General features: G+C 44.3%; 1 protein-coding gene across 1 annotated transcript; it reads right to left on the reverse strand.

The window, feature by feature from the left end:
• Positions 1 to 2,554: 2,554 nt before the first annotated feature.
• Positions 2,555 to 96,840, reverse strand: NCKIPSD (NCK interacting protein with SH3 domain). Its single transcript, XM_035106417.2, has 13 exons — positions 96,525 to 96,840; positions 59,475 to 59,587; positions 57,280 to 57,475; positions 49,795 to 49,882; positions 44,685 to 45,283; positions 35,286 to 35,456; positions 33,640 to 33,726; positions 31,109 to 31,247; positions 21,167 to 21,247; positions 19,909 to 20,037; positions 14,955 to 15,047; positions 12,978 to 13,150; positions 2,555 to 11,150 (listed from the first exon to the last, which is right to left on the reverse strand). Exons 1-13 carry the CDS (start codon positions 96,693 to 96,695, stop codon positions 10,947 to 10,949), a joined length of 2,244 nt encoding a protein of 747 aa, XP_034962308.2. The 5' UTR covers positions 96,696 to 96,840; the 3' UTR covers positions 2,555 to 10,946.
• Between the last annotated feature and the right edge of the window lie 47,339 nt (positions 96,841 to 144,179).

The following is a 144,179-nucleotide window of genomic DNA, read 5'->3' on the forward strand; positions in this document are numbered from 1 at the left end:
TGGGAAACTGTGATTCGCTAGACGAATTTTTCATAAAGCGAATTCGTCTAGCGAGGCAACCTCCGCTCGAAAAATCCTTTCATTAAGCAGAAATTTCGTTAAGCAGGGCATTTGTTAAGCGAGGCACCACTGTACAGCGCCTCCCCTAATGTCTGCTGGGACAGGGCACCCCCCCCCATCTTGAAGGGGCAGAGAAGGCCCTGTGGAACGCCCTCCCATCAGAGGTCAAGGAGATAAACAACTACCTGACATTTAGAAAACACCTAAAGGCAGCCCTGTTTAGGGAAGTTTTCAATCTGTGATATTTTAATGTATTTTGGTATTTGTTGGAAGCCGCCCAGAGTGGCGGGGGAAACCCAGCCAGATGGGCGGGGTACAAATAAATAAATAAATAAATAAATAAATATGATGTTGCCCCAGGCTGCACAGAACAGTTAGAGATGCCCGTATGTCCTGACTGTGCACTTTCCCACTGTATGTGGTTGCCTGCACCAGGTCTTCAGAGACTCCTCTGACCAGGCCATTGAAATTCAAGTGTGCTGTTAGGATGCAGAAATGGGTGGAAATAGGTGCCTTTTGCTTGGTGTTGGAGTCTTCCAGAACAAAATGGCGAGGTGGTGCTCAGGTCAGGAAGTAGGGTGTGTGTGTGTGACGACAGAGACCACCCAACGAACCACCACCACCAACTTAACAAACCCCTCCTCCCAAATGCTAAAGGCTTCCATAATAGTAATGAGTGCAGCTACAGACCATGCTTTCACTTATCAGTTTTTCTGCAGTTAGGCGAAATCCAGATTAAATGTTGTACATTGGGTTTTGAGAGAGAGAGAGAGAGAGAGAGAGAGAGAGAGAGAGAGAGAGAGAGAATGAGCTGGCATTTTGATGTTCATACGTCCTGCTAGTATCCTGTAAAGGTTCCTCTCTAGCCACTCTCACCCAAGTTCTGGGCTTGGCAGCCACCAACATCCTGAATTTTAGTGCTAAGCTATGAAGGGCAAGAAGTGTTCTGGGAAGAGACAGGTACGCTTTTACCTTGGGTGCTCCAGTGGTGGTAGTTAGAAGACAACAGCTGTGGGTTTTGCACAGGACTTGCTGGTCTTCCAACTGTTTTACAGACAGGCAAGGGATCGGCAGGGGATGAAGCCTAGTCCCACTGTGCAAACCCTCCAACATATCTCTCATGAAAATAGATAACAACAACAACAACAACAACAACCCACCCATCTGACTGGGTTGTCCTAGCCAACATATAAAAAAACATAATAAAACAGTAAACATTTTAAAAAAACCTTCCCTACACAGGGCTGCCTTCAGATGTCTTCTAAAGGTTGTATATTTTTCTCCTTGGCTCAGGGGTCACAATGACACCATACCAACATTTCTCCAATGGAAATAGAGATGTCCTAAGGGAAAGTGGGATGTCCCTGGATCAAATCAGAAACTGGGACGGCTTCCGTAAATCTGGGACTGTCCCTGGAGAAAAGGGACACTTGAGGGGTCTGTAATGACCCTTTCCTTTCATGCGAAGAAGTGCCCTCTGTTGGATATCCCCAATTCCAAGTGCAGTCATAGGAAGAGCCCTGCACTATTAAGCCAAAGGCCCCTGCATCCCAACATTCTGGTCTCAGTAACCAACCATACCCCACAGGAAAATGTGCAAGCATGTGGAGGAGAGATTTGCCAATTGTGTTATTGAGATCTGATCCTATAGTTTGCATTGCCTGCATTGTATAATTGTGAGTGTATGGCTTAGTCCCCCCCCCCCCCCATATCCCTGGGATGACTTGCTTAAAATGCTTTTTTCCCTTTGCCTCTCTCTGTGTGCCAAAGGGTAATGTAAACAAAACAGGATGCCCAGCTAAGCTATCAAGGCAGGATGAGCTGGCCCTGTCTGGAACACAGAAGGACTTATCAGCTGCGTAGCCTCTTACTCAAGGCTGCTGGAAGTTGCTAGTTTGACGCGTAAACTGAAGGCTAAAGGCTTTGTTGAGCCAACATGTGTTAGAGTCTACACCCAGAGATATGAATTCGACAGTAATTGACAATATGCATAGACGATGTGAAGGAGGGGGGGAAGATGCGTAAATCACCATTGTCCCCTATAGCCCTGTTTATGTTACCCCTGCCTAAGCCAGCATGTGTTTACGCACAGGACGTGTACTAGTGACCCCCTTGCGTGGGTGACCCCCTTGCGTGCGCACATTTACAGGGAGGGGGAAAGAGCCCAAAAGAAGGGTATAAGAGAGCTTTGCAATATGTGTTTCTTTACTCTTGTTGTGGAACTGACCACGTTGAGTCTCTTATTAATAAGAAATTAAATTCTTTCTCTGGAACTCAACCCCGGTGTCGTTTTGACTATCTTTGTCCTGCCTGGGGCAACTTAAAGGACCCTTAGTAGCTGATAAGGCTACAAGCAGGAGCTGAATGCAAAAGCACTCATCCTACTTGTCTTTGTAACTGAGCAAACACATGCTTCACACACACACACACACACACACACACACGGCAGGGACAGATCTTTAAAATCCAGTCACAGGTCCAAAGGAGCCCCTCATATAAGCAAAGATGCATATAAGCAAAGATTTGCCTTAAAAATTGCTAACGCAATGTTTGGTTATGTAGCTCCTAGCCGCAGACACTTGCCTTTTCGTGTGTGGGCTTATTTGCATGTATGCATGGCTTTAAGTCTGTTCCCGTGCACTGCAAGCTAAAAATAATCTTTGCATCTGAGGGAGGGAAACAGGGCATTGTCAAAATGCCCTCCCCACCTTCATAAAAAAAAATTGGGGGGAGAGGGGGGAAAAGAAGCTGCTCTTTGAGTAGCGAGGGCTGATGACTACATCATTCTTGTGACTTTTGCCATCAGCTGATAAGAGATAAAGCTAATATCATACTATAATCCACTGAAGCCTCTAATAGGCTTAGGAATAACAGGGGTTTACAGCCTCATTAATGTTCAGCACTAGGTATAAGAAGCAAGTACAATTGGGGGAGTTCTGCACAAAAGAAAACAGTGGGCTGCTACATGGCTAGAGTCTGCCTACCTGTTGAGAGCAGAGGGGGAAATATTAGAAGTCGGAAAGGATAAGAGGCGAGCAGCAAAGAGAAGGGTCGATTATATATATAAAAAAGAACAGATAAGAGTAGCCAAGGAAACACTGACAGTTCAGTCATTGGTGGCCCAGCTAAACTTAAGTCAAGCTGTGCAAAAGAGCTGAAGTCAAGGTTGTCTCTTCTGTAGCACAGCAGAAAACTCACATTCCTAGGCTACCCCACCAAATACAAGGCACAAATTCATGCCCTTTGGCAGGAAGCAGACACACTAGATGTGACTTGCTCAACAGCATTACAGCTCCAGGGCAGGGATATAAGGAACCTGCGGCTCCCCCAGGTGTCGCCAGACTCCATCTCCCATCAGTCCCAGTCAGCATGGCCAACTGCCAGGGCTGAAGTTGGTGTCTGACTACACCTAGAGGGTCACAGGTCCTCCAAGCCTGCTAAAGGGACTTAGAGCAGTTGACTTGTTAGCATCAGTTAGAGTCCCAAAACACATCATGGCAAGCTTAACTGTACAGTCTCTGTTAGCATGCAACACCATCAGAAAGGGATACTGTACTCCTAGGTTGTTGCCCTGGTAAAACTCAAGAGGTTTCAAGTAGCCATCCTGTTCTGGGCTACAGTCTGATTTGATTTAGTGCAGGGCTGTTCAACAGCTGAGCATCTCTCCCCAGACAGAGGCCCCAGCAGCTATGGATGGTCCAAGCATTGACACAGATGCTCTAGTCTGAACCAGCAGCATGGTGTAGAATGGTTCACATTGGTAGGAGTTGGCCCATTACAGAAAAGATAGTTAGGTTTGAGGGTTATGATAGCTGGCGATGAAGTCACCAGGCACTACATTAAGAAGGCCAAGGTTGCCCATCATTATCAAGGTCTGTAGACCTGTAAGTAATCCATGCTGTTCTTTGGGCATGTTTAGTGCACCTGAGCACTTAAAACAGAGGTAGCTACACTCGAGGAAGTTGAGTCCAGCTGACTTCAAAGAGAGACAGAACCCGTTCTAAGTGCATATCTGCTGGCTTAAAAACTTCCTGCGGATTGCACTATTCAGATAATGGGAAACCATATACAATTGACCTTTTGCAAAAGGTTGCTTTTCTAGCTCTTTCAATGAACTGGCACATAACCTAGATGTAATGGTTATTTCATCTGTGGTTCACCCATCACCTAGCATTTGTGGGACACAGCCTGCCTGTTATTAGGGAAAAGCAGGTTATTGAATGTATGAAAGAAACCTGGAATGGAAAGAGCAATCAGTCCTATGCCCATTATCCCAGCTGGCAGTTCAGAGTCAATCACCTGTAGAAATGGAGGCAAGAGGCTGTCCGCTAACCTAGGCTTTGTTCCATTTGCAAACCTGTCATCAGCGTCGTTATTTAACTCCCAAAGCTGCCTTTGTTTTAGCCTTACGCAAGACCACAACACACACAGTTTCAACTCCAAAGACCCACAACAAGGCTTTCCTTTTGGGCAACCACATTTTAAAAAGATGGTGGGATAAGGAAGTTAAAAAGAAAAAGAAGACGACTATCTTTATGGAAACAAACCATCGGGGATGTGGCAATGAGTGGAGGGAGAGGAGGAAGGGTTTTGTTTTTGGTTAATCAGTATTTTTAACCCTTGCTCATCAGTACCTTGGGTTCCATTTTTCCTCCCTCTTACCATGATGTATTTAGAGGAGCTGCAATCTACTGAATGCAGTGACCGAATTAGTGACTTAAGAAGGGATAGATGGAAAAGTTGTAACTGGAGCAGATTGCTGTCACAACATTACACTTTCTTGTGTTGGGACCAGTGAATGTGCCTCTGTTACAGTTTTTCTGGAGAGAACCCAGCTGCACATTTATGTGATGCTGTGCATACCACCCTCCCCACACTGAAACCCCATACAACTGCTTCTACTTTCCTGATGTGTTAGAGCAAAAAGCAGTTTGCCAACCCTAGTAAGAAAAAACCTTCTGAGCATTAAGCCTCACTTAAATCATAGCACCATCCTGGCGACAGAGATAAGATGGTTGCTTTTGTTGTCCCCCATGTTGCTGTAGACAAGGTTAATATATTCTAAAAGTACAAACGATAAAAAAATAGGCTCTGCAACCCTGTACATGTCTCCCCAAATGGTTCTGAAAGGATGCTGTGGGGACCAGCATCAACCCCAATAGCTCCAACATGCCCATGACAGTCCCAGGGGCTGATATTGGCCAGTTTGCTATCTGCTGCTGCTCCTTGGGTGGTCGTTTTGGGCCCCTCCAAGTTGTAGACCCCTGGACTTCAGCCCCCAAGATTGAGCCCTAGCTGCACGGCAGTGTGAGTGCATGCAGGTGGCCAAGGGATGGTTGAGGAGAGCATCTTCTGAAGCAGGGCCTGGATGCTGTGGTGGCTTACTAGTTTCTGGTCCCCATTTTTAAGATCAGGGTAAAATAATAGGATACCTGCTGTGGCCATATTTTTAGGCCTAAACCGAACACTCACTAAACTCAATGCATGCCTAACTCTTGGTTGGATTTAAGCCACAATGTTTCCTGCACTGGGCAGATTCTCTTTCTGCAGAAAGAGCAGCATTCAGCTTCTGTGTTCAGTAAAGGATTCGGCTTTGAGAGACAATGGACACTTCTAGATGACCTGTTCGCTGAGCGTTTGTTGTGATATATTTGCAAGAAGATTACATGTTCTTGCAGGAAATTTAGACAACACTGGCTATTTAATGAGCTCTCGTTCTGATTCATTTGTTGGGCCAGACGTCCCAGCCCACTATAATTGCGCAACTTGAATTTACCAGTATGTGACTGAATCCCACCCGAAGATAGTCTCGGCCTGGCAGCAGCCCATGAATGGCATCTACACTATGTTCGCACTAAAACCTCATTTTAAAACATATAATTTTTTTAAAAAAATAAAAATTTGCTTTACAAACTTTCCAAGTCTGCAATTCTGCTCTGACAGGTGTCTTTCAAACAAATCAAAACACGGACTGCCCCCTCTTACCAGAGCAGCTTCGTTATTTAACAACAGGTGGTTAAAAATACATTTTCAACAACGTTAGTAAATCTTCCAGCAACAACTAAACACTGAAGGGTTTCTTTTTTGAGATGTTTCTTACAGAGAATATGACATTTATAATTTATTTCAAGTATTCAAGCTTAATAGTCAGTTTTTTAAATCAGTGTACAATACATTTTTTTTTAAAAAAACTGCATGCACACAGACGTGCATGGACATACACTCAAAGAATAAGAACAATTACTGGTACGTTCCAACCTAGAATTTTAGTTGCCAATCCTGCACCCACTTCCATTTTTCCTAGTAAGTAAGAATTGATTCAACTCCTGAGTTGCCTCTTTCAGAAAATGCAAAGTAAAAAAAAAATGAATGCAGATTATACCAACTGGGAGAGGGGGAAGGGAAAGCCAAACATTATCAATGGAACAAGGACTAAGGGGCCTGGGAGAAATCACATTTCTGAATTCCTCCATGAAATTCGTGAACAAAAGACACATCTTGCTCATCTGTAAAATTTCAGATCGGAGGAGATGCATTTCTATAGTATCAGTAGAAAAAAAAAGCCGCAGGATCAGCTAGGAAAAATGAATTAAAAAATGTTTTATGTACACCCTCTCTTCTGCACTGTGTAGGAATATCCTTGTACGATCAGATATACATAAATGTGGTTTTGATCCCCCCCCCCACAGCAGACTATCCAACAATTCACTCCCATGCTGTCAAAACTGTCCTCAGAGTGGCATACCCCTCCTACAGACACCAGGGACAACCTTGCCCATTTCGCCTTTTCCAAACCTTCCAAGAAATGTATAAACTGATTAAGGGACTCTTATTGTAGGCTCAAAAAATGAAAGCAAAAATACACACAATTTTTGAAATTTCTAGGGCCAACAGTGGGTACAGCACAAGGCATACATGCAAAAGTGAACAAAGATAGCCTTACTAGGGGGGTGCTTATAGCATCCCCCTCCCCTTATCCTCTTTTAGGAAAGGCGTTTAGGCAGACATAGGGGTCAAAGGCATCTCATTAAATGCCAGGCCTGCTCCGTTCCAATCAGACTCTTTGACAAGATGTCTCCTTCAGTTTATAGGACACCGTTATTACATAATGGGCCTTATCACAATATGAGGAAGGCTTTGCAAAAGCTATTCATCTTCCTTGTACAATATCCTGGAAAGGCCTTATCAAGCACCTTGGAGATATTAGTTCCTTCTCAATTTATTGAAGTTATTTCACTGCCACAGATGAGCAGAGATTGGCAGACAAGCGTAACTGCACTACACCTATTTTCAATCTGAGAAAGAGAGAGAGATATTGTGTAGGGAGCAGTCAGAAGTAGCTGCTGGCATCATGCATTGCTTGTCTTTTAAAAAAAGAATTCAGCCCTGCAAGCAAAAATGTGATGGTCTGCAATTTTAAATGCAGACAAAATACAATTCATGGGTGACAGATCTAGCTCTACCTTAATTTTGATGTATTATCATGCACAGGTTGTTCATAAGCCCAACAAATTTGGCCTGCACAACAAGGAATGAAGTATTCAGTTAATGTCCTCTTGATGTTCTAAAAAGTTCCACAAAATACTGAACCAGGTAGGAAGTCAGGAGCATAGCAGCCAACTCCTAGCGACCGAGGTCCCTTCGGTCCCCCCCAATAAAAAAATTGAGGGTGTTGGGTGGCAGCCCCCAGCCATCATAGATAATGATCATGAAAGTTGCAGTCCAACACCATACGGAGGGCCACAGGTTTGCCAGCCCTGACTTAAGTGCTCTAATGTCACACAGGAGGAGTGCTCACCGAGTGGTCAGTCATGGTTTTAATCTATGAAGATACAAGGAAGAAAGAAGACTTCTTCATGATCTGCAGAACCAAAGATGGGAGAAGCAATGATCTGACCACACTAGGACATGATCAGGGCCGGATTTAGGTTTGATGAGGCCCTAGGAGAAGGGGACAACAGAGGACGAGATGGCTGGACAGTGTTCTCAAAGCCACCAACATGAGTCTGACCAAACTGCGGGAGGCAGTGGAAGACAAGAGTGCCTGGCGTGCTCTGGTCCCTGGGGTCACGAACAATCAGACAAGAAGAAGAAGATGAAGATGAAGAAGAAGAAGCTACTGAAGGTAATGGGGCCCTTTATATGTCCAGCTGTCCTTTGTCAACAACAAATTGTCTCTGTTTTTTTGTGTTGAATATATGCTATATGGTAATTTATGGACCTAATAGGTATCTAAAGCCATTTGCACATAACAAAATATGTATTTTATCAAGTTAATTGTTGAACTGAAATACAATTAAGAAGTATATTAATAGTGAAATAATTATTAAGCTCTAAATATATGTAGGTTTTATTTCCTTTGTTTTTTATCTTATATTTTGGAAATGTACATCCAGGTTTTTTTTCCTTTAATTTTTTTGGGGGCCCCCAAGAGAGTGGGGCCCTAAGCTATAACTTGTTTAGTTTATACATAAATCTGGCACTGGACATGATACCCTGACTGGAGAGTTAACCTCACTTAATGTACTTCTCAAGCCAAAGATGGTGCTTTAAACAACCCCCACCAATAATAAAGACACCTTGAGCTTATTTGTTCTCAGTGACTAGCTGAAATCGCCCAAACTCCAAAAGCTAGGAAGCAACTGTAATTGAATCATTTTAAGATAATCAAATGAACACACAGGGCTGCAGAAGCTCTTGGCAGTTTCCTCAATGCCAGCCACCTATTCATTCACTGCTGGGATGAAACAAACAAACGAACGAACAAAGAGGAAACCCCTCTGCACCATTTTCTCTGCTATTACAGTCTTGGTGCTTCCTACCTGCCTCCCCTGGCAAAAATTGTATGTCAAAGTGGGGGAGGAAAGTTGCAAGGTGTTTTTTTCTTTTTAATCATTTAAAATAAAACGAATAGAATCAAATCCTGTTGGAGTGGTGGTTCTCTTTTTGTTCATCCTCCCATATTTGAGGTGGGGACAGGGAGAGGGAGAATTGCAAGCATTATATGGTTGTCCTAGACAGGGCAGAGGTGTCCCTGCTCAAATTGCAGAGAATGCTAGGGTACTCTCTCCATTTACACTGGGAGTTTGCCACACCAGAAGCAGTGCAATGGTCTAAGTCCATGTGCTCCTATTTGTATGGCTGGGTGCCTGTTGCATTGGGACACCCCAGATATCCACTTTATCTGCATTGTTGAGCTGGTTCTGGGAGTGAAGTGGAGCAGGCAAGGGACAACAGGGGGCAACCAGGTTTTGAAGTCACCAGGCCCAAGGCTATAATAAAACAAAGCGTTAGCGACATGTGCGGACTGCTTTAGCTAGCAATTCTGCAGTGTTGTCTTGCCCTTCGCAAAAACATACTTCCAAAATCCTGCAACTGATACAGAATATGCAAATACTATCAAATTGAAACACACACACAAATATTTATCCATTGACTATGTTTATTTGATTCTATGAAAATACAAATCCCTTTCAATGCTCACAATGGTTTTCATTTTAAACATTTCACTTAAAAACAGGGCTGTTCACTTGTCTCAGACAGTGACCCCCAAACTAACACTGCTCACCAGCTCAAACCTGATGGCCAATTCTAGAGGCTCCCAGCACTGACATCATACCAAAGCAGATGCCCTGGCCCAAGGCAATTCCTTTATTTATTTGGTTCACATTAGGTTTAGAGGTTATCCAAATAGTTCCAGTTTTAATTCAAGCTACTTCTAACACTGAAGGTTGCAAAGCTCTTGTTAACCCACTCTGCAAAGAGCTTTGGCAGCGTGCATGTTTATTAAGATATTACAGACCCGTATTAGTATGTGAGCCTGTCGGAAAGATCTAAATAGGAAAAAGCAGGCAAATCCATTTTGCAGGAGACCTGGAGGAATTAGATAAAGAAAAGGGAGCTCTCCCGATTTGTGCATATTAAGGAGCAGAGCTATCAGATACCAGGCTTAAGCAGCCTCCGGGACATAAAAGGTAAAGCTAGGCAGAGCCAATTGCTATTAAGCTCAAGGCAAGGAACACCCCCAGGCTGGAGGGAGAAGAGCGTGCATTGCCATCTACAGATACATGGTCCTTGTGTGTGCAGTGCCAGAGGCAACAAGGCCAGCACACCGCAGGAGACAAGCAGCAACTCTTAAAAAGGACACACCTTAGCAGTGAGTCCAGGCAGAAGATCTGTCGAAGGAACCCCTGCTGCCTGGACCATCGATATCTCTCTGTTGGTGCCGTGGGTGAGGAATTCAAGCACAAACACCACGGCATAGAACAAGAAGAGAAGCAGGTGCTTACTTGCATTAGACCCCAGATAAGCCAGTATCTAACCCAGAGATCAAGCAGCGGGGTTTAAAAAGGACCGAAAGGCTCACTGGACACAGGACTAAAGAGAGTAGCAAGCAGCAGCTCCCTTGGCTAGGATTGCAGCACTTGAGCACTAGACACAGCAGACAAGATGTTACAAAAGCTGGCCGCAAACACTGGCCTACTCCACTGGGTAGCGGCAGGACAAGAAATGCAGGTGGAAATGGATGCTGACAGCAGAGACCTCTTGCTCAAAGACCCTCAAGGTCACAGGCCTCTGCCCTCTCTCCTGTGCAAAGGTCACTAGGGAGGTATATTCTCCTAGACTTGTCAAAGCACTCCATCTGTGAAGACACAGCTGTTTTGCCCCACCCCTTAGAAGTGGGCAGACAACAATCAGCTTTAGCTAACTGCTCACTGACTTGCATAAACGCTGAACATTCCACCTGTAGGGCCTTATGGCACTCCACTTAAACCTTAGGGCTCACCTGAAGGGATAATAAGGTATGAGTGGTACTGGAAAAAGGGATGGAAAGGATACAACCACAAGAGGCATTCTTATCCCAAGCTGGCCTTTCCCCGCACCAGTTAGCTGTCTCCAGGAGATATTTCTGGAAACTCCTTATAGATCTCTTGGATTATCATTTTGTCCATCTGGCACTGCTGACTCTCTTCCTCTTCCACCATGATGCGCTGCAAGGTCCTCTGCAAGTCAGTGTAACGGTGCTTGTGCTGCAGGTATGGCGTCGACCGGATGATAGAATGCATCAGAGACAAGTATTCCATCCGCAGCTGTGGGAACAGAAGACATCGAAAAGGGCTTTAGCAGCAAGATAAACAAAAGAGGAAACACAGGCATTGGAAAACAATCTGATCGTCAAGCGCAAGACTGCAGCACAAGCAATTGCAAATAGAATGGGCTCGTAGGTGAAAGATTCCTCCACAATCTTTGTTTTCCCCATTGGTCCGTAGGGGCCCTCACTTTCAGAGGAGTTCTGGAAATCTATTTAACCAACCAATCAAATTAGCTGAATGTTTTTCAAATACTAGTCAACTGGACTCGGACTCAAGTGGCTCAATAAACAATATCCCTCTTCCATTTCAAGCAGCTTCAGGGATGAGAACAATTACTCAGCTAACCCTGGCCAGAAAGAATGCAGACTCTAGAATCTACAGCCTCATTGCTTTACACACGGGAGAAAGGAGATGGTAGATAATACTTTAGAGAAACATTCCTCCAGGTTTCAAGCTCACTGTGTGAATCCAAAAAGAGAGACAGCTAAAATCCCCAACTTTGACTGGCCAAAGGCCCATTAAACTGAGAAGCCCTCCTCTGAAAAGAAGCTGTCAGCCATGCATATTTATTGGTCTTGTAGTCTAGCCTAACAGAAAAAGTTTGAGATGCACAACAGCTTTAAGAGCAGATGTTCTTTGCAACTATGAAATATAAAAATATATCTTATGCATGCATAATTCAGGCTTTTAGTGAATCCCTAGAAAAAGTAGTTTGGCAATGGAAAGACTAGAACAAAACACAACCTTTGTGCCCATTCGAGCTTTTGGAGCACAAATGCTATCAGGATGATATTAAAGTGATTTCAGAAGCAAGATGCCGAAATATTAGTGTCCCAAACCCATTAGAACTTCATTGCAAAACAGGAGCACATTGAATTGGTCCTGGGAGGCAAATGCAGACTCTAGACCAGTGTTTCTCAACCAGTGTGCCTCCAGATGTTTTGGGACTACAACTCCCATCATTCCTGACCACTGGTCTTGCTAGCTAGGGATGATGAAAGTGAGAAACATTGCTCTAGACCATTAGTCTTCAACAGGTGGTTCAGCACCCAATACAGCCGTACCTTGGATCCCAAACGCCTTGCAAGTTGAACGTTTTGGCTCCTGAATGCCACAAATCTGGAAGTGAGTGTTCCAGTTTGTGAATGTTCTTTGGAACCTGAATGTCCGACGGGGCTTCCGCGGCTTCCAATCAGCTGCAGGAGCTTCCTGCAGCCAATCAGAAGCCGCGCTTTGGTTTCCGAACATTTTGGAAGTTGAATGGACTTCCAGAACGGATTCCGTTCAACTTCCAAGGTACAACTATATTGGGTTGTGGCCTGATCTATGGTGAATCCCAACAGAAGTGCTTCCATCACACAAATATATGGCTGAAAACTTAGTCCCCAAATGCATGTTTGGGTTGAAGATGGGCCCTGGGTCTGAAAAGGTTGGAGGCTGCTGTTCTAGAGCATTGGCATAATGTGCTTCTAGCATTCTATCACTACCAGGAGATGGACCTTCATTATACTGCAAGTGTAGACTCAGGGCCTGTATACAAACCCCACCCACAAAAGGTAGAAGCTGTAGCCCTGGCTGTCCCTTTCGGCTTCTTAAGAGCTTTACTTTTTCTTAAAATTAAAAAAAACAAACATCTTTCTAACCCTGCTGGATGTGGAGATATGCTTTTAAGCATGTGGCAAATGCCTGCAAGCTGGAAGAACTGCCTATCTATTCAGACACACACCAGGAAGCGTCCACCTCTTCACTCATGTTCAGTTCTGCCTCTCTTTTTTCAAACTTCCAAAGAGGAGACACAGGCTTTCTTTATCTTTCCGTAAGTACCTTTTCTCCGGGGGAGAGATCTGCAATCTGCCTCACAATTATGTCGATCATCACCATCATGTCTGTGTGGTAGAAGATGTTTGCCGTGTCCTTGCTGGCAAAGATGTCCTGTAGAAATTTCAGCACGGAGTGAGGCGGCTGCGGCTGGTGCTTGAAGATGCGCACGGGGTCGTCTGATCACAGGTCAGAAAGAAAGAAAGAAGCTTGTTGTGACATGCATAGACATGAGCGCCCTTTAGCCGAAGGAAGCAATTTATACACAATGTGCGTGGATGGAGAGGCTTAGCTAGTTTCTGAGCAGCAGAGAAAGAGTCTCTTGAAGAGCAGAGAGATTTTCCTCCCCATTGCAGCACTGCCCTAGGAGGAGAGAGAAAGCTTTCCACAAGTGCATTACCCTTGCCTTGTATTATCTATCAGCATCTCTCTTTATAGAAAATTGGCATAAACTGTATTCTGACACATGGGTCACACAACTGTAACATTTAGCTTACCCCCTAAGATACCCACTTCTTCCATGGACCACTTCACTGCCGCTCTGTACATGAAAAAGTGTAAGTGCAGGGCATATACTCCTGCACAAGGGACAGAGATGGTAGCTGTAGGGAGGCGTTCAAGGAGAACCTTGCTTAAGTCTTGGCATTTGAGAAATAAACTCAAAGTGGGGTGTCAAGTGTAGGCTTTCTAGCAACAACTAGGGATCTGAAAGGAGGAGAAGGCAAGGAGAGATTGAAAAGCTAAAAACAGCCTGCAGTGTGCTAAGAACATCATTTTCAGACTGGAAAAGGGCTTAAACCAGGAATAAAGTAGAAGCATGAAACAAGGGAAGTCATTTAAGAGCAAATCAACAAAGTAAAGGGAGCCTGAACACACACACACAAGCAAGCAGGGACCCCATGCTCCTAAAGACATTAGCCCACACAATCCTTTGTCAGGAAGGCATAGGTAGAATACTTAGGGAATTAGAGAGTGTAGGGGAAAAGCTCTCCTGCTTTAAAGAAGTGCTTTACAATAGGCTCTACAACAGACTCAACACAATGCTCAACACTGGCAAAGTCTTCTATAGGTGGACAACTTGAAAAGCTGGTGGGGTGGGGGAGGAAGAAAACACAACAGGCTCCCCTAAGAAGCTAGACTCTGGAGGTTTTTGGTTCACAGAGGGTGCCAATGGGGAAGAAGATCCAGTTGTTGAGACATACACAACCACTCACACACCCTGGTTTCAAAATATCACTGAAAGTTGGGCACAAAGAGAATCAGTGTAGATCCAAAGCTGATGACAAGACCACTCTGTCGAACCATAAATCCTTTTGAAGGAGGGAAGGAAAATCAGAAGCAAAATACAGAACAAAGGTGGGGGTCCCTTGGGTTTGTTACAGTGACTACCAAGGCTAGAAAGCATGCTTTTAAGAAGTGTGTGTGGGGGTTATTAGGATTTCACATCAGCTACCAAATCCTTTATTCAATACCATCTTCTCTGGTTATGCAGATCAAAAAACCCCTGAGAAACAGCTGCACAGAGCTTTGCACTAAATATTTATTATACTTTTATTCTGCTTCACAACCAAGACACACCAAAGTGATTGCAAACAGCTATTAAAAATTCAGTTCCCAAAAATACAGTTCTAAGGACACCACGGTTAAGATGTCAGGGGAGCTGCACTCCATACGGCACTTTGTCTAGTTCTACACACCCGGAATGCAGCTCCTTGGCCAGATAAGGTCACTGCATGCCGTTCTGCCACTCACTGAGCAATTACCTGCATTCCAGCAGGTCAATCTCCTTATACCACAGAGGCAGAACCGACTCCCCTGGCCTCGAAACTTTAAAAGGCAGAAAACTTCACGGGAGCTTAGAAACTGTTTGCCAATTATTCCTCCTCTGCAATGTCAGCAGGTGCCACTCTTCAGATCTACTTGGCCATTAGTGCTGCTGTATCTCAAAACTGTACAGTAATAGAAACCTGCAGACACACTCACCTGCACGGTTCAAGAGAAGAAGAAGCTTTTCTGTGAAGGTTTTGACATTGGGGTGCTTGCTCACGGTAACCATGATCACATTATGCTCAGGCACTAAGAAATAAAACAGGTTTTATTAGAAGTGACCAGCTGCCTATAACTGGCTTAGTTACAATACCTATCAGGGATGGAAAAGAAGATCTGGGAGGAAGACACATCTCCACTGCCCAGCCCCCCCAACGCTGCAAAGTGGGGATCTCTCTCTATCAGTGGAGGGTCTCTATGCCAATCAGAACACCACTTATTCAGGAGCATACAATGTGTGGGAATCTTTTATTAGTAGAGGAGACTTCCTGCTTCATAGTCATCCTCCACAATGGGGATAGCGACATGGGTAATGGTGAAGCTCATTATGTTTGTCCCTGCTTGTGTTTGAGGCTTGCAACCCAGTAGAATGACTAAAGAGGACTAGTGTTGTTTACCCCACAGTGATCACTCGACCTGGATGCACATCCCACTTCCATCAGGCGTCACAAACACGAACATATCAATTTCATAATGCTGTTGCCTAAGATGGGACTGCACCGGGAATGCCATGTACGGTTACTGCAGAGCTGAAGCAAGATCGCAATAAAAAGGGTTGCCAAAATTATCAAAGGAATGGAGGCAAGGGACTTTTTAGTTTAGAGAAAAGGCAAGCAAGAGGAGACATGACAGAGGTGTATACAATTATGCTTGGTGTGGAGAAAGTAGATAGGGAAAGGGTGTTCTTGCTCTCTCATAATGCTAGATGTAAAGTTGATTAATATTCTACGGCCTTCTAAACGTGTTAGGGGGGGTGGCTTATGGTTTTGTTTTTGTTCTAACTACAGTGGTACCTCGGTTTACGAACTTAATCCATTCTGGAAGTCCGTTCTTAAACCAAAACCGTTCTTAAACCGAGGCACGCTCTTCCAATGAGGCCTCCCGCCGCTGGTCCCTTCCACCGTTTGGATTCCATTCTTAGACTGAGGTAAAGTTCTCAAACCAAGACGCTTGCGGAGTTTATAAACCAAATCGTTCTTAAACTGGACTGTTCTTAAACTGAGGTACCACTGTATTTATTTGCGCTTTGATCCTGTATTTTTATCTCGTGAACTGCCCTGAGATCTTTGGATGAAGGGCAGTATATTTAATAAATAAACAAACGAAATGAAATGAAGTAACAAAGACATAGTGCAAGTAAATCAGGATGACTGTTCACTGTCATATAACTTCCCCGCAAACCAATCAGGACCAATGCTCAGTAAACAGCTGACACTGTATAACCTCTGTATAAACTTTCTGCAAGCTAGTCAAGATGACTGCTCGAGAAATATGTCATCTGGAGAAACTCTTGCTGTGTGAAGCCTTGTTATGATGTAACCGCTGTTGTAATGTACTTGTTCGTTAAAAATGCCGTTTTCATTTTATACACATGTCCGTCCGTCCCCCGCAATCTTTGGGCTGTCACCTGTATCCTCCATTTACTAGTTTTCTTTATTACTTTATATGCCTGAAAACCCCCCAATACCACTACTTTCTTTTTTTAAAAAATATAGCTTTTTTATTTTCATACATGAAACTACTGAATTATGCTACTAGCCATTATCAAGCATTAAAACCATGGAAGCCCATATTCAAAATCTGGTCGAAGATTCTAGAACAAATGTTTAACTTATACAATGCACACTTCCTCATTTCTACTGTGTGCGTTTGCATCTAGTCCCTGCGTCAGGTGCACTGTTTCCAAACAGGGGCTCACAGCTTGCTCCTGAAATAGCCATCAGGGTTTATGCTGCAAAATTCAGCTGCAGAAATATGTCTTGCTATGTACAGTAATGTGAAGCTCCCTGCTCTGCAGTCAGCGAACTACACCTGCTCAACTAAGAAGCCAAGATTATTCAGACAACCATATAGAAAATTGAGCTTACTTACGCTACACCACCACAGGGGATGGGAAGAAGCCAGAAAGAGGCTCAGACAATGCCACGCAGTGAAGGCCCTCCGCTATTTCTGCACATTCCATAATTGATGCCATTCTATCACACAGCATGGGCATGGCTATCATAGGAAGTGCAGGAGGAAGAGACAGGAGTAAGTAGTCAACAGGTCCCTTCCTCCCTGTGAAAAAGCTAATATTTCACAGTCTGGTTTAAGTTTAATTTTGTATGTTTCATACTCCCATCCTGAACAACTTGTAATGAAGAATGCAAATGATTTTTTTTTAAACAACAACAACATTGAGATGCCATAGCCTCTGCCTGATCAGGGCTACCACTGGTCTGTCTGAGTCACCTGACTTTGTGCTAGCTACCTCCCATCCCTTGTTTCATGGACAACAACCTCATTGCTATTCATGCGTAGGGAGGAATATTTTTAAGGATTTCTTTCTTTCTGTTCTGTTTTATTTTATGTTTTTGTGCTTTATTCCTTAAGATTGTGCTGCCGCTTTTACATGATTTTTTTTTTTAAAAAAAACATTATTTATGCTTTTTCAACTGCAAGTTGCTTTGGAAGGCCTAGGATGGAAGAGATACATGGTTATAATAAGAATTTTGGCTTATTTGTTTATGTTTCAGAACCATACAATATATATGAAGTGGGGAGGGAAACCCATAAGGATGGAAGAAGGCAACGGATTCTGTCTTGCCATCCCTTGCAATTTGCAAATGACCTCAACTTGTCATGGTTACGTCTTTGCCTCCATTACTGCTCCCTCCATCTGCACTTACTGAATGCTGTGTCTAATACTAGTTGGCACTCTTAGGGCAAATCAGAGCAAGACAACAGAAAGGTAGAGGTGTGTCAGGGAAGAAAACGGTAGTACCTCTACATGTCGGGAAATGTCTGTAACATTTCAGAAAGCATCATGCCAAAGACAACACACACACATTGAACAGGTTTCAGAGAAGCAGAATTTGTGGCCTTTTCTGCATTACACACTCTGATGGTTTGAAAGAAATGGACTTTTTTCCACACAAAAAGAAATGCAGTCCAAAAAGAGGCTGAGCATTAGTTTGTAAGTTCTTGACTAAGTTCCAATTTCCCACTGTACCCCAGGTGGGCACAAAATAATTCATAGAAATGCTCTGCCCGTCAGGTGAACCAGTGTAATTACTCAAACTAGCCAGCACTGAAAGAATAAAATAGTAATGAATAAAAGGGCAGAAAAAATAGACTTAAATCTGTTTCTATTAGGTGATTAATAATGCAACAGATTTATTTATTTACAAACACACATACTTTACTATAACCCATATCTTAATGAAGTTATCCCTTAAATGCTACGTGGCAAATTACTGGATGCAGTTATAGCTGCTTAATCCACTCCACTTCATGAAGCCAAGGTGGAAAAGGCATCCCATGCAAAAGCAGAAAGCAATTAAGGGAAGGCCATGAGAACATGGCAGCGTAATAATTTGCCAAGATATTCAGGATTAACAAGATGCAGCCTGATACCACAGTGTGTTTTGACCTGCTTATGACTGCCCACTCAAAAAATTACATGAAAAAGTGCCTGCAATCACCAACAGCAAGGCAAAGTTAAGCTGCTTCCCAAAAGGCTCAGACTGGCAGGAACAAGGGGAGATCAAGTGTTCCAGGAGAAAGTGCTGCCCAGCAGAATACCACTATAAGGAATAACCTACAATGCTTCTACAGCTAATGAAATTCACAAGGCACAGCAAGGGATAAGCAGAACATCTGCCAATCACTGAAAGGAGGAAGATGCCCAGTTAAATGCATTGCTAAGGACCCAGTACTTGTTACAACGAAGTCTCAGACCGGAATTTCCTCCCAGCACCCCAGCGTTGAGTCTCCACATTTCTTGGAGCACAACTATGAAAGTGCAGTTCTCAAATGCACACTTTACGTATTGGGGAAAGCAGGGGGGAGGAGGATGAAACTGTTTTTGATTGTCCACAGGTTAATATTGACAGGTTAATATTAAACAATGAGCATACAGCCAGTCAAGGAAGCTAAAGGGTGTACAGTAGGGGGAAACACCTCTAGGTGTTTATATGCTACCAACAGAAGCCTCCAAGTCAAGACAGTAGAATAGGCGTGCTCATTTTTAAAAGGGGGCCATAGATGTAGTGGGCAAAAAGGAAACCTGGTGGAAAGAGAAATGGGGGGGGGTTACAGGGAAGGGCATACTGTGGGCATCAAAGAGGGCACAGTGCCAAACAAACCAGGACTCTCCAATGGAGCAACCTCACCCACAGAATAATTCTAGGGGGCAATACCAGCCTCAAACTAATTCAGCACTGAAGACATACCACTCCCCCACCCCTTCCAACCCAAACGCTTAAAGTGATCTTCAGATGGAGAATTAAATCAGGGAAGCATCCAACATAGAAAGCATGATCGTAATGCATGACTTCAATCTGCCTCACACAGACTGGGCAAGTGTGTGTTATGACCCGGACAAAGAGGCAAAATTTCTAGATACCTCAAATGACAGTGCCCTAGAAGAGTTGGCCATGGAACTGGCTAGAAAGGAGGTGCCTGTGGATTTAATCCTGAATTGTGCCAAGAGGCTGGTATATGATGTGTGCATGTTGCTGAGCCAATTGGATATACTAATCACCGTGCAAAAGGAGAGCTCTGCTAGGTCAGTGTAAAGTTCCAAAGGGAAAACTGCCAACCATGTTTACCAAGTTGGCAGAAAAGTGTTTCCCCTCGAGGAAGAGGTGCAGAAATGAGAGCTTGCTGGCAAGTCCAAAAGCAGTTTAAATCTCCCTTGATAATATCTGAGCTCATATCTTCAGAAATGTAAATGCTCCCTTTCCACCTGTAGAGCATGGCCAAATGTCTTATTTAAATCTGTGTCTTACCCATTCCAAAAACCCAGACAGAGGCTTCTTGCAACTTAAACAAAGTACAGTGAAAGATCTTCCACAGCTCACTGCAAAACCTTGGCATCATCTCAGCTGGGAAAACTTTTATTACTCACCTGGAATGTGAAGGTTAAAAGCCAGAAGAACATTAATGAACAGGTCAGGCAGCTGGTCTGTGGTGTCTGATGGCAACCCATCTTCAATCACATCCAACAGAAACTGGACAAACTGGGAATTGAGGTGCTCTGTGCAAAATAAAATATGTTTAGAAATGTTTTTGTTCTTCTTCTTTTTAAAAGACTCCACAGGGGACATGATTTCTGGCATACGGAGCAAAACTGCAAGTCCAGCCACTACATTTCACAAAAGCTGAGTAGCAAATGATACATTGGGGTTATTCATTTTGGGTTGTATTTAAGCCCTATTCAGAGTAGATCCACTGAAATAAATGAAACTACAGTATGTTAGTCATGTCCATTTGATAAAGGCAGGAAGTCTGTATCTGACGTTGCATTAAATGGATCATATTGTATTGTATTCGTATGAAGTAGGTGCACAGCAGTCACCAAGGCCAAACAGTTCCATTAACTGAGGACCCAAACTAGATGATAAAAGAGGGGTAATCCAAGTATGGATCCCTGTTATGCCCTTGCCTCACCTGTCTGCCAGTTAAACACAGCTGCTGGGGAGAGGGACTAGGTTTGGTAGCTATGGTGCTGGGAGAGGGAGATTAAACCCCTTTCCTCTTGTATATTTCCCCTTGAAAAGTTGCTCCTCCCAAGCTGCTGTTTGCACTGAAAGGGTGGTTTACTGAGAGCCAGTCTGGTGTAGTGGTTAGAGTGCCTGGCTAGGATCTGGGAGACCAGCGTTCAAATTTCCACTCAGCCATGAAACGCACTAGGTGACCTTGGGCCAGTCTCTCCTGCTCTCATCATAACCTATCACAGGGTTGTTGTGAGGATAAAATGAGGAGAATGATGTACTGTATGCTACTTTGAGCTCCTTGGAGGAAAGGTGGGGTATGAATGAAATAGACAGACAGACACAGACTGTGGAAGGATGGAGTTGAAGGCTTAGGACAATTTATCAGCTAATAAGAAAGATATGGCTGCCCTCTAACAAATGTCCTAACTGATCTTGGGGAAGCTGAATTCAACACACATTTCTGAAGGGAAGACCAAGCAAGTTTTCACTCATCTGGGCTCCATCCAGTTCTCATATTCCCTGTAAGCGTTTTGGTGAGCTGTTTCCCAGACTGTGGAGAGCAATCTCGGATCAAGCTGTCTCTCTTTAATTATAGGTTTAAAAAACTGCAGAAATCCTCTGCTCAGTGGCAGCTTGCCATCCACCCCCTGTGGTGGAGCTTTTTCTCACCATAGTGATGATATGGCAGCGGTTCTCCCATACAGAATATCATAGCCAGCACCAAAGCAGAGTAGCACATCTTCTGATGGTCTGGAAAAGAAAGCCACGAGTTTAGTTACACCAGCGCCAGGGCACAAGCTCATGTGATCTAGACATGGCACGCATCTAGAACAGCCATTGAAGGAAGGCAGCTGGCTTGCTTGAAGGCTTGTTCTCTTTTTTTCCCTAAGGCAAAATTTCTGCCACATTGAAAAAAGTCAAGGCAGAAAAATAGATTATACAATGAATGCAGCAGATCAGAAAATATGTGTTACATTTCTGGTACGGTGTCAGCTCTTAAACAGATACCGTATTGGCCCGAACATAAGCCGCAACTGCATATAAGCCGCACCTTTAAAATTCAAGGGGGGGGGAGGAAAAAAGAAGAAGACAATACTCAAATATAAGCCGCTCCCTTAAAATTCTGCAGGCACTCACACCCGTTCCATTTTACCATATGTCTGTTTCAGCAGCGATATCGTAACAGCCAATTTTTGTAAGGTCACAAATTTAAGCTGCGCTTTAACTTTTCACGGTCGGAATTTGGGGAGGGGGGGGAAGTGTGGCATACTCAGGCCAATATGGTACATTTCTCTTGATATTTGATACCATCAACAGTCTTGAGTCCTGAAGTGGAGTATGCAACAGCTGCATACAGAACTGTTAAGTTTAAATATAGGGAATTTGCCCACTGCCAGATGTTGCTAGACTGTAATTCTCACCATCCCTGACCCCTGACCATGGCTGATGGAACTTGGAGTTGAAGAAGATCTGGAGGTCCATAGGTTCCTCATCTCTGGTCCAAAGACCAGCATGTCACTGCAAAAGGCAAAGGGCCAAGCTCCGGGTCTGCTGGATTTTTCCCTTTTCTACAATCCTTGTTCTATGTTAATTCTAACTGAACTTTCAGATATCCATTCTGTCTGGTTAAGGCAACAGAGTTTGATTTCTGCAGGGCAAGGATGGGAAATCTGTCGCCCTTCAGATGTTGTTGGACTCAAAGTCCCACCAGCCCCAATGGTCAAGGACAATGTGAGTTGTAGCCCATCAACACCTGAGAGTCACAGGTTAGCCACCCCTGCTGCTGAGCAAAATGGTAGTGACTTACTCTTTACTGCAAAGGGTGACTCCATCCATTGGCTCTAATAGCACAAACATAATCGGCAGTAGAGGAAAGAGTCTATTCATTCCCTGCTTTCATATCTCCTAATTCCAATCACCTCTTGCTCAATACATGTCAGATTGGTGAAATTGACTAGACCAAACCGGAAATAAATTTTACACAAATGAAGTTCACTGTGGAGGAAAAACTTGCTTTTCAAAGGAAAAAACAAGGTTGGTTAAGGCATTAGAGCACACATTTAAAGAAAAATGGATTTAATAAAAATTCCTGGTCTTAACTAGTTACTGATGCACATCAGGACAGGACCTCTTCTCCTATTTCTCTGACTGCTAATTGCATTATTGTAGTATTCAATTCTGATTTGATTGCTTTTAATAAAACAGGGGGTGCAGCACAGTATCAAATGCTGTGCTGGAGAAGGTATCTGAAGAAGTGTGCATGCACACGAAAGCTCATACCAAAATAAAAACTTAGTTGGTCTTTAAGGTGCTACTGAAGGAATTTTTTTTATTGTGCTGGAGAAGAACAGACTTCTGCTTGCCCAGAGGAATTTCACCATTCTTCTCCCCACCCCACTTCCCAGTGCCTTTAATGGACATCAGAGTCTTCTCCAAAAGGTTAGGGGACCCTCTGGAACAGATTTAGGGATAGTGGGGGAGGGACTGCAAGGGGGAAGAGAGAAAGGGGAAGTTCTGGGGACGATTGGAAATTTGCTCACACAATAAATTCTGCCCTTTGTATATGGATTTGTTTGTTTGCTTTGCTGTTAATTGTGTTGCACTCCTAAGTGAAAGAAAAGCAGGACAATTTAAAAAATATAAAAAACTGGGTTAAACAGCTTCCCCTACCACAAATAGTAATTCAAGATCTCACATATATTGTAGTTTGGTTTGGTGTTTTTTTTTTTTTTACAGCTGTTCCTGTAGAACACATTTCTTTCCTATAAATCAGCAATAGTTTGGCTCCAAGTCACCTGAGATTCAGACTATTCCAGGTGTGCGTTTTCGCTTCCTTTCCAGTGCACATTTCTACCTCATGCATCAACCTGTCCTGCAGCCTGCTAGTATCGCACAATTTTCACTGGCAGCATCTATACATGAGCGCTCCACAGAATCACAGCCACTGCCTTTCCTGAATCTTAATTAGTTGGCATGTTCCAGCAGGGGTTTAAATAAGAAACGCCACACGATAGGGCATATGGCCACAATGAAATATGCACTGCACTGTTTACAAGAGATCATTAAAGCATGGAGAGGTTTACCCAGCCTAGTTATTATGTGCAGCGATGAATAAGCCAGTAAAAGTTGGCTCGTTTCTTTATAGGCCAATACTTGGGCTATGTACTCTATGTGACGATTAGCAGGAAAGTACTTGGACTTCGGAAGTGTGGATTTGTCAATTTCTCTCTCAACATGTTTTGTTTCCCCAACTTTCATCTGGCACAACTACCCCCCTCCGTTGGATGTGACCGCCAGTCAGGCAGATGAACATAAGAATTTGTGGCAGGGTTGGGCACAGGTTTTCCGAAGCTCCAGAACAGGTTAGAGAGTGCCAATGTTCCATATGCACCTCGCTCTGTTCTTTTATCAGCAAATGTGTCATCCTAGGGAAAACTCTCCTGTCCAGATGCCATCAGCTTTGTTTATGGGTGCAGCTGCCTGGGAGAAGGCCTTTGGCTGCCTGGGAAAGGAGTCAAAGAGCAGAAGCCCCAGTTAGCCAAGAGAAAGGATGAAGAAACTGGGGGAATAATAATAATAATAATAGTAATAATTTATTATTTATACCCCGCCCATCCGGCCAGGCTCCCCCAGCCACTCTGGGCGGCTTCCAACAAAACAGAAATTCTAAAATACAGAAATCCATCAAACATTAAAATACAGAAATCCATCACACATTAAAAGCTTCCCTAAACAGGGCTGCCTTGAGATGCCTTCTAAAGGTCTGGTAATTGTTGTTCTCTTTGACCTCTAGTGGGAGGGCATTCCACAGGGTGGGTGCCACTACCGAGAAGGCCCTCTGCCTGGTTCCCTGTAACTTGGCGATACATGATCTGACAATATGTCAACAACTTAAAAGCGCCCTAAAACTACAACAAGGAAAGCGCAGAACAATGAAACATGTTCTGCTGTATAGGGTCTCTGCTATTCAATTAGCACACCCGCCAGTGTATGGGGATTCTAGGCAAGGAACTATTTGAGGCTGATGGGCCTTCTAACGATATCAAACCATCACTGCAGCAGGTGCATTGGTTTTGCACTGGGAAGAAGTGGCAAGTGGCAATGTACAAGCTGCCGCTGGGCCCTGCTACCATTTTCTCTGGTATTGCATCTGGTAGCAGTTACTCGTAGAGGAATGAAAAGAGCTAAGGCAATTAAAGATATGTAAGAAATATATCTGGAATGCTAGAAGCCGAATGCAATATGTAAGCTAATTCAATTATTCAGTGCATGCTAAATTCATTGATACAAAACCTTAAGATTTGTTCTGAGCGCCTAGCTCATTTCTCTTAAGCCATGGTAAAATGGTGCGTCCTTAGCAAATGTGACCAGTCACTTTTCTATCCTGGGCATATTAAAGGAGGAGGGAAAAGGGTTACCAGTACAGTGGTGCCTCGCTAGACGAATTTAATTCGTTCCACGGGTCTTTTCTTATAACGAAAAATTCATCTAGCGAATCCCATAGGAATGCATTGATATATTTTTTTTGCCCATAGGAACGCATTAATTGAATTTCAATGCATTCCTATGGGAAACCTGATTCGCTAGACGAATTTTTCATAAAACGAATTCGTCTAGCGAGGCAACCTCCGCTCGAAAAATCCTTTCGTTAAGCGGAAATTTTGTTAAGCAGGGCATTCGTTAAGCGAGGCACCACTGTAGTTCTAGGAAGACTAAAAAACCACAATTCAACCCAATTCACTTTGAAGACACAGTACTGCAATTCACCAGGGGGGGAACCTCTGATGAACGACACTACACCCAAAGCTGAGACCAGTTTATGAAGGGCAGAGGAAATGAAAACTGCATTACCCAGAGTTTTAAGTCAACTTGAATGTTTTCTGAACTTAACCACAAAGCCAATCCTCTGGACCACAAATGCAACAAAGGAAGATTAGGACTTTGGAAGGGCTCAAACAGTGAAGCTCATAAAAAAGGAGGGAGCTAAAGAAAAATGTAGAACTGACAGCAATGCTGTGTGTCTATGTAGCAGTGACAAGGGACAGTTGATTACAGGAGTGGATTATAAACAGAATTGTTCTAGTCAATACTGCCTTGCTGTGTCTTATAATAAGCTCCCCCCCCCCCCAAAATACCATGTGGAAAAGATTTGCAGACTAGAAGCACCACAGGAAAGTGGCTGTCCAGGGGCAAGAAGCATCTAGCAGAAAAAGTTGGACAGCGGCCAAGGTGCTTGCATCAGCACAAGGGATAGCATTATTTCATCAAAAGCATCCAGAATCCACGCAGAGAGCTTTAGCCTCCAGTATTCCTCTTTAAGCACCAGGCAGGATCCAATGGAACGCTTGCTTCTGGCTTGACAACAATCCCCAGCCGCCTGAAAGTTGGCATGGATTGCTCTGCTCTTTGCCATCCGCAAAAGGGATTAGATGCTCTGCAGTCCATCAGGAGGCAGATCAGCCTCGACTCCCAAGTTCCAAGCAACAAAGTAAGCCTCTATCACTCCAACACTCAAGGTCATTTTTCATGAGAGAATCTGTTTACAGTTTTGTGACAGCAACAGTAAAAAAGGAAAAAGAAATCATCTAAGCACAGTTGCAAAAAAACGGCCCCTGGAAAGAAAGAAATGGCTGACATGGACTGGTGGCAAAGAATTCGCTGCCCCTTGACACTTTTCCATTGTCTCGGTGATCTGTCCTGTTTCATTGTGAAGTGTTATTTCAAATGAACTGGTAACTGACACGAAGGGAAAGCGCTGGACAGATTTGGCTGTCAAAATCACATACCTGTCAAGGTCTGCCATTGCTAACACATGAGCAATAGTGTGTGCACAAGATGAACGCTCCTCAGTTGTGCTGGGTGGGGATAGAAGATGCTCAAGCTGAAAATAAATGTGACAGGAGGGCATGGGGCAGAATACCTTTCCAGAAGCAGATGCTTCAGTCAAACCAAAGCATATGTAATATTTATAATCTAGCCTTGTGGTCTCTTCCCCTAGCAGCTTATTTGCATTGTATTTGAAGCGCGCAGAATTGAAAAACAAAGCTGTTAGGGCGCAATTGCACAAAAGCTAGTTAATACTACGTAACCAGGAAGCAACTACTGGCCACAAAGCCAGAGGCTGATTCTAGAAGATTGGAAGGTACTATCTGTAGGGATAGTAGGAACAGCCCAGGGCAGCTACCAGGAGAACATGGTCTGCACATTTGGCGACAGCTAAATTGGCTGACCAGGTTGTGCAGGTGCTACCACACAGCTCTGGCAGGATGGACTTGTAGGAGGGAGGAAGAAACAGGAGACAAAAAAGACCTTCTTTTTCAGCACCCCCAGCACAGACAAGTTAGAGCAGGCATCCCCAAACTTCGGCCCTCCAGAGTGGTGACTGGGAGCGGCCGCCGAGACCACATAACACCGGTCTTGAAAGATCTACATTGGCTCCAAGTACGTTTCCGAGCACAGTTCAAAGTGTTGGTGCTGACCTTTAAAGCCCTAAACGGCCTCGGTCCAGTATATCTGAAGGAGAGTTTTCACCCCCATCGTTCTGCCTGGACACTGAGGTCCAGCACCAAGGGCCTTCTGGCGGTTCCCTCGTTGCGAGAAGCCAAGTTGCAGGGAACAAGGCAGAGGGCCTTCTCGGTAGTGGCACCCACCCTGTGGAACGCCCTCCCATCAAATGTCAAAGAGAAAAACAACTACCAGACTTTTAGAAGACATCTGAAGGCAGCCCTGTTTAGGGAGGCTTTTAATGTTTAATCCATTATTGTATTTTATTTTTCTGTTGGAAGCTGCCCAGAGTGGCTGAGGAAACCCAGCCAGATGGGCAGGGTATAAATAATAAATTATTATTATTATATTACAATTCCCATCATCCCTGACCACTGGTCCTCTTAGCTAGGAATCATAGGAGTTGTAGGCCAAAACGTCTGGAGGGCCGCAGTTTGGGGATGCCTGAGTTAAGAGTTCTAAAAGGGCACCCGAATCAACTCTGAATTATCCAAGCAGTAGATGAAGAAAGGAATCCATTTGTGAGAAATACTGAGTATAGAATAAAAACATCTGCCTGTAGACGAACTTATAAATTAGTGATGTATGGAGCTGAAAGTTTATTTTTAGATGCCAGCAAGCTAGGACTAATCTTGAAATCCAGGCAAGCTTCCCGCTAGAGTGAACAATGAAAACTACAACTTCAAGTACTGCCATCGTAACCAGGAGAAATAAACAGCCTTACAGAGACTTTTGCATGCCAAGATAAAAATGCTAACAACTTCAGACACTGTGGACAATCAATAAACTGCTGTGATAAAGAGAAAGCTCAGACATCTATAAGCATAACAAGTATAAAGTGCACGCACACATCATATTTGCATTGCAGCAACACAGGGAATGAATGAATGTATCACGGAAGCATAGATGGGTCATTGTGTGAGAAGCCAGTTGCCATCTCCCAGATCACCACCCACCCACTCAAGAACACACATCGCCCGCCTGCTCCCCATGCTAGTTCTGCTCTGTAGTTTTCCCATTTTGTTTGTGTTAAGTGTGACTGTCGGATTTTTTATACCTTCAGGGCAGAACAATCTTAGCTATCTGTATGCAGATAACAGCAGCCTGGCATTCCCTCTCATCCCCTTGCAGCTCAGTGAGGCTTAGAGTTGCATCCGATCAAGCGCAGGGCATTCATGTTCTCTAGCCTACCTTGTGCTTCTGCTGGCTTTAATTAATCCCCTCTCTCTTGTTTACTGCTTGCACTGAGGAAAGGCCGTCTTACTGGTACATATCAACCCTATGCTTAGCACCCGAGTGTACCCCTCAAATGGTTGTTGAACGCGACAAATGAAACAAAACAGAACTGCGGGTTTTCTTAAGGATGGCCAACGTATTCTCTTCAAAGTTTTGTTCTTCAAAGAAACCGAGTAGTGAGCCTCTGTTTGGACTTATCAAACAGATCTGTTTGCACCCCAGACAGACAGAACACAGTTTCTCTTTACCACAGCTACGTTGCACCCTTTTGGTAAATGTCCGTCGTTCCCTCTAACCCAGGCACCCCCAAACTTCGGCCCTCCAGATGTTTTGGACTACAATTCCCATCTTCCCCGACCACTGATCCTGTTAGCTAGGGATCATGGGAGTTGTAGGCCAAAACATCTGGAGGGCCGCAGTTTGGGGATGCCTGCTCTAACCTGTAACTCTAGATTAAAGCCACCAAGCTTCCAAATCCTTTATCAGGAGCCTTGGGATGTCTGGTTTTCGATTGTCTCGGAAGCAAAACGTTTTGGTTTCCAAACGCCGAAAACCCGGAAGTAAGTGCTTCCGTTTTCAAACGTGCCTTGGAAGTCAAATGGCTTCTGAGACGCATTTCTCAATGCAATCTTCCGACCGCCCATTGCACCTCAGTTGTCAAACGTTTTGGAAGTCAAACGGTCTTCTGGAATGGATTACGTTGGACAACTGAGGTTCCACTGTATATACACAGAGGAAGGGGGGTTGTTCTGTATGGCAAGCTGAAATGCTTGTGCAGATGTATGCTGTGCAGCTGAATCCCACCCAGAGCTGGTAAGGCTGCAATCCTAGGCTCACCTGGATGAGAGGAAGTCTCATTGAACTCAGAGGAGCTTACTACTAAGCAGACCTGAATAGGATTGTATTGCAGGAGGCAGTGGGGTGCAAAGGTTAGCGCTGAACTTGGACTGGGGAAGATCAGAGTTAAGCTTACACAGCTAACACCCTCTGTCTAACCTCTCACTAGTATGCTACGAGGATAAAGTGAGGTAGTTCACCTGTACAGGTAGCTCAACACCCTGAGCTCAGTCAAAGGATGGGATGCAAATATGGGTAGTCATATAATCATCATTTATAATGCCTTCCTTAAAAGGGTTATTCATTTGTATAGAAAAGCAGGCTGTTAATGCCATGTTTGATAGTGGATTATGGATTCAGTTTTAAAAGATTAAGGGTATAGACTATATCATGTGTGCTTGCATTAGTTTCAGAGTTCTAATTAAACTAGTTCCCATGGTGGCAGTCTGTTGCAGCACGTGTGTGTGTGTGTGTGTGTGTGTGTGTGTGTGTGTGTGCGCGTGTGTGATACTAAGCCAGATAATTTTTAAGGGATACTTAACTGATTTTTTTAAAAAATCAAATAGCCCATTAAATCCCAATAAAACTCCCACTCTTTCGCCAGTCTACTAGATGGCAACAGGTGACAACACTGCTAAGTCAAAGACAGCAACTCTTTTTTTTTAACTATTCCATGTTCAGCAGCTGAATATAAAAAGGTAAAAGGAAACAAGATACAGCCCACTAGAAAGATACCATGGGCTTCTTCGAGATATGCATGCATTGCCCATCAAAGCCATGGAACAGATAGAAAGCCAAGAGATTCAAATCGGCACTTGGCAGCAGTAAACAAACTGCAGAATTAATTTATTCAGCCTGCTGCATATTTTATACATATCGAAGAGCAGAAGTAGATGGCTCTGCTAAACCTAGTTAATAAAAAATGTTCTCTGTCTAATGAAAGCACTTCCAATCTTTTTCTTCTGCAAAACTTTGCTTTCAAAGGCATGGCTTCACACGAGGTCACCCATGAGATCAAGATCTACCACCCCTTTTTAAACTGACGGAACCAGGCAAGTTCAACCCCCCCCCCCAGTACCACAGCCATATCCATGCTATTGCTCTTCCCTCATTTCTAAATCAGAAACAGACAAGGCCACCCTTCCCCAAGATTTACACACACTTTCCCTCATAGAACGGTCAAGGTATCACCCCCCCAACCTTTATCAATGGTCTCCAAACTCACCCAAGCCATCTTCTGAGCCACTTGAAGATTTACCTGGGAGGCATGCAGTCACTTAAATGAAATCCTAGTGAAGCCAAATACTCAAAACGGAACATTCAACTACAATCCCAGGGGCCCAAATTCAAGACAATTCAGAATGAGCAAGATTTGAAGAGTTTAGCCGGGGAAATGGAAACAGAAGCTACTTGAATGATCCTTTAGATTTTAGAAGGAGGCCAGTAAACTCAAAACACATAGACCAGCACCTAACTACCGTACTCACTCAGCTATCCGGGAGATGCTTGCAAAACCCAAACGAAAACTCAAGCACACTCTCTTTGGCTATCGTGAGCTGCTTCCTCAGCTTGCAACAGGATTCCCAAGGATGTAGAAGCATAGAAGAAATGCCAGGCAATTGATCAAGGATACGGGTAAGAGAATGTACTTTCAGATCTACTTTCCCTCACTCTCTTCACTTCCTGTTTATAGTCCAGCCTCAGCCCTTATCTGCTTCAACTTGGTGGCAAAACTCCACTGTGCCCCTCAGTCTTAATTTCCTACTAACACCCATCTCAGAGACTCTTGCAATGGTGGATTAGATTGCTGCCCAAATACCAGTAACAATTATTTTGGATGCCCAGTCTTCATAACCTCACAAGCTGCCCAGAGTGGCTGGGGCAACCCAGTCAGATCAGATGGGTGGGTAGGGATTATTATTATTATTATTATTAATAATAATAATAATAATAATAATAATAATAATACCACCTCACGATCCCCATGACAAGCAGCAGAGATGTAGCAAGAGGCATTTTATAAGCTTGGCTTACCTTGGGTATGAGTCTGCATGTCTCGAGCTAGCTCCATTGGCAGGACCGAATTCACCAGAGCAGAGATTATAGCAGCATCCAAGTTGCACATTGCTCCAAAACACTTCAGAAGCAGTAGCCGTAATGGCACCCTGTGCTCCTAAAAAGTTTTAAATGACAAATTGTAAATGACGAAATGCCTGACAAATGCTTCCTATTTGTTATCAGTACTCACCGAGGTAAATATTTAGTTTAAGAACTGAGCTCAGCAAAGCGAGTACAGTACATTTATCTTCACTGTTTCAAGTTAGTGAGCTTACATGGAAGCGGGCCTTTCAGGGTATGCAAAATGGGGGTGAACCGGATTTCACCATTTGTGTTTCTTGCCTAGTTCTTTATGAATAAGATCAATAAAGCAGGAAACCATGGTCAGTGACTTCTAAACAAGCCAGAAATGAAGCTACAGATTGTTTGGGAGTTATTAACCACAGTTTCCTGGACTGGATGTACAGAGAAATGACAGTTAACCTAGACTTCCTGGCTTGCTGAAACCAGCTCTGCACACTACAAGAAGTGCCAGAAAACCTCTTCCTACTTGAGGCAGACCCATTTATTACCAATTTCCAATTAGTCATTTTGTAGCATCACACAAGTTTTGTGATAGAGTGCACTCCAAGCATTGTTTGGGATTAGAGGAAAGTAAGCTTACTCCTCAAGAGAGAGTCTCCTAATTGATACTAACTGGGAACAGATCCATTTTCCACTCTAACTCCTCTATAATTTCTTTTTGTGTGTGAAGATCCTTTCATATATTTCATCACAGAAAGGCAACATTACACTTGTAAAACTAATTTCTGATCCATACAAGTGGACTATCAGTCACAATGGCAACTCTCACATGAACTCTCACACAGGAACATAACTCGTACCAAGTCATACCATTGGTTGATCAAGTTCAGCCGCAACTACTATGACTGGTAGCGGCTGTCTGGGGTTTTAGACAGGAATATCTCCATCTCCCAGCCCTACCTAGAGATGCTGGGCATTGAACCAGGAACCTTCTGCATGCAAAGAAGATGCTCCAGCAGTAAACTACAGACCTCCCCCTACTTTCCATGCACTGGATTTTTTAAAAATAAAAACATGTTTAAAATAAAATGAATTAATTATGACAAGCATAGGAGAGTGGATTATCTGGGGCAGATGGCTGTAACAGCGAGCCCTCGGAAAGGGATGGAGCAAAGAAGCATTCTTGTAGGCACTAAAGAGAAACACCTACATGTTCCTCTGCATACTTGATTTCCTTCCTTTGTCCCAGAGAAGTATCTTCATAACCTAATTTCCTTCCCAAAGCTGTTTATGAATGCACAGATGTGCATCAATTAAGAGAAGAGCAGGAACAGCCTGCCAATGTTCCCAAGGCATTCTCTGAAATCCTTCCTCTCGATGACAGCAAAGCTGCTACCTCTGTTCCCGAGTGGAGTGCTTTTGTGTGTTCTTTATAAGGGGCAGCTAGATTTATCTTCCAAGCTGCTAGCTCTTCCTTATTTCTATCACTTAAACAAATGTCCATGACCCAGATATAAGGCTTGTTTTCAATATTATCTTCGTGTTATTATTCACTATTTCCTTCTCAAATTTAGAGGGCTCAATAGCAAATCCATTCTTCTTATCCTGTTTAAATGTCTCATAGAGTTGATGATATTCCAGCCAGCCCGAGGCACACTTTTCCTGATGCCACAAATAAAACTTTGGAAATAAGGAGTCCTTTGTTATGGGTTCCTTTACAGCTTACGCTCTTGAGGTTTACAGTGTTAAGCTCACACTCGGCATGCTCATATTCTTCCTCTGCTCTTACTGTTTGGCTACTTGATCGTAGTGTGGAAAACTATGGCCTTCATAGTTGCCTGATTTAACCAGCAAGCCCATGCATTATCTCTAACCACTGGCCAGATGGGAGTTGGACTCCAACAGCATCTGGATGGCTAAAGGTTCACTATTCACAGGCTAGACAAACCAATTAGAAATATTCCTGGAACCGAGAATGCCAGGAAGAGGTTATGGTTCTTGACAACACTGTCATAAACTTGTGTTCACATTTTCACTTACTGTACTCCTGTCCCCAAAAACTCTCCATCAGTTCTGATGTGTGAACAAGGATTACATAAAAACAGTGTGCCCCCTACATGCAGCTGCGGTGATGATGATAATAATAATAACAACAATAATTTATACCCCGCCCATCTGGCTGGATTTCCTCAGCCACTCTTGAGCTCTAACCCATGTCCGGCCAGATTCAGAGTGAGTTTTCCGCCACTGGCACTTTAGCCATCTCAACAACTGTTTCATCGCCCTCAGCTCCAGCGAGAACCATGGAGCTGTCTGGGCTCCATGCAATCGGAGACGGCGCTTTGGAGCCAGACAGTCGATAACCCTGGTTAACTCTGCATTCCAGCGGGCCACCAGGGAATCAGCTGAAAGGCCATCAACATGGGATAAAACACCCTCTACCATTCTCTGGAAACAAAAAAATATTGACTGCAGCCTCATACCATCTGATAATATGTAACAAGGGACATAACCGATTCGAAGTCATTCTTCTTGCACATCTTCTTGCAGACTTCTGGATCCGCGTCGGTCTGGAAATGTGGATGGAAAAATCAGTTTCCCAGTGAACCAAGAATGCATTGTTTCTGACAAAAGCCATGCAAGATAAACCTGCAGATCTGTCCCAAATCTTTCCATTCCCCAAACATAAACTAATATAACGCAAACTAAAGTTACATTCAGTACCAAAACAAGTCTCTGTCCTGAAACAAAAACAGTCTATAGATGTATGGTCCAAAAAACCACATATATAATTCCAGAGACCCTGATGTTGGGAAAGATTGAGGGCACTAGGAGAAGGGGACGACAGAGGACAAGATGGTTGGACAGTGTTCTCGAAGCTACGAATATGAGTTTGACCAAACTGCGGGAGGCAGTGCAAGACAGGAGTGTCTGGCGTGCTATGGTCCATGGGGTCACGAAGAGTCGGACACGACTAAACGACTAAACAACAACAAATGTAAACTGCTGAAAGGCCCAACAAGAGCATGCCACTACCTATAAAGTAATCTCTCATTCTGGAAGACAAAATAGCTTATAAGGGTTCCCCCCCAACCCCCGAATTTCCACTTTAATTTCACGCTTGGAAGAGGAAAAGGACCCCCTTGAGCCAATCACATCCTTAAACAATGAACATTCACTAAAATGCACCAAATATGAGAGGTATAAGTTGTTTTGGACTTTCCCGCTTGCTAATAGATGCTTCTTCTGAAAGAGTCAGCCTTTTAATGTAAATCCCACCTGCAGACTCCTTACTTTAGAAACGCTATTGAAGTTCACTCTAAAAACAAGCAACATTAGGCAATTTCACATTTCAGTTCACATTCATGCTTGTACACATGCTGGCCTCTCAAGAGAGATATGGATCAAGACAAGGTTATCATGCCACATACATAACAGAAATGCATCTGTATCATTCTTTTTTTTCATTCCCACCCCAGCTAAAAAGTTACACCAGAGCTTTCCAAACTGTGTCGTAACGTTAGTGTGTTGGCTGCAGTGTGTGGTTGTGTTGAGCAAACGCTTCCCCGCGCTCCTCCCGGAGCTGGAAAGGGGTTAGTTTAAAGCAGGCATCGGCAACCTCTGGCCCATGGGCCGGATACGGTCCATGGAGGCTGTTTATCTGGCTGACAGGCCGCTCATGAACCGAGCTGCCTGCTCGGCAAGTCCCCCGCGTGCTGCGGTAAACCGGCGCAGGGCAGCGCGGGGACTCACTGAGCGGTGCAGGAAATCGCGTCCACGCAGCCGCAGAAGCGATTTCTGGCGCTGCGGACATTTTGGAAATAGGCAGTCAGCACCGGAAATTGCTTCCTCCGGCCCATGGGCCCATGGGCAGAAAACGTTGCCGACGTCTGGTTTAATGGGTAAAACTGAATTACTGTGTCGCAAAATGATGCATGTCAAAAAGTGTGTCACCAACATGAAAAGTTTGGAAAGCTCTAAGTTACACTGTCTTGATTGCTACCCGGGGCTCCTCTGGGAGGATATGTGGGGGTATAAATTCAATAAAAAATAAATAAATAAATTTTTATATTTCTGCTGAACAGAATTCTGAGAAAGTAACCATGCAAAAGCCAGAGCAGGAAATTACCAGAATACGAAGCAGTTCCTCCAAGTAACAGCAAATGACATTTTCATCTTCATAGAGGGCCCAGCTGCGTTGCTGAGCATCGTCTTTATGGCGGGTCAGATCTGTAAATATAACCTTTAGCCTCTGTTCGTCATGGCAGATCTGACCAGAAGGCAGTCCTGAACAAAGATCCTGCAACAAAAATAATACACATCGCTTTAACAGTGAGCACTTAATGGAAAAGCACTTGTTTTCAACCATCATTTAATTTTCAGCTGAGATTTAAATGGCTAAGGCAGGCATCCCTAAACTGCGGCCCTCCAGATGTTTTGGACTACAATTCCCATCTCCCCTGATCACTGGTCCTGTTAGCTAGGGATCATGGGAGTTGTAGGCCAAAACATCTGGAGGGCCGCAGTTTGGGGATGCCTGGGCTAAGGTAAGTCATAGCTGCCAAGTTTTCCCTTTTCTCGCGAGGAAGCCTATTCAGCATAAGGGAATTTCCCTTAAAAAAAGGAGAACTTGGCAGCTATGAGGTAAGTGCACCTTCCAAGTGAAGGCCTTCAATGAACTGCCATTTTCAAATCATGCACAGGCATCCATAAATGCCAGAAGTGACTTATTTTACTTTATTTTATTCCACATCCGGATAATGTCTTCTATTTGTTTCTTACCCTGGTTTCTTAATGGTCCTTGGCCATAATAATAAAGGTTTTATTTGAACTGGCCACAAGAGGTTGAACGGGTTTAGTATCACTTATGACAGACACCCCAAACTGCGGCCCTCCAGGTGTTTTGGCCTACAACTCCCATGATCCCTAGCTAACAGGACCAGTGGTCAGGGATGATGGGAATTGTAGTCCAAAACATCTGGAGGGCCGAAGTTTGGGGATGCCTGACTTATGAGAATGCCCTCAGTCATAAGCATGAATTAGTACTCTGAAAACTGAAATGTCTGTTCTGCTCAGTGTCCTGGGAAACGGATGGCAAACAGCTTGAACAATTAGTTAATTCAGGTGGTACACAGAAAACGGTATTCCTCAAAGATGTGTACAACCTGGGGAGCAGAAGTGTCAACACAATACAGCTCATTGGGCACAATCATATCTGTAAGGAAGGAGGCAGTTTGGGAATCTTACAACTGTTGGGTTTTTGCACCTGCCAACTATGCCATTAACCTGATTAAACAAGTGAATTCACATTGGCAGAGGGGGTGTATGAAGCAATTGTGATTCTCTTGAAGATAATAAATCTATTTCTCCCTATTTGTGCAACTTTTATTTTCTCACAAGGCATGAAAGTGACCCTATGTGCTTCCAAAATGTGATGAAAATCATAGCCCTAGGAACCCAACTAAAAGAGCCTTGCTTCATTTTAGAGTTAAAGAATCTCAATCTCCCATCACACTGTTCACCCAACCTCATTAATTTAAAATCTGTGAACAGAAGCACCGTTAACTCTATCAGATTTCTCCAACCCTTTCTCTCCCTTCCTTAGATGGAGCGCTACTGGTGCTATATTGGGAATAGGTAAAGGATCATGCTAATTTTTTTGGGGTGCCTCCCCACCACCCACAACAACAAAAACCATACAGTTGCTTAGATGCAGCCAAGAGTTCCTTAGCCGGCTAACTTGCAGTGTGGACCGGGGGTGCGGGGAACTCTGAAAAGTAATTCATGTAGAAAGGATAACACATGGTTGGAACTGAGCAAGATGATTTCTCTAGAGGCCTGATTTCCATGCAAAACATGCCCTAGAATTTGCCACCAGCACCTTGAAATGTCATCTCTCAGTATCTCAGCAATTTGCAAGGAAGGAAATTGGAAGCCGCCTTATACTGTCAGACCATTAGTTCACTTAGCTGCATGCTGACCCTACTACAGTGGCTGGTTGTAGTTCAGCAGTTTCAAATGTGAGGAATGCCCAGCAGTTCCTTGAGATGTCAGAAATTGACCCCGAGGCCTTATATTTGGGATGAGGGTGGGAGAGTAGAATAAGGACAAAAGATACTAGGCCCTGAAAACCATAAAAGCTTGGTGAAACAAAAACCAGGCTTCTCCTGGAGGAGTGTCCCCAAACAAGTGATGCCACAATAAATAACTATCTATCTTATAGATAGTTCATGCAACATTTGTTCAGGACCAAGATAAAACTTTATGCTTTTATCTTCATGTAGATTTATAGTGATGGGGGTCTTTATCCAGCCCTATGGTCTGGGGCAGGATTTTGCACAAACTGATCAATTCAGACCATAATATGACCCAAACCAGAGGAAAAGCATAGTATGATGCTAAGGTACATGCAGAACAGTTAGCTCAGTCCTTGCTGAGGATGTGATCAGACAAATTCCTAACACAAGTCCCCAAACAGCAAAAGTTTAATCCAGAAGTTAGTTAAAGTATTTCACCCATGCTCTCCATATTGCCAAGTTGGGTAAGAAATAAACTAAATTTGTAGTTGGCCGACTATTTAAGAGTTGGTAGTCCGAAGAGTGCAGAACTAAAGTGTTTCATTGCTAGAGTGTAAACAAAAGGTGTTTGCGAGCAAAGGTGTGCAAATAAGCTGTGTTGCTGGAAGACAGGTCAGACCCTAGTTTTACACTGTCATTTTGAGGGATCATGACCAGACACTCCATGATGATAAAGAAGTCAAAGGTCAGTGTATTTGGGCAGCTGCACATTCAAAACTTTCCCCCCTCTATCCACGCTGAGCAGCCATAATTGTAGTTCCAATATATTACTCATGCATTTATTTAATTTATATTCAGCCCTTCCTTCCGAAGTGCCACTATGTGTGCGCTGGGTGTATATGGATTGAAAGTTGGGTTGATGTAACTTATCACAGAACTATAATGATTTCAAGATCCAAGTTAGCTATTTGCTTAGTGCAATAACTAACTTTGTCATGTAATCAGCATGATAGGGCTTAACTAATGTGCCATATAAGATGACCTCTAGACTAGTCGACAGCAGTGTGGGAGCAGTGTAGTTCCGTGTTAGAAACTGAGATATGAACGCTAGGAGCTAAATGGCACCTTAAACCTAGGTTATGGGCACAACAACAGAATGTCTAGGCACACTTTTTTATAACAAGAATACAAAGCTGAAAAATGAATGAACTGCAGCCAAAATATCATGTTCATTTTTCACATGGTGTAGTCCTTCCCCTGCCCTAATATTCTTAAGAGGGTCTCTTCTACAGTCTTCAGAGAGTAGCAGGAAGTGGGCAGGCAGAAAAAAGCCCTCATTTCCTTCCACTCTGCAGTTTTAATCTGAAATCTTAGGTGCAGTAGTACTGCGCCCTGAGCTCAGCAACTGCTTGCGCTAATGGAATTCCCTGTCACAAAATGTGCCTAGAACAATGGGAGTTTCGAACACTGGCATAGTGATGAGGCAGTGGCCTCACAGGTTTGCAACACTGAGATGTTGTTCCTAGCCCCAAGGGGTTGCCTCATAGCAGCATGGTCCCTGTGCTACTGGGGGTGGGGGCAATTCCCTGTCTTGAGGGTCATTCCATCAAGGAACCTCTGTGCAGCCCATCAGGGTGCCTCAAGCTAAAATAGTGCTTGGCCAATTTTTGAGTATAAGCAAGCTTTTTGAGTATAAGTATAGTTTCTGAGAGTGTAAGGATGTTTTTTACAAACTCATGAAGTGTGTATGGACAGCAGTCCTAGCTTCGGCATGAAGTTAAGTGCTTCTTTCTCAAACAACTTTAACTATGTTCTCTCTGGGGAACGTGAGAATTGGAGGAGAGAGCTGAAAGATTTTCTAAGAATCCCCACCCCCACCCCAAAATGGAATAAGAGATCATCATTGATTAAAGCTTCCTGCTGCTCTATACTAAATCTCGCAACCTTTTTTCAGGCTCCATATTACATTCTTTAATTAGTTGTATCCTTTCTTCTGTCCTCCTACCTTAAATTAAAAGTCAAATCACTGCTTTACTAAATCAATTTTAGAATCCATTACCACAGACTTATTCCCAATGTGCTCTTTTGAAGGATGAATTGCTTGTGGTATTTTTCATTCAGGTATGCCTCGCTGCCGTGTTCATGCAATACAAGGATCAAGGGAAAATAAATATACTCATACCTCTGATGTTGCACATAGTCTGCCAGGGTGTCCTTGCACTTATTCTATAGTGAAAGCAATTTCAAAAAGAGGGAACTTGTACCTCTCAGGTACTCTCATATACCTAAATAAGGCAGGAATGGAGAGAATCTAGCCAAAGGTGTAATTCAGGCCTCCTTTGATGTAGGAGAGACTTCTTTTTAAAATGCAGCAGTAGCTAGCTTTCCCTTGAGCTTTGGGTTTCCACTTATTTCTCTAAATTGCCTTTTAACATATTGCCCATTTGGGCAATGTAAGAGAACATACATCCTCATAATGACAGGCTGCTGAAGGCCCACTCACACACGGTGTAGCTGCTCCTGTTGTAACTTCAGTGCCCCTGCACACATGCCCTCTGCACATTTTATTTAATATCCAAGTGTGGCAAACCTGCATTCATCCATAAGATCAAAAGAGCAGCCATTCTGGATCAGACCAGAGGCCTATCAAGTTTAGCATTCTGCTTCTGCAGTGGCCAACCAAATGTCTGTGTAGGAAGCCTACACATAATGGTCTTTATAGGCCTTAACAGGAATTTGACTAATCCTTTTTTAATGTTGGCCGTCTTTTGACTTCAAATTCCATACTTTAACTACGGTATCTGCACTGCGTAAAGATGAAGTGTGTATTTCCATTTGTTTGTTCTGAATCTCCCACTGTTTAGCTTCATTGGATGGCTTTTTGGGTTCTACTATTATGACAATAGGAGAGAAAGAAAATCACCCTGTGTGTTTTCTCTGCACCATGTGTAATTTTGTGAACTTCCATAGCGTCCCCTCTTACTATTTTTTTTTTTTAATTCTCCCTAGACTAAATAGCTCCAAGCATCCTCTTGTAGGGGTTTGGTTTGATCTATAAGCAGCTACAGGATTTGCTTTTTCTTGACTGGGGCCCATTGCATTGCTATGGGGTCTTCAATTGAAAATGCTTCATGATATTGCCTCCTCCTATAAATATGGGAGAGCCAGACCCAGAGCTGAAACAAGTACTGGAATTGGACAGTCATCACTTGTTGTACAGGGAAAGTTACTACATTTGGAGCAGAGGTGATGGTGTGGGGATTCACATGCAAGGATAGAAATAATTGTAAGTTTATATATAAACAAAAGAAACCCAGCTTGGTGCTTGGTGCTGTTCAGTGCTTCCAGTTTTGCAAGACAAACACTGGGATCCTTGTGTGATCAGGAAACCTGGCTGTGCCTTAAGTCCCTTGACTGCAGTCACCAAAGCATATCTTGCTGCCCAATAACTCTGTGGAAAGAGTGCTTGAGTTACTGGCCTACAGATGACGATGGGAATACCTGACAGGCAATGTGGGGGAAGCATAATTATTGCAATAGGAGAAGCCAAAAACTCCTCTTGCTGTCCGAAACTGCTGAACATCTATAAGCACTTGCCTCCACTGCACTGTAAAACAGCCTTCTCTGTAAAAGGATTATAACTCCAGAAGAAGGAGGAAGGAAACACCTTGTAATTACTACACACTCAGCCAGGGAGCTGAGCTTGCTCCTAAATGAAACACTAAGTTTCCAAAGGGTCTACCCTAGAGAGAGGCTCGATAAATTGAATTAAGTGTCTGTCTCACTCGGCACTGTTAATCTGGGCTGGAGTCTCCTAGGGTGTGCTGTTGAGATGCCGGCCCCCTCTCTTGCATTAAGCATAGGTTAGTATAGGGGATTTATCACACAGTCGTCAACAGAGTAATGTACAATGATACCTTTTTATTTATTTATTTAGGGCTCGGGGGAGATGATTGTGCACACCCACTCAAAAAAACAAAAACCCTAAAAATATTGCCTACATTGAGAGTGCCATTGGCTCTCTAGAACGGCTAGCCAGGACTTAGGGGAAAAGGAGCAGAGCAGCTTTTGCAGAAGTGCAGCCATGTTTGCACAGCAGAATTGTCATTCCATCTGTTAGCAGTGGAGGCGAGATAGCGGCAGAGGGAACTTTCCCAAAATAATCATGTTCTCTTCAGCGGAAAAGATTGCGATTGGATGTTTCCAGCGTATAATTTTGCCCTCCAAATGCAGAATGACAAACACAGATAAATTTAAGGCACATCTTACAAATACTGTAGTATAAATCATTTAAGTTGGCTGTTGCTTTTGTAAGGCATAGTCTGGTTCCTGGAAACAACTGTATGGGTGGCTATACAGCAGTAATAGCTGCTAGTTACTTAATAAGAGCAGATCTGACCCTAGCAGTGCAAGTGAAATAAATGGAGCTAGTGATGAAAGTGCATTAAGGAGGAGCATGATATGTCAAGAAGTTAGTCAGATTAGAGAGCTTTGCTAATAGATTAATCTCGTTCATGTCCATTAACGGCTTGGTTCACAGTGGAAACCCTGTGGATGGGAAATAAAGTGGACTGTTAAAAGGTGGGGAAAGAACTTCAGAGCAATTGTGAAAATATGTGGGCTCTAAGGCTTTGTTTGCTCCAACAGTTTATCATCGCAAATTTAATTTGGTGTTTTTTTTTTTAATTTGTTGCTGGCTCTGAATAATTTTTATGCATTACCTTCATACACATGGCTTCCCTTGTCAACAATTTCATGCTTGTAGATTTTATTTTATAATAAGTGCTGAATTAGTTCGCCCAAACACTATGCAATTAGGTTGATATAGGTTGACCTTGAGATGAATCATGAAGTAATACTGTTGTATGCCGCCCCTCAAACTCAGAACAATACTTCTAGGATTGTGGTTTAGCTCTGTTTTTTTAAGATTTTGGTAGTTTCTTCACTGCCTGGGTTCATAGACACTCTTGGCTGCCCTGTTGCTTTGACTGTATACTTTATATTTGACTTTCTTCAGTAATGTTTTATTCTGGATTGTTTTATTTGATTATTTAAAGTGGTGTTTGAATTTTGTCTTTAATATACAAAACAGTACAGAAATGCAATTAATAATATTAATGATTTTTTGCCATACGCTTCCAAATGGGGGGAAAATCACGGTCTTGTTTTTCTGAGTAGGGAAAAAGTGACAAGAGAGGTTGCACATTTTGGGTTGTATCCAGTGCTAGTCCTACTTAGAGTAGACCCATTAAAATTAAGAGACCTAAGCTAGTCATGCCCATTAATTTCAATTGGGCAACTCTGAGTAGCCGTAGCACTAGATACAACCCTTTAAAATTATCCTTACACAAAAGTTTGTTGCACAGACTCCACACATTTCCAGTCTTCAATTAAAAATTGGTTTTGATAGTGAAAAAAATTGGTTTTGATAGCGTTTTATCAGGATACGGTCAGCTCAAAGTATTGTAGCCATAGAACAGGAACAGAAAGTCCAAGCCAAATTGTAGACAAGTTGCAGGGAGAAAAGGCTGCAGCATGAAATTGCTTATAGGTTTTTGCTGAATCGAGGCTGAATATTGATATGCCAACTTTATCAAGTTAAAAAGCAATTATCTTGATTACCCAGTGGGTCACATGATCCCAGAAATGTGAAGTTCCGCTTCTGCATCAAGTGATTGTTCACCATGGACAGCTAACTGGATTATGATTTGATCTGAATTTTGAGCAAAACAGTTTTCCATATCTGTATGCCTCGCTAAACCCTTTTGTAATCTTGCCAGCATCAATAAAGCTTTCCTATTAGAGGTCAGTAGGAAGTTTCCTTCTCCACTACCACACAACAGAAAGGAACTGGATTTAATATTTTTTTCCACTTAAAGCCAGTTAGCCAGACAGCCTATGGAGTCAGTGGCAAGAGTGTGCAATTTAATGTTGGGGGAACGAGCAGTTCCAGCATAGTTCAAGTGGCTTGAAGATGACACTTGGTGAGTTAAAGAGGGAACTGGAAACTGCGAACAAAGCATATACCTTGGCCCTACATGCTGCACCCATCAGAATCTGTGTTAAGCATCTATCTACCTGTGAGGTGTAGAAGACACGGATCAGACCTTCTCATAATCAGTGCTCACATCATGTAATTCATAGCTGTGGGAGATCTGGCTTTCCATGTCATTGAGTGCACTGAGCCAGGAAATCAAGAGCCCTCTCCAAACACACTTTTTATGGCAATGCTCTTGATGCTGTTTCTGTCCTGTGATAATGTTGCTAGGATGTTACTTGATTATTTCACACTGATTTTTACACATGGTTCCCAGGCGGACTCCCATCCAGCCACTGACCAGATCCAGAGCTGCTTAGCTTCAGCAAGGCAGTGACCTCAGACCATACACTGGTAAATAGAAGATGTAGCAGGATAGAAATAAAACTAGTTTACAGTATATATAAATAAAAGAAAAAGAAAACATTGTACCCCAGGTTGACAGAGACCAAAGGATCTGATTTTGGGGCCATATGAACACAAAGCAGTGTGGCAGCATTATCTCTAGAACTCTTAATTTACCAAAAACAAAATGTGGTTTTGGATAAAATAAGCTGAACAGGAGTTCTCAATGAACCCACCTCTTTGTAGATTCTGTATTATTTTTTCCCTTTATAGACAACTGTTATTTTTATAACACTAACTCAGTCTATACCAACCAGGGTCATTAAGTTGCTGCCTAAATCATCTCCGATTTAGGGTTCCAAACTATGCAGGCCAGAAATAACTATGCAGTTATTTCTCTGTATGCCTAACCCTACGTTGCCAGTGTATTATTTACCAATAAGGATGTCAACAAGACTGCATGATCCCATTTCCTTTTTATTCTGTTGCTCTTCTGGCATGTAAAGTGTTCAGTAATTCTACCATCTCTTCATAAATAAAGCCCAGTAACCGAACATGAATTCTGCTACTTTCAGAGGTGACAAATACACCATAGAGTAGGGATGGGCAGAAAGTAGGATATACTGGTAGATCTGGGTAATTTGAAGCAGATTGGCAAGGATTACTGACTCCCAATTGTTTAACAATTCCCGGCCACAAATTATACTTCTGATGCACCAGGGGGCAAGGGTAGTTAGGAGCGGATTCTTGTCTGAAAGGACTGTGACCTCAATTCAGCTTGGGTTCTGGAATCAAATTTCTGGGCTCAAAATTATTTAATTCTTATTCAATGCATTTTGCACCTGGCTCTGATTGGTGGATCTTGGGATTCTAGAACAAAAAAATCAAGGACATCCTGCTAGTCTGAAGTTCAACCATCTGACATATCCTCAGGGGGTGCGAAAAGAACCACACAACCCTCATATGCTGGACAGAATATGATCCACGCTGCCTCAGTCACCTAAATACTTGAGCTCCCAACTCTTGTTACTGCCTGCCCACCAAAAAAAAAACCCAATGCCTTCTAAAAACAAAGTTTATCAGCCAGTAAGCCACAGAAAATGCTTTTCAACCTATGTATTTTTCCTACCTTGCTTTCCACCAGTGAGATGAGAATCTGCTCCATGATGCTATTAGTGGCAGGAACAGAAGTTTGAATATGGCCAATTACTACACCAATGGCAACCCGGGAGAGCTCATAGCTGAGATTCGTGTTCCTGCGGACGAGTTCAATCAATTCGGCACCTATTGTCTTTGGCACAGATACTACTAGGCTTGGTGATTCATGATCTGCATCCTCTAGATCAGCTGACTTTTTATCTTCCGGGCAAAGGGAGCCAAAATCCTCTGCCTCCGCAGGAGCAACTGGCACAGTCTCCTTGGCTTGTACGCTCTTCTCATCATTTGCACCCAAAGCCCCTGCTTGCATGGGCACTTGTGGGGCAGCCCTCTTGGTCTGGGGTGATTTGCTTGCACTCCCATGCTTTCTTTGCCCTGGAGGGCTAATATCCAAGCTGTGCGATGCCATCGTGTGGGCACTTCTGCTGGGGACAGGGGGAGGGGTGTTGCTGGGGCTGGGAGTAGCAGTCGGGAGAGCAGACTCTGTTGAGCCAGTGTACAAGGTATCCAGCGAAGTTGTGCTTACAGAGGAGGCACAAGAAACTGACCCAGAGGTGATTTCAACTGCGTCTGAAAGGCAACGATTAAAATGTCTTAGCAACAGCATCAAAGGAAAGGAGGGGGGAAAACAAACTGCAGCAGCAGAGTCCATTAAGAAGCTCATTGTGCATGCTTCCAAAGTAGTTTAACTAGCCTTCCTGGTTCACTTATCTCAAAGCAAAATTGTATTAACTCTCTCTTGAGTATTCCTGATCACTAACCTCTTTACAGCAAGGGAGAAAAAGCTGCTCTGCAGACATGAATTTTCTTCAAAGATCCCAGTGTTTTTATTAAAAAGCATTAATCTGTGGGTGGAAGAGATTTTCCCCACAGGAATAGATGCACTTTTTTTTCTCCTTCATTTTTAAGCATACAGCTATTACTTTTGAATAATGTTTCTTACATATTTCAAATTACAAGAGGAAAACTGCCCATTGCTGAAGCATCCCCCTTTTCCTTTCTGCAGCTACTTTCAAGCACCAGTTGAGAATGTACTATGTACCGAAGTCAACAACAGAGATCATTAGGTAAAAGGTACTGACCGCCACCCCTCTATAACACTTGTGGCTCATGGGCAAAACTTAGCCTGCCAGGGCTGTCCATTTGACCCACAAGGTTATTTCAGGTAAGCAATGCCCACTTAACATACGCCTGAAGTCACAGGACGTTAAGTGAGGTCATAAGATGTTGAATGATGGGCTTTGCAGGCCCTTCTGGCTGACTGACAGTCGCCAAGTGCACGGCTTACAAAGTGCTTCACGCAGCATTTCAGAAGTGCCCAACAATCAGTTGGATGTTGGATGCTTGGAAAGCACTGTGAAGAGCACTGTGTGTCAATCACCTGGCATCATTATGTTGTCATATGACTGACCAGTATGTGGTCCCATCCACCTGACAAACCTAGCCTGTGGGGTGGAGATAAAGGTCAGGCCCTCCAGGCCAAAAAGTTGTGCGTGCCTGACCTTTAGCTTGTTAACCAACACAATGGGATGTTGGTTCACAAGGTTTATCCTAAAATTGGTCAGAGATCTTCCTCCTGCATGGAATTTCTGGATGCCCTTTGGTTTTCAGTAACAAAAAAACCCTTGCATTATATTACAGTTACAGGTAGGTAACCGTGTTGGTCTGACATAGTCGAAACGAAATAAAAAAATTCCTTCCAGCAGCACCTTAAAGACCAACTATGGTAAGTTTTTTATTTTGGTATGAGCTTTCGTGTGCATGCACACTTCCTCAGATACACTGAAATAGAAATTATATTACAATTAGCTCTTGTATGGCTGGCGTTGTTAAGAAGTGAAAATAACCAGTTACAACTTTTACAGTTAATAGGAATGGCTTGTACCTAATAAATACGTATATATTTATTTATTTTACTTATTAGATTTGCGTAATTTATTTTCTTTAGCAATCTTGCTGGTTAAGGCTTTCTAAGTACCATGCTAGTTTTGTGGCAGTAAACTCATACCTGCACAAACCTGAATACTCAAGGCAAATCAAGCATATATGTACGAGCAGTTCAACTGCTGGAATGGCTTGCTTAAGATTCTGCCTGCATTCCTTCACTAAGTTTTATTCCTTATCTTTCCAAAATAGGCTACTATAGACCCCACAGTCAGTCTTTCATTGCTAAGACAAGGAAGAGTATACATAGTAAATAGTGACATAGATGAACAACTTGAGAACCTTATCTGTAAAAGTAAAGAAGCAGTACTTTCAAATGGCAACAACGCTGATTCTAATTCTTGATTAATTGTGCCACCCTTATGTTACCCACCACTCTTAAAAACCAAAGGGGGACAGATTTATTCTCAATTCCCAAGAATAATTTTTAAATTGCTAATGAATCACTTAACACGCTCTCATTGCCTTGTACTCAGCACACACGCCTAGCAGGATCCGGCTCCAGAATATTTCCTTTACTTTATTATTTTTTAAAAGAAACATTGGTAACCTCTATACCTACTGATCTCTTTTCTATACAGAGTAGGACTCAAGTAACGCACAAGTTTAAGTACTGTACTTTATTCTTTTTGGCCTAAGTCATAATACTTAACCAACGTTTGTTTTCCTTACACCAAGTTTTCAATGCTATCATTTGCCTGGTTGCTTCAGTAGAGTATAAATTTCCCCTGGGTGACTAGGGCTGATCTAGCATAATTCCTTTGCACCTAATAATCCAGCATGATTAAATTTTAAATAATGAAACTCATTTTATGTGCTCAATCTGGTACTAAGTAAATTATTAGTACCTACACGCAATCCAATACTTTGACCATCACACCTCAAGCCTCCTGTTTGGTTTTATAAGCAACACGAGTTGCTTTTGTTGTATTTGCCCCACTATGTGCCTAGTTTAGTAAGGTTCATGGTTCCTTCCAACTTTTTTGGATTTTCAGCCATCTATCTCTGAAGAGGAAACAGAAGGGGAAAAAATTGGACACAGTTTCTTCCTAGTGCCCTTGATTCTAGATGTGTTGGGGTTACTGTTATTGAAAATTTCAGCTTGAATCTATACATGCACCTAAAAAGGCCCTTTTGCTCCTTCTTCACTTCTCCCTTTGCATAAGCAGGGGAAGCAGGCAGAAAGCCAATGGTAAGATGCCCAAACTAATGGCTTAGAAGCAAGCCAGATATGGATCTATGGTTTAAAATTCACCTCTAGCTCCCCGACTTGTTTGGAAGGCATTAACCACAGTTGCCCATTTCAGACATAATGGGAAGCTTTGATTAACTGCAATTTCCTGGTTTGTTTTACTATGTGCATGAAAGGAAGAATGAAGCAGGGACAGAGGCTATGTGTACAGCTGTTATAACTATGGTTAAAAGTAGTCACAATGAGCAACCCTGGTCTATGACTTAGGCTCAGCTTCCGACACTCAAACATTTCTGATTACAAGGTGACAAGTGGGTCTCACTGGTGACTTAAAGGGGCAACACTTAGCTTAGGAACCTTAACCAGGGTTAAAGCTATATTTTATGTCTGCACTGGGCATTCCTGAAGAAAATAGTTCCCGTTGAATAAGGTTGACCTTTTGGATAATCTATTTTTTTAAAAAAAGCATAGCACCGGAGAATTATCTGCTTTGTTCTCAACAACACTGGGCATTTCGGATTTAATGAACATACATCATTGACGGCCAGCAGTTACATAACTGACACACCCTCCTGGTAAAAGCTGAAAGAATATGGTTCCCGAGAGCACCGCTTCTATAATGTTCAGCTCCAAACAAAGAGCAGGATGGATTGTTCCCAGAAAGCTCAGTCTTAATTGAGGCCTTCATCATTGCATTATTAGTGGGCTCCCCCTGGTGATCTATGGAATTATCACATCCTGGTCAGGGGGAAGCTGGGATTCTCAGTACACTTGGTTGCAGTACTCCAAAGAAGAACAAGAAGTGCTTATGCACCTTAGCCAAACCAACTAACTGCACAGAGGCATGTCTGTCATTCAAATACAGCCAGGTCATTTGGGAAAGACCAACCACTGCCACTTCCAAAGTTCAGCTCATCTGAAACTGACTAGAAAGGAAGGAGGAGGATTGGTGGTTCCCATGAAGCTATTTATCATCAATCTCTCAAGTTCTCCCTTCAAGTTACTACCAGAACCAAAATTCTTAAGGTGGGAGCCATATGCACATGTATCTCTCTAACTGACAAAAGATGGAGAGATTCCAGCAGTTTTTGGAATACCTAAATCCAGCCACAAAGGACACAACGATACACCAATCCATTTCCAAGCTTTCTAAAATATGCATGTTTATATTGTGTGATTATTCATGCAAATCTTCCCATGATAATAACTATAAGTCATAGGACTGGTGGGTGTTTTTTTGGGGGGAGGGGAATCATATGGGAACAGTCTGAAGTTCTCAACTAGCTGAAATCACGCTAGATCAGAGCTGTCCAAACTGTGTGTCGTGACATGTTAGTGTGTCGGCTGCAGTGTGTAGGTGTGTCATGCAAACGCTCTCCACACTGCTTACAGGGCTGGAACAGGCTTAGTTTAATCTCCGGTTTGCTAGTAAAACCGAATTACTGTGTCGCGAAATGATGCATGTCTAAAAAGTGTGTCACCAACATGAAAAGTTTGGAAAGCTTTCTGCTAGAAGGTATTAGAACAATTGGAAAAATCGTTCTAGGACTGCAAGCCTCCTTCAAAGTTCCATGGCAAAAAATACAAAACCAAAACATTTGGAATAAACTCCTATCTATAATATACTCCTTTCCATCTTGTGGAACACACACAGCCGGAAGTAGCTCAGTGGTACGTTACCCACCCCACACCAGATGTTTATAGGGCAGGTGGGCGTGGCTTGGCCAAAATGACCTGACAGTTCAAACGGGGAGGCCTGGTGGGCCTAACCAGGCCTGTAACTCAGAGGATCCCCACCGTGATGTAGACATAGCTTGATGGACCAACAGCCTGACATATTATAAGTAAGTTTTCCACATTCCTAATCATTGACAACCAAATAAGTTAGTTGAGCAATGCATCTGATCCTCAGTGTCATACAGCCGCAAAAAGCTTTTTTTCTTACTTTTAGCAGAGGCAGCCATCTGTGTGTTTTTGTATTTCTCTGGCGGTGGCGGAGTAACAGGAGCAGCACGGCGTGGCTGTGGTGGGATCTAGAAGAAAAGATTTTAGAACAATCAAAGGAAGTAGTGAAGACAGACGCATCAAAAAAATCATTTTTTTCTCTATGTGCACAAATTTGTCCCAATATTGCTCTTCTCATTCCTTAAAGATGTCGCTGGAGGATAGTGATGTTAATAATAATCAGTTTCCTCCAAGAGCAAAGCGGAACCATCTGAACGTGTCGCTTTCCTCCCTCCCATGGACAAGACAAGCAGCATGTTTAATTGCTACGTTCAGCAGTGCGCTGCGCTTGTGTTACACAGACCTGTCAAACACGTACACTTTGCGTTCCTCTCAGCCCCTCCACAGAGGCAGCAAGCCATGTGCATATTAGATGCATTCGGAGCGATCCGTGCAACAAATTATGCTCTCTAAGGGATAAAGACAAAGACTAGAAGCATGTAGGTTTTCTTCACATTAATGCATTCAGAGCATTTCTTACTGTAACCGGAAAAAAGTCTCAGGCTAGACAAGGCCATTTACAATGCCATTCATTCCCTGCAGAGGCTCCTGACAAGGAAAGCTTTGACTTGTGCACAGTGCTTAGAGCTCCCTACAGCTAGCACACTTCCAAAGTCACACAATTCTTCTGCAAGCAGATAAGGTTGGAATATTAATTGCGTAGCTTGATCAGGAATGCAGGGAGGTGAGTGGGGCAGAGGCTAGATTAGATAGTCCCTCTGTGACATCTGGATTAGACAGAAGTAGCTCCAGGTTTTAAGGCTCAATTTTCTTCTTTCGGGAAACAGGAGAAGCACTTCCCATCCGTGTTAGAAACTCCCATTGTTCTAGGCCAGGCATCCCCAAACTGCGGCCCTCCAGATGTTTTGGCCTACAACTCCCATGATCCCTAGCTAACAGGACCAGTGGTTGGGGAAGATGGGAATTGTAGTCCAAAACATCTGGAGGGCCGAAGTTTGGGGATGCCTGTTCTAGGCCCATTTTACAACAGGGGATTTCATTAGCGCGAGCAGTTTCTGAGCTCTGGGAGCAGTACTGCGCCTAAGATTTCAGATTAAAACTGCAGAGTGGAAGGAAAGGAGGACCTTTTTCTGCCTCCCCACTTTCAGCTACTCTCTGAAGACTAGAGAAGAGACCCTCTTAAGAAGATTAGGAGGGTGGGCAGGGGTAGGACTAGACCAGGCATCCCCAAACTTTAGTAGTTTGGGGATGCCTGGGCTAGACCATGTGAAAAATGAACATATTATTTTGGCTGCAGTTCATTCATTTTCAGCTTTGTAGTCTTCTTATAAAAAAGCGCGCCTAGACATTCCGTTGCTGTGCCTGTAACCTAGGCTTAAGGTGCCATTTAGCTCCTAGCTTTCATATCTCTGCTTCTAACACTGCTTCCCATTAGTGTTATAACAAAGGTGGCTAGCCAACTAGAGAACAGTTTCCCATCCAATGGCACACCCGTCATCCTGGGCTCCTTAACACAGTCCACTTTCCTAAACTTAAAGCTCTGAGGGGTTACACCTCCACAGGGGCCTGCACCTGATTTCCTCTATTTGGCCTCATTCTGCTCCCGGAGCTCCTGCCACTCAGGTGGCAGCTGGAGGCAACTCTCTTGACACCAACGCTTATTTGCAGGAGTCTGGATGGTGGAGACCAAAAATCTCACCCTTTGGGCCAGCACACTTCTCTTGCACTCTTCTTCCTCATCTGTGTTTGCCCCCTCTCTTCTCTCCCCCTCCCAGAAAAAAATCTGGACGGTCCTTTCCTTATACTTATGCAAATGCCTTTATATACTGATTATTATTTCAAAAATATCTAAGTAGTGTACAGTCTAAAACAGATAATGTATCATTAAAACAACAACACAACCTAAACCCCGTGAAATAGCAGTATAAAAAGTATATAAGGGGGGTGGGGGACAGAAATTCGAAGGTTTCAAATATCCTGGAGCCAGAGGCTCTGTCCTTCCTTCTCTCTGTTTGTTTTATTGGTTAGCTCCCCAAGAAAGAGTCCACCACAGCTCGTCCATCTTTTAATCCCATCTCCCAATCCATCTGTTCCTCCTTTGGCAACTCACTTCTTTCTTTCCCACACGTTGCCAGTGCAGGGCCCCCAGTTTGGACCACGAACCTAGCTTGGAGGATAGGGATGGCCCCAATCCACTGCACAATGAGTTAGGCATGCTTCCTTTGGTTTGCAAGTGTTGGTCTCGGTTTTCATGTCTTTAAAAAGTACAAACATAGAGATTGTTGGTGGGCCTTCCTAGTTGTCCCACCATTAGGTACAGCTTGCTGTGTGGTGATGTATGGTAGATTGTGCAATTCTCTGCTCTTGGAGACACCAATGGCTTCAACACTTCTGGGCTTGGGGCATCTACTTAAGACACATCTGTTCACTCAGCCCTTTGGTGGAAGCTGAGGGCTTTTTTCTTTTTTTTCCTTTTTTGCTCAAGGTCCTATTGCTATGTTGAATTGCATGTCATATCTAAAACCAATACTGTTTTAGAAATTATTGTTTTAATCTCTTGTTGAATTTATCATTTTATGGTCTGCTGCTGAATTCATCATTTTATAATGTGCTTTATAAATAAAGTAAAAAGAAGCTTTTTTTTAGAAGCCACACCAGATGTTCGGGACTAAAAGTCACATCATCTCTGGCCAGTGGCCATGCTGGCTGGAAACTGAGGGGGTTCTACCAACACCTGGAGGGTATCAGGTTGGGGAAGACTGCTGCTTTAAAGCAGTGGTCTTCAACCCCTGGGCCACGGACCGGTACCGGTCCGTGGATCAATTGGTACCGGGCCGCCCAAGGAACATTAAATACAATTAAATTAAAATTATTAAATCAAAACAATCTAAATAAAATATAAAAAATCAACGTCCCCCCCTCAGTGGGCCGCGAAACAATCAATTCCCCCCCCCTCAGCGGGCCGCAGTAAAATGATCAAACGTTGACTGGTCCGCGGCGATAAAAAGGTTGGGGAGCACTGCTTTAAAGGATGTTCAAAAGATACTCATTTGAAGAAAAATGTTTAAAACTTTTCATGTGCTTAGGCCAGCTTTTTTGTGGAACTCCATGCATCCCAAATAGCCAGCCGTTTGCATATTCTAGTGTAAGCAGCATATTTTGCAGAATAGTGATTTGCAAGTGGCAGCTTCATGTCAACGGTATACTGGGAATGATATATAAACATTATTGATTAAACAGCAGTGGGCAGGAAATAAAGGGAAACTAAAATGAAATACAGCTTTTGAACAAGACAAGCATAGCCTATGGTTACGTTTTGCAGAACATTTTACACTTAAATATTAAAAAGTTAAAGTTAGGGTATATGGAGTTAGAAACTAAAACCATAAAATGTGTTAACTTACGCCATACTTTGTTTCTGGCCTTTTATCATTCTGACAATCGTAATCCAGAATAATAAATAAATAAATAAATAAATAAATAGATAAAATGAAATGAAATTTTTAAAAATGAAAGATACTATTTAAACAGCTCCATCCCATTCACTACATTACCATAGTGAGGCCTATGTGTTTGCCTTCCACAGTCATTCTTTACTCCAAGCCCAGAATTAACAGTTACAGTTAATAAACACAATACTTAAAACCATGATGAAGCTCAAGCTCAGTCCTTTTTACCCATTTGAAAAATGGCAATACTTACACATGATTCTAACTAAAGACAACAACTCATTTGTTCATTTAGAAATTATTAGTATTCCATCCCAATAAATATCACACAAGTGTGAGTTAAGGACATAAAGGATGTACAGTGGTGCCTCGCTTAACGAATGCCCTGCTTAACGAAAGTTTCGCTTAACAAAAGGTTTTTTCTAGCGGAGGTTGCCTCGCTAGACGAATTCGTTTTCGTCTAGTGAATCGTGGTTTCCCATAGGAATGCATTGAAAATCAATTAATGCGTTCCTATGGGCAATTTTTTTTAAAAAAAAATTCAATGCATTCCTATGGGATTCGCTAGACGAATTTTTTCGTTATAAGAAAAGACCCGTGGAACGAATTAAATTCGTCTAGCGAGGCACTGCTGTATTTCAAAATACTGGCAAAACACCTCTTCCTTTCCCCTAAAAGATTATGTAAATGCACATGTACCAAGTCAACTTATATTGTGAATCCTTGGCATTCTGTAAACTTTACAGGCTCTGAAAACTCCTTGGTATGATGAGGAAGCAGCAGAAGTTGATTTTATATTATTTATTTAAGTTACTTCTTAGCAGTGCTCCAATAAAGAATTCTAGGGCAGTGTGCAAAACTGCAAATAAAAGTGCTTCACACCACGTAGAAACCAACAAATAAACATAACTAAATAAGCCAGGTACAGTGGTGCCTCGCTAGACGAAATTAATTCGTTCCACGGGTCTTTTCTTATAGCGAAAAATTCGTCTAGCAAATCCCATAGGAATGCGCTGAATTTTTTTTATTACTTTTTTTGCCCATAGGAACGCATTAATTGAATTTCAATGCATTCCTATGGGAAACCGCGATTTGCTAGGCGAATTTTTCGTAAAACGCATTCGTCTAGCGAGGCAACCTCCGCTCGAAAAATCCTTTTGTTAAGCGGAAATTTCGTTAAGCAGGGCATTCGTTAAGCGAGGCACCACTGTATTTTAAATGTTCCATTGAAGTCAGCTAAGAAAAGGATCTTGGTTCTTCAATGGTTTCCATCAAACTTCTCAAATTGACCCCTATTTGTTGATCTTCTTCTTTTTTACAAAATAATGAAAATCCTGGGTGGTGTTCACGAAATCTTTAAAAAAAAACCCAAACCAGGATGCAACACAGATAAGACAAATATAGTTTGTTGTTTTGCATAAACATGGGTTATTTTTAAAACTTCCGTCTGAAACTTCATAAGATTATAAAGCAACACCTTCATTATTGTTATAAAGGCTGGAAGCTCATCCTCAGGTGTAGCTGTAAGTATTCTTTGCACAGGCAAATGTATATATATATTTCTCAAATACATTCCTGCTGCTTAGTGTGCCTGCGGGCAAGAAAGCTCAACAGCTCCTGCTAATCCTCCCCTGTCAATACGCACAAGAATGTTTTTCTCCCAACCGTCAGATTTCTTCCAGTCTCAGAGCCCATGATGGTGGGTAGAACAGTTTTTTTAAATGGCCAGGAGAGGGACATTGTCAATACCACTCAGTGGTTGAAGAATTCTCCCATGTAAATGCCCCATTCCTATTTAGCACTACCAGGCAACACAAGCTTGGAAACGACATATTTCCATAATGATGTACAATTCTCCTCTCCATGTTGAAGCTGCTCGAGTTTCCTCTGCATCTACCCTTGCTTTGTAGAATGACAAGAATAGCCCAGTTTCGAACATGTTTGCTGCTTGCTGCTTTTCTGGACGTCGACCAGAAGTTAGAGCATATGAAATTTCAAAGAATCAGGTCAATTTCACGCTGCTGATGCTTTCTAAGAGAAGCACCAACAATAACAAGGGAATATTGGAAAGAATTTTTTTTGGGGGGAGGTTTGATGGCGAATCTACTTCCATCTTCCTTCTCTCCTTGCAATCTGGTTCACCATATCACAAGTCACACCCTTAAATAAATTCTGATCACTTCAGGTTTAGCATACCCTTGCTAGCTAGAGATTCTTGTGCAAAAAGGAGCACATGTCCCAAAATTCAGGAAATGCCTAGTATGGGGGGCTGAGAGCAGGCTGTCTAACAGAACGTGCTTCCTCCAAGTCCAAGGTTTCTGGGTTTGTTTGTTTTTTAAAGAATCTTTAAAAGAATCTGGGGAGGGGCATTGGCTCTGCAGGATGTGTGCCCCACAACACGTGTCCTCCAAACCCCATTGCCCCATCCTAAATATGGCAGCAATTCCCTGTTTACCTTTGCTAACAACTCTACTTGGGAAACAATGGTGATGACGGTGCCAAACAGAAGTCAATCTTAACAATCAGGAGAGCTGACAGGTTGGTATTCTTCAATTTGGATGTTCAAAAAGCATTTTCTCTCCAGCGATTCTAAGTTCATCATCTGTTTATCACAGTGCAAAGCGCATTCCATCAGGAGCACACTCAAAAGAGATTGTGGAGGATTTATAGCCAGATTGGGTTTGGGAAGCTCCCTTCCCATTAGTCAAGGCACTTCATGTTTTGCTAGAGCTTCACTGGCTCTAGAGGGTCATGATGGAGAATACAGATGGGGAGTGGATTTCCATCATTCATTTTTCTGTCTATAGAGAAGCATTCTCTGGCGTCTTCCAAAGGAGATCTAAAGAGTTTATTTGCCTTGAGTGTACAGTAGATATAAATAGATCGAGAAACAAGTTGTTACGGCAAGTGACATGCTCCATTCCATTCAGATGACCTTTTTTATAGTTCCCGTCAATATTAATGTCCTAACAATCACAAAGACAAATAACTTGTTGTTTCTGAAGGAAGAGTCTCCCTATTCCTTTGGGAGGGAAAGGAACCCATACTTTACTGAGCCAATAATTCCAGCAAACTGTACTATCACCTTCAGAACTCAGCCTACCAATTGAAAGACATACACGGGCATCAGAGAAGTCTCAGAATATGTTTAAATGTCTACAAAACTAAGTTTTCCTTCCATCGTCCCTCCCAATCTTTTTTTCCTAGTGTGCCATGGACCAGCCTAGTACTAATTTTTGTAAGCTGCTCCAACAGTCTTTTAGAGAAACAGGATATAAATGCCTTAAATAAACAAATCTCTGCTTACAAATCATATTTCCTGTGCTTCCTTCCTTAGTTTATCATTAGCACAGAAAAATTAAGGCATATTGCACAATGCAGTAAACTGGGGAACAAGCAGTCCCTGTAGTTAAAAGAACTTATCTGTCGAAGAACGGGCAAGACAACAAGAAACATCGTCCCAAATACATTTTCCCTACTTATCTGAAAAATCAGCATCTCTTTAAAAGTGAGTTACGAGACTGCTGAATGCCCTAATCTGCTCTCACAAATCTCTCTCCTATTGGCTTCTTCCTGGGAATTCCCAAAAGTTTTACAAATGAAAGCATCACATACAGTAGCCAGGTCTATCATAAGTTCACCTACTCTATAGTGGTTGTCAACTGTAATGAACACAACTTAAGAACTGATCTCAGGCTGCCGTTCAGTTAATATCACCTGCAACCACCTCCTTCATTCTCAAAATAGAACACTGACAAGAAGCAGCAGGTGGCATGTAACATATTTTCACCTATGCTCAATAAAATAATGCATGGGGGTTGAGCATCTAAATAGCTGGCAGTTCCAATAAAAAAAAAGCTCTTTACTTAGTCTCTAGGATCAACACTCACAGCCAGCTATAAATGGTGTAAGAGGTGGAAATTCCCTCTTTCCCACCCAAGAAAAAAATTCAACAGGATTAGCACATGGAGCAGATATCTTGTAAGATAAAGGATTAAAAATGCCACAGATCTCACCTGGTAAACACCGATTTCCTCCTCTTGGGGATCTGTGTTAGGCAAGCTATGGTGTCGCTCATATCCAGTCTTGCAGACGCCATTGGGTTGCCTGGCTAGGTCCAGGTGATGATCACTGGAAGATGGAGTCATTCCTTGAGTGGATGGTGAGTGACTTTTGCGGGAAACAGTTTCCTTCCGATGATGTATCAGCTTCCTGTCAATATAAAACAACAGCCATATTGAGGAAGTAGATCTCACAGGAATGGTCCAGAGTTCCAAAGCTGAAGTCATATTACTGAACTGTGAACACGGACTGACCTTGAAGAACTTACTTCAAGGGCAGAATGAATCCAATTCCACTGAGCTATCGAAAGCTATGGGCAGGATTCATCTAATGAGTGCTTTTGCAAGGTCTTCCACTTTCACAACAGGGCTCCGCCCCTCCTTCCCTGCTCCCCTAGAAACTGGGTCTGGAGGTGCTTGGGAGAACTCTCAGAGCAGCATGCAAGCGGGGAGGGGATCATTCCATCTGACAAGCTGAAAAGCTTCCACTGTGCAAAGTCGAATTCCTCCCAATGAATTTTCCCATCCCCTACTCATGGTGTGCAAGGTTTACTATTTCTTGCCCTTTGGTTCATGTTTCATGACATATTTGATGACAAAAAGATGTGTGCGAGGAAAGTGTGTATCTCTCATGAAACTAAAGTACCAATGTGGGGAAACAAACCTGTTTTGATTTTCAGGCACCAGACATTTTTAGCCTAGAAAACCACGAAGTTCAGTTTAGAGGAAGAAACTCTTTACTTCCCCTCCAATGAAACTCGATTGCAAACAGTGTGAATGCAGCATTTTAAGCTTTAGTTACCACCTTGGAAATAAAGCTTCATTGATTTCAAGATTACACAACTCTTTGGTATCTTGGCACCTGCACATGATTTGTGATAAAACTACTGTGGCTTTATCTTTTTCCTTAAATTTTAATACTTTGATCTGGAATACATACCAATTCTATGGGCACTTCTGAAAAAAATCAGGTGCTCTGGATTCATAGAGATGCTTTGGTTGCCAAAAGGATCATCTTATTACAACTGGAAATCCTCATGTTTCCCCCAGGATGTCCGGATTAGCATCACTTAATCACTGACAAGCATGCTGACACCTTCCCATTTATATGGCATGGTTTTCTTTGTGACTCTCATATTACCTGGGTTCATCTGCTGCTGCACATCCCTCCTACATCCCATTCTCCCTAACCTCTCCACTACTTCTTGCATATTCAAGCCTTTTGTGTTCCTTATTGCTTACCACATTGGGCTGCTTATTCTAGTAGCCTACTGCTTTCTTATGTCCCCCCCCCCTTTCCTTTATTGGGTGGGCAGGGCTGGGAAAGGGAATGGGTGGTAGTTTTTAGCCACCGTTCTAAGTGCCAGATAATACTCCACCAATTGAAAAACAAATAAGAATATATTACAAAAGAAAGATTGTATCTGCACATGCCAAGCCCAGATATCCAGCAGCCTTTCCTATGTGGGACTAGCATGAGAAAATCTGTAGTAAATGGATAGTTTCTCAGGGCTGATCTAGAATTGCTAGCAAAATTCCGAGGTTCACGTGTGCACTTTCTACTTTTGTCCTGGACCCTCTCCAGAAAACCCATGTTTCTTTGTCCACTATTGGGTTGTGCTTAGTCCAATTCTTCTGAATGTGTCTGCCTTGCTCTGCCCTCTGCACTTCTCAGGGCTCAAAGTGGCTGCGAGGAGTTGCTAGCTAAGGAAGCTCTAGGCTTCCAGGACTCGTTGCTCCCTCCTCCCTCTCCATTCTCTGGAGGCACCAGGTTCTTTTTAATGTTTGATGCTTTATCATATCCTCTATATGCTGGAAGCTGCCCAGAGTGGCTGGGGCAACCCAATCAGATGGGAGGAGTACAAACATTATTATTATTATTATTATTATTATTATTATTATTATTATTATTATTTTAGAGAGCAGGTTTTGTGATTATGCAGAGATGTGAAGCATTCAGGTGTTAGCTCCCACAATTCCTGATGAGACTAGAGAACAAAAAAGTGATAGAGGCACCACTCCATGTGTCTTTTAAACACCTGGCTTGGCCCTGAATGCTAACCGCATGCCTTACAATCATTTGCCTTCAGATGTGCCTTCCCTAACATTATTTCTATACTGTCTTGAATATTCCTGCTTGGTGTACTTACTGGAGGACATCCCTCTGCTCCAAGTTGTATTTCCCCCCATTCTTCATTGCCGCATTATGAATGGCCTCAATAGCTCTGTCAATAGACTGCAGAACCACATCCTGCTCCAGCACCTATGGAATGTAACAGGCATTGTGTTAAACACCTTCACTTTCATCTCCCCATCAACACTTATAATGACAACGTGAAACTGACAAGCGTAGCCATCTTAATTCTGTTTTATGCACATCCTTTGAAACTCTCTCATTGTTTTGGTACTCAACCACGACGTACGTTTATAACAGAAATCAATTCCCTCATTTTGTTTCTCATGGGTATTTGAGAAAAGTTTCTTTAAAAACAAACAAAAAACAAACCCCAAGGTGTGTATGTGTATGCGTGTGTTTTAAAAAAGTAATATACAAAATGGATTCTGTCTGTGCAAGATTTATTGGCGGAGTAGAAAAACATTTGTTTGGAGGCAGCGGAGGATACATCACAACTCCACTCACCCATCCTGGGCCCTGGAGCCCCAGCAATTCATTACATGAAGATCAATGGCAAGACTTCAGAGGCGCAAAGCAGCTCTTCAGATCAATTTCACATTCAAATTGCCACAGTGACTCTTCCACCCTCCACTGCAAGTTGTGACAATTTGAAGTGTGTTTCTTTCCACTATCTTTGCTTGCCTTTAGAATAGAATGAAGGGGCTGGATTCCCACATACCCCCGACACCCATCTTGAAAAAATCTAGGCGCAAGCATTGACTTGAAATACGTCAGGCAACCAAACACCTGAGAACAGCTATCTCATGATTCACACCACTTGAGGTTCCTCCTGACAGCCTTTTTTATTGCACGTTCATGATGATTTGTGCTCATGATGTTATCAGGGCAGTCATACAAGATCCCACTTTAAATATTGCTTGCACAGGCAAAAGTTGTAGGGTGGTCCTATTGCTTCATTTCCAATAAGTGCATATCCTGTTACTTCTGAAATCCTGTACCATGAATACCCCTATTCAGGTTTATTTTCATCCTACTTCTGTTGCACTATAGCCCCTTTAGACAGCAACCTTGTGGTAAGGTTATCCCTATTGCTATTGTTCTCCAAGAAAATGGGAATGCCCTTCATCAACCAGCTTTGTTTTTATCAAATCTTTTTAAGGCAAATCATGAATCTCACATTCACCAAAATGTTATCTACCCCAGACATTTAATACGCTTATGAAAACAAATGAATGTTGATGACTGCTGGCTACATTCTTCCATTAGCTTCACTGCAGGCACAAGTCATCATTGACACTCACATATTGGCTCTGCATGATCTGACTTACTGAGTGCGACCTTTCTTGGACTAGTTATATATATATATGGGAAGTTGAAGGAGTTGTAACAAAATAAAAGTTATAAAATTGAAAGGTAGAAAATGGGGAAAGCATTATGTGAAGGTGAAGTCAAGGAGAAGGAATTCTTGCTGGTCAAGAACATGGCTATTCTTTTAACTTTGTCTGACCAATCAGTAAGTGTTTATGCACTACAAAAAGGCCCTGATCTGAAGGGAAGAGCAACCAGGGGCTCAAAAGATCCATAGTCTTCAATGTTTGCTAACTCAGGACTCACCTTTAACCCAAACGTGCAATTGAGGACCCGTTCCTATTTTTATTTTACATATATCTGTACGGTGCTGGATGCTGCTGTTGCAACCCAACTTAGATCAGGCTGTAGCCTGGTAGTGGGTTGGGAAGCCCAATCCCAACCCCCACTGCAAGTCTGCAGTTTTAGGGGCATTCTGTGAAAGTAGGGAGGGGCAGAGCTATGTAGTCCACTCCTTGCTAAAACTGGCATCAAAGCCCACCATTACATTTGCCATCACTCAATTATTCCAGTATTTGGTAGACATGGATCAAGCTCTAGAGACAGTGGCTGGCTGGCTCCAAGGCTCCTGCCCAGCACTTTTTCTCCACTTTCCTCCCCCCTCCCCATGCTAGTGCAGCAGTGTTCTAGCTACAGCTACCCAAATACAGATGTTGCGGCAACTCCTCAAGTCAGAGCAATCTTTAGAAAATTCCATATACCAGGATTGTAAGCCTAATGTTACATTTTATGAAGCAGAGCACAGGATCAGCTTTGTGGCCCTACCACGTTTAAGGAAAGAGTACTTGACATTTGATGTATTAGCCTTTATGTATTAGCCCATGGGCAGGCAAACTAAGGCCCGGGGGCTTGATCTGGCCCAAACGCCTTCTACATCCAGCCTGCGGACGGTCCGGAAATCAGCGTGTTTTTACATGAGTAGAATGTGTCCTTTTATTTAAAATGCATCTCTGGGTTATTTGTGGGGCCTGCCTGGTGTTTTGGGGTTATTTGTGGGGCATAGGAATTCATTCATTATTTTTTCTTCTTCAAAATATAGTCTGGCCCCCCACAAGGTCTGAGGGACAATGGAATGCCCCCCTGCTGAAAATGTTTGCTGACCCCTGTTGCCTTTAGTGGGCAAAACCCAATTTGCTTAGATGGGTTAAAGGTGAAGGGACCCCTGACCATTAGGTCCAGTCGTGACCGACTCTGCGGTTGTGGCGCTCATCTCGCGTTATTGGCCGAGGGAGCCGGCGTACAGCTTCCAGGTCATGTGGCCAGCATGACTAAGCCGCTTCTGGTAAACCAGAGAAGCACACAGAAACGCTGTTTACCTTCCCGCTGGAGCTATTTATCTACTTGCACTTTGATGTTCTTTTGAACTGCTAGGTTGGCAAGAGCTGGGAATGCCATCTAAATGCCAACCATCTTCTCTGCTCAGTCAAGGAGTGTTTGGAAACTTTATTTGCCTTAGGCAGGATTCTTGCACGTCATACCGGCACATACTACGCCATGAGTGGCACCAAGGTAGCCCTCAAAACCACCAGCACCTAAAGAAATGCTTTCTAAAAATGTCATCATTTTAAAGTATAACTTGGGAGTGACATGTTTTAAAGTCTTGGGGCTGCTGCACACATGTCATATTCCACCCCACAGCTGTTATCGCTTCTATTACATTGGAGGTTCTTGACAAAGTGACCCAGGTGAGTGGTATATGTTGTTAACAGGTTGTGAAGGGGCTGAGAAAACCAACAGAACCACTACAGTGATCACAATACTGGCTGAGTACATCCTCACATTCACACTTCTACAAGGAGGCAACATGCAACATTTTGCACTAAATTAAAGCTGCAAGTAGAATGGCATAATCTAGATCAGGCATCCCCAAACTGCGGCCCTCCAGATGTTTTGGCCTACAACTCCCATGATCCCTAGCTAACAGGACCAGTGGTTGGGGAAGGTGGGAATTGTAGTCCAAAACATCTGGAGGGCCGAAGTTTGGGGATGCCTGATGTAGATGATCCTCAAGACTACAAATGCATGATAAAAGATGCCAAAATTCCCAATTTTGGAGCAGGAGAACAGCTGATCCCTTGTTAAAAGAAGCTCCTAGCCCTAGGCACCACCTGTTCTTCCGAGTAGAAAAACTGCATCAGGGGACTGACAGCCCACTCCAAACAAAAACCTCTCTCTCCAGAGAAGCGCTGCAGATTATGCCACCAGCATCACATCCAGGGCGGATAAAAATTGACAAACTGGACGCAGGTGGCGCTGTGGGTTAAACCACAGAGCCTAGGGCTTGCCGATCAGTAGGTCGGCGGTTCGAATCCCCGCAATGGGGTGAGCTCCCATTGCTCGGTCCCAGCTCCTGCCAACCTAGCAGTTTGAAAGCATGCCAAAGTGCAAATAGATAAATAGGTACCGCTCAGGCGGGAAGGTAAATGGCGTTTCCGTGTGTTGCTCTGGTTCACCAGAAGCAGCTTTGTCATGCCGGCCACATGACCCGGAAGCTGTACGCTGGCTCCCTCGGCCAATAATGCAAGATGAGTGCCACAACCCCAGAGTCGGTCACAACTGGACCTAAGGGATCCCTTTACCTTTACCTTTAGTGCTAGCAGAATTGCTTCTCCTTGCACAAGACAGGACACCTGCTTCTCCCTGAGCCATAGCGTGGGGAGTGCTGTGGCCCCGGACACATTGTTGAGAGGGGGCATCAACAGGTGCCCCCACAGCAGGCTTTTTCATCGGAGCCTGGCTCCGCGTCAGAAGGAGCTGCGCCTTGGCTGTGTTGCTTCTGCCTGGTGCCTGCCCTGGCGGTGGAGAGTAGAAGGAGAGTGGGCAGCAGCTTCCCTGACCCTCTAACCCTGAACTGTGACGCACGGAAGTTGCCTTCCGTGCCCCATGAACCCACCCTGGGCAGCATGGGCATACGTTCCACTGCTGGCTTCTTCTAAGAAGTGGGGACCCCTCAAACAGTACAGGTTATGGCACAAAGGGCTGTGATCAGTAGGAGGAATGATCACTAGCAATAGTGCTTCCATTGATGCAAAGCCACCATCATATACAACCATATTTTTAAAGGTCAGTCTCCCCTCCCACATTAGATCAATGGTCACTTAAAAAAGAATCCAGTTAAACATAAAATCTGAATTTAATACTAATGTATTAAATTCTGTGCTGCTCATGAAACTCCGTTCATGGTCCTCCGTCAAACACCCTGAGTTTAAGCCTACTCTTCTCTAATGGGGGGCATATGGAGAAGAGTTGTCAGGTCAAGCATTATAAATAGAACATAAAGTATGCTTAAGCCAATTGTTTTCAATGCATTTAAGCATGCTTAATTCTGTATTAAAATGGATTGCAGACAATGTATTACAGCAAATTATGAATATTTATAACTAGCTTCACAGAAATTTACTTTCCATCTTGTGGAGAAATAGAGTTTTATCAAATAGTCAGCAGTAGGTTGCTTCTGGAAACAAACCTACAACCCAGCACACTGAACTCTGTCCTGAATTAAAGTTACCTTTAGGCAAATGACCTTGCTTATTGCTTTTTAGTGTGTACAGAAGAGCCAGACAGAAATTCATTATTTCACAATTCCAGCCCTAACCCCTTGTTTCTTAAGTAAGCATGATCTGCATGACCAGAGGCTTTAGAGCATGCTCCCAGGTAGCTTTAACCCTTTAAAAAGTTGTAAACCATGATGTTCCATTGGTATAGCAGCCAAGTAGCAGGCACTCCTTTTCATAGAAATAGAAATACTTTATTGTCACTGTACCACTTGTTTACAGTGAGATTAAACGAGCCCCCTCATCCCCCCCAATCTCTCAGTCCTTGTTCAGGGGATCTATGAATGACAAAGTGGAAACTTGATTTAGTCAGATCTCTTTAAAGGTAAAGGTAAAGGGACCCCTGACCATTAGGTCCAGTCGTGACAGACTCTGGGGTTGTGCGCTCATCTCGCATTATTGGCAGAGGGAGCCGGCGTATAGCTTCCAGGTCATGTGGCCAGCATGACAAAGCCGCTTCTGGCAAACCAGAGCAGCACATGGAAACGCCGTTTACCTTCCCGCTGTAGCGGTTCCTATTTATCTACTTGCATTTTGACGTGCTTTCGAACTGCTAGGTTGGCAGGAGCTGGGACCAAGCAATGGGAGCTCACCCCGTCACAGGGATTCGAACCGCCAACCTTCTGATCAGCAAGCCCTAGACTCAGTGGTTTAACCACAGTTAAATCATTGCTTTTACAGAACCATCCAAGCCCCTGATACAAGTGGGATGTGTTCCTCTGTCCATCCCAGCCTTCATCAGTGAGGGAGCCCCACCAGCAAGTAGCATCCCAATTAACCCTACCCAAAATGTAGGGCAGAGGTACTGTTGATAGCATCTCTGCTGGCAGCAGCCAACCAAATATCCTGAAATGCTAGTTCGGGAGCTGGCCCATGGTGGTGACAACTTATCCAGGCCTCTTCACTGCACCAGCCTGGGAACTGGCACAGTAAAGGGGCATTTCCCTGTCAACCTTCACCTTCTGCCTTGGCCAAAAGGCTGCGCCATTTCATCAAGTCTTACTGCACCGCAATTTAAGATGGATGTTGACAAGCTGGAACGTGTGCAGAGGAGGGCAACCAAGCTGATCAAGGGTTTGGAAACCCAGCCTTATGAGAAACAGTTGAAGAAGCTGGGTATGTTTAGCTTGGAAAAGAGGAGACTGAAAGGAGATATGATAGCCATCTTCAAATATCTTAAGGGCTATCACGTGGAAGAGGGAGCATGCTTGTTTTCTCCTGATCTGCGGGGTAGGACTTGAACCAGTGGCTTCAAGTTACAAGAAAGGAGATTCCGACCAAATACTGTAGTCGGAAAAACTTTCTGACAGTAAGAGCTGTTTGGCAGTGGAAGAGACTCCCACAAGAGGTGGTGGACTCTCTTTCTTTGGAGGTTTTTAAGAAGAGGTTAGATGGCCATCTGTCATGGATGCTTTAGCCAAGATTCCTGCATTGCGGGGGGTTGGACTAGATGACCCCTTGGGTCCCTTCCAACTGTATGATTCTACTGGTGCCAGCTGGAGGTTAGGACTGTAGCCTAAATCACCTTGTTTTACATCAACCCACCCTGAACAACTCCATCTTGTCTTATTCTTGACTGCCATTCACATGACCATATTCTGGTGAAGGGCAGACAGAGCTGCCAAGATAACACAGGGGAGCTGGATCTCATCAGTGTATGAAGCCACATTCCATAATTTCTCAGCAGGGAAGCTTCATACAGATATCAAATCAAATAAAGATTGCAATACCCCGTGGAATGATTAGTGTTGGATCCCAAGATCTGAAACAAGTATCACCTAAACCAGCTCTGTGCTGTCACATGAATTCCAACCAGTTTTCCCCAACCCCAATTTATTAAATAAAATCTGGCACCCCAGGTGATCAAAAGCTACTGGGAAACCCAAGAGAACAAGGAGATGTACACACACACACACACACACCCGCCCAAAGCAGTTTACAAAGATTGCTCACTGTGCTTATCAATGCAAGTCCCTCCGGCCCTAACTGTCTCCCCCTTTCCCCACCCCTGCACACTTTTATCCCCGCCAGAGTTCTAGTACCATGTTACACAACCATTTGAAACTCTGCGCCTTTTCTGTGGTGGAATGATCTCCCCATCAAAATCAGCCATAACTTGTCCTTTCCTTCAGAAATTGGAGCTAATTGTTTCAACTGGTTTTTAATGTGTAGCTTCTCTGGGTTCTCTGCTACTCGTTTTTAATATGCAACAACTTATAGCTTCACTGCTGGTTTTTCTTAGTGCAGTTTCTGTACATTTTAACGACCGGTTTGATTTGTAATTTACAGTTGTAATGTACTGGTTTGTTATCCCTGCGCTATAGGCAGGGCGAACCCACCCATGAGGCAAGGTAAGGCAACTGCACCAGGCAGCAGGAACCACAGGGGCAGCAGATCCAGCTTCCAAGGAATGCATTGCCCACTGCTGCTGCTGCTGCCACACTGGCAGTGACAGCTGTGGCGCATTCCCTGGAGGTTGGATCTGCTGCCTCCTCGGCAGGTTCCCCATGCCAGTTCTACAGGGGCTTCTTGGTGAATGAGAGGGGCTGCTGGTCTCCTCCTGCCCTTGTTCCTGATGTAGACCTTCACTCACACCTTCCTCCCTGGTTGGGGTGGGAAGCATTTTGTGGTTTGCCTCAGGTGCAAAAGGGCCTTGGGCTGGCCCTGACTACACTCTGGGGTACAACAGCAGAAGATTGGCATATAAATAAAATGTACTCATGATGATGATGGTGATTATTATACTGTACAGAGTTTAGAAGATGGGGAGGTTAATAGGAAAATAAGATGGTGGGGAAAGGGGTAAGCACACCCTTCCTTCCCTTCTGCTCCTTCTCTGCCTCAAAGTGCCTCAATCGACAGCTGTTTTGAAAAGGAAACCATGCTATTAGGACTTTATGACACGCCCCTTAGACAAAACCAGTCTGACTTACAGTAGATGTGAGTTTAAAAGGAGCATTATTCAATGGTATGATATAAACATACCATTATTAAAATCAGTTAAGACCATTTAAAATCAGAAGAAAAGGTTAGGACCTTAAAACATGTATCTTAGGTGTCAAAGACCACGGCAAAGAGTTGCATCTGTACCATATGACGGAAGCTATACAATGAGGATGCTAGACTCACCTCTGTGGGTCTAGTAGGCTTTTTACCCTTTTATAATGCCGACAGATACCTCAATGTTTTAGCATTCCTAATCCCTGAGCAATCACTACCAGCAAAGAAACCACTGCTGGGAAATGCAGATGTCTTTGTACAAAGAATGAATTTTGTAAGCATGCATGTTTAAAGTTGTGAGAAACAGAGAGCAGGTTTCACGTAAAGGAGTCAAAGCAGATATAACTATTACGTGAGCCAAATAAATGTGGAGGCTTTTCCTTACCATGGTGTGTTTTCATGGCACTATGAGAGGTCCATGTTCCTCAAACATGTTAGATTGACTCTGGAAGAGGTCTGAATCATCAAGCATTTATTGTGCAGAGGATACCTTCTTTATAGTCTACTAGCAAGAGGCAAAGCTATAGAACTGAATCAAGACACAGATATTTCCAATCTCTGTTATTAACATGAGCAAACAGGCAATTTAATCATTGAATCTCAGAGGCCTTCTTACTTCTCTGCTGGATTAAGACAACAAATAATATAAATAAGACATTTCCTGCTTGAAAGCTCCATGCAACATGCTTGAGCCTGCATTTGAGACCAACATAATAAGAAATTGCTCCTTTCCCAACAACTAACAGGACAAATTATCTTCACTTTTCAGAAGCATTCTTAATTAAACTCACTTACAGAATATTCATGCAAGCTACTAATCAGCATTTCCCAAAAGAACTGCCTTCACCCCTTTCTCCATAAAAACCCATCTCTTTGCAGTCATTGCTCGGAATCTTCTGACTGTAGAAGATTCAGGCTTTTGTACTGATCAGAAGGGGAGGGGGGGAACGCAATGGTAGTACAGAATATTTCTTTCTACACCCCATCCCCCAACCACTTTTCTCTTTTCCATTTTCTGCCTCCCTCCAACACACTTATATCACTCCTGCAGAGTACTTCTCTAAGTGTCACTCTACAAAACACCATGGTTGTTTAAATGCCAGTCACATAGGAAAACTTGTTCAGCAGTCTAGAATAATCATACCTTTCAGAGAAGCATTTTTCTAGACAAATGGGATCTTATAGGGTTTGCTGACAGAACCAAAGATGGACTGCAGGCATGCGCTGTGCGTGCAATTTACATATTTAAGGCAATGGGCCTATTACAGATATGACAAGCCCCTGAAAAAATGTGCCTTTCAAACCAAGTTTTTCCTCTCCTTTGGCAAGGTTAGATTAAGCACAATAATATTCTACTCCTTCCGTGTCTCTCCCAATTTAGGGGACAGCAACACAGGCCCGAAATGGTTTCATTCCAGAGGTCACATGCTAAATTAGAAGCAAGATGCTTTCTACATTCAAGGTTAGGAATTTGAATTACTTACAGAAGTTAATGTACCACATTCAAGCAAGTGTCAACAATAGTTTGAATACCCTCCCACGGAAGCAGACAGAGGGGAAACAAAGATGTTGTTCAGGTGTTTTCTGCTACAGTGGCTTCCTGCAGACATAATGCTTAACCATATTTTGCATAACCATGGCTGGCAGACTTAACCCAGTTAAAATCAGAGCCACGCCAGTAGGTCTTTAGAGACTCTTCAGCTGAATGCAGGAAAACAGAGGAGCATGTGAAACCACACACTCACCTTTTTGTTGCTGTTGCCGCAAGATTGTATGGTTCTGGCAGCAACAGAAATCATGCTTGCTACTGCTGCTAGCTGCGCTTTTCTTCAGTACTTTCCACCCCAAATATGCCAGTGTGGAGGCAGTATCAGAACCAGTTTGTGAGGTGAAGAAATTGCCTGAATCACACTTTGCTCAGTGCAAATTAAATGCTTAACCATGGTTAGTGCTAAACATTGCTTACAACCTGCTTGTGACCAATTCTTAAGCACTGAAAAGTGAGTGTGGCGGTGTGGTGCCTGAAGTGTTGGATTGGGGCCTGGGAGACCAAGGTTCAAATCCAAACTGGACTATGAATCTCAACTGGGTACAATTGGATCAGTCTTTGTCTCTCAGACTCAGCTACCTCACAGGATTGTTGTGAAAATAAAAATGAGGGGGGAGAGAGAGCCACCTTGAGCTACTCAGAGGAAAGGCAGGGTATAAAGGTAGTGAAAAAGCAAAGAATAGCTTTAAGTATTCAGACACAACACTTAATCGTGGTTAAAGTGTTATGTCCTCAAGGGCCAGGCTTATTGCACATGTGGAGACAAAAGGCCAGTTGTTGTGTTCCTCTGTGAAATCATATAGTCAAGTGTCCACAGCTGAATGGAAAAAAGGTTGGTGTGCACATGGAGAAACAGAAAAGATATCTGTGATTATAGTTGCACTTTTTACGCTAGCAATGATCTCAGTAATGCATTGTGTTTACATGTGTTTCCCCCTAACTTATGTCCATGTGATTATGTACTGCGAATATGGATTCCATGGAAGAATTCAGTGTAAATTTTTTTTTAAAAACTTGCCTAAATAAATAGCCACATTGTTTCTAAAATACCATTTCAATAGAGAAGGTGCACCCAAGAATACAATACAAACTCAGAGACCATAAGCGGTCAGAACATTCTGCTCCCTTAGGGGTTGCCTGATGGTTCCAAATGACAGTTTTTTCCTCAGAGTAATTACAGTGGTGCCTCATTTAACGAATGCCCTGCTTAACAAAAGGATTTTTTGAGCGGAGGTTGCCTCGCTAGACGAATTTGTTTTATGAAAAATTCGTCTAGCGAATCGCGGTTTCCCATAGGAATGCATTGAAATTCAATTAATGCGATCCTATGGGCAAGAAAAAATTTAAAAAAAATTCAATGCATTCCTATGGGATTCGCTAGATGAATTTTTCGTTATAAGAAAAGACCCGTGGAACGAATTAAATTCGTCTAGCGAGGCACCACTGTATAGGGCAAGCCATTATACTGGATTGAATTACTCTTACCCTGGGATAGAAAGGCTGTGATCTTCCAGGTGTTGTTGGACTACAAATTCCCAAATCTCTGGCCATTTGGCAAGTTCATTGAGGCTGATCTGGAGGGCCACAGCCTGTCTACCCCTGACTTGGACCAGAATATACATATTAATTGTACAATCAATTTTGGATAGCCTTGGATAACACAATGTGCAAGGTTTCCCCCCCCACTTGAGGAGCCTAGAAGAACAGCACTACTGGGAAGAAATAAGACCTTCCTTCTCCTTTAGCAGCAGCTGCTCCTCTCCTTCCCAAATAAATCTGGCTATCAAGCATATTAGTTCAAACACTAATAGCAGAGGGCTAAAATGAAGGAGGCAGGAGCTCAACATTGTCAGGATCAATACATCCATGTTTCCCCCCTCTTATCTGAAAAATACATCCATTGCAATAAAAATATAGGTGAAACAGCGTTGAAACTGCCCTAATCACTGCCATACAAGTTGGGGACACAAACTACATGGTGTTAGCCAACATATGACAGCTGAACGGACCACTTTTCCAGTAAGTTGGGTCAAATACCTCTGAAATTGCTTTTGATTGCTTCTTAGTGCCTTGATGTGGTAGACACACACGAGTGCCAGCTTACTGAGTTTGTGGATTTACAGCACTTCAATGGGGCCAGAGAAACATTTTACATTGCTGCTGACTTGCATGGGGAATAAAGAAAATAAACTTAGGAAACTGTTTCAGAAAGCCTTGTGTTATAATAAACATTTGCTAACAGTGGAAATTCTGGTTTTAGTGAGCGATTTTTTCCTGGATGAAGACAGGGAGAATTGTTCTGCCAACGTTAAGTTTAAAGGACTACAAAATCAGATTTTAGTTGAGAATCCAACTTTCTAACAGATTGTACATATCACATTTGGACTGGTTCATTAAGCAGAGACTCCAAGAAATGAGTAAAGGTCTATAGCAATTCAAGGGCAGAAATGCTATTACTTACCCCTTCCATTTCACATTATTTTTAAAAACTAGCATCTCGCACTTACAAAAAGCTCAGTGGGAAACTCATGTCTACATGGAGCAAAGTAAAAGCAACAAGTCTTGAACTGTGAGTGTGTTTCTTGAATCTAAATGGAAGAGAGGTTTGAATTAGGGGTTAGGTGTGAAAAACAAACCACAGAGACACATAGACAGACAGAAACCCTATATTAGGGCTGTCTCCAAACCTAATGCTAGACCCAATGGGTGGAATTCAATGTCATACTATTACAAACCTCCCACCAGTGCAAGCGTCTCACAGATGAAACAATCCCCACTCTCCTCCACCTGGATGCTGTTCTGGGGGGCTTATCCAATTTCAAGGGCAAGGGTACACAGGAGGAGGAGGGGCAGCCCCATTGCACAAGAAGAAGCCCTTGCGCAGGGCTTCCGCTGACAGGACATGTTAGGCAAATCCTGTCCATTGAAATAAAGGGACCTATGTTAGTCACATATTTTAATTTCAATGGGTCTACTCTGAGTAGCATTGGATACAACCCTTATAGATTTCTCCCAGGCAAAAACAAGTTGTGCACCTTTTGTATAAGCCAAGGTTACCAGACGTCCCCATTTCCCGGGGACAGTCTCCGGATTTACAAATCAGTCCCCATACAAAATCCATTGAAGTTGAAAAGTGTCCCCAAATTCACTGAAAGAAATCTGGTAACCTTAGTATAAGCAGACTCCTGGCAGTGCATACTGAGGGCTTTAAGCCATCCCTGTTTCAGGATTCATTTCTTCATTACATTTTTATGGATTTTCACAAGAGTAATAAAAATGAAGAGAAAAATAAATTTTGAATCTTATAAACATAGAAAGCACTGAGGGTACAAGTACGGCAATAGAAGCAATAAAGGTCATAGAGGTAGAAAAATTGTTAGAATTATAGCAGAATAGCCATGAAATTATATGGTAAAATATTCAACTAGAACTACTCATACATTCTAGCAATATGTCCACAGGATGAATGCTGGTTGGCATACTATACAAGTAGGTACCAGTTCTCAATGAAACTGTCAAGACACATTGACTTTCTTTCATAGGCTTGTCCATTAAAACTATTTTCCAGAGCTCTTGATAACGGCCTGGTTCACATGTAATAACAAGGAGCAGAGGAGCTGCTTGCAGGGACTTTCGAGCAGTATGCACCAGCTCACTTTTTTTTTTTTTTGAGTTTTAAAAACAAGTTTATTAATCAATTTAAAACTTTACATAAAACAAAAGCACATATAGTAATGGTACAACTCAAATATTTCCAATTTTGCAAGTCATACTCATTTCCTATATCTATATAAATAAGAACCCCCTCCCCCCTCCCATCCTCCCTGTTCCCCCCCTTCCCTTTTCCTTTCCTACTATTTTCCCTACCGTCTCCTCTCCCTCCCTCCCGTCACCATCATTCCTTTTTTCCTATTGTACATTATATATATCTATTATATATAGCAACTCTGGAGCTTAAGGAGAGCATTCAGTAGAAATCATTAAAACTAAAAATATTATAGGAACAACAAAGGGTTTGTATGTGTTTTCCCTTTTTCTTTCGTGTTCTCCTTCCTGCCAATCACTAATATATTTTTTAAACATATGCAAACGTACTACACCCAGTATATTTCTCTATTATACACATCTAATACGTCCCTTTGTCTTCCTGCATCAAAACCTTATGTATACATTTACTTTTTTCTTTCCCCCTTCTTTATTTTTTAGTCGATTATTACCAAATCCAGTGCACCTTTAGTATATTTTTGAATATATAATTTATATTTTTGCCAATTTTCCGAGAAGTTTTTTTGCGATTTGCCTTTCAGGTTGTTGTATGCACCAGCTCACTTTAAAGTGATGCATAGACTGTGTCCACAGTCTGGCTAATTATCCATGCACTAGTAACCTATCGGCTAAACTAGAGTAACACAGCCTTTAGTCTGATGGTGCCCAAACTATGCAACACCTACCCCAGAAATATTATTCTGGTGCTTTCTTTGCTATTTTTTAGACATTCAATGAAGGCCACCCTCTTCCCCCATCTAGTTTAGTGTTTTATATTGTATGCTGCAGTGAAGCCTATTTGGTGAAAGGTGTGGAGTTCACGCAATAAACGAATAAATGCTCCTTTGCCCTGGCTATCCTCTAGCTGTGGAGGTGCTGATAACCAAAAGAACCCTGGCATCTTAGCAAACGCCATTCTGTACCAAGGGAACATAACCACGTCTTCATCTTTTCTTCTCCCTCCACCGAAAACACCCCCGTTACCTGCAGAATTAGTTTACGGGGTAGATATTTAGTACATAAGGGATAAATTCCCTCCCTTCCTTTGCACAGGCGGGTTACATTCCTCCCGACTGGCATATGCCAGGTGGGTAGTGCCTGTTTGCCACAGGCACAGTACCAGCCATGAATTCTGAAGTTTCACAGCTCAAAAGGGAGTTCTGCACTGACTTGTCAGGAAAGGAAAAGTGAGGAAGAATAAACTGACCTTACTCCCCTGAGCTGAAGCTCAGCTTGCTGCTTGATCAATAGCCAGCATCAGCAAGTAGTTATTAAAAGGGAAGCTGCCAGCAGTCACACAGCTCTACAGCCAACAGCCCAGCTGCCCAGCTGCAAAGGGGGAAGGAACGGGATCAATGAAGCCAGTGGGGAAGCTGTGGACTTAAAACCCATGCAAAAACAAAACATAGCTTCCAGGTATAAGCTACGTAAGGAAAGCCATGTGTACTTTAATAAAGCCGCTAATGAGGGAATGCTACTCCTCTTATGCTCAAGGGACGGACTTGGAAAGAAAATGCCACTAGTTACATTTTTCTTCCTGGACAGATGTGAGAGAAATTGTACAAAGAGAACAGTAAACCAGAGACACAAATCCCAAGGATCTTTTTAACAGCAATCGGAAGAGAACCCAGGGGCTTGACAGAGAAGCCTCCACTTCTTCCTACAAAGCTGTCATTGTGAAATTTAAAGGCATCAGCACAAACTTTAAAGAGACCTTGAGATGTTCCCTGAACACGTTTTATTCTGATCTAAAGGACGAGGCTTTGCCTCGTACGGGACATGCTCATATTAAACAAGGTCATTCACACGGCTGTTTTCCTAAAACGGGGTTCTCTTTGGACCATCACCTCACAACAAAAACACCCATATAAATTCTAATGTCGTGTGCATTCAAAATAACTCCTACTATAGCTTATTATCACGTGAAGCTCCATCACAAGGAATGTACAGAAAAGTCACTTTCATATGGGGTTTGTGGGTTTTTTGGAGCGGGGCTTGTACATGGTAAAAGATTTCAGGTATCAATATAGCACCGCATTCATCTACGTGGAGGAAACTCACCATTATCACTCAGCGTGGAATATTATACTTTCCCATGCATAGGATTCTGTTTGTATGGAGAGGCTAGAATCCCCTCATGTTGTCTTTTACAAAAACACTGGTAGACTCACACGCATCATCCCCCACCCACCATTTTAATCTACACGTATAAACATTTGTCACAATATATAGGTAATACACATAAACTCTGTTGTTATAAAAACCATCCCATTGCCCATCAATCTCCTAGTTTGAGCTGCAGTGTTGGGATAACTGACACACAGCTGCCCTGTGGATTTTAACATCCATGTTGGGCCTGCCTTGGGAGGACCAGCTCAGAGCTTCATTGCTACTATAACAACCACAATGCTGTCTCAAAACATCACTGGTCCAACATTTTGCAGGACAGGCTCTGGATCTAGTATTTTCAACAGGGCTGGAGGGTGATGGTCTGAAATTAGTGTGCTTTAATAACCCCATGGGCATGGATAGACTGCTTCCTGGTGTAGTTTAGATTGGAAGTAGCTAATCCCCTTTGCAGTGGCGTAGGAGCCATTAAGATGTTCTACTTGTGCAGGCTTACAGAATCCAATTGATTTCTGATTGCTCCAAGAATGTTTCTGGCTGACGTGGCTGGCATTCCCATTAAAGGTCTAGTCTTGCTATGATATGGTGAGGTAAAAGGAGCTATGGACATAATTGCTTTTCAAGTGCCCTCGCACATGTAGAGCCCAAGTAGCCCCCTGATTTACCAGCGAAATGCATGCTATGCAAAAAGCAACAGGTAGAATGCAAATGTTTTTACAAGTCTCATAGCAACCATGAAATGGGTTGTGGCCAAATTTCAGCTGCCCTCTTTAACAAATAATAACTATTACTAGCAGAAGCAAAATGGACAATGCTCAGTTACCCTCGTGACAAGTGAGGGTAGTCTCCAAATGAAAGACAACACGTTCCATACACAGGTTTCACAAAAGAGTGAAGCATCTCTACAGTTAAGGGCTGTGGGTGGGTGTGTCTGTTCCTGTTTATATTTTGTTTTTAAGTTAGGTACAGATGAGCCATACAATAAGCCTGCAACTTACACGCATTTAACTTGTGTTCATTCAGCTTTATGTGCGTTGCCATTCTTTTTAGGGGGGCAGAAAGGAAGTAGGCTTCTGGGGGAAATGGCTTTGGCAATCCCACCCACCATTTAACCCAATGAGTACAGACTATATGCAATTTTTGCTTTAGGTGAGATCCCTGGAACGTTACAACCCCTGCATAAGCTGTGCACTTACTGTATAGCAAAAGTTGTTAAACCTTCAAGGAAAAAGCGATAAAATTAAAAAGTTTCCAAAGTGTTTTAGGTAATTAGGGAAGTAAAGCTGTGTTGCTTATCACAGGGTCCATGCAATAGGGTGCTTTTACATGTTCCACACAATACTCATAACTGCAACATACACACTACCCAAGAGAAACCCTAAATTTCACCGCAATGAAATATTTCATCGGAGAAAGACCTAGAATGCTACACAAAATGGAGTTATCAACTGCACATTTATTGCCCTAAAAATAGCCAGGGGAAAATCAGGCTGGTGGCCTACTATAACTGTTGCATGCTTATTTCCTGCTATGTTTTTAGCTGTTCTTATTTTATCTGTAAGCCGCCTTGAGTCCCTGTCAGTCTCAAGAGACAATGGAGTGCGCCTCTGGGAGTGAAGTCAAACCGCTGCATTGGCAGCACCGAAGTGGTTTCCATGGGGCGCAAGCCTGGGCAGTGAGTATGGAGGTCCTGGGCTGCCCAGACAACTAAGGTACATTTTATTTGGATGGTATAATGAGTTTTCATATTCAAGCAGTTTAAATTTACTGTAGCCTAAACTAAGCCTTCAAAAAGGTGAGGTACAATATGAAATTCAAATATAGATATCTGGGCTGCCCAGATAGCTAAGCCACCAGAGAGAAACACTTCCAAGTAAGTAATTTTTTTTATGAGTCAGATAAGTGTCAGCAAGTTCCTATGGCTCACTGTTAATTCAGAACACATTTTGCAAGCGCCATTTTCTAATATGTGCTATTCACTTGCCATTTGTTGTCTACTCTCAAAAAACACAATATGCATTAAGAGTTACAAGCAGTTAAAGTGTTTGCAACAATTCCACAGCCGATACCAAGTGGGAGCCTGTTAACTTGGGTAGAAAAAGCAAGGCTGTCTATCATATTTCCCAATAGATTAGCATAGTGGTGAGATGTAAACAGCTTCCTTCAAAATTTCTCAGCTGCAATTTAAAGTTCTGCCTTTCAGCCTTTAAATAGACTTTATGTTGTGTAGTCTGCATTCTCTTCACTTTAGGGCAAGCTCTTGTACATTGCTTTAAAAAGAACCGATCCAATTATGCTTCAACCAATAAATAAATGTATTAAATATCCAAAGAACAAAGAAAAGGGTTAGCAGCATTTTAACATCACACTAAAATCTGGGCGAATAAATACAGCAGTGAACAACAGGCTAAGGAAAGAATGAATATTTATGTCATTACTGTAAGTACCGTAATACATTTCTACTACTCACATAGCTGTTACCTCCAAAAGCATTCATCCTTTATTATGTCTAGCATTATATTTTATAAGGAACACCACCTAGGTTTCTATAATGCAGGAGGAAAGGCTATAACCTTCTCGAATACTGCTCATTAAATGGATCTCTGCTAACACAAGGGGAGAACAGGAGGAAATTGGTGTGAAGTACTAGAAAAATGTCTAGAATACAGCTATTTCATGTGTGATCGGCCTTCACATACATCTGATAGGATAAATGGTTTTGTCAAAATGAATATATCCACAGAGTATACAGTATGTTATTTAAGAATGGCATAATGTCAGAGATATAACTGTGCAACTCTCCAGTAAGTACACAAATAAGATCTGAAGATCTGAAGAAGTGTGCATGCACACGAAAGTTCATACCTATGACAAACGTAGTTGGTCTCTAAGGTGCTACTGGAAGCATTTTTTAATTTTGTTTTGACATAATCATAAGAGTCCACCATTTCTGATGGCAGAACACTTAATTCTTTCCATGGAGGGGAGTCAATCCATGTTTCTTCATGTGTGATTTCAACTGGGGATCACTTAGAAAAATGCAACTAATGCATTATGTGCTTGTAAGGTCACCATCACTTACAATTCAGAAACGAAACTACTTAGTAAACGAGAACATGTAAGGTTATGCGCCCAGGTAACATAGACATCAGGTGTGTACATGGTGTTTGCTTGCAAAAGCTCAATCTTTTAAAATTAACCTCCAATAAAACATCAGAGTACTCAGCCTCTATGTACTCATGTACTCATGATATTACTGTGCAAGCCATAAATGGGAGTCGGGGGAAAGGCAAGAACATTAGCTAGGCTACAGAAGAAGAAACTGGAGTAGTTTGACTCATAAGGAAACACCACAATGGCATAACAGCATGGGCATTTCTGTCCACATGTGTCTTGTTGCCCTCACTGCAAGAAGCAAAGTTACAGGGAACCAGGCAGAGAGCCTTCTCAGTAGTGGCACCCTCCCTGTGGAATGCCCTCCCTTAGGATGTCAAGGAGATAAAGAACTACAGAATGTCTAGAAAACATCTGAAGGAAGCCCTGCATCAGGAAGTTTTTAATGTTTGATGTTTTACTATGTTTTTATATGTGCCGTAAGTCGCCCAGAGTGGCTGGGGAAACCCAGCCAGATGTGTGGGCCATAAATATTATTATTATTATTATTATTATTATTAATAATTATTATTATGTAAACTTAAGTGGTTTCCTTTCCTAGCACTGAAAGGAAACTACCTGGGTGCAATAGCAATTCCCAGTGGTGCTGCTGCCTTCTACAAAACTGACTGGCCTTTAAAGGGCTTAAGGCAGATTCATGTTGGATAAGCCTATCAACGGCTACTAATCATAAAGGCTGTGTACCAACTCCACTGTGGGAGGCAGTATGCTTCTGAACACCACTTGCTGAGAATCACAAGCGCAGTGTGGGCCGTTGCAGGAGAAGTCCTGCTTACATTTGACTGGCCGCTGTAAGAACAGGAGACTGGATAAATGGCCCCTTTGGCCTGATCCAGCAAGACTCTTGTTGAGTTTAAACTATCATTTTCTAAATATATGTGTTAGCACATATAGAAATGGAAACACATTGCACCATACCATGAGAATCAAAAGGAAAGCTAACAGATCCGTTATAAGCGAAGATAACGTAACAGTTCACACACATTGAAGATACCAAACTGTTCCTGGCATGTTCGGTCATTCCAGGGTCACCTTTGGAATGCATTTTTTAAAGGGGGGGGGGAGTGAGCCGAGTGCATTTACCACTGAAAATGATGCCTGCATCATACTAACTTCAACTCTTAAACGCTTAAATGACTCCAGACTTGATTCAACCCACAGCTAGAACAAAAGCAAAAACAGACAGATGGCAACCATCTCTAGCAGGGGAAAACACATGTGTTTTCTTGGTAGTGTTTAAGTCTCCTCTCTGACTTACAATGAAGCACTCCGTTTTATTTCAGCAGCAACAATGGATTAGAAGAGTGTTTCGTTTTTATAGATTATCAGCATTTTAAGAAGGAATCTAGTTTGTCACCTATCAGGCAGATTTATTTTGTTGCTTTACTGCATTTGTTCGTGAGCGGAGTTAAAATATGTTTAACATGGTGTTGTGCAAGATGCTGCACTTTCCACAGCAATGTAGCAAGCTAGTTCTGAAGATGCCTTCGCTGGCACTAACACGCTTCACAAACATACAACCTAATCATATATATCAGAAAGAAAAGCTCTTGGGTTTGGTATGCGTTTGTTAGGATCAAGGGGGCTCCCAATGGTTGCTTGGCATTTGCAACGATTTATTCAAAATGCATCTGGTGGCAAAGCAAATTATACAACTGTAATTGCTATAGTAATGAAGAAAGGATGCAATTTAAGCCTCTCCGGAATCACAGAATAATATAATTACCTATTTAATACTTTGCACACTGTGGATCCTTCACAACTTGGTGGCTATGTAATTTGGGTTACTGTTGACCACTCGTGTCAGTGTTTAAGTTTAGAGAACGAAAGGAGTTTGTTTGTTTTTTGGAAGACTGATACTATGGTTGTGTATCAGGGCTATTTTGTATTTAATTTTCAAAACTCCTTCAGGATTTATCCTTTTACTAGCTTCCTGACAGCTCAGTTGCTGAAAACATAATCTTAGCTAGAGACAGAATGAAGCTTAAATTGTTCACTGGGAACTGTGCCAAGACATTATTAAAATTCTGTTTATTTTTATTTACACTGAAACTCTACCAAAAGAGGAAGAGAAAAGATTGATCTCTGTAACAGAAACAGAGGCCTAAGTGTTTGCCCAGGTCTGAGACACTGACACACCCTATAAAGGAAGGATCTCTTTATCAGCAAGGTCAGAATAGCCACTGCCAAATACAGATGCTTGCAAAAATGATCTCTACTTACTTATCAGTGCTTTTTAAGGGCCTAGATTTCTAACCAAGCCTCTGCTGTTACTCCCATCATTCTACTACACACATGGAGGTTGTGTTCAGAGGATCTGGGTTGGATCCAAATAGATCACTGTGCACAGAATCCCTTCCATGAGTGCACAAGAATCCCTTCCATGAGTGCAACAGAACTTTCCACCCCCAAATCTGCTCCAAAGGGCAGAAGCAAAATTCTGTTTTTCTTGTGGATGTTGTTCCATGCATCCAAAGATTTAGCTAGATACAACTCCAACTATCCCACCAACTATCCCACCAAGTCTTTACAGGGCCCCTTTCCTCCTTCCCTAGAAGAACAACCTTAACATAAATTTATTTGACGTTAATCCTGTGGGCATGGCCATTCCTTCATTTTAACTGTGCATAGAGGTTAACTATGTATATGCAATAATGAAGCATCCTTCCAATACGTTCCATAGCATCCATGATTTGGACATGGGTTTGAGCACAAGCCATGCATCAACACTTATGCTTCAACACACACAGTATATACCCCAACACACACATATATCCCCGTACCTTTGTAGCTTGAGACAAAACATGCAGCCAAGGAAACACATGCTGATGATGTGGCTTGATATGGAGAGTCTGATCCATGGTCCAACCCAGTAATGTCCAACCCAGTAATGCCCTGTCCAACCCAGTAATGTTTTGTTTTGTTTTTCCAGATAAAGGTTTTTTCCAGGCCCTGCTATGAGGGATTGTTTAATGAGAGATGCTAGGAAGCGAAATAGAACGGTGAATGTGTTTTTTTTTTAATTCCTGCCAAATGTATATGGCACCTATGCAAGACTTGAAAGGGTGACAGATTACATGCTTGAAGAGTGACTGGCTTCAAGAGAGGATGTAAGATGGGCACTGTCAGTAGACTGTTTAAAGGGGAGAACTATTTCCTGTTTGAGGCACCTACTGCAGGATGGGTGGATCTGATGACCACTGGCAAAATCCTATTAACAGAGAGCATTTAAGAGCCTTGCTCTTTCCAGGGATCCCTCAAGCTAAGGTGGGAAGCAGTACCCTGAATATTGCTCCTGTAAAGGATTAAGAGAGAGATCTTCTCCGCTTACATCTGCTGAACGGAATGAATGCCTACTTGGAAGCAAGCAAAATGGCTGGATGCCTCAAGGGGCATGATAATAGCCATAGCTGCAACTAGGGCACTATGCAGCATGTCCTGTGCTCAGAGCCAGAGTATCCTACATCTCAGCCTCTCCTTAGGGCAACCCTATTTCTCACAGGCATTTTTCTTCTAGTACAGCTCAATTACCTCTGCTGTTATACAACATGTCAGCAAATGCTAATCATTTCAATTTGTACCAATGGCAACTGTGTTTCTCTTTAGTGCTTTCCATTCCAATTGAGCATATCATGGTTTCGCAGACATTAATTCCCAATCTCACGAGGAAAAGAAGCATTATTGAATTTTTATTTTTCTAAAATAAGATACTAAGATGCATCCGTCAAATACTCTGAAGACCTCTAGGAGAGCCCAAATTGAAAATTAGACACATTCACACTTACCTCTTCAAACATCAGTAGACTAACCTAACATTAACTTCAGCAGTAAAAGCACATTTCTGAGTGGTCTGTACTGCCTCTGCCATGTGCACCGAATCTGTCTTTATTCCCCTCCCCAATATCAATAGAAGTCCTATTCATATTGCCTTGCATAAAGAGAAGACTTTCAGCTTCCAATCTTAAAAAAACGCAACACATACTTTTCAAGTACATGTGCCCAGAAAATGCAAATGCAGAACTTTCTATCTATCCAGAAACCCTTTAATTGTTTTCTAACATGTATCCCCAGCATGGTTGAAATTCCTGCTAGGTGCTTTTTGTGATAATTTAACACCCATCTACTACTGGAAAAGGGTAAATCTGCAGGGCAGAGCCACTTCCAGGGGTAATTATAGCAGTAAACCAGACTGCTAGCATGAACACATCTTTCAAATGTGCAGACACTTGGAAAGGTGTCTTGGAAACGTGTAGCATTCCAAAACTCACAAGGTGGACTTTACTCCTCTGGTTGAAGACAGAGCCCAATATAAAAAGAATTCACAGCATGACCGTTAGGCATAGATAAGCTTGGCTTCATCCTTCCTTTGCAATTTCAATGAGACTTGCACACCATCAAGCTGACTTTTACTCTTCTCCACATGCTCCCCATGATCTGCCTGTTTCATCTGCATGCACATTTATGCCCTCATTATATAGAAGTTATAAAGTGCAAAGCTGTTCTGAATGTGAGGGTGGGTGTTCTTGGTGACATCATAGCATGCCAGCCAATCAGCACCATGTATGGTGGCCTATGCTACAGACTTAAAATAACCTTTTCCTGAGCATAACCTTTAAAGATAAAATGTTTCAAGTGAATCTAGAGTGCTTCTAACCCAGCCCCACAAATCTAGACTGGGTTGAAACCTGTTTCAAAAGGAATCTTCTACAACAACTGCTTAAAGGAGAGGTCAACTTGTGTGATCAGGGCAACACTAGATGACATCACAGCAAATTCTGTAAAGAGGTTTACACATCCCTAGCATGCTCCAGTGCTATGCTGTCTAAATAAGTGAAGAGTTATTTGTGCAGAGGCGTCGCCTGATAGAATGTGTGAACAATGGATTGCACAGTCACTGGATTGCCAACAATGGATTGCCAACGTCACTCACACTTCGGAATCCATGCATAGTGGTCAATTTTATTCAATTCCAAGGATTCAATTTATTTCTGCTCAAACTGCCAGAAATGAGCACAGTCTATCCATATTCACACTTAAAAGGTCCAAAAATCATTAGCTAATAATCTTTAATTATTATGAGTGTTGCAAAAATGGGATTTCCAATAAAAAATACTGTACAGCTACAGTAATTAGTGGAAGCTAACTATAGCAACTGATCAATATAATTTCAAATAAAATTCCAACTGAAGTATCTTTGCTATTCTGACAGGCAGAATGAAATAATGCCCCCTCCATTCTGGTTTGTTGTGGTTAATACTTTTTTATTGCTTTTAGCCAGACCATTACAACCACCACAGCACCCTTATTTCAAAATACAACATTTCAAAAATACAAACTCCCCCCCCCAAAAAAACCATTTCAATGCCCCCGGAAAAAACTAAAAACAATTAACAGCATAATAGCCAAATATATCAACAAGTTCAGACTAAAACATCACCACGGCAATAAACTACCAAGATTATTAGGTTTTCCTTGAATTCTTAGGGCTGCCAAAGCATAGAGGGAAGTTCCAGGCTCAGACAGTATAGCTCTGAATCCCAATAAGCTGGAGGGCAAACAGAGGAGGGCGGTTACTTTTCAAGTGCTGCTTGGGGCTTTTTTTGGAAGAATCTAGCCAGTCCCTGCTGGACACAGGAGGCTAGACTAGATGGGCTCTCGGTCTGACTCAGCAGGCAAAGGTACCAATTCACCTGCGTTTGCATGCACACATTTCTTTTACTTTATTTGGTTTATGAACAGAATTGCACGATAGGGAAATTGTTAAATACGACTCCAAGTGGTATTGCGCTGCAATTTTACATCAAGGTATTGCTTGTGGTACCCCTATTCCACAATCAGTTGATACACTATGTATCTGTAGTTTCCTAAGGTGGCAGAGGATGAAATAATTGGTAATTCAGGGCAACCTTTCTAACCATTGTAGGGCTAGCCCTGTGATCTGTAGGAAGAAGACAGGATCTGCAAGTCATAGGGATGTTGTGCTCACCCTTGCCTGCAATTAAGACACTACTGCAGTTGTAGTAGGTCTCTCCCAGTGGCAGTCATTGGTGGGAGCAGTTTGTGCATCAAGCGTTTCTGGATGAACGGAGGCACCCTGTCTGAAACAGCAGAGAAACTCTGGCAACAACTCCAGAGGCAGGGAACCATCAAGTGGAAATGCATCTACTGCTCAGAAATGTGGGGCAACAGCCATGTACAACCACTGCAATAAATGCCACATGCAAAGGCACAGCAGGTCATCTGGCTGCAGAGGGTTGCAAAGCCCTGTGCCGCCTCTTAAGTGTCAATGATCATGACATTGCTTGCAAAGGCGCAGGGCTTTGAAGATGCTGAAAATCAGCTGATCACCAGTGCCTGCAAAGTATCATGCTCTGATTTCAAACTGTGTGGGCAAAGGAAAGCAGGATGCCTGATGTCAGAGAATTGACAGATGGGTGGCTGTGTCAAAGCTGGTCCATGGAGTGGAGGAGGTGAAGAACTGGCCTAACAATCAGATCCTGTGCTTCAGAAAAATTCATGGAGAACAGAACTATCAACAGGTATCAGCCAAGATGAGTCAATAAAACATTCAGGTTCAGATACAGTATCTCTCTCAGTTGCTAGGGGGCCGAATACCCTTCATATGAACTCCAAAGCAGCACCTGGCTGACAATTTTTGACAACAGGATGCTGGACCAGATAAGTCTTTGATCTGATGCATCAAGGGTCTTCTTAAGCACCCCCAAATATCCCAATTCTGCAGTTCAAGAGCAAGTGTGGTAGATATTTAGAGGAACTTTGGCTTGCTTGAAAACCTTGTGGCAGGCACTCTGGAACACAAAAACAAATGCTTATCTTCACAATTTTATTAAAGCAGCAGTGTTATTCCTATATATATCCTCAGCAGTATGCTGTGGGTGTGAATTTCACAGACTGCTTGTTGGCAGAGAATTTACTCTCGATTCATTGCATGCCAGGTTATTCTTGTATGAAGACAGGGAGAAAGGGAGCCTCAGCTATTCTGGCCTAGAATATTTTAGCTCCTCTGTTCGTATCTCCTTTCCCAACCCTGCCAGCCCAACTGTTAGACTTTCCGTCGACATCTTTTCAACATTTGCTACTACATTTTATATTGTTACTTTTAACTGTAAGGAATTGAAAACTTACCAATAACCCAGGTTATGCATTTTCTGCATTGCTTCTCCATTTGTTTAGTCTTTCTGAATAAGCTATTCTTTTGTAAAACATAATATGACAAAGGGCTGTCACTTTCAGAAGAGCTTCCTCCTGTTTAAGCTGCTGCTTTTATCATCCTAGTAACAGGAGACCAAGGCTACACCTAGCTATTTTTTTAGCTATATATAATATGTCAATGCTCACTGGAAGGACAGATCCTGAAGCTGAGGCTCCAATACTTTGGCCACCTCATGAGAAGAGAAGACTCCCTGGAAAAGACCCTGATGCTGGGAAAGATGGAGGGCACAAGGAGAAGGGGACAGAGGATGAGATGGTTGGACAGTGTTCTCGAAGCTACGAACATGAGTTTGACCAAACTGCGGGAGGTTGTGCAAGACAGGAGTGCCTGGCGTGCTCTGGTCCATGGGGTCACGAAGAGTCAGACACGACTAAATGACTAAACAACAACAACAACAAATGTCAATATTAAATATTTCCAAGCATGGAACAGCTGTGCAGAAACACCATTGAATAAAGCCTGTATTATATCTTAAATACCAAAGTAAGAGAGACCACAGATCTGTGATTGAATCTTCCATCTTTTCAAATTTTGCCAAATAAGAGCAGTCATCAGAGCTAATCTGGATTGGGACATTAGAGCTGAGAGAGCAAGTACCAGTAGTTCCCCCTAAGCAGAAAAAGAGGATGGGGGCTGAAAGACAAAGGAAAGTAGTTGTAGGTGTGCACAGAACAGGAATGAGTGTACATATGGAGTACTTGCTGCTTGCATGACATACAACTTAAGGTTCTTCCTTTAACTTGAAATTTCCGTGATTTTTTGTACATGTGTGAATCTGTAAGCGTCTGAAGTCTTAAAACTAGAGGTTTTTTGATGCTACAATTTCTTGCTTTTGAAAACAATTCACAGAATCACATGAGCCACCTCTAAAGTGGCAATATTTAACATCTCTGTGGCTTTATAACACTTATATACTGCACCTTTATGTGTTGAAATCACTTTACATCAGCACTGTAAAATGTAGGCCATTTTAATTATTCCCCCACCTTGCCTCTTTGCTATGCCCATTGTTTTTCATTTGGTCCAGAAGTATATTAGGCATACAATTTTGCAAGGCAGTATTGTGCATCGGCCCAAAGGGGGGGGGGAGGCCAATGCAGAGACCGAGTAGTTTATAACAACTTTGGAATGTAGCCCATTATTATCACAGACTGCGGATCAAGTAAATCTATGGCAGGAATCTCAATGGCTCAAGGAATGAGTCAACCCAGAGGCTACAACTGAAGTCACAAGACAAAGTATATAGTAAGAGTAAGAGTAAGAGAGAAAGAGAAAGAGAGAATATGGTATGTAGAAGACACATACACATTTTTCAACGGGAAATAGACCTGACCAAATGACATACACATGCAGCACCTCACTCCCAACACCTTCTCTCACGCATACAGCAGCGACCCCTTTCCCTCCTCCCACATGTAAACACAAAGCACTGCTCTCGTTCTCTCTCTCTCTCTCTCTCTCTCTCTCTCTCTCTCTCTCTCTCTCTCTCTCTCTCTCTCTCACACACACACACACACACACTGCCCACCTACACCCCTTAAGAAGCAGATGCCCATGACAAATCTTATACACGTACTGAAAGGACAAACCACCTTCAGTTTTAGAAAAAAATAGGATTTTCAGACTTTGTAAATGCTGGACAAACAAGATGCCTTAGCCGTGGTGCTGTTCCTATGGCTCAATAATAAGAAACAAAATATAGCACTGAGATTCAGTGATGATCACTAAATCTGACATTTAGAGAACTCTGCAGAAACTGATAAAGAAGCTTATCAAAGAAAATCTTTAAGTATTTGCTACATTGGAGTTCCAATCCTACGCACATGGACCTGGGAGCAAGCCCACAGAACATGGTGGAATTTACTCCCGAGTAAGTATGAGCAAGTTTGTGCAGCAGGACATCAAGCCAATTCTGCACATAGCTCTTGTAGCCTCAGAGGAGGAAGGAACACCACCTGGTCTTACTCAGCTTCACCTGATCTAAGACGGTTAAATGCCTGCCTTTGCAATTTTAGCCACAGCCACTAAGGTAGTTATTTTTGCCCTCTTTAGCACTGTAAGGCAACAAAGGTTTTAACTGCCAGCATAATAGAGCTGTCAGAACTGAGCTTGATCCTCAGAGGCTTTGATTAAGGCAGGGAGATCAGAGCAAGGAAGAAGCTACAAAACTTGCTATAATCCATGGGCAATGCCTTTGTTTTCTCTAAAGAGAAGACTCGAAATTAGACTAATAAACTAGGAGAACAGCTCCTTTTTAAAATTGGCATTGCAGTGGTACCTCCTTTGTCACAAAAATCCTCTAGTCCACTGAGAGAGGGAGTATTAAATCCATTGTACATGGATTAAAATAACCCAGTATTAATCACACTAGAGAGTGAACCTAGGCAATTAAAAATCCTATTCCCAGCCTGGAAGAAGTGTCCAATCAAAAGCAACAGTAGACCTTCCACACCATTTCATTGCAAATTCACGTTTAGCACACTGAGAATACAACTGTAGAAATCTAGCCACAGGAGCAAGGAGAAATGGATTGGGGCAGGGAGCACACAGTCCCATGGCTAGCATTTTGTAGTTGCATTCTCAGTGTGCAGTGCAATCCTGTCCACTTCCACTCAGAGGTCAGTCCAATAAAGGTCAAATGTACTCTGAGTTACACAGGTACAGGATTACAGTCCAAGACTTACAGTGCCATGCTTTAGGCTAAATAGGTTCCCTTTTAACCATGGTTTGCAAACCTTGGTTTCGATCTCTGCTTACAGAGGGGACTCTGGTAGCATTAATCATGGATAAGCTTAGTGCAAGGTTAACCCTTGAACTTGGTCAATACTGTTGGGGGAAGGACACAATTCAAACAAGGAAGGATACAACGCTAAAGACCGGAAGCAGCGTTCAAGCAGCAAACCAGCCTGAGCACGTGAACACAGGCTGTTCCAATGAGAACTCACTGAAGGCAGGAAGCCACCTAAGCAGAATTGCTTGTATTTTCTTGGACTTGTGCACTTCCTCAATGCCTAGAAGGAGAAACCACTTTTGTCCAGGAGGCCAATCCTCTGTGGGCTACCTCTGACAAGTGGGTGGGGTCTGTCCACCTGCCAATCACCTGGCTTAAGGTGGACCCGATCCCTGCCAAAAGCAATGGGGTGTGGAAGAGATGCATTCAGCACTGAATTTAAAGAGTGACAACTACAAGCCCTGCTGCCAAAGAACAACTGGGAGGGCACAGCTCCCAGACACAGTTGCAACAGAATATTCACTGCCTCTCCTTGCTGAGCAGGGCACATTCCAACAAAGGAACCCTGCTCCAGCCAAGGAGCAACTAAGCAGCCCCACAGTTACCTGCCGCACACATGATTTCAGGTGTAGGGCAGGCGGGTGAGGTTTCCTGGAAGGTTAAGTCTGGCCTGTGAACTGGAGGTTCCCCACTCCTGCACTGCTTCTTCTGTTGGCCATTACCCTTAACCTCCTGCCCTGACTCATCTGCTGTGTTCTCATTGCTCTATCCTCACCACTCATCCTTTAAAGACCCTTTCTATAATCAGCTGCGTGGAATGCTCAGAGTTTGACATGAAATAAAAGTCTGTATTAACCTGCCACAATGAAAATCCACAGTGCTCAAAAGGCAGATCCGATTCATCCATTGCTCCATGACTGCCTTGCTGTTGACATATACAGCCCTAAACAACTTCAGGCCATGGTACCTGAAAGACTGCCTGCCCATAGATAGATCACTTTGATCATCTGAGATCTTATTTGGAGCAACAAGTCCTATGGGCAATTGTGCCCTTGCATTTTGAAATGCTATTCCTTCTGCCATACTTCTGCTGTGTTCTACAGACCTTTAAAGGGCATATTTCTTTTCCCACGCTTTCCCTGACCACTGCATTTGCTTGCTGAAGCTGGACCCTTGTACCTGACAATTGTGACTTGTGTTTTATCCATTATTGCAATGATGTGGGATGCGTGGTTTTATACTGTTCTATATTCTGAGCTTTGTATGCCACTTTGATTTCTTGTGATATTAAGCTGGTTACAAATGCTCTTAAATAAAGCCACAACAAGGGAGCAGTTACATATAGCGAATCATATGTGAGAGAAGCTCTCTACATGGTTCGTATGCATTAGTCATGTCAATGCAACCCCCCCCCCCTTTTTTTTTGCTGGAATTGCACCGGCATGGCTGGAATCCATCCAACCTGCCTGATGAGCTGCTCGTGCTCATGATGAGCTCTACCCATGTAGCTGTGCTGCAACTGGTTACCCATGCGCCTGCTTGCACATATGAGGGTTTCAAAACAGATTAATATTTCACAGACCATTTCCCGCAACTGAATAAACAGGCTACGATGACAGCTGAGCCAGTCTTTTCCTCATCTTACTCTCAGAGACAGAAGACAACAGTCCTACAGTAACAGATAATAAATTGTTATTATTTTGGTAATGATTTCAACAGCAGCGATAGAGGCAAAATTGTTCTCACTTTCATCTTTGATGAAAAAGATCCTATACAGCTATGGTGCAATCCAAACCCTTATGGTCTAAAAGCTGAAACTTGGAAGAGATCCAGATTCCCATTAAGTGATTACATGTTTTACTATTAAGATAATGTATGGGCTGTTTAACCTAACCATAAGGCCCTCATTTGTTACATTGGGCTTTCTTTCCTATTCAGCAACTATTCACTTCCTTGACACACAGAATAAATCCCTTTCTCCTGAGGAAGCTTTTAAATTGATTTTTTTTATTACTTCATATAAAACTTCACTCTTCTATCTACAATAAATTATGTTCTGCCTCATATGAAAGCTTCTATTGTAGCCACCACACTTTTTTTGCTGTTCGCAACCTATTTAAGTATCACTCTTGAGATCTTCCAACAACTGGCATCCTCCTGTTTAGTCAGACACTGTGAAGTTCATAGGCTGGTTTTCCTACCACAACATCTGCTTTGCATTAAACTATTGGCAGCACTTACTGGGGACTCTCAAGTAACTCCAAGCAATTAACCAGATGATGCTGTCAGGTGTGCTTCTCATACCTCTCAGCTGTAGCACCTGTTCAGAGTCATTGTTCCCTACAGTGTAGCCGACCTGAAATCCTGTATCCAAAACTCTAGACACTAAAGGCTTGTTTACATTAAACTCTCCCAGTATCATTGTAGCTGAGTAAGAAGTAGTTTACGAGATCTTTGTGGTGTTGACACAACTTCCTGGAAGCTGCTGTCGTCGTCCCTTATGCAAGGAAAAATGCTATGGGTGCAAATTCAAACACAAATTCTGTGCCCAAGAACTTAAAATCTGCATCATGAATTTAAACACATTTCCTAGAAGCAAGGCTGGTTTAAAATGACCTTTCATTTACCACTATGTCCCTTTCCACATCTGTGTTCAAAATTACAATGAATATAATAGGCACACAGTCAGGAAACGAGCTCAAGGTGACTCAAGCCACAATTTCAAGGAGAAGGCAAAAATGGAAGCCCAGGATGACTGCTAGCTTCTTCCGTCTCAAATATGTTGTGACAGATCCTGAACATGAGAACAACCATTTACCAAAGTAAAACTTAATTGGGCTCTTGCATGAATTAATTTGGCATTTCTTACTGAAGAGAAAGATGGTAGAGGATAAGGCAGGCATCCCCAAACTGCGGCCCTCCAGATGTTTTGGCCTACAGCTCCCATGATCCCTAGCTAAGAGGACCAATGGTCGGGGAAGATGGGAATTGTAGTCCAAAACATCTGGAGGGCCGAAGATTGGGGATGCCTGGGATAAGGCAAGAGAAAAGACGGATGTGGACATCTGTTCCAGGTAACCTGTAGGGACAGGGATCATTAGGTTCACAGGGTACTAAACCTCACCAAGTATGCACTTGCAGCTGAAATCAACCACCCTTCGGTGTTCTAGGTTTCACCCTCAAATTCTCAAGCTGCTCTTTGCAACCAGGTCAACAGTAAAACCCTAGCAGTGCCCCGTTTTGCACTGAAGCACTATAAATTCTGTGGTTCCACAGAACAAAAAATAGCTCAACACACCACTAAGCTGGAGAAAACACACATGGCCTGGCAGAACGTTTTCTAAAACAAAGCTGGTTGTGCATCTTGCCCCTTGAAGCCAAGATGTGAAGGAGGAACTCAAAGGAAACGTGCAGGTGGCATTAACAGGTGTAATGCCTTAATTTAAGCCAGAGATCCCACTTTAAATTACATTATTTCAATTGCCATGCTGTGATATCAGTTCATAACTCCCACTGGGAAGTTCCATCAGCTGAGGGAGGTTTTCTTCCGCTGACTGTAGTTCTTGCAGCATGTGGAGTTTACCTGGAACCTGACTGCATTATTAATGAAGTTTGCTGCTGGGTTACTTTTTGCAACAGTGATCCTCACTGGCACCACACCCCCCCTCTCGTCTCAACACACTGTCACTTATCATTGGATGCAATGTTCTTGCAGCGAGCGTGGCAACATGAATTACCTTTAAGCATCTTGCTAATTAGCATCAATGCACTTATTAAATGAGACTCAAGAACAGACAGCTCTTGAACACTTAAGCTACTCTTTTGTACACGGGTTTTCTATAAAAGATTTGGTTATTTCCAAATATTATTATTGGCATCTTCGATGCATCAACACTTGCATCACCACCCAACTGGAAGCAATAGACGTACACTGAAAATTAGAAAGCAGCTCAAAAATATTTGTGACAGAGGTTACCATTCTACAGTGATCGAGACACTGGAAACCTCCTGCTTGGGTCACTGTAAACAACCAGAGCACTGTCTCCTAGCAATTGAAGCCTTGGGCTCACTAGGCCTAGCTATGCTACAGCAATTAAAAATAAATAAACCTTGTTTTGATTGGAAATCAATAGATGGATAACTTAGCAAATCCTTGAAATCAGTGGCTAATTATTCTACAATAAAGGATGCTATGATTAGGCTAGCTAAACTCCACTGTAAGCACCTGCCAGAATGAACTCATGGGAGAAATTTGTCTTTAGGCTGGTATGGAAATCAAGTCGCAACTAAATTAACAGCAAGTTACTGAACAACCCAAAGAGTTAGGTTTCTGGTGCATGAGCACAACAAAAGATAAAATAGTGTGTTATGAAAAGCATAGTACCGGTATGTGCTATAGATGCTGGCAATTTCACCTGGAGAGAAACTAATCACCGAAAGCGTAACTCATCAGTTGGGAGTTCACTTCTCTGGATTGCTTAAAAAGCAAATCCTCTTAAAAAAACCAATACGGGGTATTCTTAAACCAAAAGGGATGAGTTAGTCCATTAGTTATTTTTCTTCTGTATGCAGACAAAAATATGGCAAAAGGTGGACTCAAAAATGCATTTTAAGGTGGTGGAAGAAGAAAATGCTTACTAAATACAATTTTGAGACACTGATCCTCAAATGTGAAAATGAAGTTTTGGAGCACCCTTTCTTATTGCATGCATAGACAGGGGATAGGCTGGCATTTGGCTTCATGCTACGCAAGGGCAGAGAGGAGTTTACGTCTCCCCAGGGAACTCATCATCTCCCTATGGAAGGCACCACATACAACTTTTATTTGTGCAGTTATTTCTAAAACTGCTAAAGCTATTTCAAAATGCCCTACTCCTGTTTGGCTGAATCTGGTTATTAAAAAAACAAAAACAAAAAACAATACTGTTCTCTCCCACCCTCACAACATCATCCATGAAGACCGCACCCCCAATGCAGTCTGATCCTTTCACAGTTTTTTGATACAAAACTGGAATTCTGGCATCGAGCTGTTTGCAGAGGTCGGTGTGGAGTCTACTGTTTTGAATTTAATTCACTCCCTACACATGTACGCACACTTTCTTGCACACACTCCTATCATCATGCATCAGGCAAGGTTGAAAAAACAAATGTTTCAGGTACATTCCGACAGGACATTAAATTAATGACAGGCTCCAGACCAATATCCATTATAAGGCAGTTGCCGAAAAATATTTTATTATGGGAGCACAACTTCCCATAACCGGTCATGGTTGTCCCATTTACTTCAGAGCTCTTCCCACAACATAATATAAAATGCTACCCGTGAAGTAAGGGGCATGACTTAATATGACTTACAAGTTCTAATGACTTACAAGTTCTAGGTCCACATCAATGTAAACAAGGAGCATGGGACAGCAGATAGGGCTGACTTGCATCAGCTCCAACCCTACATATCCACTTTATCCAGCCCATAGAGGGGTGTGTTGGCAGGATGTGGCAAGGCCACCAATAGGAAGAGGCAAGGCTTCACCATCCTTACACTGGCTCCGTTTTTCTCTTGGCAGACAGGCAGATACTGAAGCAAAAGAGGCCTTTTCGAAAATAAGCAACTGAAACGTAGGGAAACCTGAACAGCACAAAGGCCAGTGCTTCTGATGAGTCATGGACCTGTTTTAAAACACAATTTCTTTAAAATTTGCACACTAATTGCCTATATTAAAACACAAGTGTGTTCTGAACATTATAGGGCCTTGTACACGTGCTGTGGGATTTTGGGGGGGAGGGAACTGGGGGATTTTTGCATTTTCAAAAATTTGGAAGCTTCGTATGTGCATTAAAATATTACAATGAAGTATGTTGCATGCTCCCATCCTTGATAGAGGGGAGTGTTTCTCCCACTGCAAACGGCAAGTGTGAGGGAGGTTAGGACAGTGGTTGGGTTTAGACTTATGATCCCCTTCTTCCATGCCTGTTCCAAAAGAGGCTAAAGGTAAAGGGGCCCCTGACCATCAGGTCCAGTCATGTCCGACTCTGGGGTTGCGCCGCTCATCTCGCGTTATTGGCCGAGGGAGCCAGCGTTTGTCCACAGACAGCTTCCGGGTCATGTGGCCAGCATGGCACAGCTGCTTCTGGAGAACCAGAGCAGTGCACGGAAACGTCGTTTACCTTCCCGCCAGAGCGGTACCTATTTATCTACTTGCACTTTGATGTGCTTTCGAACTGCTAAGTTGGCAGGAGCTGGGACTGAGCAACGGGAGCTCACCCCGTTGCAGGGATTCGAACTGCCGACCTTCTGATCAGCAAGCCCTAGACTCTGTGGTTTAACCCACAGCGCCACCTGGGTTCCAAAAGAGGCTACCCCCACCCCAAATATGGGGAAGGGAATCAACGATGCAAGAGTAAACTATGTGATAAACATCACCTCTAGTTTGACTCTTAAGTAAATTATAACTATTAAGCACAAAACATGGTTTCTTTATGCAGCTGCTTCAGGCACAAGTTCAAGTTTCTAGCATTAGAACAAAATGCTTTAAGCCAAGCTGTGTTTATTTCAAAGCAAATTCACATTTCAATGTTTATGCTATCCCTAGGAATTCTCCACTAAATACACCCTCACACTAGAGAGGGGGGTGTTATCACTCATCACTCTGATTCCTATTTGGGCTGAAGCAATCTGTTCTTTCACTTTCCATAATTGCTAACATGTCTGACTTGGCTATAATTACTGCCACTATTGTTACAACATTTGCTCAGGCTTAGCCGTCTGGCCCCTTCATCAGTAGTTGGACAGGCCTGTTATTAGCCTCTCTCTATTATAATCCACATTAGAGGGAGGTTTGCAACCACTGCTGCTCTCCTCTGCATTCAGGGAGTCACAGTATTCTCAGTAGACACAGAAAGCCACACACACAAATAAAACAACACAATGTATACAAAAACATCAAGAAATACATGCATTAGTCGAGCTCTGAATCCTTTGTAATGGCTATCATCCAACACGGACTCCCTTTGGAGTAACTGCCACATAGCTTTTCCTTTTCCTTTTCAGCATTACAAATGCCTTCACATTTCATCCACGTCAATACACTCGAGCTCCAATGAACTATATATTCTGCACATGGAGATCAGGTGTGAAAGATGGGTCATTGGATTTGCAAACACTTGAGATAAAGGGAAGGTGTATCTGAAGAAGTGTGCATGCACACGAAAGCTCATACCAAAATAAAAACTTAGTTGGTCTTTAAGGTGCTACTGAAGGAAATTTTTTTATTTTGCTTCGACTCAGACCAACACGGCTACCTACCTGTAACTGGAAGGAGTGTGTGTTAGCTCCCCACCACCACCAATGATCTGTTTCTGAATACAGCATACCATGAATACCTTGGGTTGTATTCAACTCACCCTTGAACGTGCCCACATTAGAGCTTGAGTTCCTGGTGTGAAAGCAAGGACCAAATGCATGTATCACATCCCTTGGGCAATGAGACGCAGGTGTAGGCTAAGCATCTTAGGGTGCACCACATGTGATATACTATCCCAGGCATCCCCAAACTGCGGCCCTCGACATGTTTTGGCCTACAACTCCCATGATACCCAGTGGTTGGGGAAGATGGGAATTGTAGTCCAAAACATCTGTAGGGCCGAAGTTTGGGGATGCCTGTCCCATCTTTCATGCTGCACCAGTTTCTCTTCCTTACTACTGGAGCAAGACTGCATATTTTCATTCTCCCTATGTACCTATCCCCATCTGTTTCCATCTCCCATAGTGATATTTGGAAAGAAGAAGACCTAAAATGGAGAGGTGCTAAGTGACACAGTCACTACTAGGAAGCACTGCAAAGTAAGGCTTCCTTTAGCAAGGAGACACTCTCTCTAGCCCAGTCACCTTCAAGTCTCACGAGTCTTGTCATTTGACCCCTACCCTGTCAACACACCATGTGAGACATGCCAAGCAGCCCATCTCCGGTAGGAGCAGGCCCTGCGCCACTTGACACAACTCAAAGCGGCACTGCGTCGCCGAGCCCCACGAACCCGAGAGGCCAGCGCCGCCTAACTTTCCAGGGGAAGGTGCTCGCACCATTCTCACCGGGTGCCCAGCAGCTCTCTAAAGGCAGCAAAGGTGGGGGGCGCTTCCGCCCCTTCCTTCCACAGTCCCGAAGTGCTTCTTCAGTGCCCGGAGCTGCACACAGGCTGCAGAGGCGGCACTGGGAGTCTGGGAAGCCCTGGCCCGGTGCACCATCCTCCCCCATGGACCTGCGCATCGACAGAAAGGTGCGCGCGGGAGAGCGAAGCAGTCGTAAACACGAGCAACGCGCGAGGCAAATCCGGGCTGGCCTCCTTCCCTCGAAGTTATGGGCTGCGACTGGAAAAACGCCCAGGACCAGCTGCGTGCGTGTGCTTTGCACACCTGGAAGAGGGGGGCACGGGCCCTGGGCCCACCCCCCACACAGGGCAGACGGGGAGCAGGAGGAGGAAGGGGTCGGAGTCCCGCCGCGCCCCCCTCGAGGCAACCGTCCCCGCCGCCTCCCTCGCCCCCCTGCCACCGCCGCCCCCCGCCTGACCTGTAGGCGCTGCAGGTAAGAGGCCGGCACGTAGCCCGTCTCCCCGGAGCCCGCCCGGGTCACCAGCCACCAGTGCTGGTTGCTCCGCTCCAGCAGCAGGAAGGTCTCTCCGGCGCCGAAGGCCAGGGAGCTGGGCTCGGCCGAGCGGAAGCCGTACAGGGCCCGGTACATGGCGGCCGCGAAGGTGGGGCGGGGGGTGGGGAGAAACACTACAGGGCAGCGGACCCGAAGGGGACCCTCCGGTCAAGAGTGCCAGCGGCGCCGCCTCCTCCGCCGGCTCCTGATGCAAAACACGACTCCCCAGGCTCCGCCCCCGCCCCGGGCTGCGTCACCCTCGCCGGCGATGTCAGCGCGCAGCCACGCCCCCTGCCGGGCTCGCGGGGCTGCGGCGCCACCTGCTGGGCTGCTGCTCTATGAGGGAGGCGGGAAGCGCGGCCGCGAGCGGAAAGAGCAACAGCGCCTCAAGCGGCGGCTACTCCTGGGTCAAGTTGTTCCTCGCCCCGCCTTGGGGGAACGTCTCCAGCGCCCCTCTATACTGTACTAAAATGCTCTCACGCTGTATTTTTCTTATTCTTATTAGAAATAGTAGCAGTAGAATAAGAATAAGAATTCTATTATTTCTACCCCACCCATCTGGCTGCGGTTCCCCAGCCGGGCTGAGTGGCTTACAGCAAATATAAAACCATAGTGTGGTTTTATATATATTTGTGTGTGCACCCTCATTTTTCGCTCTTTGGGTCTCAATGTGACTTACAGGGTGTTTTTTTAACTGCCAAAAAAACCCACTCATTAAAAAACAAACATAGGTAGATAGATATTCTATTAAAAGCATACAATCACAACAACAAAAAAGCTCTTCCAGGCCTTTCTTTCCTGATGCATCCACAATAACCACATTGATGAGCGTAGTTTCGCCACCTAATTTCACTGCTGCTAATCTAACCCAGGCATGGATGCAGTAGAGAGAAGAGTTTAAACTCTTATCTAGTTCTTGCTTTGAAGAGAGAGGAGGAAAATCACAAAGCAAAGCTGTCCTATTGCCTTACTGGAGACAAGGGGCAAGAAGGACATGTCTTCTGGCCTAATCACTGGCAGTACTCTGGAGGAGGTATTTTAAGGCACTGGATGAATACTGAACAAAATGAAACAGTGGGACACTGTCAAGTACTTTATGAGGGAACAGGGTGCTGAAGACAGGTGCTTATGTTGCTGTATTAAGGACTCTAGCATCAACCTGTAGTTTTAGGGTGACTCATCAGATTCACAATTGTTTGGGGGACAAGAGATCAGGATTTGCATGAGCAGGTGTTCCGAGAGACCAATTTAACACTACATCGCTGCCTGGACATAGGCATGTCAGCAGAATTCTATTCTAAATTAGAATATTATAATATTCTAAAGCAAGTATTAGAATATTAGCAGGCACCCCCCCCCCAAGACACAGGTCCAACAGTCCAACAGTCCAGACATCACTATAAATAGGACGTGCCAACTAGTGAAGGAGCATGCAGGAGACAATGCCTGTATTGCGGGAAACAACATGTAAAGAGAAAAGAAAAATGCCTAGCATATGGACAGCACTGCAAAGCATGTGGCAAGTTTTCAAAGCTAGTGCAGGAAGGTGAAATCTCAGAGACAGGCAATGAAAGCAGCGCAGGAAGACAGTGATGAATCTAAGCACTGGGATGATGTCCTAAGCTGACTTTGGGATCACCGTTGTCAGGATTTCCACATACTGTAGTGGGAAATAACGGGGCAGTGGGGATCAGTACACACCCCTACTGCACTCTTTGCTCATATGCTTTTGAGCAAAAAAGCATTCCCCTTTCAGCTGCAGTGTGCTGCCAGTGACACTGGTTAATGTAAAGACATACTGTACATTGAACTGTGTCACCAGCTGCTTATTATGTACAACAAGACTATCCTGAAACCTGTGGGCAAGTGCAGACTTCTTCTTCTTTTTTTACAATTGAGCGGCATATCAAGTTTATGAAATAAATAAGTAAAGGAATTGCAAACAAATTGGAATAATTAGATGTAAATTCACTGTAAAAACACAAAGGATTTTTTGTTTTGTTTTTACAGTCTGTAGTGGGCCAAGGCTTGTTTGTTTGTTTGTTTGTTTGTTTGGAGCTTTTTTCAACATAATAGCCAACAAAAACAGAGTGCCAGTTCTCACACGCTCCCTTTTGGCTCTGCCAGCACAGTTTTCTAACATCCTGGAAGTGATTCTAGCCAGGCGGAAAGCAGAAATTGCTCCCTTCACTATTGCCAGGAGTGGGGAGAGGATGAATGAGGACAAGGGAACAAGAGGGGAGGCTGGGTATTGCCCTCGGGCATCTCTAGCGTAAGCAATGTGGTTGCTTTCAGCTATTTAAATGTTCAGTTATCTTATACTTGAGAGAAACTGTCCCCTTCAAGGCGCACCTTTATTAAGGTACTGTACTATGTAAAGGGACGTGGGTGGTGCTGTGGTCTAAACGGGCTTGCCGATCGGGCTTGCCAATCGGAAGGTTGGCGGTTTGAATCCCCGCGACGGGGTGAGCTCCCGTTGCTCAGTCCCTGCTCCTGCCCACATAGCAGTTCGAAAGCACGTCAAAGTGCAAGTAGATAAATAGGTACCGCTCCGGCAGGAAGGTAAATGGCGTTTCCGTGTGCTGCTCTGGTTTGCCAGAAGCGGCTTAGTCATGCTGGTCACATGACCCGGAAGCTGTACGCCGGCTCCTTGTCCAATAAAGCAGGTTGAGCGCCGCAACCCCAGAGTCATCCGCAACTGGACCTACCGGTCAGGGGTCCCTTTACCTTTACTATGTAAATGCATGCAAAATACAACTGATTAGTCACTTGCCAAGTTTTCTTTATTTTTAAAACAGAACACAGAGTTCTAATTATTTAAGGCATCTGGAATTGGTATGACAATCCCAGGGAAAACGAACTGTATGGAGCAACATATCTTCTTTCACTCTCCGCTACCTGACAAGGCTAGAGAGAGACACACAGTAAGACTGAAAGGCTGATAATGGAAAACAGAGAATAAAAGGAACTATTTCAAGGAGGCTTGACTATGACAGTCTTTTTCATGAGTTATGGCAGAGGCAAGAAAGCAGAACCATCCAGCAGAGCTTGGGAGCCACACAACTAAAAACACCCGGGGGAGGGAGGATTGAGAGTTGTATCCAGCAAGGCCCTAGTCATAGTAGACACAATAAAATTAATTCTAGGACTAAAGCACAGTCCCAGCTGCAGATTTGTACAGTACTAACTACACTTTTCTTTTTAGCCCTGTAAATAAAAGAGACTTTCATATATTATTCAGGCCATACCCTCATTTAAAGCACATAGCTTCTCCCAAAGAATCATGGGAAGTATAGTTTGTTAAGATGCTGAGAATTGTAAATCTGTGAGAGGTAAACTGAGGTTGCTATGATTTTATTTTGTTTATTTTTTGAGGGAGCCAGGTGCTTCAAATGGGTTTAAAATGTATGTAACCTTATCAGTCTCTGAATTGAGATTGCAAGCTGGCTCCTGGGTCCTCACAGAGCGTTATAGCTCCAAGGTGAAAGGACTGTTAGATTGCCACAAGTGGAACCTGCAACAAAGTGTTGCAGCATGGAGTTGAGAATTCCAACCAGCCAGCCATTCCCGCCTTCCCGGATACTCAAGGTCATTTCCCCTCCCACTGAGTTTTTCCTTTTCTGAGCTTCCTTCCCTCCCCCTGCATTCTGTGGTACAGAGAGTCCTCATAAGTCTTTTGCAGAGTTCCCATTGTAATTTTTTCCTAGGCAGTTGTTTTTACTTTTGCAAACCTTGGGGTTCCTCCAACTAAGATCGCTGATAACTCCCGTGTCTCTCTGTGTGTGTAGCTAACAATATCCACGAAGCTTTATTTAGTTCAGCAAATGCTCAGTAGAGGGCGATCGGAGCTTGCAAAACAGAGCTCTTTTGCTATTCAATTCCTTCGTAAATTACCAAATATAGAAAAGCCCTCGAGCTCTGCCCACTGCTTTCTTTGAACCGTTTTTGTTTTGCTTTTGGAGGTTATGGTTTGCTTTTATTCCCTACCAGCTAAAAATAAAAATGCACAGATCTAGAACAGTGTGGCAACATGCTGTGGCATGATCTTTTGCAGGAAATGGCCTAATTTGCCAGCTTTTGGTGTGTGTGTATGTGAGAGATTTTCACCCAAAACAGATATGGATTGAATCTAGTGGTAGATGACTGAAAGGATGGTGGAAAGCAGAGTGGGTAGCTGTCAACTCCCGGATTTGAAGATATGGAATCCTATGGGGCTGTCAACTCCCAGATATGAAAATAAGGGCACTGAATAAGGGAATTTCCCGCAAAAAAGGGGAAAGTTGACAGCACTGCGGGTGCCCTAGGAAGCAGGAATCTGGTAGGCAAAAGTAGGATGGTCAACAAAGCACAAATGAGGTTTTGTTGTTGTTTGCTTCCTTCTGGGGTATAGGGTGTGTTATGTACTAAGCTTGGATCCTAGAACAATAGGCAAGTAGGATCCTAGAATGCAGCAACTGATTGGCTTGCAGGAGAAGACCAATCAGGCTCTAGGAAGAAGTTAATCAGCCTATTAGGCTGGTAGGATTGTAGAGTGTAACAACTGATTGGCCTGGAAGGACACCAGAAATAAACAGGTACCTCCCTCCTTCTTTATAAGAAGAGTCTGCTGGATCAGACCCAAGGCCCATCTGGTCCAGCATCCTGTTCTCACTGTGGCCAGCTAGATGCCCATGGGATGCCCACAAGTAGGACCTGAATGCTAGAGCACTCTCCCTTCTTGTGATTCCCAGAAAGTGGTATTCAGAAGCATACTCCCGTCAACAGTGGAGGCATAAAATCGCTAATATGTAGTCAGTGATAGCCTTATTCTCCATGAATTTGTCCAGTCACATGAACACACCCTGCCATGGCCCTTAGAGAACCATTGCATGCAGCATTGAAATGGAGCTTCCAATGACTTTACACAAGACACCCCTGCCAACTTTGCCAAACCATGGGCTGACTGATGTTAAGCAAAATACGTACTGGACAATTCCCATTGATTCTGCCTGATTACTCAGTCATAGTGACCTGGCCCCAAACCAAGAAAGGGCTGATGGGGTCTGATAAACAGGTCTCTGTCATTTCCAAGGAAAACACAAGAGTTGAGACTTTTTACACTAGATGTTTCCAGGCCAACAAGCTGTGCCTAACCCAGCTGAGAAAGTAATCTTCTTGATCTTGTATGTCTTTCTCACATTCATATTCCCCCCTTTCCTCCAACAAGCCCAAGGTGGCATACATGCTTCTCCCTCTCCCCATTTTATCTTCACAACAACCCTGTGAAGCAGGTTTGGCTGAGAGACAGTGAGTGGCCCAAGGTCATCCTCAGTGAGCTTCACGACTGAGTGGGGATTCAAGCCCTGGTTTTCTAGGCCATAGCCCAACAGTCTCACTGTTATATCACACTGACTCTCTCTCTTAAATTGTCAAAATGGCAACTGCATGAGATGATCAGCAGCAGGAGCAGGTCTGTGGGGGCTGGGGAGTACACCCCTTTCACCCCATGCCACCATCCTGAGGAAAACTCTATTGTGAACGTCTAAAAGAGGCATGATAAATGTACTGACACATTGCAATGTTATGGCTGTTTGGGCAACAAGGACCAGGGCAGGAAAAAGAGGAAGCAGGCGCTTCATATTCTGGCTCACCAGGGAGGTGCAAGGTCCAGAGCTGTCTCTGTCATGCCATCGCTGGAAGAGGAAAAAACTTAATCACGATGCAGAGTTTCCAAAATGTAGACCATTGTACTTCATCCAGCAGAGCTTTTACTGCTACCATTTATACAAATATGCTTAAATTTGCAGGGATGTTTGCAAACATGGCAATCTATGTTTTGATCTCATGCTGGCCTTAGATATTTTGCAGCCCTTAATATATACTCTGAGGTGCTTTCCAGAAGATCGTCGCACATGCATATCTCAGCTTATGCTACCTGGGCACGGTGTGTTGGGATTGCTCTTTCACGTTTTCAATGAATCCTTCCCAGGGCACAACTTTTGGACTGTATGATGTTTCACCAGCATCTCCAAAAGTCATGTTGCCCAACTACTTCAGTGTACCTGTGCATTTGGGCTGTGCACTGTTAAAGCTGTCGAAAAGGTCCATTCTAAACCCTTCTTTACTTGCCTAGGATGGGAGCAGATGACAGGTTTTCTGTTCTGGTCATTTGAAAGAGGGATCACTGCTCACGGTCATATAGAACCATCTAGTTGCAGGTAATCTAGTTGAGGGCCAGTGTGATATAGTGGTTAGAGTATTGAACTAGGATCAGGGAGACCAAGGTTCAAATCCCTACTTAGCTAGAAAGCTCATTGGGCGAACTTGGGCTAGTCACCTACCTCACAGGGTTGTTGTGGGGAGTAAATGAGAAAAGAGAGAACCATGTACAACCATGTTGCATTTCTTGGAGGAAAGGTGGGATATCAATGCAATCAATCAATAATAATTTTGCCTCTAATTCTTGGGGAGATGACCAAAATGTGGGCATAATCAATGCATGGATGGAGGAGCAGGTTTAACCCCACCACCACCTCCAACAGATCTTCTTTGCTGAGCTTCTACATGCACAAGAGACATGTTCAGTATATAGTGGTCAGGAGCCAAACCATTGGACACAGTCCTCCTCCTCCACATTATCCCCACAATTTGGCACCTGCAAGGGCCTTAATAACCAGGTTTTGCAGGGTATTGGAGAGTTCCACTAAAAGAGACAATGCAACAAAAGTGGTTTGTTTTGAATGCTCTTGAAAGGTACCTGTATTGTCTTTTTCCAGCTTTACGATCTCTCTGGATCAAACAGGAATGGAAAGTTGGCAGGCTGCACAGATGCAAACAGGTTTCATTCCCACTGGGTGCTAATGCAATGTTTGTCGATGCAAATGCAATGTTTCGGGGCCAGCTCTGTGCTGTCCTAAATTATCATGCTGCTTGGTCTACAATAAAACACCAGGCTAGAGATGGGGTATGATTGTGATTGCACGGCAACCACCCTTGGCCCAGTCTGGGACAATAAAGAAAAAATGCACAAAACATTAAAAGCACACAAGAATAACAAAATATTTATTATAGAAACAACAGCCAAAGAAACAGCCAAAGATATGGAAAATAAATTCATACGATTCAGATGAATACTGCAAGGTTTTCTTAGAAAACACAATTCATTTCCTTATGGGATTTCATCATATTTATCAGAACGCCCAAGCTTGAATTATGCACTTTAATTTCCAAGTACTGTATGTCACCAGGAGCCTTTTTCAGGAACTGGGCTTTCCTGGGAAGACTGTACAACCTCTAGCTCAGTAAACACTTTTCTTGCAAGCACTAATATTTCAAGCAATGTCACTACCCTCGTCCCTTTTTCTCCAAAGAAACAGGCTGCTTTACGAGTGGCAAATCCTCGCCAGTCAGAGATCTAGTTCCTCCCTTTGCTGCCATGTTGCAGATACACCCCTCCCCCCCAGGCCTTTCCTCTGTATCAGGGGCATACCCAGGATCAAAATTGGGGGGGCAAGGGGTGGGGGCAAGGGGCGGGAGGAGAGGGGCCACAGTGGGAATATGGGCGGGGCTACGTTGCCTGCGCCGCCCAGCTCTTCCAAGGAGGCGCCCCCAGGCTCCCACTCCCGGCGCGAAGCTCCAGAGGCACGCGGGGAGCGCGAGCCTGTGGCTGCCTCCTCCGCTTACGCTCCCCGCGCGCCTCTGGAGCTTCGCGCCGGGAGCGGGAGCCTGGGGCTGCCACGCCTGCGCCCCTCAGCCTTTTGCTTCTAGGGGGGGGCAATTGCCCCCTCCTGCCCCCCGCCTACGCCCATGCTCTGTATGGTGGAAATGACACAAATAGTATCAGTTTCCTTTTAGGGACTATGAGACTGAGAATCCCAATCCCATCGTTGCTGAGGAAACAAGTTTCACCAGTATGCCCACAATTTATATGGGTTTTACATTCCGGGTATTACACGTAAAGCCACAATTAAAAAGGTAAAGGACCCCTGACAGTTAAGTCCATTCGTGAACGGCTCTGAGGTTGCTGCACTCATCTCGCTTTACTGGCTGAGGGAGCCGACGTTTTGTCCGCAGACAGTTTTTCCAGGTCATGTGGCCAGCATGACTCAGCCACTTCTGGTGAAACCAGAGCAGCGCATGGAAACGCCGTTTACCTTCCCGCTGGAGCGGTACCTATTTATCTACTTGGACTTTGATGTGCTTTCGAACTGCTAGCTTGGTAGGAGCTGGGACCGAGCAACGGGAGCTCACCTCCGGCCTTCCGATTGGCAGAATTACGTATACTCAAAACACATTGGGTTCAATGGCGGGTGGGATTGCCAGACATTTCCCCCAGAATAATAATAATAATAATAATAATAATAATAATAATAATAATAATAATAATATATTATTTATACCCCGCCCATCTGGCCGGGTTCCCCCAGCCACTCTTGCTCCCTTTCTGCTCCCCCTTTTATTTATTTTTTTGCCACTCGTAAAGCTGATTGCGGACTTACTGTACTGCCATCTTCCCCTTCCTTAAAGGGTAAGAGCTACGGGAAGAGGGAGATGGCAGAGGTGGGTGCTTTTTGAGCACCTATAAACCTTTCTCGAGCGCTCAAAGCAAGTGCTCACAAAAGCTCAGCCAGCCCCTTTCAGAGTGAGTGGTGGGATGATCTCTTGATACTCCAGCATACAAAGGGCTTAGATATAAGACAGCAAAATTGTTTAGGATTGGAATGCAACAGGCAAAACATATGTACGTAAGTGGTTTGGCTGGCAGCAGTCATCTCTAGGGATTAAGCCTGCCATGCAGACAAATAGTCCAGGCGCTGTTTATATGAGGCACAAAAGGGATCCAATTTCTCAGGAATTCCTTATGGAGGTGGGGGCAGGGGGCTGACTCTTCCCTAAAATAATTAAGAAGTGGTGAAGTGCTGTGTATTTTTGCTTGCATATATTTTTTATGTTTTGCAGCTTTACTCCAGACTTTCTTTCTGGTTGTCAGCTCTTAGGCGGTGAGCAGTTTAGTTTGCAGTTCTGCATAAACAGCACCAGCCTGCTGCATGGTTTGTTCCTTCCATAAACTGTTTTATATTAAAGAAGCCTTCCACCATTTATCATTATTTATTAAATTTGTTAGTTGCTTTATCTTGCCCAAAGCAACTTACAAACAACCAGAGTTCTGACAAGTTCTGAGTGTTTTAGTTTTAGCAGACCAACGTATAATTTAAAAATCAAACTTAAATGAAACTTTTAACTTAAAAAAAATCCCACACTGTTATGCTTAAACCAGGGGTCCCCAGACTATGGCCCCCGGGCCGGATGCGGCCCGATTGGCCTCCCAATCTGGCCCGCGACGACCCCCGCCGCCCGCTGCCACCGCCCGCTCTTGCGGCGCGCTGCGTGGTCGGCACGGCGGGCACCGGCCTGAAGGCGGGTAAGTCTGGGGCCCCCTGGCTTAAACAAACAAAAAATCCAGTGTTCTGCAGGCAGCATTTTGGACAGCCTCATTCCTTGCAAAGCCCACAGGCCATAGAGATATATAGGACAATTTAAAACTGAATGATACACTACAGAATCTGACTCAGGGGATTGTTTACATCACACCTGACCCCCAAATAACCTCAGTTTCCCACATTATTCCATTCCCACCCAGAGCCAATGCACATCCCTAGAATTAAGTCCATCTTAACAAAACAGCCAAGATTTTAGAAGCCTAATTTTGACCTTAACAGCCATATTCTTCACTATTTCTCAAAGGAGCTACTAGGCTAATGATGAAATAACAGCCTGAGAGCAGACCCCATCAGCTCCACTTTGCCCCCTGGGGGAGATGAAACACTCATGAAGATGCAGAGCTCTTCTCCCCAGACAGGATCAGAAATGAGAACTCTCTTAAGATTTCTCTGTCAGTTCCTTCTCTTTTTCAATTGCTGTTAATGCTTTCATTCCAAAGGTGCTTAGCGGAGTTCATATTCACAGAGGAGAGGAATTTTAGTGACTGATGAGGGCTCCGCAGTTGTAGTGACTTAGCATGCATCCAATTCAGACAATAGTCAACAGTTTCACGAGTTTAACAAATGTTTCTTTAAAACAGAACTCGGAATAGAGGCCTGAAGTGCACCTGTTACGGTGCCTAACAGAACAATCGTATACACCTCTACTCAAAAGTAAGTCCTATTTCGTTCAATGGGTAACGGCGTCTAGAGTTGCAGCTTACAGTACTGGAGTATTTGGCAGTACAGTTTGGCAGTCATGGAGCATTTACCATGTGTCAAGGATCTTCTGCAAATGCCCCCCAAAATCTAAGCCAGGTGTGGCTAACCTGTGGCCCTGCAGATGATGTTGGACTTCCATCAGCCCCAGCCAACGTGGCCAATGTTCAGAAATTATAGGAGCTGTAGGGTGGCAATATCTGAAGGGCCACAGCCTAGCCACCCCTGATCTAAGTAAAGGTGTGTGTGGGGGGGGGGGTAACCAGGGAGAGGATCTTCTCAATCGTGATCCCCAATTAGGAGATGCTTTTCCTATGGTATACTTTGTTGACTTTTCAGTGCCAGGCAGAGTCCTTTTCTATTTTCCCCAGCCTTCATTTTAGTCCCTGCTTCTTGTTAGGACTAAAGGAAGTTGCCTTTTTACTGAAAGTCAGGCCATTGCTCCATCTAGCTTAGTACTGTCAACACTGACAATACTGGCAGTGGCTCTCCAGGGTTTCAGGCAGGAGATACCGGGGATTGAACCTGGGACCTTGTGCATGCAAAGCAGATGCTCTGCCGCTGTGCTGTGGGCTCTTCTCCAGTTGTTTTAATCTGGCTCTTAAGGTCTTGCTGCCTCTTGAGTTTGTGTTTTATTACAGTTCCATTTTTTGTTCTGCTTTATTTTATTTATTTTGTTTCTGTGCGTTTTCCTTTTATGCAGAGCTGCCCTAGGAATTTCTGTTGATGAGTGGGATAAGAAGAAATAAATATTCCACCTTGCTCAAATGGAGAAAGAAGGGTAAGCATACCCCCCTCCCCCAGGTTTCATTTATAAGATTCACTTAATTAATGCAAGCCCAATGATCAGTGTTACCAGCTTGCACTTTGTTTGGTATGAGGATAACTGTAACACCCTTGCAGGTGGTGAGAAGTAGCACGGCCTTGATTGACCTGCTATAGTTCCTGTTTCTCATTTGCTGCAATATTCAGCTGCTATTTTACGATCGGATGCAGCTACACGGCTCAGCCTGACCACAATATTTTGCAGGAAATGTCACATTTCTGCATAGAATGATACATGGGCATATATCAACAATGAGTAAACCCAGCATTTCTTTTCCTCTAGGAGATGGCAGCTATATCACTGTGCAGGGATATAAGATGTCAGCAATTTCCATTCCAATGTGTATTCATCATAAACAACACTGTTTCTTTTCCGCTGCAGTTTGTCTTCTGCCCAATACTGTTATTCCCCTTACAATCTGCTATGGTTGAATTTAACATAATTTCAGTTGTGACAATTATTGGTATTATGTGACTTCACACCATGAATTCAATCCTGCTTGCTTAGGGTGTGCAGGATTTGTGCTCTGCAGGAAGCGGGACTGAACTGCCCATGCATAAGCTGATATGCAGGGAGTTCAGTCCCGCTTTGGTTCAGGAGCATAAGAATGTTCCATGCGGGGAACATTTTCACACATCTATATATTAAATATAAATGTAAAACCATGTGAAAAATACGTCATCAATGATGTGCCATTTGGGGGCTCAGAAACAACGATGTGAGCAAATACCACTTGTCTTCCCTTGACTTATTTCCATTCTGGGATGCAAACAAGCACTCACTCTGTTTCAATTTCCACATCTGTACTTGTTTTTATTGCAGAATTCTCCGACATCCCTGCTTCTTTGGTATGGACCCAGAGCCTATAGAGCTCCATCTGCCTGCTGTCTATGAGATGGGGAGTACAATGGCGTTCCTTGCAAAGGGCCTCATATTCAGTTCCTGGAACTTCCAGGTAAATGAATCAGAACAGATAATGCGAATGGTCTTTGCCTGAGATCCAGGACAGCAGCAGCCAGTCAGAGTAGGCAGCACTGGGCTAAATGGATAAGTCGTCTGACCTCGATAAAAAGGAGATTTCTGTGTTCTTCTTATGGTGCAAGAAAGGGGGCCGTTGCTGTGGTTCAGAAGAAGGCCATATAGTATAGTGGTACCTCAGGTTAAGTACTTAATTGGTTCTGGAAGTCTGTACTTAACCTGAAGCGTACTTAACCTGTAGTGAACTTTCCCATTGGAAGTAATGGAAAGTGGATTAATTTGTTCCAGACGGGTCCGCAGAGTACTTAAGTTGAAAGTACTCAACCTGAAGCATACTTAACCCGAAGTATGAGTGTACAGTGGTGCCTCGCTAGATGAATTTAATTCGTTCCACGGGTCTTATAACAAAAAATTCGTCTAGCGAATCCCATAGGAATGCATTGAATTTTTTTTGCCCATAGGAATGCATTAATTGAATTTCAATGCATTCCTATGGGAAACCGCGATTCTCTAGACGAATTTTTCGTAAAACGAATTCGTCTAGCGAGGCAACCTCCGCTAGAAAAAGCCTTTCATTAAGTGGAAATTTCGTTAAGCAGGGCATTCGTTAAGCGAGGCACCACTGTAATTGGTTCTGGAAGTCCGTATTTAACCTGAAGCGAACTTTCCCATTGAAAGTAATGAAAAGTGGACTAATCCGTTCCAGATGGGTCTGCGGAGTACTTAAACTGAAAGTACTCAACCTGAAGTGTACTTAACCCGAGGTATGACTGTATATGGATAAAGTCCAGGAATGACCTCTTAACAATTCCCCTGTAAGAAGACCCCTCACACCCCTGAGGCGGCACTATGGCTAATCTTAAATTAGCCAAGGCACAGTTCCAGAGTGAACAGAGGGACTAGATCGTTCAAAGAAACTATGTGCAATAGGGTTTTCTCTTAGCTTTTAAAGTATTCTGCCTTTCATTCTGCCTTAGTAGCTGCCATAGCGGGGTGGGGGGATTCCTGTTGCTATAGCACTGATGCCATTAGAGTTGCCTCCATACTATTCAGAAAGCGATGAGGCAAAGGTCAAATGCCAGTTTGATTCAAAACTGAGGCAGCAGGAAAATTTGCATGAAGGGACTGGGGTAGTTTTCCACATGTCATGTGTGGGCCACAAAACCAAGAGTGGCCTAATGATACCATGGCAAGACACTCAGATTACAGTGGAACCTCGGTTTATGAACACCTCAATTTATGAATTTTCGGTTTATGAACGCCGCGGACCCATCTGGAACGGATTAATTCATTTTCCATTACTTTCAATGGGAAAGTTCGCTTCAGTTTATGAACGCTTGAGTTTATGAACAGACTTCCGGAACCAATTACACCCATGCTTCGGGTTAAGTACGCTTCAGGTTGAGTACTCCGCGGACCCGTCTGGAACGGATTAATCCACTTTCCATTACTTTCAATAGGAAAGTTTGCTTCAGTTTATGAACGCTTCAGTTTAAGTACTCCGTGGACTGTCTGGAACGGATTAATTCACTTTCCATTACTTTCAATGGGAAAGTTCACTTCAGTTTATGAACGCTTCGGTTTATGAACAGACTTCCGGAACCAATTGTGTTCATAAACCGAGGTACCACTGTACCTGGCTGTCCCTCCATGGAGGTAAACTAACACCAAGGGTTGTATTCCTGCCGCGAAGGGAAAGGAACAGGGGGCTCACCTGGGCATAAGGGCCCAGCCACCAAAGGAGCATTGCGTTTCAAGGGCTGGTGGGGAAAGCCACGTGTCAGTGACCTGAAGCTAAGGTGTCCTTCTCAGGGTGAGGAAAAGCCCAGGGCTAAATAAAGACACGCTGTAAACAAAGGGAAATAAGAGGTCCAAAGAGCAAAGCGCTGAAGGATATCTCTGCCAAAGCATGTTCTGTTCTTCAGACAAATTGGGGTGTGTTTTTTTAACACCTAAAGGCTACACAAATGACTCAGCAGATGGAATCTTTTTTGGCAGGTAGCAGTTGAGAGATTATGGACACAATTCACCAAGTCTATGTTCAAAATGCATTCTTGAACGGCTTAGGGAGCTGGGTATGTTTAGCCTGGAGAAGAGAAGGTTAAGGGGTGATATGATAGCCATGTTCAAATATATAAAAGGATGTCATATAGAGGAGGGAGAAAGGTTGTTTTCTGCTGCTCCAGAGATGCGGACATGGAGCAATGGATTCAAACTACAAGAAAGATGATTCCACCTAAACATTAGGAAGAACTTCCTGATAGTAAGAGCTGTTCGGCAGTGGAATTTGCTGCCAAGGAGTGTGGTGGAGTCTCCTTCTTTGGAGGTCTTTAAGCAGAGGTTTGACAGGCATCTGTCAAGAATGCTTTGATGACGTTTCCTGCTTGGCAGGGGGTTGGACTGGATGGCCCTTGTGGTCTCTTCCAACTCTATGATTCTTTCCCCCAGCTACATACACACAGAGAGTGTGTGTGTGAGAGAGGGGGGGGGAGATGAGGAGCTGCACTTAAGCTGTGTATACACTTCAGCCTTAGAAGAGCTGCGGTTCGGGGTTTTCTAAAAAGCCCTTTTGTAGACCTACCTTTACAAGGGTCCATACCTGCATACTATGCGGACAGCAATTTGTGTACACTAACCAAAGAAATGTGTCTATGTAGGAGACAGGAAATGCACATTGTGTTCAGGATGGTTTTGCCCCACCCTCTGTCTCTCTTCACAGCTTTAGTAGTAACTTTCATTCAATGCCTTTCCTGGCTTCATTCCTTCCATGCATAGAACTGGCCTTCTCAACCTGTTCCCAGCTTTGCACTGGGCCACAGAGCACACTCAAAAGGGCTCCCGATGGGGCAGGGCAAGACTTCTTGCTTCAAACCCCAGAGAGCCATTGCCAGCGCCTGGTGATCAGAGGTAGCCAACACTATTCCTTTTAGTTGTTGCTGAACTCCAACTCCCATCAGCCTCGGCCAGCACAGCCAGGGGTCAGGGGTGATGGGAGCTGTAGTGCAGGAACAACCTGACAGTATTTTTTGGAGACACCGTTGATGGACTCTTTTGAGGAGCTGGAGATGGCATTTATAAGTGGTTCATGTTTCACAAACATACAGTAAGGTTGGTAGTACAATAGCTTTGCAAACAAGCATTTTTGTTTCCCTGTGAACATCCTGATCCTCAAACACTCTGCACTTCAATCGGGAGTAAGCCGCGCTCGCAGAGCTCAGGCGATGCTGGATTTCAGCATCAAGGTCGACCCTATCCCATCCCTCCCAGCAGTCCCTTATAATGCTGCAATTTGCTTTGGTGTTTGGCATCAGCTTTGTCTCCATACTGTACACAGAATGGCAGCAACAGGTGCCTGCTGGGGCCAGGTGTTCAGGCAACTCCTTTTGTTCCCTGGAATGTGCTCAGCTGTTGTTTACACTCCGGATAATTATGCCACGTTTCCATGAAGACAACAGCGCAGCAAGCGCCACAAGCTGAATGCAGAGCACACCCCTCGCATCCTGCAGCACTGAAGACAAAGCCAGGAGTTCTCATGCCTTGCTTGTCCCAGGGAACTGCAGAGCTTGATGGGGTGGGGTAGGGGGGGTCCTAGGATCCTCTTTCTCTGGTGCTTCCGAGAGCCATGATTGTGGGGATCCAGGGTAGATGAAAGAAAGTGCACAGCACATAGTTAAATGACAGAATCCACTCCCACCGTATGTAGTGATGACCACCAACTTGGATGGGTTTAAAGAGGGTTTGCGAAATTCATGGAGAATAAGTGTCAAGGCTCAGGGAATCCTATCCCTCCCCCAGTGGCAGCCAAAAAAGCAGATAACACTAAGGGTCCTTACCGCAGAATTTATTCAAGATTCACAGAGAGAGACAAAGGAATGTAGTCTTTATGCCAGGCACAGGCAAACTCGGCCCTCTAGATGTTTTGGGACTACAACTGCCATCATCCCTGACCACTGGTCCTGTTAGCTAGGGATGATGGCAGTTGTAGTCCCAAGACATCTGGAGGGCCAAGTTTGCCTATGCCTGCTTTATTCCATGATGGCATTGCTCCAAGTAAAGTCCCACCCTCCTACGTCATCCCTATTCTACATTACCCCTGCGCCGGCTAATCTGAGCTTTCTGTCGCTGAGCTCTCTGTTCTATTACCCGTAATGCCCATCTAGTTCTCGGGGGTGTGTGTGTGTGTGTCAGGAATGCTTCCCAAGGACACTGAGTCTGTCAGCTGTGTCTTCCCTGGCGCTTGTTCTTCTTCCTGCTGTTCTTCTTCCAATATTTCCCAGCTTTCCTCCTCTGAAGCCTCTGAACTGTGCCCCTCTGCAAACCACTGTTCTAAATCTATACTGTCCTCCAGCTCTTGGGAAGGTTCAGGAGAAGGGGCTGCAGCCCCCACCATTCCTCCTCAGTCCAGGCCCTGACAATAAGACTATAGTGGCTATTATTTATTATTTTAACATTATTTATTGAATTTATATACTACCCTATACCTGAAGGTCTCAGGGTGGTTCATAGCCGTGATGGCTCTGCTGTGCCCAGTCAGAGGCAGCAATACTTCTGAATACCAGTTGCTGATAATTGCAAGCAGGGAAAGTGCTGTTGCACTCAAGTCACGCCTGTGGGCTTCTCAGAGACACCTGCTTGGCTATTGTGAGAAGAGGATGCTAAATGAGATGGGCCTTTGGGGCTTTGCTTGTGTTCATACATTCTTATGTTACAGGTAAAGAGGGATGTGGGTGGCGCTGTGGTCTAAACCAGTGTTTCCCAACCTTGGGCCTCGAGCTGTTTTTGGACTACAACTCCCATCATCCCTAGCTAGCAAGGCCAGTGGTCAGAGATGATGGGAATTGTAGTCTGAAAACAGCTGGAGACCCAAGGTTGGGAAACACTGGTCTAAACCACCGGCCCATTTGAGCTTGCAGATCATAAGGTCGGCAGTTCCAACCCACCCACCCATCTTCTCTTTCTCCCAGCTCCTGCCAACCTAGCAGCTGGAAAGCATACCAGCGCGAGTAGTTAAATAGGTAGTGGGAAAGTAAACGGTGGTTTCCTTTTGCTCTGGCTTCCGTCACAGTGCTCCGTGCACCAGAGTTGGTCACATGACCAGGAAAGCTGTCTGCTGACAAAAGCCGGCTCCCTCAGCCTGAAAACAGAGGCGAGCGCCGCAACCCTAAAGTCGAATTCAACTGGACTTAACCACCCAGGGGTCCTTTACCTTTTACCTTTGCCTATGTTCAAGGGCTATTGAGGTAACAATAGGAAAGCTTTCTAGGCAATTGCAAGTGCTGTGCAAACATCATGAATTATTGCTTGGCGAGGACAGTATATCCATAGCAAACAAGAAGCATGCAAAGAAAGTCATGGCCTCTAATTTGACAAACAGGCCCCATCACCCAGGCAACGAGACACCAGCCTGTTCCGAGGGAAGAAAGTGCTGTGACCCAGGTCATGTGTGATGGAACGATAATGCCCCAGGTTCAATCCTGGTAATTCCAGATGAAGCATAACAAGTAGCAGACCTGGGAAAGACTTCTGCTTGCAACACTGGGGAGCCGCTGCCAGATTAAATAATGGTGAGTGGCGTAGATCAACAAACTGATTCAGTGTGAGTCAGCTTCTAACAGCCAGTGGCCTGATCTATCCCTCTCTCTGGCTTAAAAGTTTCTCCACACTCTGATTCAAAATGGAAATGACCCCAGTCCTGGGTCTTGGCAGAACACCTAAATAGATGTCACACCAGTGAACATGCTTGTAAGTGAGGAGCAATGTGGAGGCAGGGGGAGAATCAGGGCCAGCCCTACTTGCGGCAGCCGCGCTGCGTGCTACGCCTGCACGCTGCGCTGGGAAACGGGGCGGGGGGGGTGCCGGAGGGATCCGCCGCACCAGGGTGCCAGGGATGCTTAAGACAGCCCTGGGGAGAATCTTACTCAGTTGAGAAGAGGATGCTTCAGCCTTCCTCCATGTGTTGACTCTTCTCTGCATCCTTCTCCCAGTCTCTTTTCATGGGATGAGGAGTGGTGGACATCATCATTAGGCACCGCCTTCTTCTCACAGATTCTCCTGCATACACCCTCCAGCCCCACATGAGCATTAGGAGACAAACCTGAGGTTTTAAACCCCATGTTTGCTTCGTGGCATTTAGTTCTACCCTAGAAAGAACCACGGGGAGGGTGGTTTGAAGAGGGGAGGTGCTAGGCAGGGAAGGAGTGCTTACCCCTTCTCCCAGGTGCATGTCACATTCAGCAGGGACTCAGTGGAAGTGCTGGCCTAAATAGGGCTCCGTTTCAGTTCCAGCCACAAGAAGTAAGCCTTTATTTTGCTGCCACAGCCCAGAGGGCACCACATTTCCAGGTCTGACAGGTGGGTGGGTGCTGGGCTACATGTTGTCCTATCCATCTCTGCACCGCTGTGGACACAGACATGGGGGCAATGGGTAGTTTGCAGTAGAACTGGAGCTGATTTGTGGCTGATCAGCAGCTCCCTATTCTCCAGGCATACATGCTAAGTTTCTGGGACCACTTTGCACATTGAATTGTAGCCAATGTTAGCCGCACCCAGAATAAGCTCATTGAAATCAATGGACCAAAGTTAGTTGTGTCCATTAATCTGGACACAACCCATTATACTTGCAGTTTTTGGTGTACACCTCAGACACTATGAATGTCCACCTAAAAATGTGTTAGGGTTAGTTGTGTACAGTTCCCCTAAGAACCATCTAACTTCCATATGTTCCCCACTGTGCTGGCCCCGGGGTGCCCACCCCAGTGGACACTGGGTGGGATGACCAGAAACTCACCCGGGGCTGAGCAGAGGCGTGGTCAACACTCCAGGTCAGCAGTGGTAGGTCCAAGCGAGGCAACCAAGTCCAAGGGCTGGGCGAAAGCAGAGTCAGGAAACAGTCCGTGGGTCTAGCCAGGTAGTCAGAGGTCAGAAACACACCAAGGGTTTGTCCATAAAACAGGGTCAAAGTCCAGTCCTAGGTCAGGAGTCCAGCAAGGGGTCAGTCCGGCAGGGAGCAAGGCAAGAAGCAGGGTAAGATGCCAGTCAGGAACAGGCACAAGGCCACAGGCTGGCTCACAGTAGCAACTACATTGCTCACACAACTTGGGGCTGGGGCTGGCGGCTTTTATCTGCCCCGAGGCATGGGGTGGCTCCGATCCTCCAGTGACTCGCCTCTCCTTCTGGCCTGGAGGCAAGCACTCCTCCTGCAAGAACTTAGTTCCCTTCACCTCTCTGCCATGAGCCCCTGCAGCTCAGGAGAGGCTGGTGGGTTACTGGACCCAGGGGCAGCCTCAGCTTCCCCTGATGGGGCTGGGAGTGGAGCAGCTGCAGGCAATGGGTCCTCCATCACATTGGGGCCCAGAGCAGACTCAGCTGATGACTGCACCTGAGGATCCTGCGCAGGTGAGGACCCTTCAGGCTCAGGCCGTAGACCCGGCTCAGCTGGTTCTGGAGGCGAAGAACCCTGTGCAGGCTGGGACACCTCAGGTTCAGCATCTGAGTCCGAATCCCAGGCCATCACACCCACTCCCTTTCTTCCCTTGGTCTAAATCAGGGGTAGTCAACCTTTTTATACCTACTGCCCACTAATGCATCTTTCTTGATGGTAAAATTTCCTTACTGCCCACCAGTGCTGCAGTAACTTGTGCCGTAGAACCCCCTACTGCCCACCTGGAATTCTGAAACACCTACTAGTGGGCAGTAGGGACCCGCTTGACTACCCCTGGTCTAGGCAAACCCTTGCTGCAGGCCTGTGCTTAGAGCCCTCCCAGGGAACGGTATATATAACCCCATTGAATAAGCCTCTTAAATGAATGACACTTCTGGGGAGTATGAATCAATAGTTAAATTGCAAAAAACATGGATCATAAAGGCACCACTCATCAGAATGCTGCAGTTTGCGGCAGTAATATTTTCAATGTACCCTCTGTACAAAGTGAGAAATGGTTCTTCCTGCACACAGAAAGCAGGCATCTATTGCCCTTGACACCCAGCTACTCTGAAATGCCCCATATTTTCCAGAGTATCATAAACATGGACATCCATGTTCTCGATACCTTTATATAATCCTTAGGCTGCTTGCGTAACAGATGAAATGACACAAACAAAACAACCATTCTTCAAACGTGTTTTTTTAATAGAAGCTATTCTGTTCCACCTCTATATGGCACTGAGCAAAAAGTACATGGAGCTTTGATAGGATTTAATGGCCCTCGGGGCTGGAACGGGAACATGAAACACCGAAGGTGTGTTTCTTCCCCGTTTCTCAAATGAAACAAGGAAAGAAGCATTAATACTCACTGGATCATGTTGAGTAAAGGCGGTGGGTTGTGTGCAGAGGCAGGCAGACCACAAGACAAGGGGACAGGAAGCCAACCTTAGGCAGCAAATGTTGGGTGCAATAGCAGACTGGGAAGAAGACCATCTGACCTTTGAGCTCCATACACCAAGGCCTTCTACTCTATAGGCCACATAGGAATGAGCAGGAGCTGTGCAGTTCATGATAATACACGTGCTAGCTGAGAGCTATTTGGATTTTACTTTTAAAGGACAAAAAAATGTCTTGTGCTCTGGCCTCAAGCTTCTTTCAGAGTTTTATAGGAGTATAAAACTGGCTATATCCTCTTTGCTTCTAGACTTCAGATTTTCACTCTTTTTCATGCACACCAAAGCAAGGAAGTCTTTGATTTGACAGCTAATGGTTGAGGGTCACTAGCTTAGCATTACAAGGGTTTAAAAAGTAGCTATTTTGAGATGCTCAGCCCAAAGGGAGGCTACTGATAGGAGAAACATGTCCTACCAAAGTTTACTTTGATAACACAAAGAATGGGAGAATCTCTCAAACCAGAGGAAACAAGTTTAAGTGCCGGCCATTGTCTGTTCAGGAACCTGAGGGATTCACTGCCCTTCTCCAGCAATGCAGCTCATCCTCAGTGCTTGATCACACACAGTTATGTTTGCACAACGTGGTACCCTGACATCATGCACCACAGACAGGAAATCATGCAGGGGGAAGGTCCTTCCTGGCAAGCACATGTGCTGGGTCAGCCTAAACTACTAAGAGTTCCACAGCATTCTTTTCCAGGGAAATCTTGCGGCGTTGAGAAATTGCACTTTGCATTCATACTCAAAGATGAGAAAGCTATGCCGTCGACATTGACAATGTGTTATATCCAGCTTCAGAGTCAGGAGAAGAACACAAATCTCCCCACTAAAAAAAGTGGAACATAAAGCAACAGGTGGGTAGATCCATGGACTGAGGTGATGGCTATACATATGATGTAAAGGAGAAACGAGTGGAGATTTGACTGAGTCTGTCATACATATTTTCTCACACCTCTGGAATGAAGTTTAAAAGACAATCTCAGGTAGCTTAAAAGACTACCACAACCTCAGGCAGCAACTTAGCTTAGGGGCTGCAGGGCAGACCACAGGGCACATATTTTTTTGCCACTTTCCACTTCTCAGAATTTGCTACCTGAGGCAGACCCTCCAAGTGTCCCTATTGTCCAAGGACAGTTCTGGATTTACAGAAGCCATCCTGGTTTCTGATTTGATCCAGAAATGGCCCGCTTTTCCTTAGGGTGTCCTTATGTTCATCGGAGGATATGGAGTTATGCGACCCCCCGAGCCAAGGAGATAAGTAACTATACAACCTTTAGAAGACATCTGAAGGCAGCCCTATATAGGGAAGTTTATTTAATGCTTAATGTTTTGTTATGTTTTTACATATTTTGGAAAGCTGGCCAGAGTGGCTGAGGCAACCCAGTCAGATGGGTGGGGTATAAATTATAAAATAATAATAATAATACAGTCATACCTCGGTTTAAGTACACTTCGGTTTGAGTACTTTCAGTTTAAGTACTCTGCGGACACGGAAGTGCTTACTTCCGGGTTCCGCAGCGCGTGCATGCGCAGAAGCGATCTGCGCACTTCACGCATGCACAGAAGCACTCTATCAGCGCTTCGTGCACACGCACTATCGCAGCTCGGATTAAGTACTTTTTGGGGTGCGAATGGCACCCCGGAACCAATTAAGTACTTAACCCGAGGTACCACTGTAATAATAATAATAATAATAATAATAATAATAATCCTATATAATAAAGTCCCTGTGTCTCTGCGCTCCAATCCCTGTGTCCCTGTGTCCACGCTACTGCGCATGTGCCCCACGGACACAGGGATTGGACGCAGAGACTTGGAGCGCAGAGACTGGCCCCTCCTCCGCCTCCTCCCACTGTCCCGAGTGGCAATGGCCTCCTCCACCTCCCTTCTCCTGAGGAGAAGGAAGAGGCCTCTGCCGCCGCCTCCCGCAGTGTGCCTCAGGTAAGCGCGCCGCCCCTCGCTCTCTCGCCTCACCGCCCCGCGTCACTCCACCGCAGCAGGGAGGTGGAGGAGGCCGTCGCCACTCGGGACAGCGGGAGGAGGCGGAGGAGGGGCCGGTGGGCCTCAGGCGCTCGACGGAGGCAACGCCTGCACAGTCCCAGGGCTTCCCCTCCGTTCCCACCCGGCTAGCGCCCGTTTACTGAACGGGCTGAATGACACTAGTAATAATAATAATTGAATAGGACGTCCCTATTTTCATCAGAGAAATGTCAGAGGGTATGCAGAGGCAGCTGCCTTACTCTGCTTCATGGAAAGACCAGTCCTGCTCCTCATTGCAGTTCAAAAGCACCGGTGCTGTTCCTTACCCCAGTCACTACTTAGCTTCTTTTTCCCCTCTTGGAATTCAACTGGCAAGATTCAATTCATTTATCTCCATCGAGGGGTAAACACAAAAACAAATGTCTCCAGCCAGCAGCAGGGAAAGACAATCCCTGTACAGTGAAAATAAATCATCTCCGCTGCCTCTGGCTGAGGACATCAGGCTCCATTAGCAGGGCATGTAAACACAAGGTCATCCTGCTGCCAAGAAGAAGTGAGGCAGGGGAGAGAGAGCCGGCCGAGGAGACCTAATTGAAAACACCAGCATGTTCATCTCCAGCCTGGCTTACAGCGAGTGAGAAGTAAACAGAAACCCAAAGAGAAAGGGGCTGTCTGCATCTGGGTGGCTCGCTGGCATCATTCATCTTTGCAGATGCAGCAGAGTTTTGTTGTTGCTTTTCTGTACTATTTCCCTCTTTGTCGAAAGGCTCTATTACATAACCTGTTGTGCAGGGAATCTATAGAGGCTCCTGGCAGTGTCCCAGGGCCCCTCCCTTGAAGTCCCAGAGAAGGAACATTCAGCTGCTGTCAACAGCTGGAATTCCTAGAAGTGAAAAAAAGAGAAAAAGGCAAAAGGTCGTACAAGGTCCAGGGAACAAGGCGAGCAAAAGCGGGGAGGGGGGAATAGAGAGAACGATGGGTGGCAGAGTGTGAAGGGACTCTCTGTCTGCAAATGTGCACGTGGAGGGTTTCAAAGCAAACTCTCGCAAGCCATTAACTTGTCCATCTTGGCTTGTTTACCCCAAGAAAAACAGTCCAATTGATTTGCTACGGCCTCTTCTTGTCAATTAAGCACTTTTTTTTCCTGGCACTGTAGGGACACCCAAGAATGCGTGCTGGGTGTTTTTTTGTTTTGACGGATCTGAAGGAGGACGCACTCTTACTTTCCCACTTCCATGGCCCACTTGCCACTTGATTGTGGAATTGAGTGCAAAGCCTGTTGTCTCATACTTGAAAGGCAGCGCCGGAGAGTCAGCTCAGAGTTTAAAGCCTCATCCATCATCATTGTTGTTCCATGTGGATAGTGAGCATCCTGTACCTCCATTAATTTCTGCTGTCTATATGCCATTTCCCTCCAAATCACTGTCTTCCCACCCTTCCTCCTCCCGCCATTTGGATTTTCCCATACCAGGGATGCTCCATAACGGAGAGGATGGATGAGGCCTAAGATTTCCTCAGTCTCTACTCAACAGTGAGATAAGAAATTGAGCCTGGATAGCTCAGTTGGTTAGAGCATGGTGCTGATAGCAGCGAGATTGCAGGTTTGATCCCCATATGGGACTGGGGCATATTCCTGCATTGCAGGGGGTTGGACTAGATCAGGCATGAGCAAACTCAGCCCTCCAGATGTTTTGGGACTACAATCATCCCTGACCACTGGTCCTGTTAGCAAGGGATGGTGGGAGTTGTAGTCCCCAAACATCTGGAGGGCCGAGTTTGCCCATGCCTGGACTAGATGTTCCTCAAGGTTCCTTTCAGCTCTACAATTCTAGGATTATGATGGTCATTCCCAAATAGGACACTGAGGCTGCCAGTGCATCCGTGAAGATTGTATCCAGGGCAGCTGTCTACCAGCTCCATCTAACACGCAGTCTGAGACCCTGGTGGTGACTGGGAGCGGCCGCCGAGACCACATAACCCCGGTCTTGAAAGACCTACAGCGGCTCCCAGTACATTTCCAAGCACAATTCAAAGTGTTAGGGCTGACCTTTAAAGCCCTAAACGGCCTCGGTCCAGTATACCTGAAGGAGCGTCTCCACCCCCATCGTTCTATCTGGACACTGAGGTCCAGCGCCGAGGGCCTTCTGGCAGTTCCCTCATTGCGAGAAGCCAAGTTACAGGGAACTAGGCAGAGGGCCTTCTCGGTAGTGGCACCCACCCTGTGGAATGCCCTCCCACCAGATGTCAAAGAGAACAAGAAGTACCAGACTTTTAGAAGACATCTGAAGGCAGCCCTGTTTAGGAAAGCTTTTAATGTTTAATAGATTATTTCATTCTAATGGTTTTCCCAGTAGTGATGTATGGAAGTGAGAGCTGGACCATAAAGAAGGCTGATCGCCGAAGAATTGATGCTTTTGAATTATGGTGCTGGAGGAGACTCTTGAGAGTCCCATGGACTGCAAGAAGATCAACCCTATCCATTCTGAAGGAAATCAGCCCTGAGTGCTCACTGGAAGGACAGATCGTGAAGCTGAGGCTCCAATACTTTGGCCACCTCATGAGAAGAGAAGACTCCCTGGAAAAGACCCTGATGTTGGGAAAGATTGAGGGCACTAGGAGAAGGGGACGACAGAGGACGAGATGGTTGGACAGTGTTCTCGAAGCTACAAACATGAGTTTGACCAAACTGCGGGAGGCAGTGCAAGACAGGAGTGCCTGGCGTGCTATGGTCCATGGGGTCACGAAGAGTCGGACACGACTAAACGACTAAACAACAACAACAAATGTTCTGTTGGAAGCCGCCCAGAGTGGCTGGGGAAACTCAGCCAGATGGGCAGGGTATAAATAATAATAATAATAATAATAATAATAATAATAATATATTATTATTATTATTATTTATCAGGTTGTTCAATAGGAGGTGGTGTGGCATGGCAGCGATGCTCGCCTGACCCCCAGTTGATTGTGCCACTGCTGCTTACTGGGAGGCAGAGGGGGAGGTGGCTATGGGAGCACCAGGTTGGCTCCATCAGTGCCTTTGCATCACACTGGCCTCACAACCTTGCCCCTCCCCCTCTACATCCCAATAAGCAGCAGCGACTGGCGGTCAGGTGAGTGCCATTGTCCTACCACACCATGTGCTGCTGTTGTAGTAAGTATGTGCCATGAATATGCTGGCAAGCGATTGACAATAGCACTTGAAAGTAGCAGCAGTGCCCGAAGGCTGTCAAAGTGTCAGGGACTGGGCAGAGGAAGAATGGTGGAGACCGCCTCCCCAACCTGACCCTTCCAGAGAAGAGGTAGACAGTTTAGATTTATAAGAGGGGTTTGAGGGAGGTCACAGCTCAGAGGCAGATGAGGGGGAAAGTTAGGAAATAATGGGAGAGGAGGAGGAGGAGGAGGAAGATGGCGACAGCTGATGGACGCATAGCTGCCAAGTCTCCCGTTTTTCACGGAAACCCCCCGGATTTTAATCCGTTTCCTGCTGTTATCTGGAATAGAACAAAATCCTGGAAATCCCCTGGATTTCCTACCTGCCAAGGAGGCTCCGTTTCGGGTGCCATTCTGCCCATGTCTGGGCACCGGAAATCAGGCAGCGCCGGCACCGGAAGTTGCTTCTACGCATGTCCAGACATGCATAGAAGCAACTTCCGGGGCTGCGCCACTGCTGGTCCCGCATTTTTCAGCGGTAGACTTGGCAGCTATGGATGGACATAGTGTCTTTAGAAAGCATTCCACACATCCCTCTCCCAGAACCGGGTGAGCCTTGAAATTAGGAGAGCAAAGAGCTCAAAGGCAGAGAGCACTTATCAGCACCCATAGAGGAGATGATGAGATTGATGAATGAGGAAGTGGGAGAGACGGGGTGGGGTGGAGATTCACTTGGGACAACGGCATTATCCAAGAGGCTGGGTTTTATAGCCTCTCTCTGTAAATATTGAATAAAAAGTGGATGGTAAGAACCTTCCTTGTCTTTGTACATTCCTAGGCAACTGTCCCTGGGAGTCGCTGGCAGCAGCCTGACACAAAGAGAATAAAAACACAGGGAGACTTATACCCTGGCTCTCTGTTGCAATGTAGAAACAAGCCAGCGTGTTCCGGGCAAAAGGATATTCCACAGCTCCTCCAAGGATTTCTTCTCTGGCCACCATTTCTTTCAGAGTCATGGTCACTCAGTAGACTTGTTGAGGGGCGCTGCTCAGAAGTAAAGCAAATTCAAATAAATTGAAGGATGAGCCAAGACTTTGCAGCAGTCTATTCTGAGGGCTCCGTAATGATACCTCAAAGGGGGTAATTTTAAGGCTCCGGGCTCATAGCTCACAAGTCCTGACCTCCCACTTCAAAACACTCCACTGCAGGGGTATAAATTATACAGCTGCGTAAGAGAGATGGAGAGATAATTGGAGGGCACTGAAGACGGCAGGGTAAACACAGGGCCACAGAGACTGTATTTTTATCCTTCAAATAATATATGAATTTTATTTTTAAAGAGGTTAATCTTGGAAACTATGCTCCATTTTTGCTGCCCTATGCATTAAATACACCCCAAAGACAAATCCATTACCAGCCAGGTTTTTTGTTTGGGTCAAGTAGATTTCCCTTTACAACATCTCAGAAACTTCTGATAGCTTCTCCAAAGTAAAACTATACAAACGGCAATAAAATAACCAAAGATTTCTAAATACAAAGGATCAATAGCAGTGGGGCTGTGGCTCAGTGGTTAGAGCATCTGTTTGCAAGCAGAAGGCCCCAGAAACTCCAGATAGGTCTGGGAATGTCCCCTGTCTAAAACCCTGGCGAGTTCCTGTCAGTCAGTGTGGACAATATTGAGGTAGATGAAAAATGGCCTGACTCAGTGTGAGTCAGCTTGCAGTGTTCTGTGTTCAAACTAGCTCCAGGCTAACAGCATGACTTTCAATGCACAAATATAAGATGGGGGAGACCTGAATTGCCTGTAAAGGTACAGGTAAAAGGACCCCTGACTGTTAAGCCCAGTTGTGGATGACTCGGGTTGCGGTGCTCATCTTGCTTTACTGGCCGAGGGAGCCGGTGTTTGTCTGCAGACAGCTTCCAGGTCATGTGGCCAGCATGACAAAGCCGCTTCTGGCGAACCACAGCAGCGCATGGAAACACCATTTACCTTCCTGCCAGAGTGGTACCTATTTATCTACTTGCACTTTGACGTGCTTCCGAACTGCTAGGTTGGCAGGAGCAGGGACCGAGCAACGGGAGCTCACCCCGTCACGGGGATTCGAACCGCCGACCTTCTGATCGGCAAGCCCTAGGCTCTGTGGTTTAGACATGTGAAAAGGATCTAGTGGACTCAAAACTTAACATGAGTCCACAGTGTGATGCAGCAGCAACAAATACTAATGCTATTTGAGACTGCATCAATAGAAGTCCAGAAGAGGGCAACCAAAATGGTCAAAGGCCTGGAAACGATGCCTTATGAGGAACGGCTTAGGGAGCTGGGTATGTTTAGCCTGGAGAAGAGAAGGTTAAGGGGTGATATGATAGCCATGTTCAAATATATAAAAGGGTGTCATATAGAGGAGGGAGAAAGGTTGTTTTCCAGAGAAGCAGACACGGAGCAATGGATTCAAACTACAAGAAAGAAGATTCCACCTAAACATTAGGAAGAACTTCCTGACAGTAAGAGCTGTTCGGCAGTGGAATTTGCTACCAAGGAGTGTGGTAGAGTCTCCTTCTTTGGACGTCTTTAAGCAGAGGCTTGACAGGCATATGTCAAGAATGCTTTGATGGTGTTTCCTGCTTGGCAGGGGGTTGGACTGGATGGCCCTTGTGGTCTCTTCCAACTCTATGATTCTAAGTCTAGTGTCCAGATAAAGGGAAGTAATAGTGCCACTCTATTCTGCCTTGGTTCTGAGCACCCCAATTTAAGAAAGATATGGACAAACTGGGTGGAACATGTGCAGAGGAGGGCAACCAAGATGCTCAAGGGTCTGGAAACCAAGCCTTATGAGGAATGGTTGAGGGAGTTGGGTATGTTTAGCCTGGAAAAGAGGAGACTGAGAGGAGATATGATAGTATCTAAAGGGCTGTCACATGGAAGATGGAGCAAGCTTGTTTTCTCCTGCTCCAAACGGTAGGACCTGAACCTATGGCTTCCAGTTACAAGAAAGGAGATTCTGACTAAACACCAGGAGGCCCAGAGGCTGTATTTTTACTCATCTGTGGAAGATGAGGGGGGCTCAGGAACACACCCTGCTCTGACGGAGCAGGGGGATTCGGAGGGGGAAGTGGGTTCAGTGGTGCCACCTAGGGAGAGGTGGCACATCAAGAGGAAACAGGGAACTCAACCCCATAGGCAGAAAGCCTGTCTACAGTTCAGGAAATCCTGATGGGGCAGGGATTCTTATGTGTACTGGGTATTCTCCACCTCTGATTAAAGGTTTGGCATGTAGGTGGGGAAACTTGTTGGAAGAACCTCATGGCTCCCATTCAGTCTTGGAACCCTTCCTACTAATCCCAGGTGCCTGAATGCTGGCCCTTGCTCCTGGGCTGGATTGTTTTGTTGCTGTTCCCTTGCCATTTAAGAGCTCCTAGACTAGATTCTTATTTTTTCCTTGATGCCAAGTTTGTGTTGTTGTTGTTGTTGTTGTTGTTGTTGTTGTTGTTGTTGTGTCATTTAATCATGTTCGACTCTTCGGGACCCCATGGACCAGAGCACGCCAGGCACTCCTGTCTTCCACTGCCTCCCACAGTTTGGTCCAACCATCTTGTCCTCTGTCGTCCCCGTCTCCTTGTGCCCTCCATCTTTCTCAACATCAGGGTCTTTTCCAGGGAGTCTTCTCTTCTCATGAGGTGGCCAAAGTATGGGAGCCTCAGCTTCAGGATCTGTCCTTCCAGTGAGCACTCGGGGCTGCTTTCCTTCAGGATGGATAGGTTTGATCTTCTTGCAGTCCATGGGACTCTCAAGAGTCTCCTCCAGCCCCGTAATTCAAAAGCATTGTACTGTTACACTGCTATAATAAATGTTCACATTTTTCTTTCTTTATTTCAAGTAAGAGTACCTGCCATTGTTTTTTGGGCAGGAAATAGGACAACCAGTCCCACTAAAGCCATCCTAGTTCCATAACCAAGCCCAATACCTGACAGAAATGGGTCAAGGAAGGATGCATCATCTGTGTACGCCTTAATTTGCCCTGCCACCACATGTTTGATTTTCTAGATTTTAAAAACAGGTTGGCTCCATCACCCTCATCTAAAGGCAGTTTCTTCAGGAGTGGGCAGGCAACCACCTCTTTTCACAGAGAACGGTCCCTCCCTCCCTGCAGTGGAATGCTGACTGTTTCAGCCAGTAGGCTCCTAAGCTTCACTCAACTGGCCTTAGCAAGCCAGGATGGCAGGAATCTCACCGCATAATTACCTTCCCAACCCCAACCTCTCTGCTGACATCCTCAGGACCACAATGCTGAAATGATCGAAGTCACTTCTAGTCTTCATTGCACCAAGAAGGCCTCGAGATGACTGACATAACAATGCAGGAGGGGGGAAAGGAATAAACCGTCGCCCTCTTTCAGTTCCACATCTGTTTAAAAAAAAAAAAACAGAGCAGGAGTGGCTGAGGGTTGTTGTGCTGGCAAGCGCGATGAATGACACAACAGCATGCACATCTACTAAGCCAAAAGGATTTAACAAACTCCAGATGATGACAGACAAACAAAAGACCCAGCCAAGATTAGGCCAATGATTTTCTTAAAATGACATCAGGAACTTGTATCCTCAGCTCAGCATGCGAGAGACACACATCTCCCATGATTCCTTATTCAACCTAGAAGATGTTTTCTCAGGCCAGGCTGACACACTTCACAACAGCACAGGGCTGAGCCGAGATATTTGCAACGGCAACAACAAAAGGCAAGCTAATCCTCGTGGCAATTTCTACATATCTGCTTCCACTTTAGGAAATGCAACTAGGGAATGGGTCCAATGCATGCTGTCTTAGCAACAGGGTGACAGGAATTGCTGATTACTTACCCAAATTTGTTTCCAATGCAATTTTGGCTCTCTATACTACTGATGTTTAGGAGGGGAAAACGTAACCCATCCCTAAGCTGGGCTTTATATATGTAGCACTGCAAGTGACTGAACTGTACAAAGAAAAGTGCTGAAATTTATATAAATGAGATATATTTGCATTTAAATGTATTTAAATGCATTTAAAGAAGCATAATAATGCATTTTAGTTCATGTAAAGGGGTAGCTGAGAGCACTTAAAGCATAGCTCTCTGAAGCTTGAAAATCCATCTGAAGCATTCTAGGTTCAGAGGCATTATTACAAGGAAGTTATTACAGAATCATAAAATCATAGAATTTTAGATTTGGAAGGGTCTCATGGGTCATCGAGTCCAACCCCTTGCAATGCAGAAAACGTTTGCCCAACATGGGGCTTGAACCCATGACCCTGAGATGCTTTGCCAACTAAGCTATTCTCTAGTCCTAAAGCCCATTAGCTTTTTCTTTTAAACAAGAAAATTCTGTGCTTGTGTCCTGCACAGCCTAATAGGCATCCAGGGACTCAGCTATACAGCTCCAAATAAAAGGTTTTAAATGTGTTGTAATGTGCAATATACAAGTGTGACACTAGATGGTGACAGTGAGCGATGCCAAATTCAATGTATTTTTTTTAAAAAAATAAAAAAGCATTTTCACACCATTTTTTATATGTGTGTAGATTCTACCCAGGTCTTATGCAGATTGCAAGGGAGTGAGGAGCTTCTACTTTGTCACCCACAGGAGGGTACTGTCAATATGACGCACCAAAGTTCCTTATTGGCTTTGCACTGTTTGGGAACCTAGAATCTAGAGGAAGGTATTTTGCCACCTAAAAAGCCAGACCTCCCTGGCAAGACATGCCGCGTTATGTGGCAATAAAAGTTCCTTTTAATTGCTTAGCCTAGGAATGATCCCAAGTATGTCAACAGCCGCTGGGGATTCAGGGGGGCCATAAATGGTTATTCATTAATGTAGGAAGTGTTGATAGTTTCACACATCAGATACTGGCAAGAGCTGAACAGGTCTACCACCTCCTCATCGGGGATGAGTAAAAGTGACCCATATGCATTTGATTGTTGATTGGTGAAATTGGGAAAGTTGATCAGTGTTAATAGAGGCATGCTGTTCATCAGATTGCCAGGAGAACCAATTAGTACGGTAGGAGGGAGGTTTCTCTCTGAAATATTAAATCCTTGCACTTTTAGGCTCTTCTTATTGGGCAAGGTTACTTTACTAGGCCTTCCAATCTGGGAGGACTGTCTCTGCATATCCTTGCTAGCCTGAAATTCATTCAGAATCACCAGTAACCTGAGATCTGCAATATATATGGAACTGTGCACACTTTTATTCTGCCTAGTGTGACTCTATCCCTGAAAGGGCCACGAGTGCAATGGGACTCGGTGATGGGTCCAGCATATGCAGCCCAGACAAGAAGCCCAATGACCCTTAATCTTCTCCAGTCAGAACAACTCTTTCTGCATGGCAGCTGTGCATGCAAGAGATGGATTATAGCTCTCCCTTCTTTATGATGTTCTTGTTTTCCACAGGCTCGAGAGGTTGGTGCTTTTGTTTATTTACACAGAAAGCAGTCAAGCAAGTTCACTTCTCCAGCACAAAAGGAGTCCATAATGTCAGTGTTTATATAAAGGAGGCATGGGGAACCTTTGGTCCTCCTGATGTTGCTGAACTACAACTCCCAGCAGCCCCAGCAAGCAGGGCCAATGGCCAGAGATGATGGGAGCTGCAGTTCAGCAACAACTGGAAGGCCAAAGTTTCCCCACACCTGCTATAAAGCACAGGTGGACAACCTGTGGCTCAGGAGGTCCTATGCAAGTCCAGTCTCATTTTCTATGGCCTCAGCACCTTCTGAAGCTGCCCCATCTTTCCATCTCATCAGAGTCCCCCCCCCTTCACCATAGCTGCCAAGTTATCCCTTATTTTAAGGGATTTTCCCTTATGCTGAATAGGCTTCCTCGCGAGAAAAGGGTTAGGGTGCTGGATCATGAAGCTCCGCCACTGTCTGGAGCAGCCCTTGGCACCATGGTAGTAAGAAAGTGCATTTTTAATTTGTTTACCAATTTCCAATGCTGTCTGAAAACACAACCCTGCTTAGGCTTATTTGAGAATCTGCTCTCGGTTTTCTGTTTCCAAGAAAGTGTGTTGTGTTTCGGATCTGAGTGCCGATTCGTCTCTGTGCTTTACGGTCTGTATAATTAATCCTCAGAGGCAAGGCTTTCTTGGCTCCTTTTTGTTTTGACAGAGCTGCCTGGATCTTTTCCTCCCTAGGATGACCTGTCAAGTGGAACATAATAACAACTTGGGTTTCGTAACTGGGAGGTTCCGTACGAGAAACCTCAGGTCCCATTAGTTACCTCAGTTCCATTAAGAAGACCCAGGAGCCTCCCGCAGCCCTTTGCGGCTATACAGTTTCATGAGAGCTCCCAGCTTGCGAGGCTTGCGATGACGCTTGTGTTTCCCGAGAGACGTAAAAGGTCTAATGACCACCACAAAGTCAGAGGCTATGACAGAAGGGGCTCCACTTAGCCTCAAACACCACATCAAATTAAGGGAGAGTGAAACCCCAGCTCATTGATTCACTCGCCGGCATAACAAGGCAGGCCTATTACTGAGGTAGCAACTCTGCCTTAAATGAATTACATCAGAAACAAACAAAGGCTGCGAATCTTGAAGTCCATAACCTGCCAGGTCATAGGGAGCTAGCTGCTTGATATCCAGTCAGAGAGGAATATGTACTGTGATTCTGGGAGAGAAAGGTATATAGCATATGTGAAGTAGAATGAACCATATACTCCTCTTTGGGGAATATAACTATATCCCCCAGTATAACTATAATTATATCATCCATTCATAGATAAGATACTGTAGATAGATACGGTGCTTTTATTCTGGGGGTACGCAGGGGTACGCATACCCCTAAACATTTTGTGAATCTAAGTTTGAAAATGAGAGTACCTCTAAACATTTTTTTTTTAGTAAAGAAGCACTAGAATAGATAGATAGATAGATAGATAGATAGATAGATAGATAGATAGATAGATAGATAGCAGGCCTTCCAAGTGTCCCTCTTTTCCAGAGACAGTCCCAGATTTACAGAAGCCAGCCCAGTTTCTGATTTGATCCTAGAATGTCCTGCTTTTCATTAGGATGTCCTTATTTTCATTGGAGAAATGTTGGAGGATATGAGATGATAGATAGATGATAGATCAGGGATCCCCAAACTAAGGCCCAGGGGCCGGATGCGGCCCAATCGCCTTCTAAATCCGGCCCACGGACAGTCCGGGAATAAGCATGTTTTTACATGAGTAGAATGTGTCCTTTTATTTAAAATGCATCTCTGGGTTATTTGTGGGGCATAGGAATTCGTTCAATTCGTTCATTCCCCCCCCCCCAAAAAATATAGTCCGGCCCCCCACAAGGTCTGAGGGACAGTGGACCGGCCCCCTGCTGAAAAAGTTAGCTTACTCCTGTGATATAGATAAATAGATAGATAGATGATAGATAGATAGAGAGGGCAGATCCACGCAACACATTTAAAGGGCACCCAACACACATTTAAAACACACAACTCCCCCCCCCCCAACCTGGGTACTGTAGTTTCCCCCTCGCAGAGCTGCAATCCACAGTACCCTTAACAAACCACAGTTCCCAGGATTCTTGGGGTGGCGGCGGCGGGGGGGAGCCATATACTTTAAATGTCTGGTGCAGACCTGCCTGGAAGAAGGGTGGGGCAACTCTGGCCCTGCAGAGGTTGTTGGGACCCCAAACGACCAGGGATGGTGGCAGAGGTGTAGCTGGGGTGTGTGTGTCAGGGCGCACTGGGCACCCGGCTTGCTAGCTAAGCCTCTGGATGGGAGGAGTTGTATTTCAACAACACCTGGAGATCCAGAAGTTCCCCATCACTCAGACAGGGAAGGAGAGAGAAAATGCAACTTAAGTAAAACTGCAGTGGGTTGTGGGGGGGGGGGCGGGCGTTGCTCAGTACAGTATTTGTGACCAGAAACAGAGAAATGGAGAAGTGAAATGAAGACAGTGCAACCTGCTTGTGTCTGGTTGGGGAGGAAGCATCCATGAGCACCTTCACCTGGAAATCTGACATTTCTGATACTCGGCGATGGAGGCGGTGAAGATGGGCGTGGGTGGTCTAGCCCCAGATCATTTTTCTATGGTCCTTCATAGTCTGTCTCCCTCCTGTGGCACAAAGGGAAAGGAAATCCAGGTTACATCAACCTTGTTGTGTTACAAAGAGAAAGAGGCCTTTGCGTTTTCTGCTTTGTTTTCCTACTGAACTGCTGGGGGGAGATTCTCCTCCGCCTGAGAGGGACTGCGGGGAAGGAGAGCTGCTCACAAGCCAGCAGCTGCAGAGGCTGCAGTTTCTGTTTCCTACAGCTGGAGCAGCTCTTGCCTCACGTGCCGCTGCCGGGAAAGCCACGAGCCGGCGCAGCTCTGTGCTTTGTTTCTCCCCCTCCCGTTTCCAAAGAGCGAAACTGCTGTGCTCCTCCGCCTCGTGTCGGTTTCCAAACCCTCCTCAGCCCTTTCTGTCCCCTCTCCATCGTGTGTTTATCCCTCTCCTGGAGTGCCTACTCTGTGATTAGAGAAAGGTGTTGATTCAACATCAAGGGAAACTGAATTACGAAAGCTGTAAGTCCCAAGTAAGCAACAACTTGCATATGTTTGCACATACTAAATCATTTACTTTGCTTTTGTCCATCCTGGATGAAGTTAGCAGCATTGCAGGTTACTAGGAGGGATGGCCAAATCTTTCTGTGCTGTTCCACACCCACTCACCCACACTCTGTTTCTTACTTTTCCAATCTTAAATTCCATTTGCCACATCTCTTGACAGGATAGCTCAGTTGCTTAGAGTGTGGTGCTGATAATGCCAAGGTTTGATGCAAACAGTATTGGACACCTGCACATTCCTGCATTGCAGGGGTTGCACTAGATGATCCTCAAGGTCCCAACTCTATGATTTCTGCAAAAGTTTGCATTTTTTAAAAAGTCTCCTGGGACATGCATTTTTGCACACAAATTTGCCTAAGGCATGCATTTTTGCAAGCAATTTCTCCTAATATAACGCCTTTTGTACATGACTTTCACGAATATACACATTTTTGCGCACACTTTCACTGGGTATGTACATTTTTCCATGCATGTTTTAGCTGAAGAACTGCATTGCAAAATTTGGGTGAAGTACGAATGTCAAAGGATGACTATGTTTCAATTCACATATTTGTCTGGGAAGTGCAGATTGGATAGGGTCACGTGGAAATGCAAACGGAATGATTTTCTCTTCCATCCTAGTTACTAGAGCCCCACACCCCACAACCACAGGAACCTCCAAGCCCATGTCCACAACCTACCTGGAGGTCTCTTTCTATCAGTCCCTCCACATTCTTCTTCAGAAGTTTGATGCAACTATGCTGACACCAATTATAACAGCAGGGTCAGATATTTTGAGTTTCCGGAAGACAACTTATCATTCCACAGGATCAAGTACCTCTTAATTTAAAGAAAGGTCTTTCTTTTTAGAACCTCACATCTCTGTGGCAGCAAAGGATTATCCTGCATAATTGCATCTCAGGCCTAAATCTCAAAGCCCCTTTAGTGCCATGTCAAGAAGGGAGGATGGAGGGAGGAATAAGAGTATATCTCTCCCCCACCCCGCCAACGAATGTCTCCTTCCTGCCCTCACCACCCCAGGTTATTCTTGTCTGTGTGTAGTCACCTGGCTGGACACTGGGCTGTCTTATTGTCAGATACTTTTAGACCTCAGAGGCTCTTCCTTGAGCTTCACCAAGTGTCCAAGGCAAAACCCAACAGAGAGGCGGATTACAGAGATACAGTTACATAAGGCTTATTTATATTCCTTTCAGGGGAGTCGGCTTCAGCCAGCTGCTTATTAGCCCTGATCTCTGCTTTGTCCTCCTTTCTGTGCTGTTTTAAAAAGTCTCCTCCAGTCATAACACCACCCATCACAGTGTCTGTTGCTTGCAAAATATGCTTCCCATCACTTTCCCATCAACCTCAGCTCACCAGGCAGCTAAGGTGACCATTTATGCATCAACCGAAAAGGGAAATACATTACCAAAAACCAGGACCAAAATAGTTACTGATTTGAACCAGGTGGCGCTGTGGTTAAACCACTGAGCCTAGGGCTTGCTGATCAGAAGGTCGGCGGTTCGAATCCCTGTGACGGGGTGAGCTCCCGTTGTTTGGTCCCAGCTCCTGCCAACCTAGCAGTTCAAAAGCACATCAAAGTGCAAGTAGATAAATAGGGACCGCTCTGGTGGGAAGGTAAACAGCATTTCCGTGCGCTGCTCTGGTTTGCCAGAAGCAGCTTTGTCATGCTGGCCACATGACCTGGAAGCTATACGCCGGCTCCCTCGGCCAATAATGCGAGATGAGCGCGCAACCCCAGTCGGGCACGACTGGACCTAATGGTCAGGGGTCCCTTTACCTAATTTATGTGTATGGAATTTAGGAATGTTTACTGGCATTTGAATAGTGGTGCATCTCACCATAGGGGTGAAGAGTGTGACTCGCTGACTTGTGTGTTGGCTCATTCTAATGTGCAGGTATTGCTAACTGCTGATGAACACATTCAGGACTTCCATTCTCCCTTTTTGAGGTTCTTGATCTTTAATAAACCAGACTTGGATCAGAGAGGCCTTCAAATGGAGGACAGAGTGTTTGCTTCCTGGAAGCCCTTCAGAATAAAGATTGTCCTCTGTAAAGGAGGACACACGGTCACTCTACAAGAAACACAACAGCAAGGCTGTCACTGCACATGAAGGCAAAGGTGACAGCCTGGACCATCACTGTCCATTCAAGTCAAGTTAGAGAGAGGAGGACATCACTGTGATTTTGGAGGCCTGCAGGAGCCTCACGAAGGCCAGAGAGATGTGGACCCTGAGTGGAGTTATTTGGAGAAAACAGGAACATAGCAGAGGATTGTCAACACTAACTGGGCATCAGCTCTCCAGGGATTTTGATGGGAGTCTATCCTAGCTCTTCCTAGAAATCCTGGAGCTTCTCTAGGAATGGGACCTTCTGCATGCAAGGCAGCTGCTGTACCAGTGAGCTGCAGCCCTTCCCCAGGGATGCTGCTTGAAGTAGTCCATAGAGGTGCACGTACGGTGGCAGAAACAACTTTGAAACCAGAACATCATAGAGAAGCTGGGCAGTGGTGGATCTTGGGATATTAAATGTCAGCAGCACCCTGTGCAATTCCAAAATTCGCCCCCCCCACCTCTCGCCTTCCATTCTACATTATAGTTATTATTATTTATTAAATTTGTATGCCACCGTTTATCCATAGTTATGGCATCCCCAAGACTCTGTGCCCAGTGCGACTGAACCGGCCATGCTCCCCTAACTCCTCCTCTGGGCTGGGGCCCTCAGGATGCAGCTGAAGTTAGCTGGCTTTAAAACATTTGATCCTTGAGCTGAATCCTTAGAATCATATTGAAGGATTTTTCCTGGTATGTGAAATTTTAGCCATCACAGCGCTAGGGAGCTGGGAGACGACAGAGAGGTGGTCTTTAGAAGGGACAGGCACTCTCTCACTGTACTCCTCCAGAAAGCTTCACAATTCAGCTTTCATTCCCGATGACCTTGTAGGCTCTGAGATATTGCTCCCCTCGCCAGGCCTTATCTTTATATCACATATAACTGAGCACAGAGCAGTCGTAGGCGGTCAGGCTAGTACAACAGAACTCAATGCTTCTTTTGTGATGGCAACATTTAAGCTCTTGCCATAAGACCTGACTCGTAAATAACTTGATTTTGAATGAGGTGACTATGCAGCCCAGACATGCCCCCTCCATGTGTCTCTCTCCCCCTGCCTTGTGGCCTTCCTGTCCTATTGGCTACCTCCAGAGGGTGTCACATTAGGACAGGGCCATTGACAACAGCAGAGTATTCCAGATCATGACATATTCATTTACAAGCAATTTCTTTAGAGTTTCCATAGGTGTGGTAAGGTACGTTATCAAGTTGCCAAGGGGGGTATGTTTCCTCTTCTTCCCCTTCTTTCTGTGAAACATTTCTTTAGCACTCTGCAGCCTCCATGGCTGCCCACGCTTTCCGATACGAAAAACCCCATGGGCAGAGATAGCACTGGAGAGATGATTTGCAGAATAAAATAAAACACCCTGGACGCCCTGAACATAAGGTAAAGGGAACAAAAACGCTGCAGGCATCCATGAAAATTTCACCAAAATTGAAGGCAATTGCTTTTCCTATTGGTTGATGGAGAGGGGGAAGCAGAAGAAATTTTTGGCACCGCACCAGTTTTCTCTTGCCATTACTGAGAAGCAGTACATCAAGATCGTGGAACAAAGATGCTGATGGCTGCATGAGGCAAAACAAGAACTGCATTGAGGAAGAAAGAAGGCTAGGCAAATTGTCTTGCCAGGAAAGCAAGAACATTCAGAGACAAAAAGAGCCCGGTCTGCTCTTACACCTTTAGCTATTATCTGCCTCTGACCATTGTGGCCAGTTAAATGCACTGGCAGGGGGCTGGCAGTCATAGCTGCCAAGTTATCCCTTTTTTAAAAGGGATTTTCCCTTATGCTGAATAGGCTTCCTCGCAAGAAAAGTGAAAACTTGGCAGCTATGCTGGCAGTGTCTGTATGAACTATAGGAATAAATCTTTCTCTAAGGGCCAAGCTAGAAAAGGCAGCAGAGATTCCTGGTCAGATCTCCTGGCTATTTTCTTTTTTTAAAAGCAGCCTGGGATGGGTGGGTGGGTAGGATTGAATCAGGACTACAGCCCCAGGAAAGGGAGGCCTCTGCCCTCTCTATGTGCTGTTTTCCTGATGGAAATTCTAGGGGTGTGCATCAGCTCTGCATGCAGCCCAAACAATGGGCCAGATCAGATGCAGTCTCTCACATTCCTGAGTTGGATTGCGCTGCTAGCAAGGTGTGTCGAGAGGTGGACCGGGGAATTTTCAGCCTTCCGAGTAGAACTGTTGCTTCACTTCCCCCATAAAAGGTAAAGATGCAAGCTTCTCTCCCACCCTGGCTGCCTTCTTATTTAAGGGAAATGAAATCAAGCTGACTTGGGAAACAACCGGAGCTTGAAAGGGGAGAGGGTGGAGAGGCAGGGAAATCTCTTGTTTCGATGGGCAGGTCTAGCTTTTCCATCGCAGTGAATTATTTCCCCTGTGCCCTCAAATCACTGTGCTTTGGGGGAGGAATAACCAAGGTGTTCTTCATGTGAGTCATCATTCTCCTCTGGACTTTTCGGCTGCGAAAGCAGGGCACAAGCGATGAAATTAGATTATTGGGGCGGCTCCCCCCCCCCAGAAACAGGCAATTAGCTCTTTCACTTTGTGCTTCACAGAGGGTGCTTCTGGGAAGGTGAGGTGGAGAAATGCACCCCCAGACTTTCCCCATTTTTATGACAAACAAAAACCCACTTAGCACAATAGCCTCTGGACCTATTTATCTGAACTTCTTTCCCAAGGGTATCTTCCCATGATTGCCCCCCCCAAAAAAAAACTTGGGGAGGGAACATGACTAAATGAACCAGTGATTAGGGATGGGTGAATCAGCCAATGTCCATTTTTCTCAGTTTCCCACTTTTCCCATCTGCAGTTTTCCACATTTCCACAAGTTTTCATTTTTTAAAAAAGGTCCTCATGAAAATTCATTAGCAGTTTAGTGTGAATTCCTCCTAATATATATGTTTGTTTGCAATTTTGCCTAATATGCACACTCCCTCACCTCTAATATATGCATTTTAATGGTCACATTACCCAAATCACTGCATTTTTGTATACGTTACTTGGCTGGAGAACTGCATTGCAAAATTCAGAGAGGTGGATATTTCAAAAGATGGCTTTCTTCCACTTCTCATATTGTTTTGGAAACTGACAATTTCATATGTTCACCCTTAGATGCGGACTGCATTGCTTCCCACCCCCTGCCCCCACCCCACCCCTGTCAATAAATAGGAGCCTCCTATTTCCCTAACATTTGATTTCACGTAGGCTGGAGAAACAGCAGAACAATTGCAGCAAGAGATTATGCAATGCCAGAGGAACATTTCCTCTTTCACTGGCAAGGAGTGTCCCAGCAGGAAGTGAGCAGGCCCTTCCCATCTCCCAAGCTACTGTGGGCACCTTTACGCCCCCTGGAACTCTCCAAATACAGACAGACGGACATCTACTAAAGGGTAGCACCAGCCACCTTAAATGAAGAGCGCAAAGATGGCAGGTCACAGTAATCTCTAGCAGGCCTTCTTTCCCTGGCCTCTTACTTTGCATCAGTTGTATTAGAGATAAGGCGTCTGGCTCTCTGCCATAGCCTCTGGCCCTCAGGGAAGGGTGTGCTGGTGTTTGCAACCTTTCATCCAGAACTGTTGAATAACAGAACAAGGCAGCCAGTTGCTTGTAGGCTCTGGGGAGGGTGTGTGTTTTGTGTTCTGACATGCATTCTTTATAGCCACTAAAGGAGATATAGAGAGAGATAGAGAGATATTCTCCGGGCAAGGGCTACTAGATGCATTTTCTTCCACGCTCCCTAATAGTCAGTACGTGATTCTATGTCACTCTTTGGCACAGGCTTCTGTTCTATAAAAAGAGCAGGTTCTGGGAAAACTCTACAAGCAGAAATACTTCATCTAATAAAATATTCTTAGGGCAGGGATAGCCAACGTGGCACTTGGGATTCAGCTCCCATCATCCCTGATCACTGGCTATGCTGGCTGATCCTGAAAGGAGTTATAGTCCACAGTTTATGGAGAATACTGCACTGACTACCCAGGCTTAGGGTTTCTGCTTCCTCCGCCACATGCATCTCATTTCCTTGTGTTCAGCCTTTCAGGCTTGTATTCTACATAGTGCTAAGTCAGGGTCCCATAAGGGCAATGGGACTTCCACACCTCTCCTCCTACCTAAGTCTGTTCCAGGGGCTCCCCCAACCTCCCAAAGCAGATTTGGGGAGCTCACAGGGCACACCTGGGTGAGGAGGGGGGGAGTTCCATAACGCTAGTGGGAATTTTTGCACTAATGGGATGAGTGAGTTGAATAGTGCCCTCAGTTACATGCAAACAAAAAATGGTTACATAGCATAGGTAAAATAATTGAGTGCATAAAATTATGTTACACAATGTATGGAATAGACAGCTGGAAAACAGAAATGAACAAATAAAACAACCCTTGAGCTCTGCTCCAAATTGCTTGGAAAGAAATCTTCTTCCATTCAGTGGAGTTAAGCATGGCTAGGATCAAGCTGCCAACTTTTTCCTTTTTTCAGTAACATGGTTGGCACCCAAGCTTTTGGCTACTGGTGATGTGTGGGTTTTTTTTTTTTTTTGGAAATTTCCTAGAAAAGACAAGTAGGGACAATAATCCAAAATTGCAAAATGAGCAGACAAGGAGGGAAAGATTGAAAGGAAGGACTGAAAGAAGCAGGAAGGGCATGGCAGGTGCAACTGCATAGAATGATATGATCACATCATTTCAGAGTCAGATGTTCAAAATGCCCATAAAGGCTGATGCATCTAGAAACACTTGCCCTCCCCCATTTCCCCCCTTCTATCTGCATTCACTTCCAGGTGATCTTCTGAGAGCTAAGTGGGCAAGGCCAGAAGCAAAGGTTGGGGGAGCAATGTACATTTCAACCTTTGCACATTTTAACCTATTTTCTGCACCCTACTTAGAACACCCCTCAGAGTTCAAGGGCACGTTCCAGCTGAGCACAAACACTCAGGGTGCGAATCAGAACCAGAGGGGAGCATGGTGTGGAAAGAGCCATATGCAGATGACTGGAGGGCCGCATTCGGGCCCTGTTGCCTATGGTTATCCACCCCGTTGTTAAGGTATTAGACTGACTTTGCAATCTGCATCATTCCACTGTAGGTGGAGGTTACCGCATCCTTCTCAAAAGCAGAAGTATGTTGACTGCTCTGTTGCGTTGCCACTGGAATGCTTTGCCTCCATTGATTGGCTGCCGGTTTGTTTATTTTTCACGTGTGCTTCTAATCCTGGAGAGGATCCTGAGGCAGGAAGAAAGCTTGGCAGGCTCTTCCTTGCCTGCAGCTCAGCTGCTTCAAATAGGACCGGTTCCTCCAAAAAGAGATTTAGCTGGTGCCTTCTCTTTCACGTCTTGGCCAAATGCCACTCCTTCCAGGCTGCTCTGTTGCTCTTCGCTGGGTCAGCAGAATAGTAGGCTACAGCAGAATAGTCGGCTACTTACTCTCCAGGCAGAGTAAAAAAATAAAAATGACAGTGTTCCTCTGAGCAGGAGGAAAACACTGTGCTCAACCACCCACCAAGGTGGCATAGCTCTTCCCATGCCCTACATACTGGTTGCCAAGGCTAGTGACGCAGGCTGAGCTGAGCTACAATGCTGGGGTTTGTAAGACACATAATAGGGAGCAGAAACAGCCAAAGGCAAGAAGGCCTCCGTGGAACAAAGGGAATTGGACAGAGCCACTGAAGGAGATCAGGGGAGCAGCTGCTAGGAAGATTTTCTCTTCCTCTTTCCCCCTGTTCCCAGGACATTCTATACAAGATCTCAAAGTAGCTGTCTTACTACAAAAGAATTTCAGAAATAGACTGGAAAGAGAAGTTGCTGAATTACAACTTATCACCAAGCTCAAAACCATGGAGGGACCTGGTTTGAACAGAGATATCGGATTCTTATCTCATTATACATGATAAGCGATCTTCAGCCATCTCAACCCTTGCTTTTTCATGCAAAACCATTTGCAGTCGTTTTCGGTCATCAACAGCTATCAGTCAGTCAATCACCCACTTCCACCACCCTTCTGAGTGATCCCCCCTCCCCTCCCCCTCCCCACCCCCTCCCCACCCCTTCTCTACATAAGTGCCTGGGGACTCCTATTTCACTGTATCTCAAGAAGTGTGCATGCACACGAAAGCTCATACCAAAATAAAAACTTAGTTGGTCTTTAAGGTGCTACTGAATGAATTTTTTTATTTTACTTCGACCCAGACCAACACGGCTACCTACCTGTAATCTTTTCCCCTTGCTTGGCTTGCTGCCCCCTACGCTATTTCATAGAATCATAGAATTGTCGAGTTGCACGGGATCCAAGGGTCACTTAGGCCAAGCCCCTGCAATGCACGAACCTCTACTAAAGCAGCCATGACAGATATCTGGCCATCTGATGGTGGCAGCGGCAGTTGTGAACAGCAGCCAAACCTCCTGGTCTGCTTTGAGTTGTATTAAGCAAGACACAGAACCAGTTCTCATTGTAACTCCTGATAAGCAGGGGAGCAGGAACAAGGCTGAGAAGGGAAGGGATGAGTTGCGCAACATTTTCCCTGATAATTTTGCCAGGGCGAAGGGGCAATGGGGTATGGTTGCAATCTATTTTTAGGCACCACTTTTGTGTGAAGAACCCCGAAGGTAAAGCATGAATTGCAATATAATATGGTAATAAATCTAGACCGTCGAAGCTGTTAGTGGTGTATTAACAGAATGCATGCTGTGAAAATTAACCAGCACGGACACCCTGAGAATCAGAACCATCGATTTAATAGCTCTCGCTGCTCCCTCGTACTTTTGCCATGAGGTGTATTGCTGGGAGTCCGTGGGCAAGCAGCCTGTGATTTTGTGATCAAAGCCAAGCTGGGTTCATGGGAAAAAACATAATAACTTCCCAGGAATGTGTCTCATGCTTGGCCAGCTCCAGCAGGGCAACCTGTGGTGACTTACAGGGGCCTCCCTTCCTGTGCCAGTTTTCCTGAGAACTGACCCATTTACATGCTTAAGTGAGCAAGTGAGAAGAAGGCAGCACATCTGGCACATGGCAAAACAGGAGCGGCAAGAGAGGCAGCTAAGCTGGCAAGCCAAAAGCCAGAGCGATGGTTTTCCTCACAGCAGCAGCCAAGAGCAGAGAAAAGGCTGGCAAAGAAAACAACTGCGACAGGTTTCTTTCTTGTGGCCTACTGCATCTGAGGTAGGTTATTCCTCAGAGATGACCATGTAATCCAGTTTGAGAAGAAGAGAAATGTTATTTATCAGCCACTTATTCCTCAGAAATGACCACGATCCAGTTTGAGAGCAAGAGAAGGGTTATTCATCAACCACTAATCTTATGATCTTATGCTTATTTAACTTATATGCAGAATTCATCATGCAAAAGGCTGGACTAGATGAATCCCAAACCAGAATTAAGATTGCCGGAAGAAATATCAACAACCTCAGATATGCAGATGACACAACCTTGATGGCAGAAAGTGAGGAGGAATTAAAGAACCTTTTAATGAGGGTGAAAGAGGAGAGCGCAAAATATGGTCTGAAGCTCAACATCAAAAAAACCAAGATCATGGCCACTGGTCCCATCACCTCCTGGCAAATAGAAGGGGAAGAAATGGAGGCAGTGAGAGATTTCACTTTCTTGGGCTCCTTGATCACTGCAGATGGTGACAGCAGTCACGAAATTAAAAGACACCTGATTCTTGGGAGAAAAGCAATGACAAACCTAGACAGCACCTTAAAAAGCAGAGACATCACCTTGCCTACAAAGGTCCGTATAGTTAAAGCTATGGTTTTCCCAGTAGTGATGTATGGAAGTGAGAGCTGGACCATAAAGAAGGCTGATTGCCGAAGAATTGATGCTTTTGAATTATGGTGCTGGAGGAGACTCTTGAGAGTCCCATGGAAAGATTGAGGGCACTAGGAGAAGGGGACGACAGAGGACGAGATGGTTAGACAGTGTTCTCGAAGCTACGAACATGAGTTTGGCCAAACTGCGGGAGGCAGTGGAAGACAGGAGTGCCTGGCGTGCTCTGGTCCATGGGGTCACGAAGAGTCGGACACGACTAAACAACAACAACAACCACCTTATGATACCAAACTATTCTCATCTATACCTCTCAACACCTGTCTCCTGAAGAACCGTCCTCTCTTCCCCCCACCCTCATCTCTCTCTCTCTCTCTCTCTCTCTCTCTCTCCCCCCCCATACTGGGATACCTTTTATATTTGTAATCTTAAATGCCCTAAGCTCTGCACTTTGAGGCACCAGTGGGACATGTCCCTGTCTCTTTCTACCCTGCCCACAAGGCCTCACCATCTTCTTTGCTTCCTAGAGCAAGGCAGGAAAGGAGGAGGCAGAGGACACAGCTCTTCTGGCCCATTCCCTGGGTCCATCACTATCTCTGGATTTATATCAAGGAATTAAGCTGTGCCCATTTGTGTGAGACAGTTCACAAGCAGATAGTCTAGGCCATGCTCAGCAAGGAGCGTCACAAGACCTTAAATGATTCTGGTGTCCACCCTCCCTCCCCTGGGCACGAATGTTTCCTGTGTCTCGGCTACTAATTCAGCCAGTCTCTGAATGCTTCCAAAGCTGAGCTCATTACTGCCTTTGTTATGACTTCATTTGTTATGTCCCCTGTCTGAAGAGGAGCCAGGGAATCTCTCTGCAGCCAAGGATTGTGATGCAGTCGCTGGTCTCCACTGTCCCTGTTCATGGAGTGTGCAATGGTGGCTAGTTAGGCGGCATGCACTTAAACCTACATTGTCTGGGTTATGTAACCCTGTCAGCTTGACAGATCTATGCTTCCAGCCCATCTCCCAGCAATTACCACCTTACGCTATGTTCCCCAGTATGCTGATCTCTGCGACTGAAGCAGGAACCTTTGTGCGCATGAAGTCTATCGTTACTTGTGCATAGAGACCATGTGATGTTCACTAGGGAGTGGGACAGGCCTTTGAGCCCTGCTCTTGACATCGCATCAGCTTCCTTCAACAATAGCACATGGTCCACGGTTGTCTGTAAAGGTTTTCCAGCACTCAAACTCCTCTGTGGGTTACAGGTATGTAGCCGTGTTGGTCTGCTGTAGTCGAAACAAAATAAAAAAATTCCTTCCAGTAGCACCTTAGAGACCAACTAAGTTTGTCATTGGTATGAGCTTTCGTGTGCATGCACACTTCTTCAGATACTCAGATCCTCTGTGGGTATAAGGGTTCTGTGCAATGACAACACCTATTTATGCATTTATGTGTAGCTTGGCCTTGAATGAAAGCAGAGCACCTCCTTATCTGAATATCTCATTTGATAGTATGTGTGTTATGTGTGTGAGAGACAGAAGATGAAAGGGGGGAGGGTTATGACATATTCTACTTTTATACATTTCTCGTCCGCTATGAACTTTATTTGCTGCACACCACTTAACAGTAAATGTTTTTTCTCTCTGTGTGTGTACACCCACACCCACACACCTCTATCTGTGTATCTGTATCTATATATCTAAGCACTGAAAAGGTTACTGATCAGGCTCAATGACTCACTGGAGTCAAAATATTATTCAAAAGAAGAAGTTTTATTATTTATTTGCTGCATTTATATCCCACTTTTTTCTCCACTGAGCTAATGTTTCTCTCCCCACCCCCATTTAATCCCCACAACAACCCTGTGAGGTAGGTTAGGCTGAGAGGCAGTGACTGGCCCAAGGTCACCCAGGGAGAGCTTCATAGCTGGGTGGGGGTTCGAACCCCAGTCTCCCAAGTCCTAGCTTGATACCTTAACAGCTGCACCACCAGGACCGTCTCAAGCCAGTTGGGTGCCCTGGTGCTGTGGCGCTGAGATCGCTCCCCCCCGCCCTGGTGGGCGGGTGCAGCGCGGCTTCGCCACACAGCGCCCTCCTGCCAGCCTGGCGCCCCGCGCCACCGAGACTACCCCTAGAGCCGGGCCTGTGCACCACACTGGCTCACTCATTGTTCTTTATGCACGGCAAACAATTCTGGGTGTCAGGCTATTCAAAAAACATGCATGCTCCATGGCAGCAGAAGTTGGCCCCATTAAAAATATAAAATTGTACGTTTCCCTCTCAACACTACAGTTGTCACTGGAGAGGGTATATATCCTGCCGTGGTGGATGCAGGAGAGGGAATAGCTAAGCTAATAGGAATTTTCCATGCCAACTTCTTGAGTTGCTGCTGTTCTAACCCACGGCACGTTATGTGCTTTCATGTCACCAGAGGAGGCTAATTAAACCTTTTCACTGGGGGGGGGGAAACCTTGATCCTTTTTTATTATTAATTTAAGTGCCCTAATGCTAGAGTCAGATGGTGTGCAGCCCGGCAGGATGTAAAGCTGATTGTGTGGGCTGCAAGCAGCACAAGGGCAGGCGAGGTTTGGGGGTAGCACCGTATCTCACCATCTGCAACAGCCTTTGCTAATCTCAAGGGATAAGGACCAGCCTGCATCTCCACGTGTT

Source organism: Zootoca vivipara, chromosome 2 (assembly GCF_963506605.1).
Source record: "Zootoca vivipara chromosome 2, rZooViv1.1, whole genome shotgun sequence".
Classification (NCBI taxonomy): Eukaryota; Metazoa; Chordata; class Lepidosauria; order Squamata; family Lacertidae; genus Zootoca; species Zootoca vivipara.

Coding starts and splice junctions, on each gene's coding strand:
- NCKIPSD (XM_035106417.2), bottom strand. CDS start 96,695: ATGTACCGGGCCCTGTACGGCTTCCGCTCGGCCGAGCCCAGCTCCCTG. Junction 59,588..96,524: donor CTTACCTGCAGCGCCTACAG/GTCAGGCGGGGG, acceptor TACATTCCATAG/GTGCTGGAGCAGGATGTGGT. Junction 35,457..44,684: donor TCTCACTGGTGGAAAGCAAG/GTAGGAAAAATA, acceptor TTTTTGTTGCAG/GATCTTTGTTCAGGACTGCC.